Source organism: Salmo salar, chromosome ssa17 (assembly GCF_905237065.1).
Source record: "Salmo salar chromosome ssa17, Ssal_v3.1, whole genome shotgun sequence".
Lineage (NCBI taxonomy): Eukaryota > Metazoa > Chordata > Actinopteri > Salmoniformes > Salmonidae > Salmo > Salmo salar.
Genome location: NC_059458.1, coordinates 63,245,853 through 63,361,631, shown reverse-complemented (window position 1 = coordinate 63,361,631; position 115,779 = coordinate 63,245,853). Strand labels below are relative to the sequence as shown.

At 42.7% G+C, this 115,779-nt stretch overlaps 6 protein-coding genes and 1 long non-coding RNA gene across 9 annotated transcripts; 4 read left to right on the top strand and 3 right to left on the bottom strand.

Annotated features, from left to right (window-relative positions):
• Positions 1 to 7,989: 7,989 nt before the first annotated feature.
• lin7a (lin-7 homolog A (C. elegans)) lies at positions 7,990 to 39,698 on the top strand. Of its 2 annotated transcripts, none has more exons than XM_014153441.2 (6): positions 7,990 to 8,197; positions 20,698 to 20,816; positions 26,634 to 26,705; positions 31,525 to 31,734; positions 34,988 to 35,199; positions 37,725 to 39,698. In XM_014153441.2, the coding sequence occupies exons 1-6, from the start codon at positions 8,161 to 8,163 to the stop codon at positions 37,747 to 37,749; spliced, it is 675 nt and encodes a 224-aa protein (XP_014008916.1). In that variant the 5' UTR covers positions 7,990 to 8,160; the 3' UTR covers positions 37,750 to 39,698. The 2 variants fall into 2 exon arrangements, with proteins under 2 accessions (XP_014008916.1, XP_014008917.1); XM_014153442.2 differs by having other exon boundaries at positions 34,988 to 35,203.
• Positions 39,699 to 49,961: 10,263 nt separating this feature from the next.
• LOC106576326 (myogenic factor 5-like) lies at positions 49,962 to 52,629 on the bottom strand. The gene is made up of 3 exons (XM_014153440.2): positions 52,100 to 52,629; positions 50,798 to 50,873; positions 49,962 to 50,475 (listed from the first exon to the last, which is right to left on the bottom strand). Exons 1-3 carry the CDS (start codon positions 52,547 to 52,549, stop codon positions 50,282 to 50,284), a joined length of 720 nt encoding a protein of 239 aa, XP_014008915.2. The 5' UTR covers positions 52,550 to 52,629; the 3' UTR covers positions 49,962 to 50,281.
• Positions 52,630 to 59,171: 6,542 nt separating this feature from the next.
• myf6 (myogenic factor 6) lies at positions 59,172 to 60,551 on the bottom strand. Its single transcript, NM_001123607.1, is given in 3 exon segments — positions 59,172 to 59,671; positions 59,756 to 59,849; positions 60,048 to 60,551. Coding segments are annotated over 3 exon segments (708 nt in total). The 3' UTR covers positions 59,172 to 59,561.
• Positions 60,552 to 83,958: 23,407 nt separating this feature from the next.
• Positions 83,959 to 84,905, top strand: LOC123728101 (uncharacterized). Its single transcript, XR_006759945.1, has 2 exons — positions 83,959 to 84,322; positions 84,593 to 84,905. It is a non-coding gene; the product is annotated as an uncharacterized lncRNA (long non-coding RNA).
• Positions 84,906 to 93,520: 8,615 nt separating this feature from the next.
• On the bottom strand, positions 93,521 to 98,513 carry rps16 (ribosomal protein S16). 2 transcript variants are annotated; one of them, XM_014153439.2, is made up of 6 exons: positions 98,415 to 98,513; positions 98,273 to 98,324; positions 97,279 to 97,380; positions 94,114 to 94,210; positions 93,925 to 93,972; positions 93,521 to 93,707 (listed from the first exon to the last, which is right to left on the bottom strand). In XM_014153439.2, exons 2-6 carry the CDS (start codon positions 98,318 to 98,320, stop codon positions 93,562 to 93,564), a joined length of 441 nt encoding a protein of 146 aa, XP_014008914.1. In that variant the 5' UTR covers positions 98,321 to 98,324; positions 98,415 to 98,513; the 3' UTR covers positions 93,521 to 93,561. The 2 variants fall into 2 exon arrangements, with proteins under 2 accessions (XP_014008914.1, XP_045555890.1); XM_045699934.1 differs by having other exon boundaries at positions 98,269 to 98,324; positions 98,415 to 98,460.
• A 398-nt stretch (positions 98,514 to 98,911) lies between these two features.
• Positions 98,912 to 106,138, top strand: LOC106576323 (nectin-1). Its single transcript, XM_014153438.2, has 5 exons — positions 98,912 to 99,210; positions 104,865 to 105,206; positions 105,389 to 105,682; positions 105,786 to 105,894; positions 105,986 to 106,138. Exons 1-5 carry the CDS (start codon positions 99,189 to 99,191, stop codon positions 106,110 to 106,112), a joined length of 894 nt encoding a protein of 297 aa, XP_014008913.2. The 5' UTR covers positions 98,912 to 99,188; the 3' UTR covers positions 106,113 to 106,138.
• Positions 106,139 to 111,957: 5,819 nt separating this feature from the next.
• On the top strand, positions 111,958 to 113,325 carry LOC106576322 (troponin T, cardiac muscle isoforms). The gene has a single exon (XM_045699933.1). The coding sequence runs from the start codon at positions 112,105 to 112,107 to the stop codon at positions 112,957 to 112,959; it is 855 nt and encodes a 284-aa protein (XP_045555889.1). The 5' UTR covers positions 111,958 to 112,104; the 3' UTR covers positions 112,960 to 113,325.
• The last annotated feature ends 2,454 nt before the right edge of the window (positions 113,326 to 115,779 follow it).

Sequence of the window (115,779 nt, the reverse complement as noted above, 5' to 3'; positions counted from 1 at the left end):
TGCAGGAACATCTACAAAGTATAGGCCTAATAAGAACATCGGGAGAGATTGTAAAGTGTTACCCAGATTTTTATTTGAGAGCTTTATCAAAGTTTTCCTAATAGATACTGTAACGACCCGGTATTGTGTTCTGTGTTTGTGGGTGTGTTATGGTTCTCATGGCTACTAGCAGGGGTTAAATATGTCAGGACAGAGGGAAAGGTTGGGGGGGTATGATGGGTAATCCCGCGGGATTTGGAAATGCATAAATAGGGATTACTGTCTCATCTTCTCTCTCTTTCTGTTCAGGGCCTTGATCTGTTCCTATGGGAGTAAACATTAATTAGACTTGGTATAATTGTGTACGTTCAGCATTTAGCGGCGTAGGCTGTGGCCTGAACAATAGCCCAGTTTAGGAATAAACCTGTGTTCTGACCTGCACACCTAGAGTCCGTCTCTTTTTCCTTTATGACCCAGCCGGGTCATTACAATACTTTCAAGATGCGTACCTAGATTGTCTTCATAATAAGCAGTTTATAAAATACCTTGAACCATGTAATTATTTTAGTTTAACTTTAATGTTGTGAAGCCAAGAAATACATTATTCTATTATATCGTATGCTGTTCTGATACAAAAGACTTAAGTACATGAACAGGGTGAAGGCATTGCAAATTCATGGCGCATTGGGCACATACAATATTGTTAATATTAGTCTTATATTCCATATAAAATATGAGTTGCTAATGTCATGTTGCTGAATCCTCAGCTCACCAACAGATCTGAAGACAATTTGTCTGTGTGCAATAGTATAACAACAACAACAAATGTTCAGCCATTGGTGTGTTGAATGGTGTTCAGTGAGCAGAGTTTGCTGCACACTGTGTACCCTGCTTCAGGTCCCTTACCAAAATGACCTTGTCTGTTTATTTGAAACACTCAGAAGTCCTGAGGTCCTTTAGGGTAAAGTTGATTTTAAATGATCTATTGAGGACTTGGATTAATGGCAAATATTGTAGTTAGCAGCTCCTCGGAAAAGCCCTGAGGGTATTTGTAAAATGGCCATATGGAGAGCAATTAAGGAAAATGATGGATGTTCTAAGAGTCAAGTCCTGTCTCCTCAAGCGCAAGAGTGAACACACTGAATGTACGTTATTATTGATCATGATTTCTGTCTCACTTCCCATAGCATTTACAGCCTCTATAGACCTACTAGAGTGAAGAGCAATGCAATGTGGGAAGTCTTGCAAACATGTTGATTGAAGTGCTTACACAAGACTTGCTTGTGCACACCTTTATCTCGTCACACTGCCGGTGTCTTTCGTTCATTGACTGCTGTCGGCTCAGATGTTGTTGCCCACGTCCCCTGCACTTCATCAATGCCATCAGCCTGTCTCTGGTAATTACCCACAATGCTGCTTACTCCCCAGAAAAATACCTATCTTGAGTTGACTCTGGTACCTGGAAACAATGATTGAGCAACTCATTAATCTGGCTGGCGTTTCAGTCCAATGTGATTTACGAATGCCCTGACTAATGTTTTCCGTTTGGGTTGCTTAGGCATCAATCAATGCTAAACACGTAATTCTTAGACACAGTCTTTGTGGATACCTGCAAGTAAATGAGTTCATATATCAATTGAATGAAATGTAATGAAATGCCTGGTGTCAGTTGATTCAGTTTGCATTGGCAGAACTCTATCAACAACCTGTATTTCACAGAAAGAGATCCAGAATCCAAGTGGTGCTATGTAAGAGGACATGTAAGAGGACATTTAAATTCAATCACCTTTTGACAGAATCCCTTTCGATTTGAATGAAACCTTCCATACATATTTGACCATTATATAAGTGCTCAGAAAGTGACTTTTTGGATCTGAATGTCAAAACATCCAAGAGATAAAGGTGCTCAAAGTTGACCCATTTTGCATACCCCACCATACCACGAGACATCCATGTCTTCATCACTGGAAAAGATAACCAAAGGTTGAGATTGATATCATTTAAATGCTAACAACAGGGTTGTCAAACTATGTTATAATTTCTGGAAAATGCTGTTTTTTTTTTATAAAGATAATGTTTTAACATTTAACGTCAATTATCAAAAAACTTGTGGACTAAAACATAATTCATACACAGTATGTTGTAGGTTAGACCCTATTTTACACCATCTAAGGTGTTTGTGTTGTGCCTGCCATCAGTTGAGACACAACATGCTCTTGAATACAGAGTGGGTGTCATGTTTTGGCTGATAAATGTGCTAAAATGGGAATAAATAGACATGTTAACATTCAAACATATCAACAATTCCCTCTGGGAAAGGCTGGACAATATTTCTAAGGATAACCACACACAATTTTGTGAATGCAGCTACTGTGTGGGAAGAGCCTGTCTTTTGGGAAATGGCAGTTAAAGACAAGTACACTAAATTTAGACTACCAAACGCCAAACCTCTATTTAGACCCAATTACCATCTATTAAAAGTAAGTTACTAAATATAGTCCAGTTTGTAACATTCTCTATGAAATGGGCTTTAAATGGTGTAATTTAATGTAGTGAGCTGAGCTTTGCAGTTATTGATGTATGTCCAATTTAAAGTGGTTCAAATTCATTCAAATGTTGATGACAGTAGTATTACAAATATACATTTTAATCCAGTTTTTTTCAAATGTTATGTTTACTTTTTGAAAGTACTAATATTAATGGACCGATATACCAACAAATTTCAAAATTGATAGATGCAAAAATGGCATTTCAGCTTGTGGTGCGTGGCCTTAGTGCAGTAAACTCTCCATAGCTGGTTTGTCTGCATGGCTCAACATGATAATGGATTTGTACAGGTTTCTGATCAGCCACTGTGATCTTCACCTCGATTGTTCTCTGCTTGCTTCTCATTAATGAATTACTGCCATGTCATCAAAAGGGAGACTGTGTTTTCATGTACAGGACGGGAGTCTTTGACTACATTCAAAACCTTGGATCATCATAGGCTGTCAATTCTCCCAGTGGTTTAATTTGTCCAACCGGAAGGGCTCTGTAAATCCCAGTACCCAGCGATAAAGCAAAACTTCTTCCTATAGTAGCGCACGTCCTGCTAGCAGGATATGTTTCATTTTTATTCTGTGTCTGGCACGGGGCACGGACGTGCAGTGTACACTCAATGATCTCCTGTAAACGGGCTGCACTGGGTTTAATCATAAGGGCTCTTCCATTCACCTCTCTCCCTCTGTTAGATATGAGGAGTCAGTGTGAGCTTGTATGGGACCGAAATGCACTGTCCACTCACTGGCTACTCATTAAGGGCAGGTTGAAGCCTATGTAAAAGTCTATATAATCATTATTTTATCGTACTGTGATTGATTTTAAACCCAATGTTACAATATGCCAGCATAAAAGTGGATTTATGAGATGATATTTGGTGTAATTACAGTGATTGTAATTTTATACCCTACTGTGTGACTGGATTTAATGTTGCACAGCAGTAGATGTTTAGTTTCATTAATCTAAGTGATTTGTCAGAAGTAATTTTGAAGTAGCTACTTCTTAACCATTTCCTTACAGTTACAAGCACATGACTGACTTGCTGTGACTGCGTTGGATGGTTGCCAGTTTATCCTGACAAATCTTGGCTTCTCAGAGATCAGAAATACAAACTAGTTGGCTACATTTGACATTTTTAAATGTTAGTCATTTAGTAGACCCTCTTAACCAGAGTAACTTCCAGGAGCAATTAAGGTTAAGTGCCTTGCTCAAGTCTTGCAAGTCCTGCATGTTGGAGCTCGAAGCCAGGGATTCGAACCAATGAAATTTTGGTTACTGGCCGAACGATCTTAACCTCTAGTACTAGATCACGTTTGATTTATTCTCATTTGACACCTGGACGTGTTACCTGCCTTTTCTGCCGAGACCAGGCTGGTTGAATGAAAGTTGTTGAATGCATAAGGTAAATGTCTCGTGTGTCTGTCGTAGTACCACTATACAAGATATGTAGATGGCATTTCCCTCCCTCTCCATAGGGAATAGGATATGTTTTCCAGGAGAGCTGCCATGCAGTACCAGCATAATACCCACATGTTGACACTGATTTCCTCACTGCTCTCTTTGATCAACTGTCAACAGCTGCCTGTTGGATGGATTTGAACAGTCTGGAACACCGCGATGGCAAAGCAGAATGTCAAATGAAATGAAGTTTTATTTGTCACATGCGCCGAATACAACAGGTGTAGTCCTTACCGTGAAATGCTTACTTACAAGCCCTTAACCAACAATGCAGTTTTAAGAAAAACAAGAGTTAAGAAAATATTTATTAAATAAACTAAAGTTTTAAAAAAAGTAACACAATAAAATAACAATAACGAGGCAATATACAGAGGGTACCGGTACCAAGTCAATGTGCGGCGGTACAGGTTAGTTGACGTAATATGTACTGTACATGTAGGTAGGGGTAAAGTGACTATGCATAGATAATAAACAGCGAGTAGCAGCAGCATAAAAAGGGGGGGTCAATACAAATAGTCAGTGTAGCCATTTGATTAACTGTTCAGCAGTCTTATGGCTTGGGGGTAGAAGCTGTTTAGAAGCCTTCTGGACCTAGACTTAGTGCTCCGGTACCGCTTGCCGTCACAAACGTAGCCAGAGCCGACCAAAAACAATGTAGGCTAGTTCACACAAAAAAAGCTACTTGCCAATGTTTCCCTGGTGCTTGTGTGTGTGTGACATGTCACAGATACTTGTGAATACAGCAACAAGATTAGAAGGTGTCCTCTTGTCAAATTGATAACTCTGCTGCTTTTAATAACTACTAGATAAGAAATTATTGTCTGGACAGGAGTCAGAAGATCCATGCATCCATCTGCTGGATCAATTCTCCCCGTCTCCCTGTTGCAGATTATAGTAGGAGGAGGATGGCATCCTGGCAACCAGCTTCAGTGTATTGTGTTGTCACTGATGTTGTTACCTGCTGATTTCAGCCTCATCAACCCCAATAGCAATGTATCATTCCTTGGAAATGGGGCTTGATCAGATCATCTCTGCCAACCTTGAGCTAGCTGCCTTTTACCTCTTGGATGGTGCATTCTGCTCATAAGCAATGGTATTTGTTTGCTCCTGACTTCCTTAAGTGCGCTCTCTCTCTCTCTCTCTCTCTCTCTCTCTCTCTCTCTCTCTCTCTCGAACTAGAAAGTGTCATCAATTCACTTTCAGTTGCAGGGTCTTAAGAGCACTGCAGTCTAATCCCCTCCTCTTTTTAAAAACAGAAATGTTTTCCAAACGCTAGCGCAGCAGCCCATATGGATGTGAGCACATAATCTTCCTGTGTCCTCTTTCTCACTGGCCTTAAGCCCTCCCTCCATCTCACCACTTACCACCCGTATACAATTTGCATCTGCATGCAGCTGGGTGGAGCTGCTGTGTGGTTGTGATTCGCCAGCACATATGGTCTGTGTGGAGTTGATTACAAGTGCAAGTCGAAAAGCACTTTAAGATGAAGTATACAGTACGGAATGGGTTGCTGAAATGCAATCTTGAAAAATGGCACAGCGGTACACAGTAGGCTGCAGAGTCATATTCTCTTCCATTGTTACACTTTCCCACATTAGAATGGAAATCTACCTGAAAGTGAGATCATTGATTTTCCAATGTATAAGTAGACTTCGCTGAGAGGAGCCTAGACATAATTAAAAAAGAAATGGAATCCTTTGAAACTTAAACATTGTTGTCTAGTTTATAACTAATTGTGCACCGAAAAGTCAGCCAGCTAAATACAGTTGAAGTCGGAAGTTTACATACACTTAGATTGGAGTCATTAAAACTCATTTTTCAACCACTCCCCAAATTTCCTGTTAACAAACTATAGTTTTGGCAAGTCGGTTAGGACATCTACTTTGTGCATGACACAAGTAATTTTTCCAACATTTATTTACAGACAGATTATTTCACTTATAATTCACTGTATCACAATTCCAGTGGGTTAGAAGTTTACATACACTAAGTTGACTGTGCCTTTAAACAGCTTGGAAAATTCCAGAAAATGATGTCATGGCTTTAGAAGCTTCTGATAGTCTAATTGACATCATTTGAGTCAATTGGAGGTTTACCTGTGGATGTATTTCAAGGCCAACCTTCAAACTCAGTGCCTCTTTTCTTGATATCATGGGAAAATCAAAAGATATCAGCCAAGACCTCAGAAAAAATAATTGTAGACCCCCACAAGTCTGGATCGTCCTTGGGAGCAATTTCCAAACGCCTGAAGGTACCACGTTCATCTGTACAAACAATAGTATGCAAGTATAAACACCATGACGCAGCCGTCATACCGCTCAGGAAGGAGACGCGTTCTGTCTCCTAGAGATGAACATACTTTGGTGCGAAAAGTGCAAATCAATCCCAGAACAACAGCAAAGGAGTTTGTGAAGATGCTGGAGGAAACAGGTACAAAAGTATCTATATCCACGGTAAAACAAGTCCTATATCGACATAACCTGAAAGGCCGCTCAGCAAGGAAGAAGCCACTGCTCCAAAACCGCCATAAAAAAGCCAGACTACGGTTTGCAATTGCACATGTGGACAAAGATTGCACTTTTTGGAGAAATATCCTCTGGTCTGATGAAACAAAAATAGAACTGTTTGGCCATAATGACCATCGTTATGTTTGTAGGAGAAAGGGGGAGGCTTGCTAGCCGAAGAACACCATCCCAACCGTGAAGCACGGGGGTGGCAGCATCATGTTGTGGGGGTGCTTTGCTGCAGGAGGGACTGGTGCACTTAACAAAATAGATGGCATCATGAGGCAGCAAAATTATGTGTATATATTGAAGCAGTCATTTGGTCTTGGAAGACATTTGGTCTTCCAAATGGACAATGACCCCAAGCATACTTCCAAAGTTGAGGCAAAATGGCTTAAGGACACCAAAGTCAAGGTATTGAAGTGGCCATCACAAAGTCCTGACTTCAATCCCATAGAAGATTTGTGGGCAGAACTGAAGAAGTGTGTGCAAGCAAGGAGACCTACAAACCTGACTCAGTTACACCAGCTCTGTCAGGAGGAATGGGCCAAAATTCACCCAACTTATTGTGGGAAGGTTGTGGAAGGCTACCCAAAAAGTTTGACACAAGTTTAACAATTAAAAGGCAATGCTACCAAATACTAATTGAGTGTATGTTAACTTCTGACCCACTGGGAATGTGATGAAAGAAATATAAAAGCTGAAATACATCATTCTCTCTACAATTATTCTGACATTTCACATTCTTAAAATAAAGTAGTGATCCTAACTGACCTAAGACAGGGAATTTTTACTTGGATTAAATGTCAGGAATTGTGAAAAACTGAGTTTAAATGTATTTGGCTAAGGTGTATGTAAACTTCCGACTTCAACTGTACATCTTGAAAAATGTCCCTCATTTGCTTGAAATCTATAACAGCATTTACAACTGAAAATGTACAGGCCTATGAAATGCTATAGCCTACAGTGTGATATGTCATCTTGTTTCAGTCCTGCTTCCTCCATTCTAAAGAATGTACCCATGGGCATGGGATTGAGCACAACCTCTATGGAGAGGGCGGTATTCCATTTTCCTTGGTTTTTGGCCACACTGCTACAGGTCATACAGTAGATTTGCCAAAGCTTTAAGCTGTAGCTGCAACAGGCATTAGTAAAGGCAACAGAGATACAGAGAGAGCCCAGCCCAGAGCCAGTTCCTGTCTATGCATGGGTCTCTTTTCTACAGTACTATAAACATGGGGATGAATCTATAAACCCTTCATCATCTGCGGTTCTACGCCATCATTGAAACCTGTTTATCACTTTGTGGTTACTGTAGACTACTATATCAGCCTGAGGCCGCAGGACAACAAAAATCCCCTGCCATGAGCACCCCTGCCTATGAAATTGTCCGTGAATAATTCAATATCAATAATAATGTTCATATCAGCTATTCAATTGGGCTATAGGTCAATCCAGGCACATCCACTCTCAATTATTTGCATAAAGATATTTATCCCGCGGTTGTTCGGTTTGACAGGACCATTGGGTCAGTCCGATGAGGCAGCAGCGCGGGAGGTAATCCCCTCTCCCTTCCAGCCACTCCCACCGACGGGCTCTGTGCTCTCACTCGCCGGTTTAGCTTGAGTTGCTTCAGATGCTGCAGCTACCGTAGTCGCTCTATCTCCCCATAACAGCAGTCATGGCGACAGAGGTCCAACCGCTCACTCTGGATCGAGGTAAGACGCACAACCGTCGGATTCGCTTTCTTGTTGAATTATTTATGGTTCCCGAAACTTGAGCGAACGATGCATTGGCGGACCACCTTTAAGTTGAAACTACTATATGCTATTATTTCAATTTTACATTTGTCAGCTTATATTTCTCTCTCGCTGGATACCGTTATTTGCTGGGAATAAAATGCCTGGACCGTTTGGTGCGCACTCTGCAAAATTGGATAAAACGGCTTAATTAAATAATGCTGTTCAGCAATATTATAACAAATGTGTTATTAACGCAGAGTATTACATCCCACTGCTTATGAATAGAGTGCATTATCTCTGTTATGTAACATTCAGTAGAATATTATCTCGCTGTATTCTTCACTTCGTGATTGGGAGAAATAATTCATTGGGCGCAGGAATCCAATCACGCGTAAATACTTACTTCTCTGGATAACCGACAAGTTTTGGATGGGTAGGCGTAAGAATAGATAACAAACAGCTTTTATAATTGGTTTATATTTAGCTTGAATCCAATGGTAACTTGGACAGTAATAACAGGGTACAGGTCTTCACCCCATAGCATACCTGTTGTCGGCAGTGAAAAATGAATTCACCTGCGGCATTATTCTAAAAGGAAGGATGAGTTCACAATGTAGTCTACCTTTAGCCTACGTCATATTTTGGAGTAGTAATAGGCCTACTTGCACGCGGACTTCAGGTGATATTGCTTTCCTACAGTAGCCTGCCTGTCCAATGATAACAGATGTGTCACAGCATGATTGGAGGTCATGTGATAAAATATGATTTTATGAGCGCATCATTCAGATGTCATCATTCAACCACCACCGAGATTTCCATTTGTTCCATGTAGCCTACCTATTTTTTTCTGATAGCTCCTGGCTATTGTTTCATTTTGATATTCAAAATGGGGACTATGGGGAAATCAGATTAAATGTGTAGCCTACGTTTTAGGCTGTAAATATGTAGCCTATAGAGTGCTTAAAACGGATCCGGTGGTGAAATGCATTAGTGTGGCTGCATGACACAAACGAAAGGGGGTGGTGTTAAAAATAGAGAAAGAGGATACATCTGGGGAAAGTAATGGGCATGGCCCCACTTTGAATGATTGCCACAACAGTCAGTGACAGTAGGAACAACTGTAAACACCTTGGAATAATCAACTCACAGGAATGTAGAAGGCAAGAGGATATAAACATCTGTCTAAATTGGAAAATTACAAATGGTGACCTCTCTACGTTGTGTTGACCACAGCATTGAGCATGAGTAATCGAACCTGGTTGTTATCATGAAGTATGGAATGAATGTAAACCGACCGAGGATCATCATCGAGTGACCTGTCTTTATGCCCAAGGAATAATGGATAATATAACGGTTTTATTCCCATTTTATAAAAATTTGCTCATTTTGAATGATTTACAGTTAATTCAATGCTCAGTGGCAATTGGATTCATTTATTGCGTGACTGCAGCAACTGAAAGGGGCTCTATATGAGTCAAACGTCTTCACATACTGTATATGAGCTGTGTGTGCAAGGGCAAAAACATGATACAGGGCAAAATGATAAACAAGAAGCTCTGCTCCATTTCCTCCCACCATCATCAGTTCAAAGAATTCAGTAATTAGGGGAAGGAACATTTCTGGCATTGAGATTCTATTGATAAACAGGTCATTCATTATATGACACATTGGGGAAGTTTTTTTCTCCCCAGTTAAACTGAAATAAAAATGCCAGTATAGGCTACTTGTCACGGCTGTTTAAAGGATCGGACCAAAGCACAGAATGGTTGAAGTTCCACATATTTATTATTACCGTGAAACGTTGCAATACACCAAATACTTGAAAGAACAAAACAACAAAACCGTGACGCAGAGAGAAATACACACTACTGAAAAATTAACAACCCACAACCACAAGTGGAAAAACCCCCTACTTAAATATGATCTCCAATTAGAGACAACGAGGACCGGCTGCCTCTAATTGGAGATCATCCAACAACCCCAACATAGAAATAGAAACCTAGAAAAACCACATAGAAACAGATAACAAGAAAACCACACCAAAACACCCCCTGTCACGCCTTGACCTACTCTACTATAGATAATGACATCTTACAAGGGTCAGGACGTGACAGTACCCCCCCCCAAAGGTGCAGACTCCGAATGCAACCAAAAAAAACAACCTCAAAACACAAAGGGAGGGTAGGGAGGGTGACAAATGTCTATGGCAGCTCTAGTGCTAAACCCAGAACCTTACTATCCCGCCGATCCTCCAGCAGCGGAGGTGGCTCCGGTTCAGGCCGTAACCCCCGTTCCACCCGCAGATCCCTCCGCTTCTGTAACACCGGACCGTGGATCGTTATCGGAGGAATCGGATTGTAGATCATTACCGGAAGCTCTGTGCTGCAGACCGCCACTGGAGGCTCTGGGCTACAGGCCGCTGCTGAAGACTCTGGGCTGCAGGCCGCCGCTGAAGACTCTGGGCTGCAGGCCGCCGCCGCTAAAGGCTCTGGGCTGCAGACCGCCGCTGAAGACTCCGGGCTGCAGACCATCGCTGAAGGCTCCGGACTGGGAAGCGTCGCTGGAGGCTCCGGACTGAGGAGCGTCGCTGAAGGCTCCGGACTGGGGAGCGTCGCTGGAGGCTCCTGACTGGGGAGCGTCGCTGGAGGCTCCGGACTGAGGAGCGTCGCTGGAAGCTCTGGACTGGGAATGCACACTGGAATCCTGATGCGTGGGACTGGCATGGGTGGTGCCAGACTGGTAACACACACCTCAGGACGAGTGCAGGGAGCAGGAACAGGACACTCCGGACTGGGCATGAGCACTGGAGGTCTGATGCGTGGGACTGGCCTAGGTGGCGCCAGACTGGTAACACGCACCTCAGGGCGAGTGCAGGAAGGAGGCACAGGACGTACTGGGCTATGGAGGCGAACTGGAGACCAGGAATGCTGAGCAGGCCTACTCCTTCCTGGCTGAATGCCAATCTTAGCCCGACACCGGTGAGGAGCGCACCGGGCTGTGAGTGCATATGGGCGATATAGTGCGCATCACACCGTAACCCGGTGCTTGTTCAGTCACTCGCTCCTCAGCACGCCCGCTCCGCAGCGCTCTTAATGCCAGCACCTCTCTCCGGAATCTTGCGTCGAACTCCGCGCTCGACTCCCTGACTGGCTCCGGTTCACTCCTCAGCTCTCCCCGGTAAGCACTGGAAGTTGGCTCAGGTCTCGCCCCTGACAATGCCAAGCTCCCCGTATGCCCCCCCAAAATGATTTTTTGGGGCTGCCTCTCACTCTTGCCTCTTGGTGGATATAGCGCCTCGAAGTATCGTCGCTCCATTTTTGCTGCCTCAATTTCCTCCCTCGGGCGGCGATACTCCCCAGCCTGCCTCCAGGGTCCTTTCCCATCCAAAATCTCTTCCCAAGTCCATTCCTCCAGCTGATCCCTACCATGCTGCTTGGTCCTTTTGTGGTGGATTGTTCTGTCACGGCTGTTTAAAGGATCGGACCAAAGCGTAGAATGGTTGAAGTTCCACATATTTATTATTACCGTGAAACGTTGCAATACACCAAATACTTGAAACAACAAAACAACAAAACCGTGACGCAGAGAGAAATACACACTACTGAAAAATTATCAACCCACAACCACAAGTGGAAAAAACCCCTACTTAAATATGATCTCCAATTAGAGACAACGAGGACCGGCTGCCTCTAATTGGAGATCATCCAACAACCCCAACATAGAAATAGAAACCTAGAAAAACCACATAGAAATAACAAGAAAACCACCCAAAAAACACCCCCTGTCATGCCCTGACCTACTCTACTATAGAAAATGACATCTTACAAGGGTCAGGACGTGACACTACTCAACCCTTTTCATTTGGTTTGCATAGGTAGACTAGTGAGTCAGAGCCTCTATCATTTCAGAGAGAAGATTCCACCAAGAGGCAAGAGTGAGAGGCATGTATCCACATGCTCTGCACAGTAGCATTAAGTGGTCACTGCCCCGCAGCAGTGATCATGTAGGGGATCATAATGATAGCTTTACAGGGGCTGTTATTGTCTTTGCACAGAGTCCTTTGTCACTGCTGCCAATAGCGAAGAAACACTAATTTATATTGAAAAGAAGCCTGTTTTTTTTGTTAAAAGCAGGATGTGTTAGGAATTTGTCACACACACACAAAGAGGCGGGAAACTCAGGTCATGACTGCACTTCCTGCTATTGTCTCAGGAAATGACTCAAATGCCACTGTTCTGTGGAGAAACAGCCTGTGTTGGAACCTCCCTGCTCATGTCACCAAAGTTCTCCTTAAATGATTGACTCTCATTCAAACACTAACCGGCTCCAGGCATGCCAAGAATATTGATATTGATAGATACTGAGAGAGTTCTCATCAACTGTGTGCCATGAAGTCCTAATAATATCAGTCAGGCTGAGGCTGTACAGTAATCACAGTGAAATGTGTTAGTGCTCTTTCTGCCACATATTTTCAGATGGAGAGGCATTTGAGGCCTTTGTGAGCAGAATTCTTATCTATTTGCTGATTGACACAGATGGTCAAACAGGTTTCTGTGCTGTCTGAAATTACAGTGGATTTACTAAGAGGCCAAACATCGAGGGAGAGCAGAAGCATGAAATCTGGAAGTCAATACTTTTTTGATGCTCTCCGTGCATGATTTATTGCCATAATAAATATAGAACAACCGCACATTTCCTTGCAAGTTATCACTGATCCATTGCTTGAGTCTATTCACAGGGGAGAAAGGGCAACAAACTATAGCCTACTCCGGGTCCTAAGCATGTTGTCTCGCCATACTGCAGACAGGCTTTGCTTGGCTTGCAGAGGTCACTGGGTTTGTTCATTGTTGCGCAGCAACCTTCCTCTTGTACCTTGCTTTGGGTGATAACAGAGAGGAGGGATTACAGGTGAGGTGAACAGCCAGCTCAGCAATTTCATCAATGGAGAGCTATTTAGAATGGCACAGCTCTGGGTAAGCTCTCATTAGAACCACATTGAAAGGACATTTCATTTGTTTGGGATGGACATCTGCCAGGTAATCAGTCAGAGGAAGGGAGACAAAAACAAAGTTCATAGTGTTATCTGCTTCTGCCTTAGATGGCCTCCATCAGGGCTCATTAGCCTAAGAGTGATTTATTTTCCCACTATAGTCAGGAATGTCACGGCAGGGCCATATAGTGTTAATTCACTCGGCTTATGGGGGGATTGATAAAGTGAGGTGCGTCCATTTTAAAAGCTCTCCTGTTGAGGAGCTGGCCTTGTGTCTGGCAAGCCCCTGCTGGCCTGTTCCTCTACTCATCCAGAGAATGAGCACAGTAGAGGTTTTTGTGTGGTAATTTCAGCGTGGTTGCCAATGGCATAAAGGATACGCGGGTCAAACTGGGAAGTGGCAGATGGCATGGCCTCTCCGGGGCAATTTATTCTGGCATGTGAAATTCAGCCATTCTGGTAGTGACTGTTTTAGGGCACTGATCTAGGAAACATTACATGTGGGAGTGAGGAGTAGCTCAGACTAGTCTTGAATCAATCAGCTATGAAAAGTTTCTCTATTAGGACCTTCGACGTCCCAGTAGAGATGGAGAAGATGCACCTGCATTGTAGTCTCTGTTTTCATCAGCACCATGTCTTAATGAGCCAGCTGAGTTAATTGGACATGCCTATTTACACCTCACAGCACGTGCAGATATTGGAAAATATATTCTAGTCAGCTATGCCCTCTATTATCAACAGGGCAATTATGTGAGGATATTGGAGCACTGCCCAGTTATGCAAACAGCTCAAAATCATGTTTAGCCTCTTACTCAAGTGTAGAAAGCAGTGAAGTACTCATTGTTTAATACTGCGGCATCGAAAGGCTTGGACCCCTGGAAGAGTGAAATAACCTGTGCCTAAGGCAGGACAGCACAGACCTGGTGTGTTTCAGCACAGCAGCATTGCTAGCTGTTTGTTGTGGTCTTCACATTTATTTATGACACATCCACAGTGATGGCCACATTGGTAGATACAGTCATCAGAGTAGAGCAGAAAGTGAACTCAGTGTACTTGAAAGGCTGACTCATTCTGGAACTGGTGACTGTTTTAGACACCATTGTCACGTTTGTTGTTTGAAGGCGCGGACAAAGGCGCAGCGTGTGTATAGTTCCACATTTTATTATAACTGTGAAACTATGCAAGACATACAAATAAACTAATAAACAAAACAACAAACCATGACGAAGAGGTGCAACATACACTAACTCAAAATAATCTCCCACAAAACCTAGTGGGAAAAACAATAACTTAAATATGATCCCCAATTAGAGGCGATAACCAGCTGCCTCTAATTGGGAATCATACAAAAACCCCAACATAGAAAAAAGAAACTAGAACCAACATAGAAATACATAAACTAGACAAAAAACCCAACATAGAAAAAAGAAACCAGAACCAACATAGAAATAAATAAACTAGACAAAAACCACTGTCAAGCCCTGACCTACTCTACCATAGAAAATAAAAGCTTTCTATGGTCAGGACGTGACAACCATGCTGTTTATAGTTTGAACGTTGTATTTGATCAACATAATACCATCATTTCTGTGGTCGTCCGTCATTGATTCAATTTTAGGAAATCTCAAGGTGACACATACACAGTTATGTATATTATAGATTTATCACTAAATGTCTTTACATTGTCAGTCACAGAAACAGATTTATCACTAAACGTCTTTACATTGTCAGTCACAGAAACAGACTATAGTAGGCTAATAGCTTATTAGATACACACTATTAATTAATTGATTCCTCTTGGAAATGGCTCTTTAGAGGACACTGCTTTCAGTAACACTTCAACAGCACTTTCAGAATATTTCTCTCCCAAAGTTGGGCACCCTCTAAAACACCTTCATTGTTGCCTTAGAACATGAATTAGAATGAGCATAAATCTTTTATTTGCTGGCTGCCTCAAGAAATCTTTCCCACAAAGAATTCAGATATTATTTATATTGGCCTTTGTTTTATTGCTTTTATTTCTGTCTTTATTACTGTTAGGGACACATACATAGGCCCATTAGGAATGTATTCATACGTACACTGGAGGACGTACAGTATCATTTTGGTTCAAGTTGGCCACAGTGATTTCAGTTAACAGTAAGTTTGCTTCACTCTCTGTTGTAATTGGAGACGGATGATAAACCTTTCAAATAGAGAAATGTGTCATTACCCAGTCAGGAGTGATTGTTGAAATAGAAAATGGTAGATGAGAGCCCTATGTGACCGCTCCAAAGAACACGTCTCATTACTTTCAGCTCATCCAATCAGGCAATGGTAATGTGTTCTCACTGCTGTGTGGCAAAGAGAAGTTAAACTAGGTCAAATGTTTTGCAAGTAGCATCAATGTTCCAGACTACTCAATGCATAGCAATGTACTGGTGTTTCATACTTTATTTAGTTATAGAATACTGATGAAGACAAGAAACATGCCTCCCCAACTTCACAGATTGAATTAATGTAAATTAGAAGTTGTATGTTTAACTTTTAGGAACCATTGTTTTGTATCCCATCTCTTGCTCCCATCCTTAATTACACCTCCAATAAGAGCAGCAGTATCACCTTGACACCTTTGTCTTCCCTTGAAAATATGTGTCAAATGAAACAGGATTTTAAAAAAATTTTGCAAACAGTGCTCATGCCTTGCAGATGTTCTAATGGCAACATTGATTTGCCGTTGTTTCGGCATTAAAGCTGAACATACAGTAACTGCTCTTTGAATATTTTCATTTTGTGGAGGAGGGTTGAGTCCCACAGATGTTGCACACATCTGGACCCCCTGAGTCCATCTCTAGAGTTGGTGATGCGCCAAGGGGGCTGAAGTCTCATTGGAGTGTGGAGAAGAGGAACGACCAGGAGAATGCTAATGACTTAGTAGTTGAGTGAATTCCCTCCACTGACTTCCATTGGTTTCAAGTGAATCCATCTCAGTGGAGTGAGGAAATCCAAAGAGAGGCGATCTGTAAGCCTACAGGACTGGTATCCTGGGGCTTCACTGAGCCACGTTCTTTTAATGAAGTGGAATAGAGAGAGAGAGGGCCAGATCCATGCATACTCTCAAGTTCCTCTCTCAGATGGGTTGGAGTGTAAGTTAGTAAGGCAGGCCAGGATGGTGTTGGCTGACTGTGTGTTACCCTCCAGATGTACTGTAGTTATTCATGGAGCGGCTCCGGCTTGGTAACAGGCCACGCCATGTGGGCGGTGAGGCTATTCTTGGTGGTGTGTAGAGCTACTCTTACAGAGCAGTTTGCCTTTTTATTAGCATTGTAGGCTGAGGGACAGTAACACGGAACCCAAACCGGCTGCGCGAGTGCGCCATCGTGCATGAATTTATTTTATCCCCCCACACCAAACGCGATCAGAACACACAGGTTAAAATATCAAAACAAACTCTGAACCAATTACATTAATTTGGGGACAGGTCGAAAACCATTAAACATTTATGGCAATTTAGCTAGCTAGCTTTCACTTGCTAGCTAATTTGTCCTATTTAGCTAGCTTGCTGTTGCTAGCTAATCTGTCCTGGGATATAAAGATTGAGTTGTAATTTTACCTGAAATGCACAAGGTCCTCTACTCTGACAATTAATCCACACACAAAACGGTCAACCGAATCGTTTCTAGTCATCTCTCCTCCTTCTAGGCTTTTTCTTCTCTGGACGTTATATTGCGTTTGGCAACTTTCATAAATTAGGTGCATTACCGCCAACGACCTCGTTCGTCTTTCAGTCACCCATGTGGGTATAATCAATGAGGAGATGGCACGTGGGTACCTGCTTCTATAAACCAATGAGGAGATGGGAGAGGCAGTACTTGCAGCGCGATCTGCATCACAAATAGAACTGACTTCTATTTCAGCCCTTGGCAACGCAGACGCTTGTTGGCACGCGCGAGCAGTGTGGGTGCAATAATTGAATAATATAGATTTCTAAATTTATTTTGCAACGCTCGCGCACGCGAAGCGAGCGGTGTAGTCAGGGTATAACGTTGATGCTAGTGGTGGTGTAGCTCAATATGACCATGGTTTTACTGGTCTGTGTGTGTCTACATAGCCAACTATAAGGTCAGATTAGTAAGGACTTAAGGTCTCACTTGGTCTCCTAGGTGATGTGGCTGAATGCACCACGCAGGGATTTGATGTGACGCGTCATTGTAACGCGTCTTATTTGGGAGTCGTTGCAGACAAAGCTATGTGGGTGTGACATAACTCTGTACCTGGATTCCCGTAGTTATTGAAACGGCAAATCACCCTGGGCTGCCAAGCAAATCTTATACCCCGGGGGTTTATACCCCTTAGATCACACACAGAGGAAACCATTTGATGTCTCACTCAGTCCTCACACCGTAGACAAAATACAGGATTTCAGCAGAAATGCCTGACGTAGGCAGCTCGTCACAGGAATGGATGGTGTTCTATTACTGCTGCATGTTTATACCAATTATCACACAACACTATCCACGGTCTGTCCAAGATATTCTGTCCACAAATAGCCATCTACATATTGAAACAAATCGACACGACAGTGCTTGCAGAGTGGATGAGCTAGCAGACCAAGGGAAGCAGTGTGGATGATGGGCATGATATGTGTCACGATGCAGCAAATGAAATGCAACTGCTTGAGAGGGGAGGCTTTATGACCTATTACCTGTCATAACTCTAGGAGCAGGAGGGCCTCTGCTGGGGTGTAGCCTCATCACTGGTCTAGGGGGATAACAACTGTCACATCTGGTAGCAACAATACCTATTCACTGCTGGTGTGTTGGCTGACTGGGCTCAGACACTGGACAGTCTGAATAGGGGTGATGGGGCAGGACATTTATGGCCTCGTAACGGTATTTGCGATTTTTTTTATATTCAAATGAAGGTCTCAAATTACTGCCTTTGACTGGTTGTAGCCTAAAACTTTTCTGGACTTTTCCGGACTGCCAGATCTTCTTCTCTTTCTCCTTTCAAACAACTTGATACCCAGTCGAAATCCTTCCATTTAGCAACCAAACACGGTTAGCTTTACTTTTACAAAATAGCTTCTTAGCCTATAACCCAGTTTATTTCAAAGAATGTATTTATTTAATTCCCCAGACCGAAGTTGAAAGCCAAACTACTTGAAAGTGGTGCTGAACAGGTGGAGAATCCCATTGTTTTTGATCAGTGTAGCGTCAAAGTACAAAAACTGACCCCTGAAATATCCCATCTATAAGCAAAAATCTTTTAGAAATCTTAATCTTTGAAGCGTTGCTTGATGTCGGAGGCATCATCAGAGACCTTGACGTGGATGAAGAAATTGGTGCTAATGAGCAAATGAGAGCAGGCAACAGCTCTCTTGATCTGGCCCTGACCTCGCTATAATGAGCAATAAACACTCATAAAACTACCCAGGCTGCTTGGAATAATACCAGCAGATTACTGGCCACTCATTAGTGCAAAGCTATCTCTGTTTTTACAGATATGGTACAGAATATTGTACAACCTCATTCACCTTACTTAGGGACTCATTGACGCTGATTAAATCTGATGGAAATTCTATACATTAGCTACATTACCATTGCAGAGCTCTGTTGCAGGGGTAATGTAAAGTAGTAATGAATACTGTTATATCCCTCCATACATAACTCACAGGTTCAGAGAAAAGTGTCCCCTTTCCTGTGTCCGACTCCCTATGGACCAGCTCTAATTCTGCTCTCGTCTCCCCGTAGTTTAGGGTTCTTGACAAAGTCTGACAGGTCAGGCAACAACCTTCCTCTAGGGTGGACTATACCACCCACACCGAGCCTCAGCCTAGACTTAGAGTGTTGGGCCAGTAACTGAAAGGTCGCTGGTTCGAATACCCGAGCCAACAAGGTGAAAAAAATCAGCCGATGTGCCCTTGAGCAAGGCACATAACCTTCATTTGCTCCAGGGGCGCCAAACTACTATGGCTGACCCTGTAAAAACTTACATTTCACTGCAGCTATCCAGTGTATGTGACAATAAAACATATATTTTTTGCACATCCTATAGAACATTCTATGCGATATTATCTTGGCTGACACTTGGCCATCATTACAGAAGATGCTGAGTGGAGTTGTGGAGTTAGGGTGATGAATGCCCTGTAAAGATCTCCCTGACAACACTTTGTGGCTTGCAGTAACCAATCCTGATGGAAATCGACCCCACCATTTCTTCTGTTCTTTGTCCATGTATACTTGTGTACTAATAGTAAAAGTTGTGCCCTTGTATGTCTGTTTGACTGCCTAATACTGGCACAAAACAAACCTGCCTAAACAACCACAGGTTCTACGTATGCAGTTCTCCCTCCTCTTACCTAGTTTGCCCTAGGTCTGTAAACGGTAATAGCTTTTCTGTCTCCTCTCTGCCTCACCGGGTTAAACTAGATTGTCTTCCGTCTCAGTCCAGCCTCCCTGGGTTCGGCGATAGGATTAGAAACATCGTCGGGAGTGTTTACCTCGCTCTGTTGGTGTGGTGCAGAACGTGGGGCTAGTTCAACACCAGGGTAATAGTGTTTAAGATGATTGTTTAGAATCCTTGCACTTAGCCTCTGTATACATTTGCTATTCCGATGTAGTTGGATATTTGTTGGATTAATAAAGTAGACTCACTTACCGACGTTTCATTTTCCACATCTAAGCTATATTATCAACTCCAAAACATCATCTTCCAATTTCCCTCCTGAGTGGCACCGTGTCACTGTGTTCAACATCAAGCTAGGTAGGAAAAATCTAATATCTGTAGTTGATTACAAGTGGTTTGATCATTTTCGAGCGACTCGCTGATTGCAAACTGTGTAGTTTGGTTTTTGCTCAAGGGATAAAGGGTTGACAGATGCACATTATCCACCAACTGCTTTTTATTTAGTTTCTTCTAAGACAACTGACCCAACGATTAGGCTGAGCATCAAATCCCTCCTCTCCCCTTCCAGCACGTACTCTCATTTCTATCATTTTTCCTGAAAAGAATCTGCTTTACTCTGGATTTCTTCAGGGAATGATAATTAGCAGTGGAGAGTTTAATAGACATAGGAGTCAAAGTCTTTAACTTAGGGCATCATGGGTTTGTTTTAAAAGGATCTAATGACCACGGTGCCCGCTCCTGCCAGGATTCGCTCGCTTTGAACGGAACGATTCTCTCCCTTGAAGTCCGCCCCCCATTTTCTCATGCATGGAGCAGGCCTAATGCTAACTACGCTGGGATTGCTTTCTCTCTCTCTCTCTTGATCCCCTTGGCCCTGACTCAGTTTTTTTCCATTATCCTCTCTATCGATTCGCTTCGGACTTCTTTTTCAAGGCTCTGCTGTTAATGTAATTCAATGGGGCATTTTTTCCCCTTCTTGTCCTCTCTCTCTCTCTCTCTCTCTCTCTCTCTCTCTCTCTCTCTCTCTGACTTTCTCCACCTCTCTCTACCTTTTCCTCTCCCTCTCTCCTCTGTCTTTCTTTCTCTCTCTCTCTGTCAGATGTGGCCAGGGCGATTGAGCTGCTGGAGAAGCTACAGGAGTCCGGGGACGTCCCGGGTCACAAGCTGCAGTCCCTGAAGTTAGTGTTGCAGAGTGAGTTCTGCACAGCCATTAGAGAGGTGAGTCGATTCCCCTGCACCACGGCCCCAGGGTCCTTTTGCTCCTGCCAACACAGGGAAATTGACCACAGGTGACTGATGGTTATTGTAATGAATAAATGTGGCTACACAACAATGCAGACTTTTAGGGGTGTTTTCCCAGACATGGTCAGCTCAGACACACAGACTGAAGAGTAAGAGGGCCATCCATACTCAGACTGAGGTCATCTAGTAGGAAATGTAATCTACTAGAGGGAATGTCAGAGAGGGCTGGCCCTTTCATTGGACAGCAGGATGAGAGAAGCCTGGCCTGGGAGTCAGGCAGAGACACTGGAGCCTGGTGCTGCCTGGTGGTGGGGGAGGCTTCATGTCTCTGCCAGGAGTAGCAGCTAGGCAGCACCCTACAGACTAGGTTACAACAGCTGGCCATTGAGAGGGAAAGAGCAAGAGAAACACTTCAACCACCAACAACACATCTAGTCACCAGGGAAACTAGAGAGGATCAGCTTGGATTGGTTGCAGAGGCTGACCGGCCATAGTTTCCAGTCAATTACGTCCTTGTGTGAGCTGACACTTTGCCACGGTGCAGAATGGCTCTTTCTCGTAGAGGAGCTGGAGAGTGAAGATGAGTGGTCGTGCCATGATGATGATTACTGTTATTACAGAGATCGTTATCAGCACATGCTGTTATGCTGCAACATTCAACAGCTGTGGCGTTCACGTCAGTGGTTATTGGATTAACAGCCTCCCAAGCCAATAAATGCTCCCATGTCTCTATGGAAGAGCAGAGAACATGGCATTTATGTGAATTGAGCAATACCTTGCCATGCGTGCCGTGTCGCATGTGTTTACAATCCAGCATGCGGTCACAACCCCTGTATTCACTTTTCTAACACATGCAAATTTTTCCATGCAAATTTTTCCCGGACAATGGATAGTGACGAGCATCGTAAAACAATTCCCTGCGGCTCGCTCTTAATACCCTGACATAGCAGGACTAGACTGCTGAGCCTCTTTGAGCTACATTGGTGAGTTAATTGTAATGTACTCACATTTGACCACATCTGACCCCTGTTCTGTGCTGTAATGTGTCTTGCAGATGGGAAATCTTTGTAGTTGAGAGAGCTGGTGATTCTAACCGAAAGGAGAGAGACTGTTTTTCTTCAAAACAACTTTATTATAATAAGATTTGCATAAATGAAGCAATCAATAACAATCACTCAACATCTGTTCCGTCCTGCATGTTTCCACACGTCTAAGTTGCTGTAGATTTTTAAAACAGAACGTCACATACTGCAGTCACACCTAAACGGCTCCTATCTGTACGCCCAGACAAATGACTAAGTCACACAAGACAAGCCTGTATCAGCAAAATACTCATGTATAACAATGGACAATTCTCCAAGTAAAAACAGCATAGTATGTTCAATTAAACAACATAGTAGGTCATTAAATCATTTCCTCCACAGCTATTACAGGAAGATTAAAGGTTGCTTCAGAGCCATGTAAAGATGCTCGGTATTGGGATTCACCTGCGTGTCATTTCATTAATGCGGATGACCTATTCTGCGTTAAGCTGGGGCCACCAGGTTTTACAATTGAGCGATTAGATTTGTTCCCGTCATCTCATATCTGCTGGTGAAGCTCATTTCATGGTCTGATGAGCAGACACAGAATCCCACAGACCAGGGTTGTTTGATCATGTCTCTACTGTAGAAAGTCACAGAGGTGATCCGGTTGAAAACCTTCTTCACAGTGTCAGTAGAATGTACAGCCACATGAATCAGCCTAGCTATGCGTGAGGGGGTTAGCTGGCTAACTGTTGATAGGGGAAATTGACGTGGGACGGACATGCCTGCTAAGGTGAAGACCCCCAATTACAGAGAGATGGAGTGAGGAGGAGCGTTGCTCTTCCAACCATGTCTATCAATGACATCTGTGAGCTCAGGGAAAGTCCCTGAATGAGTCGTCAGAGTCAATCTTCTTTGCAAATGGAAAGGGAAGGACACCAGGGAAGACGACTGGGAGCGCTAACCAGCTGGAAATGATGGACTTTATGATGATTTCCAGCCACTCTGTTAGCTTGACTTAAAGCGTTATGCATATCAAGAACTGGTCCTGATGAAAATCATCCGAGAGGCCCGAGCAAACGATTCAACCACACATGAAATCGAATCATGACTTTCATTAGTCACAAAACAATGCAGGTCATTTTTCCTTGCAAAAAAAAAAGGATAGTCTGTTCCAATGAACTGAATCAATTATGTGATCATAGAGTTGTAGTAGCCTGATGATAATGGAATAGTGCATGTGAATATGGGTCTCACTTTGAGTTCATATAAAGGAAAGGATTTGTGTGCCGCTCCGTTGAGAACAGACCTTAGTCTCCTACTACATTTACTGTGAGCTGAAGGCTGAAAGCCACTTCATTTAATTTTCTCTGCGTTTAATATTCTCTTTTTGTGTCATGCTGACAGAGCGAGGGAGGTCTGTGAATGAACAGTTATTAAATGCCGTTTCGCTTCTACCAAGTGACCCCTTTAAACTCTGTCAGCTAGAGAGAGGAGAAGGAGAGCTCTTCAAGCTCTCTCTCTCTCTGTCTCATCCTTCCCCATTTTGCTCTCCGCTCCCCGACTCAGTAGAGAGAGGGAGACGGTCGGGCGCCATGGTTACACGCGTCATGCCAGGCACCCTCCGGGCAGCTCTCTCCACTATCAGGCATTGTGGCGTCCTCGTAAGGCTGACGGTAGACTGGTAGCCCCCAGCCCATCAAGCACAATGAGCCTTCCACAGAGGTTAGATAGATCTGGGTTAATGAAAGCCTGCCGTGGTAAACGCCCAGTGAACCGGAGAGTCAGGAGAGAGAGAGAAGAGAGAGAGGGAGAGTATATTCAGGAGGGACAGGAAGAAAGTAGAGTTCAGAGGTAAAGATGGATGCATAGCAACAGGAGGGGGAATGAGGTAGAAATGATGCCTTCAGGAGTGCAAGTCTTTCAAATCTCTCTCTCTCACTCTCTCCTCTCTCTCCATCTCTCTCTCTGCCTGTTTCTCACTCTGTCTCTCTTTCTCTTTTTCTCTCTCACTCTCTTTCTACCTATCTGTATGTTCCCTGGAGCTTCACAACATCAACTGACTGTGAAAAGAAAACAGCAATTTGTTCCATGTTGTGACTGTTTTCTTTATGTTATTGGAGATTATTTTCCCCCAATGAATTATCAGAACAGAAGGTTATGTTCATTCATTAACAGTGTTGTCCGACTGAGTTCAACTGGGTTCATTAAGGTAAACCTAAAAAGCTCCAATATCTTATTTTTGTAAGTGAACTGCTTGCTCAAAACAAAATACAATTGATTTATTTTGTTGTTGGCTTGAGGTTATTATTTTATTTTAATATCAACCGACAGACTTTGTTTTTCATCAGTCAGATATACCTAGGCTACACGAAACCACTTGTTTTATTGTTGAAACACAGATGAAGCACTTTGAAGTCGCAAAGAGGCAAGGGCCTTTGTTTTGCTCCAGCTCATCATACAGAAATATTGAATGATGGTTGAGCCCAGAAAACACATGCTCTCCTTTGTAGAGAGCAGTGGCGGTTCTAGACCATTTCAACTGGAGGGCCAAGCTGGGGCCAGTTGTACTGTTAGAGGGGCCAGTTACATTAGACGTTGTTGTTGTCATATCGTTTTCTTCACTGCATTGCAGGCATTAGCAGGCAAAAGACCATGTTCATACTCATTAGTGTTCCGCGTTGCCACTGTCTAATAATGGATGTAAAAAAAGAACGATAGCAAAAAATTGTTATGTAAAAATTATTTCATACTCCACATTGAGGGGGGCCACAAGGGGGTCCAAAATTGTTGTCACAGGGGCACTGGCCCCGTATGGGGAATGTTAGGCCAATGTCTCATGTAATGTTCAACAATGCAACACTAATCAGAGAATTCAGAATGTTTCTAGTTGTTTCTGTTGGATCACCAGAGGAAGGTGTGATAATGTCATACTGTGCACTGGGGGTGGTATTGTAAATGGTGTTGATACAGTATGTCATGTTCTGTATAGAAACAACTCAAAATAGCTCTTTTCCACCTGAAAGCTTTCCATTGGCTCATAATGCTGACTCCTCTTTAGGGGAGGTTAGAACACACTGTAGATGTGGAAGAGGAGTTCCTGGAATTAAGGTCCCAAGATGGTGTTCAATATTGGATTTCAAAGAGTTGCTCAGCTGAAAAACAAAGTACTGCTTTTTGACTGTAACACCAGAGTTCCACTAGTGTATACACCCTTGTGTTTCCAAAGCTAGGGCCGACATTGAGGACTTGTGAAGTGCGGAGTCAACAACCTCTGCATAATCAAAACAGTTGCTTTGTGAGAAGGTGTTAAACATTGTTCACAGTTAGCCATTGTTATGTATTACTGAACAAAAATATGAACACAACATGTAAAGTGTTAGTTCAATGTTTCATGAGCTGAAATAAAAGATCCCAGAAATGTTTCATACGCACAAAAAGCTTATTTCTCTCAAATTCTGTGCATAAATTTGTTTACATCCCTGTTAGTGAGCATTTCTCCTTTGCCAAGATAATCCATCCACCTGACATGTTTGACATATCAGAAGCTGATTAAACAGCATGACGATTACACAGGTGAACCTTGTGCTGTGGACAATAAAAGGCCACTCTAAAATGTGCAGTTTTGTCACACAACACAATGCCACAGATGTCTCAAGTTTTGAGGGAACGTGCAATTGGCATGCTGACTGCAGGAATGTCCACCAGAACAGTTGTCAGAAAATGTAATGTTCATTTCGTGTTGTTTTGAGAATTTAGCTGTACGTCTCACACCGCAGACCATGTGTGACCCAGGATCTCCACATCCGGCTTCTTCACCTGTGGGATTGTCTGAGACCAGACACCTGGACAGCTGATGAAACTGAGGAGTATTTCAGTCTGTAATAAAGCCTTTTTGTGAGGAAAAACTAATTCTGATTGGCAATTCCTTTCTCCCCAGTGGTTGGGCCTGGCTCCAAAGTGCCCTCCCAGGCCCACCCATGGCTGCGCCCTTGCCCGCACCCCTACCCAGTCATGCGAAATCCATAGATTAGGACCTAATGAATTTATTTGAATTGACTGATTTCCTTATATGAACTGTAACTTTGTTGCATGTTGCATTTATATTTTTGTTCTGTATATAAATAATGCCCGAAAAGCCTGTCTTGGCCCCAAGTCAGGACAGGTCCACTGAGGCCATGGCCCAGTGAATATCAGGAGCTGGGTCGTGGAGCTGGAAACAGAAAAATCTGAGACTTTTTGGTAAACCAGGGTAAATCCTCAGTGGAAATTCACCTACAGTACCAAGAGTCTTAGCTCCACTCTCTACTCTGTTCCAAACTCCACTCTCTTCAGTTTATTTACTCAGTGCCATGTGTTACCCACATGAGAGAAAACCAAAAGGGGTAGTAGTGCCACACCACAGTGTCCTATGAGTATTTTGTACTAATCGTCGTAGGGACCAGATGTTTGAGCAGCCTTAAGGGCAGTAAGTAGCAGGAGGAAGCAGGACCAGGTGCCAAATAGTGTGCAGTTTATTAACAGTGAAAGGTGGATCCAGGTGGATGAAGAAATCCAATGAATATCTACATAATCTACGAAGGTATTTGCAAAAATAAACTCTCTCAAAATACAGGTTTGAATAGAAATCAAAAACCTAAGCCTACCAACTACCAAGTCTGGTAGCCTATGACGTGGATTGAACATGCAAGGGACTTGGAGAAATGTTGCAGAAAATTCAAAAGTACTGAGAAAATACACTCATGGTTTGTCCATTTTTCTCTTTCAGGTGTACCAGTACATGCATGAAACAATCACAGTCAATGGCTGTCCGGAGTACCAGGCACGGGCTACAGCGAAGGTGAGCAACATACTCTAATCTCAGACTGTATTGACCAAACTTGAGGCTGAAAAATACTGTACAATGTAGCCTAGATACAAAAACACCCATCATGTCTCCATCAGATGATCAAAGACTGGAGCAGGTTTGGTGTACAATGAATTACTCATTAGCAGACCTTGGATGTAAACACTTGAGAGGTTCTACCAATGAGTCCCTCCACCACCACTCATTCATATTCCTTCTGAGGAGAGCTTCTTTTGTGTAGGAGAATAAAGAAAGCAGACATCTAACAGTGAAAGGGGGACAGGAAAAGAGGGAATCAAGAGGGGGGGTGAGATGAGAGGGAGAAGTGCATTGCAGTCCTCTCTCCCAGTGTTACCAATACATCAGAGAGGGAGTGAAGAAGAGGTGGGGCAACGTAGGGAGGTACACACACTGACTGATACAGTTGGCTGCTCCTTCCAGAGACTGCTGCCCCCATCTTCTTACACGGCCTGGGCACACAGAGGAGTAGGACATAGATTGATTGACAACACTGGGCAAGCAGGATGAATAGATAACTAGGGCCGGTGTGGAATACAATTCCAAAGGGCGCTTTTTTTTGTCAGCGAAACATAATCTCTTCAATCGCCAATGCTCTGCAAATCTTTGACTATGGTTCAGTCCCTTTCTAAAGGAGTAGTAAACAGGGTAACTTTTTTATGACTTTCATCAGACTGTGGATTGTGTTGTGAATTTCCATCTTGGATGGAAGGACATACAGTTGACATACAGTTGAAGTCGGAAGTTTACATACACCTTAGCCAAATACATTTAAACTCAGTTTTTCACAATTCCTGACATTTAATCCTAGTAAAAATTCCCTGTCTTAGGTCTGTTAGGATCACCACTTTATTTTAAGAATGTGAAATGTCAGAATGATTTATTTCAGTTTTTATTTCTTTCATCCCATTCCCAGTGGGTCAGAAGTTAACATACACTCAATTAGTATTAGGTAGCATTGCCTTTAAATTGTTTAACTTGGGTCAAATGTTTTTAGTAGCCTTCCACAATCTTCCCACTATAAATTGGGTGAATTTTGGCCCATTCCTCCTGACATAGCTGGTGTATCTGAGTCAGGTTTGTAGGCCTCCTTGCTCGCACACGCTTTTTCAGTTCTGCTCACAAATTCTCTATAGGATTGAGGTCAGGGCTTTGTGATGGCCACTCCTGTCACGGCTGTCGTAGTGATGAGACCAAGGCGCAGCGGGTTGCGTGCTCAACATATTATTTATTAAAGATGTGAACACGAAAAAACAAGAAAATACAGAAACACGACAGGAACAGTTTTGCATGCTAACAAAACGCAGTGCAAAAACAACTACCCACAACTAAACAGGTGAAAACAAGCACTTTAAATATGACTCCCAATCAGGAACAACGATGAACAGCTGTTCCTGATCGAGAGCCACACAGACCACAAAGAAATATACAAACTAGAAACCTAGAACACAAAAACTCAGAACATACACCAAAACCCCAGAACACATAAATACAACACCCCTCTAGATACACATAACCCCCCCGAACCACATAAAACAAATACCCCCTGCCACGTCCTGACCAAACTACAATAACAAATACTCCCTCGAATGGTCAGGACGTGACAACTCCAATACCTTGACTTTGTTGTCCTTAAGCCATTTTGTCACAACTTTGGAAGCATGCTTGGGGTCATTGTCCATTTGGAAGACCCATTTGCGACCAAGCTTTAACTTCCTGACTGATGTCTTGAGATGTTGCTTCAATATGTCCATATAATTTTCCTTCCTCATGACGCCATCTATTTTGTGAAGTGCACCAGTCCCTCCTGCAGCAAAGCACCCCCACAACATGATGCTGACACCCCCGTGCTTCATGGTTGGGATGGTGTTCTTCGGCTAGCAAGCCTCCCCCTTTTTCCTACAAAGATAACGATGGTCATTATGGCCAAACAGTTCTATTTTTGTTTCATCAGACCAGAGGATATTTCTCCAAAAAGTGCAATCTTTGTCCACATGTGCAATTGCAAACCGTAGTCTGGCTTTTTTATGGCGGTTTTGGAGCGGTGGCTTCTTTCTTGCTGAGCGGCCTTTCAGGTTATGTCGATATAGGACTTGTTTTACCGTGGATATAGATACTTTTGTACCTGTTTCCTCCAGCATCTTCACAAGGTCCTTTGCTGTTGTTCTGGGATTGATTTGCACTTTTCGCACCAAAGTATGTTCATCTCTAGGAGACAGAACGCGTCTCCTTCCTGAGCGGTATGACGGCTGCGTCATGGTGTTTATACTTGCATACTATTGTTTGTACAGATGAACGTGGTACCTTCAGGCGTTTGGAAATTGCTCCCAAGAACGAACCAGACTTGTGGAGGTCTACAATTCTTTTTCTGAGGTCTTGGCTGATATCTTTTGATTTTCCCATGATATCAAGAAAAGAGGCACTGAGTTTGAAGGTTGGCCTTGAAATACATCCACAGGTACACTTCCAATTGACTCAAATGATGTCAATTAGCCTACCAGAAGCTTCTAAAGCCATGACATCATTTTCTGGAATTTTCCAAGCTGTTTAAAGTCACAGTCAACTTAGTGTATGTAAACTTCTGACCCACTAGAATTGTGATACAGTGAATTATAAGTGAAATTATCTGTCTGTAAACAATTGTTGGGAAAATTACTTGTGTCATGCACAAAGTAGATGTCCTAACCGACTTGCCAAAACTATAATTTGTTAACAAGAAATTTGTCGAGTGGTTGAAAAACAAGTTTTAATTACTTCAACATAAATGCATGTAAACTTCCGACTTCAACTTTGCTGAGTGCTGCCCTTGGGCCTATTGAAGGACACCACTTTATCTGATGTTGATGGAATATCAAAATACTCTTTCTAGCCTGCTCAGATCAAATGGTTTTGAGGTTGATGGTATGCTGCTGTTACAGCGACGTGTCCTTTTCATTTCCCTTCAAATATCCATTATTTGTGGAATATTCAAGGTCCCTGTTCAACATTATGAAGTACATAATCATAAAAAATGATTTATTTTTCTCCAAAGCTTATTCAAAGGCTGTTTTGAAAGAGAGAATGTAGATCGGTCTAATCAAACTACTTTACAATTCATGAAAGAGGCCTTGGGGCTTGTACTTCACAGTGTTAAAGCAAGCCAGATTGTCATTGTTTACACAAGAAAGCAATGACAACAGCATTAAGTGCTTTTCAGCTTTGTCCTTGTCCATCACCAATCTTTTCAAAAGCATATTAAACACAGCCACCATCGGAGCAGCAATTAACATAGAGCAAACTCCGTTCACTGGCTTCAACGCCCATGGGAGGGATTTCAATCGATGACATCGAAATGAGATGGTGCGCTGCTTTTGAAAGTGCCGCCCTCCTGAGAGTTTCCGTTTAGCTGAGCCGGTGCTTGTTCATCAGCCTCGTCTCCAAGTACATCTCAAGTACATCGCTGACCAAAGGCCTGGAGGGCAGCACTCAGCACATTTCACATGAATCACTTTAATAAGTAGGACATCGGGGGCCTAAAAAATGTGTTATAGTCCTATGGAAAATCAGGGATCCCTTGATACACCAGCGATCTTGAGGCATTAGCAGGGTAGATGTTATTTTAGATGCCTTTGGTGAACTGTTGCTGGTGAGCATTTACCAATTAAAATGTGTTCCACCTGAGAACATGAGCACTTGATTCAGTTTATTGCCCAGTTAATTGAATCAATTCCAGACTGTAATTCCTGGCCTGAGGTTTTTATATTTTATCTTCCAGAGATGGGAGATCACTTAGTCTATGGTGCTCCAGAGAAAAGACTGAGTTGAACTGATGGCTGATGATAATAACATTTTGTTGAAATTAAGTAATTTCCATATGTACTCTGACATTACTTAGGCAATTTCCCAGTAAGCTGTAATTTTTCGTTGGTTCACCCCTGACACTTTTTGCGTTTGGAGGAGACAGCCGTATGCCACCTAGTTTCTTCCTCCCAAGAAGGGAGATAAACTTGTGAAGGTCGGTATGCCGTTAGCCAGAGAGGTGATGGTGGCATACTGAGCACAGTGCTTCTTTACCTCACAGTGGGAGAGAGAGATGGAGAGAGAGATAGGGGGAGGGGGGGGGTGGAGGATCTCAAAGCTTTGGGCTTTCTTTCACCTGCTAGGGAAAACTTTTGGATCCACATATGCCAAGCTTTGAAACAGAGACCTTTTTCCCCGGCAGTTTCCTGAGAAAGTATTGCTTAATAATAATAATGAGACAGACTTGACAGACCGGCACCTGTGGTGATGTACATCTGCTGTTCCTTTTCCAGGCTGGGCTAACAAGCTCCTGCACACTTAGTTTCAGACGACAAGGCAAGAAGAAGATTCGTCTAGAACTTGAAAGCCATCCCAAGCAAGTGGAATTTAGTAAAGCAGGCTCACAGACATTTAGTTAGTTGGGGTGAAAGTTATCTTGCGTCTTCTTCTCCAGCGGAGACAGATATGTGCTAATCCATGTTCTTACAGAGCCAGAAAACATCTCACATGGCTATACAATACATCACCATCATCGCCTTGGCTCTCATTTTGTTATTCTCAGTCCTACTGGACGTCTCTAAGCCCTGTTTAGAGAGAGAAGTCAGAAGGTCCCACCCACAGAGTGAATTTAAGTCTGTACACTTATTTGGCTGTTTGGAAATGCAATCCCAGTTCATGCACTTAGTATCATCATTATCTAATCTATTTGTGTGGTAGACAGAATAGGGCATGGAGTTAGTGCTGAATACACCAATAATGGTCTGATCATTATCCTCTCTTCTGTCTCTCTCTGCAGGCCACAGTTGCAGCATTTGCGGCCAGCGAGGGTCACTCTCATCCCCGAGTGGTGGAGCTGCCCAAGACGGAGGAGGGGCTGGGCTTCAACGTGATGGGCGGCAAGGAGCAGAACTCTCCCATCTATATCTCTCGCATCATCCCAGGGGGCTTGGCTGAGAGGCACGGGGGACTGAAGCGAGGGGACCAGCTCCTGTCTGTCAATGGCGTGGTATGTATAGATTATTTACGATTACCGCTAGGTCTAGTCACATGGTCAGTTTTTCCTGACCACTTGTCCCATCCAGGAAAAACTCTGTACCCTATTTATGATATTCTGTGAATTTGCGTCTTCTATATTACGAGTCCCAATCACAGTTGTGTGCTGTAGTTAATATTTCAAGGTATTCATTTTCTCATCTTGCTTGACATTTATCCTGACAAACCATATCCAAGCAGGGAAACATTTTGTCTAAACCTTGAGTCAAACTGTCACAATATGGATTGGGTCAAGCAGAGTGATTGGTTTTCTGAAGACCTAAATAAAAATAGGCTTATAGTGAGCCAGCGTCCAAGATACAGGAGCGCTATCTATGACTAAAGCAACGGGCAACAACAAAAGCTATTACAAAGCAACAGTTTTTTAGAAGCAGCCAATGTCACCATGAGCAATATGTTCCAAACTTCACACGGCTTAGCGGTTTAGCCTTTCAAAGTCACTCCTTGCTGAATCCTATTCCGTAACTGTCCATTTACACCATCAAATGAAAACCAATTTGCATGGTAATGTCAGGATGTGTTTGGACATAAAAGTGCCTTCAGACAAACACTAATCAAACGTGCACTTTAAAAAGCAAGCTTCATGGCCTCCCGGGTGGCGCAGTGGTCTAAGGCACTGCATCGCAGTGCTAGCTATGCCACCAGAGACTCTGGGTTTGAGCCCAGGCTCTGTCGCAGCTGGCTGCGACCGGGAGGCCCATGGGGTGGTGCACAATTGGCCCAGTGTCGTCCGGGTTAGGGAGGGTTTGGCTGGCAGGGATATCCTTGTCACATCGCACACTAGTGACTCCTGTGGTGTTCCGGGCACAGTGCATGCTGACCAGGTCGCCAGGTGTATGGTGTTTTCTCCAACACATTGGTGCTGCTGGCTTCTGGGTTGGATGTGCATTGTGTCAAGAAGCAGTGCGGCTTGGTGTTAGTGTTTGTCTGATGGCCTTGAGATAGAAGCTGTTTTTCAGTCTCTCGGTCCCAGCTTTGATGCACCTGTACTGACCTCGCCTTCTGGATGATAGCGGGTTGAACAGGCAGTGGCTCGGGTGGTTGTTGTCCTTGATGATCTTTTTGGCCTTCCTGTGACATCGGGTGCTGTAGGTGTCTTGGAGGGCAGGTAGTTTGTCCCCGGTGATGCGTTGTGCAGACCGCACCACCCTCTGGAGAGCCCTGCGGTTGTGTGCGGAGCAGTTGCCGTACCAGGTGGTGATACAGCCCGACAGGACGCTCTCGATTGTGCATTGGTAAAAGTTTGTGAGTGTTTTTGGTGACAAGACAAATTTCTTCAGCCTCCTGAGGTTGAAGAGGCGGTATTGCGCCTTCTTCACCACGCTGTCTGTGTGGGTGGACCATTTCAGTTTGTCCGTGATGTGTACGCCGAGGAACTTAAAACCTTCCACCTTCTCCACTACTGTGCAATCGATGTGGATGGGTGGGGGTGGGGGTGGGGGGGGGGGTGGTTCTCCCACTGCTGTTTCCTGATGTCCACGATCATCTCCTTTGTTTTGTTGACATTGAGTGAGAAGTTATTTTCCTGACACCACACTCTGAGGGCCGTCACCTCCTCCCTATAGGCCGTCTCGTCATTGTAATCAAGCCTACCACTGTAGTGTCATCTGCAAACTTGATGATTGAGTTGGAAGCGTGCATGGCCACGCAGTCATGGGTGAACAGGGAGTACAGGAGAGTGCTGAGAATGTACCCTTGTGGGGCCCCAGTGTTGAGGATCAGCGGAGTGGAGATGTTGTTTCCTACCTTCACCAGAAAGTCCAGAACCCAGTTGCACAGGGCGGGGTCTGTTGCTGAGCACTCGTTGACTGCTTTTCCTTCACTTTGAGGTCCAACTCATCCCAAACCATCTCAATTGGATTGAGGTCGGGTCATTGTGGAGGCCGGGTCATTGTGGAGGCCAGGTCATCTGATGCAGCACTCCATCACTTTCCTTCTTGGTCAAATAGCCCTTACAAAACCTGGAGATGTGTTGGGTCATTTTCCTGTTGAAAAACAAATGATAGTTCCGCTAAGCATAAACCAGATGGGATGGCGTATTGCTGCAGAATGCTGTTGTAGCCATGCTGGGTAAGTGTGTTCCAAATAAATCACTTGCAGTGTCACCAGCAAAGCACCATCACACCTCTTCCTCCATGCTTCACAGTGGGAACCACACATGCAGAGATCATCCCTTCCCTACTCTGCGTCTCACAAAGACATGGCAGTTGGAACCAAAAATCTCAAATGTGGACTCATCAGACCAAAGGACAGATCTCCACTGGTCTAATGTCCATTGCTCAAGTTACTTGGCCCAAGCAAGTCTCTTCTTCTTATTGGTATCCTTTAGTAGTGGTTTTTTTGCAGCAATTCAACCATGAAGGCCTGATTCACACAGTCTCCTCTGAACTGTTGATGTTGAGATGTGTCTGTTACTTGAACAGACACATCTAATGAACTTATCCTCTGCAGTTGTGGTAACTCTGGGTCTTCCTTTCCTGTGGTGGTCCTCATGAGAGCCAGTTTCATCGTAGCACTCTGTTTTTGACATTTTCCGGATTGACCCTCATGTCTTAAAGTAATTATGGACTGCCATTTCTCTCTGCTTATTTGAGCTATTCTTGCCATAATATGGATTTGGTATTTTACCAAATAGGGCTATCTTCTATATTCCAAGTGACTATCTCATGAAGCTGCTTGAGAGAATGCCAAAGCTGTCATCAAGGCAAAGGGTAGCTACTTTGAAGAATCTCAAATATATATATATATATTTTTATTAACACATTTTTGATTCCATATGTGTTATTTCATAGTTTTGATGTCTTTATTTTTTTGTTGTTGAAAATAGTAAAAATAAAGAAAAACCCTTGAATGAGTAGGTGTCCAAAATGTTGCTTGGTACTGTATATTACTCTGGGCTTGAGGATGAAGTACTAATTATACCAAATATGCAATGCTTGTTGAACTAAGTAAAAATACATTTGACTTCCAGTTCAAACCTAATTGGTTGTAACCATTTAGAAACTGAAGCTGCTGCTGTGTAACTGTGTCATTGTTGCTTACATAAAAGTCTTGGCAAGGTTTCTTTAATTCTCTGTCCATGCCAATTAAGAAACTGAGGCAGACTTCAGAGACCATATCACTACAACACTAACACATTGCCACCACATTTCTTAAATGTGCTGAGTCTCTTCTCTCTCTCATTCTCTTTCACTGTATCTCCCCAGAGTGTGGAGGGGGAGCACCACGAGAAGGCGGTGGAGCTTCTCAAGGCAGCCAAGGACAGTGTGAAGCTGGTGGTACGCTACACGCCCAAGGTCCTGGAGGAGATGGAGGCGCGCTTCGAGAAGCTCCGCACGGCCCGCCGCCGCCAGCAGCAGCAGCTCCTCATGCAGGCTCAGCAGCAGCAGAACCTCACTACCCAGCAGAACCATATGTCGTAGGTGAGGCTTTTCATTGCTTTAAGGGTGGGGGACCGTAGCCTGGTGCCAGATCTATTTGTACTGTCTTGCCGACTCCTATGGGCATTGTCACACCAAAAATGACTGTAGGTGTTGGCAAGACAGCACAAACCAGATCTGGGACCACACAGATGAAGATAACAGCTGGTACAGTAAGAAGACCAGTCCTTTAAACTGGCCATATATTCACCAAACTGTGATTTCATTTAGATTTATACTGTTTTAAGGATCTGACAGGGATTTTACATTTCAGTCATTTAGGAGACGCACTTATCCAGAGCGACTTGAGTGCATACATTTTCACACTTGTCCCCCGTGAGAATCAAACCCACAACCATGGTGTTGCAAGCACCATGTTCTACCAACTGAGCCACACAGGACTCTTCAGCACCTCAAAGGTTTTTGGGGAATAGGGTGAACTGAAGGAGGCTGGCATTGTCTGGAGATACACATTGCACCATTGAAAGAGCAACAGCATTTAAAAAGCAACGAATGCCTTTGAAAACTGCCTATGTGGCATCGATATGAGTCAGAAACAGTTATTCTAGTGTCCAAATTGACTACAAAGTGTTTGGAACAATTGTGTGTCACAACGGGTAAATGAAGGATGGGTTTTGATTAGACAAAGTACATTTGCCTACTAACATGAGGTGAACAGCTGCAGTGATTGCTCTCTATTCAATAGCATACAGTGAGACAGACCTGCCCAGCAGCCTGGCTTTGTTTAGATAAAACAACACGTTGTGCATTTTTTTACTTGAGAAATACTGCAACAAATACCTTAGTCAGATGTAAAATTGCGCAACCTAAACATTCTTGGCAAAAACTCCCAAATTTAATTACAGATTTCTTGAGTTATCTTCGATTAATTCTTGGGATTTTGAGGAAGTGAAATAGGCTTCTGCGTCTACAGTGTCTCATGGGCGACAAACATCATTAACCAAGCGTGGAATCGGTCCGGAAACAAACCTCCAAGACTGAAATCTTGTTTTTCTCATGAGCAACAGAAAAACAGAAGTGCCAATCGGAGTGTTCAGTGGTTCTTTAAAACCCATTGGGCTCTTTATACCCAGAGAGAGTACCAGAGAGGCTCCTGTCAGAGAGTTAAAAGTTACAGAGGATTACATCAAGCGTTTCAAAAAAAACAAAACAATTTGTTTGCAGCACACATTAAGTTCCTGGGATGGGCGCTTAATCTATTTCAGGGTGTTATCTAAACAGTTGCAATCCCCTGTACAGTCATAACCGTCTATGTTGTGTCAGTAATTCAGCCGCGTGGCTTGTGAATTAGTTTAGATATGGCTGAGCAAATAAGAGCTCACGCTCATGGGATGCTACATGTTTTATAACACATACCACAGAGCCAACTTTACTTGACTGCATCAGTGCAAAGTTGAGGCAGACTTATAGTATACATATATACCCCGTCATTGCTTGGATTGCTGGAGGTGATAAAGCAAAAATAACGACAACTCTGAAAATAGGTAGTAGTAATACTAAGCCTGTCTGGGCCACATCACAAAACACTTAACACCACCTGCAGGCTAAGGGATCCTCAGTGGCACTGATCGTTTGATACTAACCCTCCTCATGTAGCCCTCGTTTAGCTCGGGGAGGTATGTGAGAGCTTGTAGACCTGTGCAGTAGAGGCATGGAGTGGGGACTGAGCAGGGATCATGTTGTATCAACCCTGGCATGCTGACTACAGGGCTTTGCCACAGTGGCCAAGAGGCCGGTGGCCAAGCAAGCGACACGCGCGGCGAACAGGCTGCTAGGTGGCAAGCACCATGGGATTGCATGGAATCTGTTCGTCATGTAGCCTTCCTCTCTGTTACGCTGCCCAGCCATTCTGTCTCTCTCTCGCATACCTGGCCAGGCTGACCAAGGCCCGAGGACACAATAGGCTCTGCTATATCTCTGTTCTCAGTAGTAGTGGGAATTCCACAGACATGTAGCCATTTCCTGCTGTCAGATGACCTAGTGGCCTCATAGGTGGAATGTTATTCACATTTTTCATAATTAAGAAACATTATTTCTAAAACCTGACCGAAAATCAGGTGTTTTTATGTCAAACGGTTTTGTTATATTTCAGTGTTCTGTGATGTATATAAAGTGTAATATTGGGATGCAAACTCAACATGTAATACATTTAAACTCTTTATCTGACATGGTACAGGGGTCTTCTTTTTTTAAAGTCCATAACCATGTGTGTGAGGTGTATGCTTCTGTTTCAAAGTAGATTTGTTTAAGACTACCAAGAAACACTCTGTGTGACCCTGATTTAGCCCACTGCAGTAAAAGGTTCATTCACAATCATTTTTAATTGGCTTTTCACAGTTCAATGCGGCTTTTCGCAATTCACAGCAGAGTACACTTCACTTTTTTGTAACTTATTGTACCAGAATATGACATTAGCATCCCACTTTACTGACCTGTCAAAATACTGACTTGTCAAATGGTTTCAAGCATTGCTCTCAGCTTTTCTTACATCTATCTGTCACAGGCTGTTCCAAAAGAAGAAGAAGTGAGACACTGAAAGGAAGGTTCTGAGTCCATCTCTATGTGCAGAGGATGCCGAAGGAACCACCTGGTTGAGGGGAATATGATACTGTTAAGCAGTGAAGACTCTCTCTCCCCCTTCAATGTACTACCAACAGAATGAAGCAAAACTGAAAGATGTGTGTTCTGAAATGTAAACAATGGTGCTTGTGACATGAGAGATTGGAGGCTAGCACTGAAACCCATCCTTTTGACTTTTATTTTGTTTGTGTTCATTTTAAGTTGTACTCTTAACAGTTGAAAGTTGTAACCCTCCACAATGCTCCTTGTCATTTGTGATAGTTTACTTCTTTTTGTTATCTGTTTTGAATTCATTTCACTTGTTTCCTGGCTTTGGTTTTGCTATAGCTTTGTACAGTGATATTTCTATTGTTTCTTCTATGGGAGCTTGTCTGTGTGTGAGTGAACATTGCTTTTTTTGTGTCAAACTTGTCCTGGTTTGGATAAATGTGAACTCTTTTTTTACCTTATATATATATATTGCAGCGAGAAAATATTTTGTATGGAAACTTGTAGATTTAGCAATAACAGACTTTCGTTGGGTTTACATTTCACATAAAAGTAATGATTAGAGATATACAGTATGTGGGAAAGATACAAAAGTTAACAATGTAATACTAGATCAACTGTATCTTATGCACTGTGTGTCATAAGGCAGCTTCTGCCATTAAAAATCAAACGGCTGTTAAAAGAGAGGTATGTAAAGTGGATGAATACACAGAGATAATTGTATTCATACAATTGAATAGGCAAGTACAATTATCGTGCAATTTCATAACTTGATTTTCAGCTCTCAAGTCAGCCATTTAATGATTGTTAGTCATCTACTCCCATCAAATGAATATATACAGAGAGTATATAGAGTAATCATATAAAATAAAATCTACATATATCAATATAATTTGAACATTTGAATCATTTATATGAGGAATGTCAAACACATTTATATATATATATATTAATGACCTGGCGGGTTAATCATATGGTACAATTGTCTTTATTTTTTAAATCAATCTATTTTATTGTTTATATTCTGAGTTTTGCATAAAGTCATTTCATTAAGGTATGTGTGTGTTTGATAACATGCAGATGATTATTTAAAAGATTGAATTGTATAAGACCTATAGCCCAGTGTATAATTCATACCGGAATATTATGGTTAATGAACTCATTCTCCTGGATCTGCGTCGTCACCTTTACATTGTGAGTAAAAGACTGTGGAATGTTCTAGTTGTCTTATCAATGAGGGACCTCTGTTTTAAACTCTCTCCTTCAACCCTCTACCTATAGTCTGACGTAGTATTCTTATGACAAGTAACCATATTTAGGTATAACATGTTGCACTGTGGATTCATTGAAAGCTATTAGAAAACCATTTGATGATCGACACTGATCAAAAGTGGTCTTGTATCTGTAGTACTGTCAGACAAACATTACATTGGATGGTTTTCCTAGTAGCAAACTCTAGTATGTATGTTCTATATAGGCCTAGTTCTTTTGTCTGTGGGTATTGAAGTAGTGCAAGATCATTTAACATCCACACTGTGTGCAATGTGCCATCCTGATAGTCCAGCCAGATTGGGCTGTGAACGTGTTTTGTTCCTCAACTTTTGAGCAGTTCATCTTGCCTCTGACAGATCCCTTTTGTACATTTACTTATTCTCTTTCTTATTGCCAACTTGTATTTTTTAGGCTGAACATACTGTACTTCCTGACTGGACGTACTGTACTTCCTGATTCAACGTACTGTACTTCTTGATTCGACGTACTGTACTTCCTGATTCTACGTACTGTACTTCCTGACTGGACGTACTGTACTTCCTGATTGTACAGAAAAAAAGACAACACCAGGTGATATGCAATTGTTATACATATTATATTTGTATAAATAAATATATGTGCGTGTGTACAATGATGACTTCATTGACCCCGAACTGCTTCTTCTACTGTGTCTATTGTGCTTGTCTGAAATCTGGGGTAAGGGGAAACAGGCTACAGCTAACTCCTTACCCCTGTCTGTTTGAGCTGTGAACAGGAATTACAGGGCAGCAGTGTAGCACTCTTCCAAAGCAATTATGGTCTCTCAGTGATGGGGTCACTGGTTCTGACACTGCCTTCCTCAGTACTGAGATGAAGTGCCTGTGGATGTCACATTATAATTCCCCCTTGAATTTAAGCATCGATATAAACCCAATCGCCAATGGACGGCAATACAGAAGGCAGACACTGAAACTAATGCCGGAGCTCAGTGGTCCTTGTAAGATGGCGGAAGGAAACTCAAGCTGAGGATGTGGATTTGTTTGCACCAGCTACACTGACTATATAGAACATAGTGTGTATCGGCCTACTATTGTGTTTGTCAAAGGGAACACCACTAGACAAACCAGGCTGTGTGTGCTATTATAAACCTGGCTGAAGCTGTAGACCGTATACCACAATTATGACAAAACATGTATTTTTACTGCTCTAATTACGTTGGTAACCAGTTTATAATAGCAATAAGGCACCTCTGGGGTTTGTGATATATGGCCAATATACCATGGCTAAGGGCTGTTTCCAGACACTGCGTTGCATTGTGCCTAAGAACAGCCCTTAGCCATGGTATATTGGTCATATACTACACCTACTCGGGACTTATTGCTTAATTCTACTTCCCTCAGATAGAATCAAAGGAATATTTCCATCAGGAATGTCTAATTTCTAAACAGCGACTCATCCTCGCAATCCATCTATCTACTTAATCACCTCTTTTCTCATTCCACGGCGCTAATGAACTGAGTAGTGAGGATGGAAACGCAAACTCGTAATTAGGCATCACTGATGAGAGATCAGTGAAATATGTTCATATCTGTCATTCTTATTCTGTAAAATGAATAGATCCCAGCTTGAATTAATCAATCAGTAGGCTACACACTACAGAGATGTTCATATAGTCTAGAGGGCTTGTGTTGGAGAATGTACAATCTACAGAGACTGGGCCATGTCGTGGCTACTGACATTTGAGCTCTCAGGAATGACATTGCATTATATGCATCTAATCTCATCTTTGTGGACATATGAATCCTGGCTACAAGTCATTTCCATTAGCACAACCTTTAAATTAATCAGATTGATCTGATGAGTCTAATGCAAATGAATAACAGCATAGCTGGCATATGTATTCACTGTATAACACTGTAAGGAATTCACACTTATATGACTGGTGTGAATTGATTTGTTTCTGTGTACTGCTAGAACACACCACTTACTTTATAGCCAGGTGAAATCCCATCCTCTCTGTCTCCGTGACAACATACTTCTAGATGCAGGTGTGGGGAGGGGGGGGTCAGACTTTACTCTATAGGGTGGGGGCATTGCATGTGATGTGATACCCTGTTGGTCTGCCATGGCAACCTAGAGGCAGAAAATGCTGCTTTTGTGCCACAGACATTTGGAGGTAGGTGATAAAACAATACTTTGTATGATTCCCCATGGAAGCAAATGAAGAAGAAACAGTCAAGGATACTATCTGTAGGATAGACTACAAAGGTTATGTAGTGTTAACATAAATGATGATACAGTCTACTATACAGAGGATTAGACTGAAGCCTATAGTATAAGAGTCTGTCTGGCACCAGGGCTAGAAGTCTTCCAGTCACACCTCGCTGTGTAGTCACGGGGGTCGCGCGTTAGCCATGCTAATAGTATAGACCAGGGGTATTCCGACCCAAATCGACCTATTCAAGTCTTACCTTACGAAGTCCGGACTACTGCTGGTTTTCTGTTAATGACCTCATAGTTAATTGCACCCCCCTGAGCAGTATACTACAAAGTAGGATCAGTGAGTTAGTCAGCTAACTTTGATAAACAATCATAAATAACTATTGATTTTCTGGTTCATTAAGAAGACTAAACTTAGATATATGTTTTTAGTTGTAGAGTCAATTAGACCATGCCCATTTCAAGCTTATCCTTCCCCCAAAAAATTGCTGGCTAACTCATTGAGATGAGATAGGTGAGATAGGGTGCAGGCCAGGCAGCAGGCTGTTAGCCAGCCTGCCAGCTTAGTGGAGTCTGCCACTAGCACAGTCAGTGTAGTCAGCTCCGCTATCCCCATTGAGACCGTGTCTGTGCCTTGATCTAGGTTGGGCAAAACTAAACATGGCGGTGTTCGCTTTAGCAATCTCACTGCAATAAAGACCTCCTCCATTCTTGTCATTATTGAAAGAGATTGTGATATCTCACATCTCAAAATAGGGCTACTTAATGTTAGATCCCTCACATCCAAGGCAGTTATAGTCAATGAACTAATCACTGATCATAATCTTGATGTGATTGGCCTGACTGAAACATGGCTTAAGCCTGATGAATTTACTGTGTTAAATGAGGCCTCACCTCCTGGTTACACTAGTGACCATATCCTCCGCGCATCCCGCAAGGGTGGAGGTGTTGCTAACATTTACAATAGCAAATTTAAATTTACAACAAAAAGAAAATACAGATTTTTTGTCTTTTGAGCTTCTAGTCATGAAATCTATGCAGCCTACTCAATCACTTTTTATAGCTAATGTTTACAGGCCTCCTGGGCCATATACAGCGTTCCTCACTGAGTTCCCTGAATTCCTATCGGACCTTGTAGTCATGGCAGATAATATTCACATTTTTGGTGGCTTTAATATTCACATAGAAAAATCCACAGACCCACTCCAAAAGGCTTTTGGAGCCATCATCGACTCCGGACCTACTCACTGCCACAGTCATACTCTGGACCTAGTTTTGTCCCGTGGAATAAATGTTGTGGATCTTAATGTTTTCCCTCATAATCCTGGACTATCGGAACACCATTTTATTACATTTGCAATTGCAACAAATAATCTGCTCAGACCCCAACCAAGGATCATCAAAGCTGTGTTATAAATTCTAGGACAACTCAAAGATTCCTAGATGCCCTTCCAGACTCCCTCCACCTACCCAAGGACGTCAGAGTACAAAAGTCAGTTAACCACCTAACTGAGGAACTCAATTTAACCTTGCGTAAAGCTAACTAAATGCAGCATTCCCCAAGAGAGGATGGCTTTCACTTCAGCAGTGACAAATTCATGAACTTCTTTGACGAAAAGATCATGATCATTAGAAAGCAATTTACGATAAAATGGGTGAAAGTTTTATATGATGATCCTCAGGCTGCTGTCCTTACTAATGGACTATGGTCAAATAGCTTCCCTATACACAGAGGTACCAGACAGGGCTGTCCTTTGTCCACCCTCCTATTTGCACTTGTTATGGAACCACTGGCCGAGGCCATCAGGGTAACGCCTGCTATACAGGGGCTGCTCATTGGTGATGTTCACCATAAAATAAGCTTGTATGCTGATGATGCCCTGATATTCATTTCTAATCCCGAGACTTCAATCACATCTTTTATTAATATTATTGAGTTATTCAGCGAATTCTCAGGCTACAAGATTAACCTAACTAAATCAGAGGCTATGCCACTTGGTAACCTTCACTCTGTGCCTAATACTTCTCCCCCTTCCCTTTTAAATGGTCTCCCTCAGGTTTTACGTATCTGGGTATATTTGTAGCTCCTAAATTCCAACAAATGTACAAAGCCAATTTTGTTCCCTTGTTCGACACAATAAGACAGGATCTGGAGCGCTGGAACTCTCTTCCAATTTCATGGTTGGGTAGAATATCCCTCTTGAAAATGAACATTTTACCTAGGCTACTCTACCCAATCCAAATGATCCCAGTATTACTCTCCAATAAGGTAATAAAGGATGTAAATGGATGGCTAAGTTCCTTTATATGGAGTAAACGCAAGCCAAGACTTAAGATGGCAATATTGCAGCTGCCAAGTTCTATGGGTGGCTTGGATCTGCCCAGTATCAGGTTCTATCAGTGGTGTGCCCATCTATGTTATATCTCAGACTGGATCACAAACGATGACTCCTCTATTTGGTTAGACATTGAGACTTCTCTTTCAAAACACCCTTTACAGGATCTTTTGTTTTTCACAAGTTTCAAGTCTGTAAAAGATCATTGTAACAACCCCATTACACTTAACACACTCAAAGTATGGAAGTCAGTTCAACGTTTCCTGGGAAGGTCCAAACTAACCTCTGCTCTTACCCCAATTCTTAACAACCCAGATTTCGCCCCAGGATTGCTGGATGCTGGCTTTAACGTTTGGCTTAATAAGGGCATACGCAGACTAAATGACTTATTTGCGGATAAGATTTTATTGTCATTTGAGCAGATGGTCGAGAAATATCAACTCCCAAAGCAGGACTTTTTCCATTTCCTACAAGTAAGACATTATATTCTGAAGAGCACCACCTTAATTGACAACCCTGATATGTCTGTCATTGAAAGAATGTTTTTTTTCCCACAAAGGAAAATGTCTGTAAGTCTGTTTTATGATGCTTTAAGGTCCTTTTCCGCTGTCGATACACAGAGGGTGAAACAAGTGTGGGAGAAAGAACTGTCTGTTACTATTGACGAAGAGATGTGGGAGGACATTTAGAAATATGCAAAAACAATATCTATATGTAATCGTACTAGAGCAATTCAATTAAGAACAATACACAGATTGCATATATCCCCAAATCGCAGACATGCTTTTAGCCCCTCTTCCTCTTCTCTTCAGTGTCTTAAATGTAAAACTGATACAGGCACCCTAACACATTGTTTATGGTCATGTACCAAAATACAAAGATATTGGTCTGGTGTTCTGCAAGAAAGTGAAAAGATCCTAGGGGTCGATCTAGAATTGGACCCAGTCTCTCTACTGTTAGGTCTACCTAGTAGGCATGTAACTTCTGTGGGTAAGAGGAGGCTTTACAACATCCTCACCTTCGCAGCGAGGAAAAACATACTTTTACAGTGGATTAGTGATAAGGTTCCCTCTATTAAAGATTGGCATAAGATACTGTTTGAATGGGTGCCGCTGGAATATCTGACATGTACATTGCATTCTAAGACAGATCAGTTCTACAAAGAATGGGAACCTTACCTAAATTACCTAGAACCTGAAGTGTCAGCTATTATGCTGCGAGGATTCTCTTAGAATGGTGATCTATGTATTTCAGAATTACACTGTACGGTCCATGTGGGGAACTCAACTTCTTGGTTTAAACTGAGCTTTTTATTTGTTTATATTTTATTTTATTTTTTGTTTGTTTTTATTTTTATTTTATTTTTTATTTTTTATTATTATTATTATTTTTTTTATCTCTGTTTATGTTTGTTTAAAATGTATGTATTGAGAGACGCAATGAGGGGGATGGGGTGAGAGAAGCGCTGAGCGGGGAGAGGGAAATGGTGTGTGTGTGTGTACGTGCGTGCATACATACGGATATGTGTAAGTGAGTGCTGTTTTTTTACCTTGTCTTTGTTGTTGTATCTCTTAATATGGGTGAAAATTGTGAAACTCCAATAAAAAATACTGTTACAAAAAAGAAAGCAAATTACGGACTCCTCTTTAAATCTGCGTATTCCTCCAAAGCTCAGTTGTCCTGAGCCTGCACAACACTGCCAGGACCTAGGATCAAGGGAGACAGTCAAGTTTTTTAATACTATATCTCTTGACACATTGATGAAAATAATCATGGCTCTAAATCTTCAAGCTGCCTACTGGACCCTATTCCAGCTAAACTACTGAAAGAGCTGCTTCCTGTGCTTGGCCCTCCTTTGTTGAACATACGATATGGCTCTCTATCCATCGGATGTGTACCAAATTCACTAAAAGTGGCAGTAATAAAGCCTCTCTTGAAAAAGCCAAACCTTGACCCAGAAAATGTTAAAAACTATCGGCATATATTAAATCTCCCATTCCTCTCAAAAAATGTGCTGTTGCGCAGCAACTCACTGCCTTCCTGAAGAAAAAACAATGTATACGAAACGCTTCAGTCTGGTTTTAGACCCCATCATAGCACTGAGACTGCACTTGTGAAGGTGGTAAATTACCTTTTAATGGCGTCAGAACGAGGCTCTGCATATGTTCTCGTGCTTCAGACCTTAGTGCTGCTTTTGATACCATCTATCACGGCATTCTTTTGGAGAGATTGGAAACCCAAATTGGTCTACATGGACAAGTGGCAAATGTTCTACTATTAAACTCAGACAAAACAGAGATAGTTCTAGGTCCCAAGAAACAAAGAGATCTTCTGTTGAATCTCACAATTAATCTTGATGGTTGTACTGTACAGTCGACTCAAATAAAACTGTGAAGGACCTCGGCTTTACTCTGGACCCTGATCTCTCTTTTGACGAACATATCAAGACTGTTTCAAGGACAGCTTTTTTCCATCTACATAACATTGCAAAAATCTGAAACTTTCTGTCCAAAAATGATGCAAAAAAAATGAATCCATGCTTTTGTCACTTCTAGGTTAGACTACTACAATGCTCTATATTCCGGCTACCTGGATAAAGCACTAAATAAACTTCAGTTAGTGCTTAACACGGCTGCTAGAATCTTGACTAGAACCAAAAAATGTGATCATATTACTCCAGTGCTAGCCTCTCTACACTGGCTTCCTGTTAAGGCTAGGGCTGATTTCAAGGTTTTACTGCTAACCTACAAAGCAATACATGGTCTTGCTCCTACCTATCTTTCCGATTTGGTCCTGCCGTACATACCTACACGTACGCTATGGTCACAAGACGCAGGCCTCCTTACTGTCCCTAGAATTTCTAAGCAAACAGCTGGAGGCAGGGCTTTCTCATACAGAGCTCCATTTTTATGGAATGGTCTGCCTATCCATGTGAGAGACGCAGACTCGGCCTTGACCTTTAAGTCTTTATTGAAGACTAATCTCTTCAGTAGGTCCTATGATTGAGTGCAATCTGGCCCAGGAGAGTGAAGGTGAACGGAAAGGCACTGGAGCAACGAACCACCCTTGCTGTCTCTGCTTGGCCGGTTCCCCTCTCTCCAATGGGATTCTCTGCCTCAAACCCTATTACAGGGGCTGAGTCGCTGGCTTACTGGTGCTCTTCCATGCCGTCCCTAGGAGGGGTGCGTCACTTGAGCGGGTCGAGTCACTGACATGATCTTCCTGTCCGGGTTGGTGCCCCCCCTTGGGTTCGTGCCGTGGGGGAGATCTTCGTGGGCTATACTTGGCCTCGTCTCAGGATAGTAAGTTGGTGGTTGAAGATATCCCTCTAGTGGTGTGGGGTCTGTGCTTTGGCAAAGTGGGTGGGGTTATATCCTGCCTGTTTGGCCCTGTCCGGGAGTATCGTCGGACGGGGCCACAGTGTCTCCCAACCCCTCCTGTCTCAGCCTCCAGTATTTATGCTGCAATAGTTTATGTGTCGGGGGGCTAGGGTCAGTCTGTTATATCTGGAGTATTTCTCCTGTCTTATCTGGTGTCCTGTGTGAATTTAAGTATGCTCTCTCTAATTCCCTCTCTCTCTTTTTCTCTCTCTCTCCCTCTCTCTCTTTTCTCTCTTTCTCACGGAGGACCTGAGCCCTAGGACTATGCCTCAGGACTACCAGGCCTGATGACTCCTTGCTGTCCCCAGTCCACCTGGTCGTGCTGCTGCTCCAGTTTCAACTGTTCTGCCGCGGCTATGGAACCCTGACCTGTTGACCGGACGTGCTACCTTGTCCCAGAACTGCTGTTTTCAACTCTCTAGAGACAGCAGGAGCGGTAGAAATACTCTGAATGATCGGCATTGAAAAGCCAACTGACATTTAGTCCTAAGGTGCTGACCTGTTGCACCCTCTACAACCACTGTGATTATTATTATTTGACCCTGCTGGTCATCTATGAACATTTGAACATCTTGGCCATGTTCTGTTATAATCTCCATCCGGCACAGCCAGAAGAGGACTGGCCACCCTTCATAGCCTGGTTCCTCTCTAGGTTTCTTCCTATGTTCTGGCCTTTCTAAGGAGTTTTTCCTAGCCACCGTGCTTCTACACCTGCATTGCTTGCTGTTTGGGGTTTTAGGCTGGGTTTCTGTACAGCACTTTGTGACATCAGCTGATGTAAGAAGGTCTTTATAAATACATTTGATTGATTGATTGATTCTGCTTTGTAGTATTTATTTATTTAACCTTTAAACCTGGTGTCGCAAGTTCAAATCAGTCCCTGATTAGAGGGGACTTTTTTATTGTTTGAGGTCCAGATTTTAATTTGAGGGGTGTATGCTATTATTAACTAGCCAACTAGCTATAGCCTAAAATCCCACTGGGCACACTGGTTGAATCAACGTTGGTTAACCAACGTAGAATAGACGTCTGTGCCCAGTGGGATAAATCAACATGGTGTCTAGATTACTCACTCAAAGGTGGGTCCTCAATGCAAGTGCAATAGTTAGCCTTCATAATGACAAAACCGTTTGAATTATATTGTATTGTATTGATGTGATTATGAATCACTTAATGTTAAATTATGTTTAATGTAAGAGTCTGGCAGCTAGCTAACTATATTGTATTGATGCGATTATTCACTTAATGTTGTTAAATATATTTAATGTAAGAGTCTGGGAGCTAGCTAACCTCCTCATAGCCGCCTCATAATTTAAAGGAGGGATTTGCAGTGAGCATGAGGACAACATTGGCTCCACTTGAGCACATGGGTTTTGGAGTTTTGAAGGAGCCTACAGAGAAATTGAATTGTTAACTGTCTACCTTTCATCCCATCATGTTCTATTAAAAGAGCACAATGTCTGTCAAATTTAATTGGATCACCCTGTTGCAGGAGAACTTTCCTTCAATTCAGGAAATGTAAAACTTGTAGTATATATGAGGTTTAAAAAGACTTCTGACATTTGTAATTTCCACTATAAAATCTCAGACTTGATTTTCCCTTATGAAAAATGTATCAACCCCTACAAAAATGTCCGTTAGTTATAATCCACATAATAATTCCCATTTCCTGTTGCTGCAGGATTATTTTCCTGCTGTAGTAAACTGACTAAAATGAAGATCCTACATCTGTATCAAATTGTCAGGTAGTTATTGTTTAACTGGAATATGACACAAACAATATCACAGCCTACTTATTAGATAGCAAATACAAATTCTCTGGAGTCATGAGAGCATGACAAGTGACATCTCATAGTCAAGTATTAGAAATACCTCCCTCTTGTGGTGATAGTGTATACTCAGTACTGAAAATAATGGCTTTGGCTATTGTGAGAAATGCCAGAGTACTTCACATTAGAGTGATTTGTGTCAGGCTACTTCAGTCCTTACATTTTTCCAGGTTGGAAGAGGAATCAAATGGAAATAGATTAATGATATCCTAATAATAAAGTACTTGATGCAAATTCCCCCCTGTTCGTAACCTTGGGTCATACTATCTGTTGATGTGGAAACAAAGATTATATCTCTTGTCATCTCATGACGTCACATGCCTGGTGCATGATGAGTGATTTATGAATATATCCCAGGTTTAGCCATGGAAAATGACTTCAATGCGTAGGGAGCCTCGTAGCCAGCAGTGTGGCTTACTGAAATAGAAGCCCTCGCTGGTATGCCTGCTATGCCACAGAGCCATCTAGCATCGTGCCACAGAGGCAGAGCATGTGTTTAACTACCAGTATTACCCACTCGCCACTCAGTCTCTCCCTCTGGTGTCACAATAGGAAGGTGCTTGTCATAAACATGAAGACTTGAGTGTCTCTCGAAGGTTATGTCACGACGAGATAGGTTTCTATGTTTTCACATGGGCGTGACTGTGTGCTGTGCTGCCATAGGGCAAGTGATATAGGAGTTACATAATCTGTTGGTTGCTCTCAAACCCAAATAAAAAAACCTGCAGTGACACATTCGATTTCACTGTGTTCTTCTATTATAAATGCGTTGTAAATGTAAGGGAAATCCTTTTAGCCTAATGGGGTCACAATACAACAGGAAAAAGACTGTAACGCTTTGATTTTGTGATCTATAGGCTTTGATGAGACGCAACATATGATACTAGTAACCCCTTTCCCTTCGCTTACACACAATTTCAAGTGTTACGTTCAGGCCATTTGCTCAAAGCGATAGTGTTTAGGGTGTAGTTAGGGGTGTTAACAATGAGAAACATTTGTTACTGAAGAAAAAACAGGTACACAAACCCTCTCTCCTCCCCTTCCCATCTCCACCCACCACACCAACACTCTGACCAGGAATAGAATGCAAGCTACTCTCTCTTCTGTAGTCACTCTATTTGATGGATTAAACAACATTTACACCGACATATGTGGGAACTCTAGAATTGTTGAAACGTTTATTGATCATGAGAAACGTGAAGCTAACAAATACAATAGCTTAAATACAACTTGTTTGAAGGATGCATAGGCCTATATTAGGACAGACACATGAAAAGGATCAATTAAATATGTTACATTTGGTATAATATTGTTTAAAATAAATGAACATTTACAGTACATATTTACAATCTTATTTACAATACAAAGGTTGGCAGGTGCTGATCGATCTTAGCCATCACCGAAATAGGAAGTAAAAGCGGTATGCGGTTGAAGATCAGGGCCATCAGATTATTTATATTCTAATGCAGGTTTTCTTCACAACACGTGGTACACAGCTCTGGTCCCGGGGCTTTCTGGAGTGCAAGGCTGGGAGTCGGTGCTGGAGGGCGAGAAGGTAAGCATATCTCTGAGCCCTGCTGGGGCACTGGCATCCACCGAGGAGAGGCGATCTACTATGTTAGACAGGCAGGCCAGGCTGGAGGCACCAGCACCTCTCTCTCCAGAGCTCACTAGACAGGACAAACAGGGGAAGGACAAGGTCAGTCAAGACAAAGAAGGGAGCTATCTTGTGGATGAGATCAGTTAACTACCATGTCCCATTGAGTCAATTTATATGTATGGTGAACTAAAATGGAAAGGCAGAATTATTCACGTATCTTTATAGTACGAATCGAAACGAATGAAAGTAAACCTGGCAAGTTTTACAATACTCAACACACACAGGTTGACCAGACCATGGCCTTACATAAGTCCATTAGATGTATTCATTAGACTATGTCTATAGTTTTATATGACATAACAAAAAGAAACATATTAATCAATGTGTCTTACCATTCTTAGTGTAACTGTAGTTGTTGCCAAAGCTTGTGTTCATCTGAGGCCACACAACAGGACTGTTACAGTCAACCTACAAGGAAACAGAGTAAACTAACGTTAGCACAGCAGTCATGACAAAGCACGTGATATTATTCCCCTCTCTATGTTTCAGACATTTTGAAGTGTCTGAAATGCATTTTCCTCAACTGAGGTTTGTAAATGCTGCACAATAAAGAAAGCTACTAAGATAAGAACATACAAATATGAAATAATATTAAAATACAGGTAAATAATGTAATCCTTGGTCATCTTGCCAGACTGATAAATCCACAGTGTTCCTGCCTGTCTGGCTAGGGTTCTTTATTTCACAGCCACCTCAGGGCCAAAGTTGCAGGCTACTCCCATGATCTGCCTGGCTCTAGCCGTGGCGAATCGATTGTATCAGTGGAAGCAACACCAGTTTGTGCAAGATGACACTTCTCCCAGTAAATCTGCAGAAAATCCTGGCAGCGGCGGAGAACATGCAGTCAAGATGGAATGCAGAAAAGCACAGTCTTTCCTGCCAGACTTCAGTAAGGTGGATTTAGCAGGGTTTATTAGGCTATAACGTGTACAACGGTGGGAAAGCCATTACTCCATCCACCATCATAAAGATCCATTCTATTATTTAGTATTGCATCACCTTTTAACCACTGTTTTGTAGAGCTGATTCTAATCTTGACTGGCCAACTGAGAAGGTATCATGCATGCACTGGGGTAATGTACATGCACCAAACACACCAATAAAAAAAGGTTAGCATTTCCATGTAAAACGTAACGCATCATGCATGTATAACACTGCAAAAGAGATGTTTACATTAATGATGCAGCCAAAGAAGATGAAATGCACAAGGGAACATTGTAATTGAGATCCCCCAGCACAATCAGTGCAAGTCTATTCAATAAACATTCTACATTTGAAGTGAGCCTGTTCCCCTTCAGATCCAGGGAGATACTCTAAATGCAAATTAGATATCGCATTGTAATATCAAAGTATTACAATATGCATGCTCAGAGACATCTGGAATTAAGCTACTAAGGTCAAGTCCCAAACAACAGCTTTTTAACTCAAGATCTTGGGAGATACAACAAGACAGAGGCTAACAGCAATGTGATCCATCATGCAAATAGAGTACTCTGAATTAGTCCAAAGAGGGAAAACGTTTCAGCAGACACTGAACTAGCAGGACCTGGTAAAACCTCTGTGTGCTGCACAGAGATGAGGAGACAGTGAGTGAAGCTGTATATGAGTCCGTGTGTGTCTGGTCTCAGTCTCACCATGCTGTCGGAGCAGCTGGACGAGGGGCTCCCAGGCTCTGAGCTGCTCTCCCCAGGAAGGCCGTAGTAGTTCTCCACATGCTCATGGAGCAGCTCCTGGAGGCTTTCGATGTACTGGATGGCGTTGCGCAGGATCTCCACCTTAGGCAGCCTCTGGCTGGGGTTGGCTGAGGTGCAGCGCCTCAGAGCCTCGAAGCCGTGGTTCACCTTTTTCAGCCGGCGTCGTTCCCTCATGGTGGCAGCCCGCCGCCGGTCCACCGTGCTGGACTTACGCTTGCAGGCCTTGCAGGCCCACTGAAGGCAGTGACCCGCCTGGTGAGGAGCCCCAGGGACCCGGACATGCTCGTCTTCCTCTGAGCCATCCAGTTCCCCGGGGCCGAAGTCCAGGTCCTCTGGCGAGGAGGCACAGGCGCTGTCATAGAAGACCTGAGATGGGGAGAAGACATCCATGGCTGGGCTGTTGTTGTGGTTGAAGAGAAGAAGGAAATAACTCTCTGCTTTGGGAGAGCAGTGGGGTGAGAGAGGAGACCTCTGAGTGATATGAGGGGGCTGCTGCCATGGGGCCCCCCTTATATGCCCCCAGTCCAGAGCTCAAGGCCCACATTGGCCAGATCTAATTACCATGCCCCATTGGCCCAGGCAGACTGGGGTTAGCTCAGCTCTCCGCCCCACCCGCTCCCTCACCCCCAGTACCCTGCAGAGTTCCCCACATCTGCACTCCCTGGTGTTTTCCCACTCATTACACCACTACATGGCCCTTTTCTGTAAGAAACAGACCTATTCTGACTAAAGGTAATGGTTGGTGAACACCAATAGTTGAACAGATAAAGAGGAGAATAACTTTACCTCTCAGATCCGACAAAATAGTACTTTTTCTATACCAATTTTTAAATATATACACTACTAATATTACAATGAGCCAACACTCAAAATCTTACACATATGAAAGTGTGATAATAATGGAGATTAGTTTTGTTTTCTAAAACTGAGCAATAGCAACGAGGTGAACCATGTTTAAGAGTTTTGCAGGCCAATTTTATGCTTGAGACAAATAGCAGCGTTACAGATGCAGCGCAGCTGCAAAGAGAGGTGTAACATTTCAAATCCCGATCATTCACATTGCTGCGGTAACTCCTCTAACCGGTCCTAACTCATCATTGAAGGTGTCATACACGGGGTGTCCGTGTTTGTTAAAGCTCATTAAATAGGTAATTGAGCAATTAACACGAGGGCTTCAATTCGTGAATAATTTGCAAGACCTAGTTTACTGTCATAGCCAAACATACACCATTTAAAACCTAATTATAGCCATGTCAAATTATATTCTAAACAGAAAGGCCTATACATTTAAACATGTACATATACAGTGCTGTGAAAAAGTATTTGCCCACTTCCTGATTTCAGATTTTTTTTGCACATTTGTCACACAAATGTTTCAGATCAAACAAATTTAAATATTACACAAAGATAACCCAAGTAAACACAAAATGCAGTTTTTAAGTGATGATTTTATTGATTTAGGTAAAAAAGCTATCTGAACCTTCATGGTCCTATGTGAAAAAGTAATTGCCCCCTAAACCTAATAACTGGTTGTGCCACCCTCAGCAGCAACAACTGCAATCAAGTGTTTGTGATAACTGGCAATGAGTCTTTCACATCGCTGTGGAGGAATTTTGGCCCACTCTTCTTTGCAGAATTGTTTTAATTCAGCCACATTGGAGGGTTTTCGAGCATGAACCGCCTTTTTAAGGTCATGCCACAGCATCTCAATCGGATTCAAGTCCGGACTTTGACTAGGCCACTCCAAAATCTTCATTTAGTTTTTTTAAGCCATTCAGAGGTGGACTTGCTGGTGTGTTTTGGATCATTGTCCTGCTGCAGAACCCAAGTGCGCTTCAGCTTGAGGTCACGAACAGATGGCCGGACATTCTCCTTCAGGATTTTTTGGTAGAGAGCAGAATTCATGGTTCCATCAATCACAGCAAGTCGTCCAGGTCCTGAAGCAGCAAAGCACCCCACAGACCATCACACTACCACCACCATATATGACTGTTGGTATGATGATCTTTTTCTGAAACGCTGTGTTACTTTTACGCCAGATGTAACGGGATGCACACCTTCCAAAAAGTTCAACTTTTGTCTCGTCAGTCCACAGAATATTTTCCCAAAAGTCTTGGGGATCATCAAGATGTTTTTTGCCAAAAGTGAGACGAGCCTTTATGTGCTTTTTGGTCAGCAGTGGTTTTCACCTTGGAACTCTGCCATGGATGCCATTTTTGCCCAGTCTCTTTCTTATGGTTGAGTCATGAACACTTGGATGACCTCTGTATGACCTTTGTGACCTCTTGGATGAGTCGTCGCTGCGCTCTTGGGGTAATTTTAATCAGTAATCAGGTCTGGGTGTGGCTAGTGAAGTTGAACTCAGCTTTCCAAAAAATTTGATTAACCACAGTAAATTCATGATTTAACAAGAGGGGGGCAATTACTATGTCATATAGGGCCATGAAGGTTCGGATAGCTTTTTTCCCTTAAGCTCTGTCAGGTTAGACGGGGAGCATTGCTGCACAGCTATTTTCAGGTTTCTCCAGAGACGTTCGATCGCGTTCAAGTCCGGGCTCTGGCTGGGCCACTCAAGGACATTCAGAGACTTGTCTCGAAGCCACTCCTGCGTTGTTTTGGCTGTGTGCTTAGGGTCGTTGTCCAGTCTGAGGTCCTGAGCTCTCTGGAGCAGGTTTTCATCAAGGATCTCTCTGTACTTTGCTCCATTCATCTTTGCCTCGATCCTGACTAGTCTCCCAGGTCATGCCACTGAAAAACAAATGTCTGGCCACTCTACCATAAAGGCCTGATAGGTGGAGTGTTGCAGAGATTTTGTATTTTTGTATTTTACCTTTGATAAAATGATCACTTAAAAACTGCATTTTGTGTTTACTTGGGTTATCTTTGTGTAATATTACAATTTCTTTGGTGATCTGAAACATTTAAGTGTGACAAACGTGAAAAATAATAAGAAATCAGGAAGGGGGCAAATACTTTTTCACAGCACTGTAAGTGTTGCACCTGGAAAGGTCTCAATGTCTAATAATGTACTGTTTTGAGGCCCCTCTTAAAAGACCTGTATCGCATTGTATCCTTGATAAATTTTACTCAATAAAATTAGAAATCTGGCATTACAATTGTGTTAACTTTTAAAACATTCGGCTTGTAGTACATGTTAATAAGCATGCTATATTCATTATTTAAGCTGCATCTCGAAAGAGGCGGCTTGCGCCCGAACCACTTGTGCATAGCCTAATTATGCATGAGAAACTAACTAGAACAAACACTGATGAATAGCCATGATGCGCTGCCTGTTTCAGTCGTCGGAGTAATTATTCGAGCTTTGTGTTTGTTGACACCCTACAAGGATACAATGTGGATATTTCTCACAACGTGTCAAAACGTTTGTCCTCCTCTATCTCTGGGAACCGCGCACACCTAAGAAAACACTCGAGTACCTGCCACTGAATTGCCGTCCGAGTTTGTATTGCGCACAGCTGAAGAAGACATTGGCATGAGCCTGGCCCTCGATGCTGCGGTTGAGATCAAAGGCTATATTGACTGTGAACAATCCCCAACAGTATGGACAACGAGAAAACCTGGCAACAACCGACAGCTAATTGAGCCTATAGGATACAATTGCACCAGCATATGGTGTCAATGGCGATACATCTAGCAGAGGCCTATGCGCTGCTCCAGTCGATGTACACACTCACTATGGCTCTCTGATCTGAAGTGCTAGTGGTGTCTCTTGGGAACTAGGGGGTTTGTTTTTTATCGCCTCTATTCCAGAGTTGTTGTCAGGGGTCAGAGGCAGAGTTAAGTGTAGGGAATTAGCTGGGATTTAATGTCCCTTTTCCCTCACGTGTGATACCCTTATTTCTTCTAAACTGCTTAAGCTTTGATTTCATGTGATGTTGTGCCCCTCTTATCCGGTCTCCATAAGGGTCATATATCAAATGTTCCATAAAGGTTTATTTACCACAGATTCTATATGCCATAGATGGAAACTTATTTTTGTTATATTTCTGAAAGATGTGGAGTATGGTGACTAATCATCTCCATTTTGTCTGATGAACAACATGTTTTAGACTGATACAATCATTTAAATCACACTTTATACAATCCTTCATGTATAGTATTTCACTTTTCCAGTTAACCAATGTTTGAGGTGAGGTTATTGACATGTTTTTTTGTCCAATTTAGGCTTTGGCCACAAATGCGAGTATTGGATGAGTAAACAAGATTATTTGGGTATGAGTAAGATTATTTGGGTATGAGTTAACAGAATAGGAACTTTTAAAAGTGAGACTTTCACTGGACAGTTACTTTAATGAGTGCATTAGATCATATCACATGACAAGGGTTTTTGATTGGCAACACCACTTGTCTGGCAGGGAGCTGCAGTGTGCTGCCAACTACAATGTTGCAGGGAATCATTTCGTAGCAGGATATTCTAGGAAAGTCAGATAAATCAAGGCATTTCTCCCAAAGGCTGATCCTCCCCTATAAAATCTCCCCTTTCATCGGCCTTGACTTTTTAAACACATCCTCCACAGCAAAATCCATTTCGATCGCATCATAAGTGACAAGGAAATCTCTGTAAAATTGCAGGCCGATGTTGTCTACTAACAAGTCAAATGGTGATAATACATCATACTGCACGTATCCTCCATTTGAAACACCCAGAGAGAGGATTAAACAATTGAATCTATAACACCTAACCTATAAAGACTGTATTATACATAAATAAGACAGTAATCACAGACATTAGTATAGGAATCACATCTATTAAACCCCAGACTGATCAATTTGCATCTAAATCTTAAAATAACAGGTCCCAATGAAATAACGTCCCCCTCAACATAAAGGTGGTAATTGCTATTTTCCCAAGGTTTAGGTCTCAATGTTGAGCAGGTGGTAGATTTTGGAAAAAATATCAATGATATTATCCAAAAACAAACAGTAGATTGACAAAGTCATTTAGGGGGATCTAGGAGAGCCTTAGAACTCATTTGGAAGGAAGACTCTGGGCAATTCTCATGGACACCAGGAAACAGGCCCGCAAACTCACTGTGAGAAAGCTGCTTCGATCCCATTAAAATAACATTACGGGGGCTATCTAGTTTCAGTTTGGTTCAGTGAGAGAATCAGAAGTAAAAGGAAAGATGTGAAGGGACTTTGAAATACAGGCCCTATATCCTTTGATAGTACTTACTGTATCAGGCATCACTGAAGTGCTCATTAAATCTATTTTTAATCGCACTAGAAATAGGAGCATGTGTGGTTTGACATTGTGATTTGGATAAATGTTGGTACATTGGATATGCAATCTGCTGTTTTGAGAAATCACCCAAAACATAACCTACCCTAAAGACTTTTACGCCTTTATACAAAGACTGTAAGGCTAATCAATTTGAATGTACTCAGCAGCAATACAAAACAACACAGCACAGAGACCCTAGTGCATCTCTACTATGGCCTCTTTTTCAAATGACTGTTGAATGAGTCACTAATAAGTTGTGTGTGTGCTTGGGGTCATGAGTCAGTGTGAGGTGGGTATGCTTACCTTTGTGTGAGGGCTGAGGGAAAGTCAGACAAAACAACCTGGACTCGGGTGGACGTAACATAGTAAACAAAAATCCGGAACGCAGAAATTAGGATGATATTTTACGTTTGGTATGACATGTATTAATTTCGGGATGTTCATCATCCATTTCTTATTATATGTTACAAATTACAATTCGTATGATAAGATATGAATTGCAATTCGTACAATATATTTAGAATTTATAATTCTTATGATATGTTACAAATTACAATTTGTTGTGGCTATTATTATGTTACGTCTAGTCTATGACACCAGGCTGGACACACAGGGGTCAGCAGGGCAGTGTGTCAGCCACAGAGACCTGAGAGGGAGAAGAGCAGTGCTCACTGTGATGCAGGGTTAGGTCAGCACAGCAATGCACTGTGGGATCATAAACAAGTAGGCCTCCCCAAGTCAACACATGTAGGAGAAAGAGATCATCATATCAAACATACATTCAGGGGGTCCCTTATAAAGTATGTGTAAACGTTGTGCTAAAGTGCATGATCAAACAAGTGATCATTAATTAGGACCTAATAGCTGGTTTCATTATCACTGAGGGCTTTGCACGTTGCCTCCTAACCAAGTTTCCACGTCGAAGCATATCTGAGTTTAGAGGTGACAAAATAATAATAATAGTAAAATAATGATAATAATAATAGTAATAAGACATAATAATAAAACAATTTTAAATCCATTATTTTCCGACTAGCACCGACTTAGCTAATTACTTTATGAGGGAAAATATACTTGCTACGACTGTGAAATGTGGTTGTCTCACCTAGCTATCCTAAGATGGACACACTAATTGCAATTTGCTCTGGATAAGAGCGTCTGCTAAATGACTAAAACGTAAATGTAACGCTACTGAAGTGGACCAGGCTAGCTCTCTACCAGCTGGAACAAAGAAAGGAGCCCAGGCTATTTCAGGTCCCGTTGGATTTTATGGTCTTCTAATACCCATGAATACTGGGGGAACTTGTGGCTGATGCTTGCATGTACAGTGTCATAGCTCTATTGAAATTCCACATGATCAAGTGGGTTAGTGGGGACAATAGGGATATCCTCGGATATCATTATGGGACCTGAAAGGTATGGCTGAAGGTTTGTCACATAATAAGAATGACATGACCTGCAAAGAGGTTGAACACAGTATGACCTACCTTAAGTACCAATGCAACATACATTCATCTATAGTATTTGGAGTGAGTCAAGTCTAATTAAAAAACTGGTACAACATAGGATAATTCAAAAATGAATACCTTAGGTTTTAAATGCATGGTTTTCATGTGTCAAGGCGATATATTGTACAAAATGTAATTTGTTTTTATATCAAAATGTGTAAAAACTAAAATTGCCTTAAAATACCTGACAAGTATTTAAAATAAATAATGAAGTGCATAGTTAGTGATGAACAAAACAAAACGTGTAGATGCCTTGTAAGATACAATGCTTACAATTTATTTGTTGGTCAGGTCATATAGAAATATTCAAATACAACAATGAATCTCTTGAGGATTTGTTTCTGCCTTTTATATGTAAAATAAATTAAGTTGTTAATATATTAGAAAATATTTACAATTATCAAATGTCCATTTGGAAATAAAATATTATAGTTCCATTGTTGTCATACTTTAGAAAGAAAATATTGACCATTCATACAATTTAAAAGAAAACAGTGACCACAAAATGCCCGTTAATTTGTACAAATGAATATAATAATGGAAACTAAAACATATGAATAAAGAAGTGAAAATAATTTCGAAATAGACAATGGAAATACGAAATGCTGACGTCGCTTATACAGGCTACAAAATTCCAATAAATCATGCATTATTTTTCTGAGACTTCTTCGTTGCAAGTCGGTTTCTCTTCACTTGAGATGCTGTCAACGATTGATGACAGGCGAAGAAGGCTGGTGGACGCTGAAGACTCAGTGAAGCCTGAAAAATAGAAAATCTACAATCAGTTGATGAGTTGCAAAAGAGCAATTTAGATCTAATTTACTGTCCTTAATTGGCACCAACCTTCTCTCTGATTCGTCATTGGTGCATTGGAATGATCAGCTGAGGTCTGCCAGTTTTGACAGTTCTTCTTCCAATGGTACTCCTTATTGGACGCCTTCACGTACACACACATGTATTAGCTTAAGTGTCTACTAACACACGTGTTATTATACAAAGAAGTAGGCCTACAAGTATAATACACAGTAAGATATTTCCCATTATGGCAATTTTCCTTTTAAGTATAAAGCAAATTATTGTACGCATAAAGTGACATAAAAAATGCAGATGCAAAAATTACTCAAATGAAGCTTACATGGTGTTCTTTCACGTTATAGCCATTTTGTGGGGGGTTTTCTTGCTCATCCAGTGTATGCAACAGGTCCTGCAATTGCTCGATGTAGTTTATGGCGCTGCGTAAAATCTCCACTTTGGGCAGCCGCTGGTTCGGATTGGGCACGGTCTTTTTCTTCAACGCATCGAATGCTTCATTGATCTTCTTGAGCCGCCTTCTTTCTCTGAGAGTGGCCGCTTTGCGCCTGTCGGTCGGTGCAGACTTTCTTTTACAAACCTTACAAGCCCAGATGAGGCACTGTCCCTCGCAGTGCGGCTGAAGACCAGGGGGTGCGAGGACATGCTCCTCTCCGCTGCTGTCACATCCAGTCTCGGACGGATCCCCCCCAGGTGACAACGGGCTGTCATTCCCGTGGTACAAAGGGGACACCCCCGCCATGTCCAAATGTTGCAATGGTCCATGATCTCCCTCGAGATAGCGCAGATCGTTGAAGAAATAAGTGTGGGTCTCAAAAAGTTCCACCATACTGTTCTACCCTCGCACGGCCTATGTTTTGACAGTGGGACACTGCATGGCATTTAAATAGCCCAGTGACACAAGTCACCAGGCTTATATATAGAATGTGAAACTCTATCCAACGCTTAGCTGTCGCAGTGCATCAACCTTTATTTTCTCAATGGGGTTTTTACTACCAAGCGAGTTTGTGTAGAAAATAAATAAGCGTTAACACCTCTCAATGAAAGTAAAAACGTCACTTAAAACTTATGACAGGTGTTTTCAATATCTGTTTCACAGTGAAAGGTATCATTCTCAACCTGCAAGATAACTGTCAATGAAATCTTCAGGCCCTCCCCAAGAAGTTGGCTCGCCTAAGTGGAACAAATATTGACCCTCAACTGACTTGCAAAGTTCCAACAACATTATGTTCATAACTAATAATAATAATAAAGTATATTCGTTCTTGTTGAATAGTCTTATCAAAACCTTTCAACTTTTAAGCCCAATTCCCAACCTACTGTAGGCTGAAATTCTACAGTATGGAATATTACATTTCAAAGAAACATATCCTAGACAGCGAGAACGGTCAAGTGCAGCTGTAAGTTGTGGCACGTCCAATCATAAATAGATATGAATGTGCAGTCAAAATGACACACGTGGTATCTAGGCAGTATAAATAGATCTGGGACTCAGTCATCTTAAATCCATAAAATAGATGAAAGCCTTCTCAGTGGTGCTATGTGGCCTTTGACATTTTTTTCTAAGATCTACAAAGTCTGCTTCTCAGCTGGGATACTAGTGGTCACTGATACGGTATCCATGACATGTGCCAAGAAATTAGCCAAGTATATTTTTGTCACCCTTTTGGCCACTGTTTACCATTTATAGTATTAGCGTTGGGGTTACCTGAATATTTATGAAACTATAATGTGCGTGTGTGTGCCATGCATGTATGTGTGTGTGTGTGTGTGTGTGTATGTACACTACCGTTCAAAAGTTTGGGGTCACTGAGAAATGTCCTTGTTTTTGAAAGAAAAGCACATTTTATGTCCATTAAAAGAACATCAAATTGATCAGAAATACAGTGTAGACATTGTTAATGTTGTAAATGACTATTGTAGCTGGAAATGGCAGATTCTTTATGGAAAATCTACATAGGCGTACATGGGCCCATTATCAGCAACCATCACTTCTGTGTTCCAATGGCACGTTGTGTTAGCTAATCCAAGTTTATATTTTTAAATGGCTAATTGATCATTAGAAAATTCTTTTGCAATTATGTTAGCACAGCTGACAACTGTTGTTCTGATAAAGAAGCAATAAAACTGGCCTTCTCAGACAAGTTGAGTATCTGGAGCATCAGCATTTGTGGGTTCTGGCAGCTTCATTAAATAGTACCCGCAAAACACCAGTCTCACGTCAACAGTGAAGAGGGGACTCTGGGATCCTGGCCTTCTAGGCAGAGTTCCTCTGTCCAGTGTATGTGTTCTTCAAATAAAATTTTATTGGTCACATACACATGGTTAGCAAATGTTAATGCGAGTGTTGTGAAATGCTTGTGCTTCTAGTTCCAACAGTGCAGTAATATCTAACAAGTAATCTAACAATTCCCAACAACTACCTAATATACACAAATCTAAAGGGGGAATGAGAATATGTACATATAAGTATATGGATGAGCGGAGCGGCATAGGCAAGGTGCAGTAAATGGTATAAAATGCAGTACTGTTGAAGTCGGAAGTTTACATACACTTAGGTTGGAGTCAGTAAAACTTGCTTTTCAACCACTCCACAAATTTCTTGTTAACAAACTATAGTTTTGGCAAGTCGGTTAGGACATCTACTTTGTAATTTTTCCAACAATTGTTTACAGACAGATTATTTCACTTATAATTCACTGTATCACAATTCTAGTGGGTTTGAAGTTTACATACACTAAGTTGGCTGTGCCTTTAAATAGCTAGGAAAATTCCAGAAAATTATGTCATGGCGTTAGGAGCTTCTGATAGGCTAATTGACATCATTTGAGTCAATTGGAAGTGTACCTGTGGATGTATTCCAAGGCCTACCTTCAAACTCAGTGCCTCTTTGCTTGACATCATGGGAAAATCAAAAGATATCAGCCAAGACCTCAGAAAAGAAATCGTAGACCTCGACAAGTCTGGTTCACCCTTGGGAGCAATTTCCAAATGCCTGAAGGTACCCCGTTCATCTGTACAAACAATAGTACGCAACTATAAACACCATGGGTGTCACGCCCTGGCCATAGATAGGTTTTTGTTCTCTATTTTGTTTAGGCCAGGGTGTGACTAGGGTGGGCATTCTATGTCCATTTTTCTATGTTTTGTATTTCTTTGTTTTGGCCGGGTATGGTTCTCAATCAGGGACAGCTGTATATCGTTGTCTCTGATTGGGAGCCATACTTAGGCAGCCTGTTTTCCTTTGGGTTTTGTGGGTGGTTAATTTCTGTTTAGTGTTGCTTACCTGACAGAACTGTTTGGCTGTCGTTTTTGTTTCTTTGTATATGTGTTCTCAGTACAATAAATACATGATGAGCACTCAACACGCTGCGCCTTGGTCTACTCCCTTCGACGGCCGTTACAATGGGACCACACAGCCGTCATACCACTCGGAAGGAGAAGCGTTCTGTCTCCTAGAGATGAACATACTTTGGTGCGAAAAGTGCAAATCAATCCCAGAACAACAGCAAAGGACCTTGTGAAGATGCTGGAGGAAACAGGTACAAAAGTATCTATATCCACAGTAAACCAAGTCCTATATCGATATAACCTGAAAGGCCACTCAGCAAGGAAGAAGCCACTGCTCCAAAACCGCCATAAAAAAGACAGACTACGGTTTGCAACTGCACATGGGGACAACGATCGTAATTTTTGGAGAAATGTCCTCTGGTCTGATGAAACAAAAATATAACTGTTGGCCATAATGACCATCGTTATGTTTGGAGGAAAAAGGGGGAGGCTTGCAAGGTGAAGAACACCATCCCAACCGTGAAGCACGGGGGTGGTAGCATCATGTTGTGGGGGTGCTTTGCTGCAGGAGAGACTGGTGCACTTCACAAAATAGATGTCATCATGAGGTGGGAAAATTGTGGATATAGTGAAGCAACATCTCAAGATATCAGTCAGGAAGTTAAAGCTTGGTCGCAAATGGGTCTTCCAAATGGACAATGACCTCAAGCATACTTCCAAAGTTGTGGCAAAACGGGTTAAGGACAACAAAGTCAAGGTATTGCTGACCTCAATCCCATAGAAAATTTGTGGGCAGAACTGAAGAAGCGTGTGCGAGCCAGGAGGCCCACAAACCTGACTCAGTTACACCAGCTCTGTCAGGAGGAATGGGCCAAAATTGACACAACTTTTTGTGGGAAGGTTGTGGAAGGCTACCTGAAACGTTTGATCCAAGTTAAAAAATGTAAAGGCAATGCTACCAAATACTAATTGAGTGTATGTAAACTTACGACTTCAACATTTAAACTCAGTTTTTCACAATTCCTGACATTTAATCCTCGTAAAAATTCCCTATGATTGAAAAACAAGTTTTAATGACTCCAACCTAAGTGTATGTAAACTTACAACTTCAACTGTACATGTGATATGAGTAATGTAAGATATGTAAACATTATTAAAGTGGCATTATTTAAAGTGGCATTGTTTAAAGTGACTAGTGATACATTTATTAAAGTGTCCAGTGATTCTTTTGCCCATCTTAATATTTTCATTTATTGGCCAGTCTGAGATATGGCTTTTTCTTTGCAACTCTGCTTTGAAGGCCAGCATCCTGGAGATGCCTCTTCACTGTTGACCTTGAGACTGGTGTTTTGTGGGTACTATTTAATGAAGCTGCCAGTTGAGGACTTGCGAGGCGTCTGTTTCTCAAACTAGACACTCTAATGTACTTGTCCTCTTGCTCAGTTGTGCACCGGGGCCTCCCACTCCTCTTTCTATTCTGGTTAGAGCCAGTTTGCGCTGTTCTGTGAAGTGAGTAGTACACAGCGTTGTACAAGATCTTCAGTTTCTTGGCAATTTCTCGCATGGAATAGCCTTCATTTCTCCGAACAAGAATAGACTGACGAGTTTCAGAAGAAAGTTTTGAGCCTGTAATCGAATCCACAAATGCTGATGCTCCAGATAAAGAAGGCCAGTTTTATTGCTTCTTTAATCAGAACAGCAGTTTTTAGCTGTGCTAACATAATTGCGAAAGGGTTTTCTAATGATCAATTAGTCTTTTAAAATTATAAACTTGGATTAGCTAACACAACGTGCCATTGGAACACAGGAGTGATGGTTGCTGGTAATGGGCCTCTGTACGCCTATGTAGATATTCCATAGAAAATCTGCCGTTTCCAGCTACAATAGTCATTTACAACATTAACAATGTCTACACTGTATTTCTGATCAATTTGATGTTATGTTAATGGACCAAAAATCTGCTTTTCTTTCAAAAACAAGGACATTTCTAAGTGACCCCAAACTTTTGACGGTAGTGTATGTGTGTGTAATATCATACTGTATGATAAGCAGTGCATTGAGTACGTTCCAGATCAGTGTATACTATACTGTTGTGCAACCACACTTGGTTACACCTTATGGATGTCCCATGGATGTCACACTCTGTTCCTCGGCTCCAGTTACCTTGTTGTGGAAGCCTGAGAACTAGGGACTCCTTTCAAGTCAGGGCTCTGGAATCCCTGTGCCAGTCAGTGAGACATCTCTCTGGCCCATGTCAACTAATCTCTTCTAAACCTATTTGGATAAGATATCCCTGACATAAATGACCCAAATTAAAGTTGATTTCAATTTCTATTGAAATATTGCCCATCAAATACACAATTTCTTCTACATATTGTATCCTAGACCTTTACCTTATCATTTGGATAACCTAAGAGGAATGAAAGTTAACCCTGTTACAGAACAACCATCAATCCATGCCTCATCCACTACACTATTCTATTGTTCTACAGCTCTGTTCCAGCCTGTAAATGTACTCATCCCTCCCAGTAACTGACACTTTAGGGAGCGCTCCTAATCCTGCTGGGGTTTCGGGGTTCGTTGATCATTCCAACATCCTCCTGGGATCAGCAGCTGCCCATCCAGGACAATAGGCCGGTTGGTTCTGGCCTGTTCAATGGGACTATTCTACTGCAGTCAGGTCAGACCTTCTTTTACACAACCCCAGGGAGTCTTAGCTGAAGGCCATGGTCAAGGAGAAACTGCAGATCCACTTCACAATAGATGATAAGTATGTTTATAGGAGGAGAATGGATTGTGTGGATGAAATTAACTCAATTTCAGAGGTAGTGAAGATGTGAAAGTTAATTGTAAATGAAGACGTGATACATTTCCACAATAAGTAGTAGAGGAAGAGCTGTCGTCTCGATCACTGGATATACAGTATATGGTGAGCATTTCATGACATGTACGCCCATTCCATTTTGTTTACAAGGGTCTGGGAGAGCAGTCACATGTGGAAGCCAACATAGATTTGATTGGTTTCTTGCTGACAGATCACCAGATCATGTTGGTTCCTGTCTTGGACTTGAGGACAGTTTGAAAACCCCATTTTGTAAAAGCGGAACGTACTATTCAGCTGGGGCAAATTTGCTGATTCCACATAATTTCACATCATTCATTTGACTGTTAATTACCATACAAGTCATGATTTTACTTTTAACCCTTTTTTCTCCCCAATTGGTAGTTAGTCTTGTCTCATCGTTGCAACTCCCCTACGGACTCGGGAGAGGCGAAGGTTGAGAGCCACGCGTCCTCCGAAACACAACACTGCCAAGCCACACTGTTTCTTGACACACTGCTCGCTTAACCCGGAGCCCAGAAGCACCAATGTATCGGAGGAAACGCAATACAGCTGGCGACCAAAGTCAGCGTCCATGTGCCCGGCCCACCACAAGGAGTCGCTAGAGTGCGATGGGACAAGGACAAGGACATTCCGGCCGGCCAAACCCTCCCCTAACCCGGACGACACTGGGCCAATTGTGCGTCACCTCATGGTTCTCCCGGTCACGGCCGGCTGTGATACAGCCTGGGATAGAACCCAGGTCTGTAGTGACGCCTTGTCTTAGAGCACTGCGCCACTCGGGAGGCCTTAATACAAGTTAAAACTTTCTTGGTTGTGTGAAACTGCGTGACGTTTCCATTCTAGAAAAACAAAAACAAATCACAATTCTCGCATCTGAAACACAAGTAGGAGTTTCAATCAACATGATGTTAGTGGAGCCACGAGACTCTAGTATCCTTTATCAATGTACATGCAAAGACAATAAACAAAGATCTCTTGCTGAGCTGGGTCCAGATAATTGGGTGAAAAAAACAATGTTCAGACCCTGTAGATGACTTCACATTGACATTTTAGTCATTTAGCAAATGTTCTTATCCAGAACGACTTACAGTTAGTCCATTCATCTTAAGATAGATTGGAGATATCTAAGATATTGGTTCACACACTGTAGTATGCAAGTGCGGATAATGGGACACAGACCCGTTTCAGCTATAATGAAAGTTCAATTAGTTGTGCAACAGTCATTTCCATGTTCAGTGGCCCCCTGTCTGTCTGTTCCTCAGGACGGAAGAGATGTGGCTTGGTGGCTGGAGAGGACAGGAGGACAGAGGGTTGGAGATACTTCACTAGCCTCCATAAAGGTCTGGGTTCTCTCCATAGTCTCCTCTCATTGGAGACCAAATGGTGAAAGACAGAGTTCTCTGCTAGATGATGATGATGGTGTAGATAGGGACTTGATCCTCTCAGGCCTGGCACTGTGGTGTCACCCCGGTGTCCTGCTCTCCCCAGGGCTACTGTGTATCCTGCAAATGCCCATAAATCGCCGCCAGTGTCAAGGGGGTGACGTTTCAGCTGTCAGGGAGAATCACGGGATACCCTGCCAAGAAACCCAAAGCGCAGGGAGGGTCTAGCTTTCCTGGTGAAGGGGGACGGATACAGTGAGAAGTCGAGAAGGACTGCAGGAAGACCCAGAGAAGCAACAGGGGCGATCAAGTCAACAAATATTCAGGAAAATAATTTGAAAAGGTTACAAAGCTATGTTTTTGAACTGATGACATTGTGACATTTTAGGTGGTTTTGCTCCTGGAGTTCAACCTCAATCGGTCAACTGACTATTTCTGGAGTAAAACTCCAATAACTGCCCTGTAACTGAGCATGGTGGTGCATCACTCGACGTAACATAGATAATGTCGTGAGTTCAGTTGTCTGTTGGTCAGTCGCTCCGGAGTGAAGTTTCCTCTAGGTACAGATCTAGGATCAACTACACCTCCCCCAATCCTAACCTTAACCCATAGTGGGGAAAATTCAAAACTGACCCAAGATCAGTGTCTATGGGCAACGTCACCTTACTCCTGGTCCGTCAGTGTTTGGAGGTGTGATTTACTTGGCTTCAGGGCCCTTCTCTGACCTATGATAAAATGTAACCTACAGTACGGTGTGTTGTGTACAGGGAAATGCTCACCTCGCATGGCATTCAGAGACTCCATCTTCTTCAGAGGTTAATAATTGACCAGGTACATCGACAGACCTCTTCCTCAACATGTCAGGAAAGCCCCCATTACATGCACAGAGTACTGAGAGAGAATATCATATAACAGGAAAACATGACTGTTACTTAAGGGATGCACTCACATTTTCACACTTTCTACCATGTGATTTGAAACTTTCAACCATCGGGGGGCATGCTTCCCTTTCACCAGGTCACGTTACTGGAATATTCTAGTGTATCTGTTGAGGTGTTAACAGTAACCTCGTGCTGCTGTCCTCTTCCTCCTTATGCAACATGGTCAATAAGCCCAGTATTAGCCCCCTCACCAAAGACATGGAGGAGATTGCCTTACAGGAGGATATAAATACACATGACAATACCCAGAGCTGGGCCTGTTAGCACATTCCAGCTAATGTGGAAATGTACGAGAAATCTACCGAGAGCTCAACTAATGACTGAGGTGGGACGTTTACACTCTGCGTTGGTCCAATCCGCTCTCTCTCTCTTTTTCTGCATTGGTCCAATCCACTCTTTCTCGCTCTCCCTCTCTCCCTTCTCTTTCCCTGTCTCTCTCCCTTTCTCTCTCTTTATTAGTCCTACCCTCCCTCCCCACTCCCTCTCTCTCTCCCTCTCTTTATGTCCATGCTGGTCAGGGCATTAACAAGATGTCTCCACATGGTCTGTATGTTCTCTGAGTGTCAGTTAGTTAGTGAGAAGGAGAGATCTGGAGGGGTGCTGACACAGGGATCATAAATAGGCCTGAAAATTAACATGAACTTTGGGGACTTCATCCCTCGCCGACCCCTGTCTCCCTGCTTGACCAGACCTCCTGGCTCAGACAGACTACACAATCATTGGGCTGTTTTAGAGGAAGCCAGAACCCAGCGTGACTGACACACTGTATATTACCCAGCAGTCTCACACGGTCACACCTGGGATTTGACTTAGCCAATGAGAGGTTAAGTAGCCTGGTCATGGACACGATGACAGTGCCTCACCTGGGGTCATGAACCTTTGACCTCCAGGTCATCAGCCATATCAGCTTGGTGACTAGGCTCGTTAATGTTTGGGAAAGAGGCCCCATCTCACAATGAGGATACATTATGTAAACCAGGATGTGTGAGGTAGAAGGTAGATGCTATAATGTTTAAATACACCTTCTATCCTCTTTATCCCTTGAACGTTCACAGTTTCCTAGTTTCATAATTCATATACATCGTCAACGGTATCACAAACCTGTCCCATGAGATATTGTCATTAAAAAACGTTGTCCTCATGTTGCCAGGGGAGACAGAAACCGGAGACACGTTGGTTGTAGCGCTTCACATTGACAGGTCATGTTTGTAGAAGTCCGCTCTCTCCTCTTTTAAATGGCCTCAAGCCCTGGATGTATTTCACCCCAGATAAAACCCCTGCCCGTCTGTCCCCCTAGGAGGCTCAGGAGGGGAACCGGTCCTCTCAGATACTGTCTGAACAGATACCAGGCTGCAGTTGTGTGGGGACTGGTATTAAAGCCTAATGCTGGTTCTGAATGGAGGGGAAAAGGCAGGATCAGGGTCTAACAGCTGCCCTGCCCAGCTCATAGGAGAGAGTGGAGCCAGAGCTGGAGTACCGCCAGTCATCTCTGCTATCACACAGGGGCTAAAGCACTACACAAACAAGGGCTCTCCTCCCTGACCCAGCCCAGCTATGATGCAGCATCCCCCAGGGACTCTCAGGGCTACTGCCCCGTCTGTGGCTACTGATGATAGCATCTCTTCCCAACAACAATCCTAAGCCACGGTGCCTGGATCCCTCAAACACAGACCTGTGTCAAGTGTACTAGAAAGCAACAACAGTGGCGCAGCCAGCGATGCGGGGCCAGGGCACACTGTTTCTTAATGCAAAGCAAACAGACGGGTCCTCTCACTGGCGGCCGTGGCTGCGCCGAGAGCTCTGGGTCATCATCAGGGGCTTGAGTTTCAAAGCAGAGGGGGAAATAATGATGCCATCTGCATTCTCCCGGGTGGACGCGGGGGATTCAGTTCAAAGAGGCCAGCGGCTGAAGTGCATCAATTAACGAGGGAGAGAGGCTGGCGCAAGCTCCACACGCTGCTAGCTAACTCTCTATGACCTCACAATCACAGCATTACATTATGAGGCTGAATCATGAGAGTGTTGCAACCTGGCCACGGACTGATCATCACGGACCCACACAAACAGTGTGTTACTGACGGACTGGCTCATTGAGTTGTTCCCTGAAGATTGAGGCTAACAATAACAAGCAACAGAAAATAACAGGCTACTGTACGGAGGACGAGAGGAGGACATGTGTTACATGTCTTTTTACAATCCACATCACAGGTTATGTCTCCTTCGACAGTGTGGACAGGACTCAACAGCTTGTCACTTCACAGACAATACTGATTTGGTATGGACAAATCACATTCCTTGGGGATTAATTCTGTCCTTATTCAGCAGAGTGATGGATTGTGTGTGTTAGCCAGTGGCTTGTGTGTATCCAGACACGGTCACTCATGGGGACTTAGAGGGGGGTCATTGGGTGCTGGCCTTGACCCCCAGACGAGACCCCTTATCTGGACAGAGGGGCAAAACGTTAACCCCCTACCCCCACCCTGGCCTCTCTTACAGTTGAGACGATATGTGTAAAACACATAAAACTAGTATATGTCATGAATGGTACTGAGAAAGTTTTAGAACAAAGCGCATCAGCAGAGCACTTTAATGAGACTTGGGTGCTTTGTAGCAGTGTGCTTCAATGTAAACGGCTGTAAATGATCTGGTGAGACATTGCTATCATTAATATCACTCTGCCAGGGGGAATGATGATGTAGCCAGCGATAAGACCGAAATAAATCCAATCACCAGAGAACGTGTGACGTCGCCATAGCAACCACCGAGACAATGGCCCCCAATATTAGTTTTTCTAGAAGTCAGTAACCCAGTATACCGTTTTGGTTACAATGAAAATCAGCCCTAATGTAGGCATGGGATAAAAAGCAACAACAGGCTTTGTAGAATAAACTCACAGGCTCCAAGAGAAACTAATAGGATATTGACAAATGTCAGTGTTAAAGACTGAGAAGAGGACTACCGCTGGCTTGTGTAATTGGTTATATCGGGTCCGTGTCATTAAAACAACAGCTACTAAGAGAAATGAAGCTTTAGTTGAATGGATGCTAGAATATGATAGCCATAAAGCCACTGTTGGTAAAGAACAAAGTCATGTCTCCTAAAGCAGTGTTGGAAGTCTTTGAAACAGAAAACCCTTTTTTTAAATATTTTCACTCAGGATACTTCACTCAGGGTACTCCATTCCGGGTACCTCACTCAGGGTACTCCACTCAGGGTACTCCACTCAGGGTACCTCACTCAGGGTACCCCACTCAGGGTACCTCACTCAGGGTACCCCACTCAGGGTACTCCACTCAGGGTACCTCACTCAGGGTACCCCACTCAGGGTACCTCACTCAGGGTACCCCACTCAGGGTACCCCACTCAGGGTACCCCACTCAGGGTACCCCACTCAGGGTACTCCACTCAGGGTACTCCACTCAGGGTACTCCATTCAGCGTACTCCACTCAGGGTACTCCACTCAGGGTACTCCACTCAGGGTACTCCACTCAGGGTACACCATTCAGGGTACTCCACTCAGGGTACACCATTCAAGGCACACCATTCAGGGTACTCCGTTCATTTTGAGTCGACAAACTTCTACAGGCAAACTAAGCATTCTGGCTTTGAAGATTACATCTTTTAGTTGGACCCAATTCTCTTCTTAAATGTTTTTTCAATTCTGATTTTGAGCCTCCATTACCAAAATATAAAATGGTGTAAAGCATGACATGAAGATCAAATGAGGAAGTTAATTATTCACTTTTACCATGATTTATAGATTTATTTGTCTCTCTGTGACATGTGACCAGTTCCCAATAGGTGGGTTAGCTGACAACGTCACAAAAACAATGCACACGCCTCAATGGGGCAGAAGTCAGCGTGTTGTTGTGATTCTAGATGGCCAGACTGCTAGCAACAATGACAAGAAACTGCCATGTGGGGAATTTTAAGAGGCTCGTTTCAGTTGGTTTCATCTTGTTCTTCATACCATGTCTTGTTTTGAGGTGTTTTGACTGATTTCATGTCTATGCTAATTTGGCTAAAATGTGTTAGCTATCTAACCAACAACTGGAACAATGTATTCGAGAGACAAGTGCTCACTGTGCAAATGTATTTATGTTTTCAATAAACATTGGAGACAAAATATTGTTTACATGCTGTCAACATTCTAAGCCAACCTCGTATGTTTTGCCCTATAGTTGCGCTGCTTGCGCACACCAACTTGTCTATAAGTATAAATGACCCTGCACTATATATCCCTGTCTAAAATGTCTGGTATGTGGGTCTGCTCTACCTTGTGATGGCTATAAATGTAATCTGAGTTATAATTGATCTATATAATGGTGATAAATGGCTAAGCGCTGAAGCCCAGCCTATCCAGATGTGTGGTCCACCAATAGTAAGAGTATCCCTGGATTCCCACATTTGACACTCACATGAATTACGCTCAACAGGTTGCTCTGGAAGGGCCTAGGGAGCCAACCTGCATGATCTAACTTTACTGTCCAAACACAGGACGTGGTAATTGGGTATTGATGATGGTGTGGCGAGTGAGTGAGGGGAGTGTGTGTATGTATGTGTGTGTGCAGGCTTGAATATGTGTGCTTGCCTGCGCTGGCGGTGTGTCCGTCTGTCTGTCCGTCCATCTGTCTGACCGCGTGTGTGTCTGTGGGAGGTATGCTGTGCTGTAGCCAGGGCCAACTGCAGCAGGCATGGTAGGCATTCCTCCCTGATGGTGAGTGTTGTTGTTGGCAGACAGGTTCTCCTGGATGGTGAGTGTTGTTGTTGACGTACAGGTTCTCCTGGATGGTGAGTGTTGTTGTCGGCAGACAGGTTCTCCTGGATGGTGAGTGTTGTTGTTGGCGTACAGGTTCTCCTGGATGCTGAGTGTTGTTGTTGGCAGACAGGTTCTTCTGGATGGTGAGTGTTGTTGTTGACATACAGGTTCTCCTGGATGGTGAGTGTTGTTGTTGACATACAGGTTCTCCTGGATGGTGGGTGTTGTTGTTGGCAGACAGGTTCTTCTGGATGGTGAGTGTTGTTGTTGGCAGACAGGTTCTCCTGGATGGTGAGTGTTGTTGTTGGCAGACAGGTTCTCCTGGATGGTGAGTGTTGTTGTTGGCGTACAGGTTCTCCTGGATGCTGAGTGTTGTTGTTGGCAGACAGGTTCTCCTGGATGGTGAGTGTTGTTGTTGACGTACAGGTTCTCCTGGATGGTGGGTGTTGTTGTTGACGTACAGGTTGTCCTGGATGGTGGGTGTTGTTGTTGGCAGACAGGTTCTCCTGGATGGTGGGTGTTGTTGTCGGCAGACAGGTTCTCCTGGATGGTGAGTGTTGTTGTCGGCAGACAGGTTCTCCTGGATGGTGAGTGTTGTTGTTGGCAGACAGGTTCTCCTGGATGGTGAGTGTTGTTATCGGCAGACAGGTTCTCCTGGATGGTGAGTGTTGTTGTTGACGTACAGGTTCTCCTGGATGGTGAGTGTTGTTATCGGCAGACAGGTTCTCCTGGATGGTGGGTGTTGTTGTTGACGTACAGGTTCTCCTGGATGGTGAGTGTTGTTGTTGGCAGATAGGTTCTTCTGGATGGTGGTGTTGTTGTTGACATACAGGTTCTCCTGGATGGTGGGTGTTGTTGTTGACGTACAGGTTGTCCTGGATGGTGAGTGTTGTTGTTGGCAGACAGGTTCTCCTGGATGGTGAGTGTTGTTGTTGGCAGACAGGTTCTCCTGGATGGTGGGTGTTGTTGTTGACATACAGGTTCTCCTGGATGGTGAGTGTTGTTGTTGACATACAGGTTCTCCTGGATGGTGGGTGTTGTTGTTGGCAGACAGGGTCTCCTGGATGGTGGGTGTTGTTGTTGACATACAGGTTCTCCTGGATGGTGAGTGTTGTTGTTGGCATACAGGGTCTCCTGGATGGTGGGTGTTGTTGTTGACATTCAGGTTCTCCTGGATGTGAGTGTTGTTGTTGGCAGACAGGTTCTCCTGGATGGTGGGTGTTGTTGTTGGCAGACAGGTTCTCCTGGATGGTGAGTGTTGTTGTTGACATACAAGTTCTCCTGGGTGGTGAGTGTTGTTGTTGGCAGACAGGGTCTCCTGGATGGTGGGTGTTGTTGTTGACATTCAGGTTCTCCTGGATGGTGAGTGTTGTTGTTGGCAGACAGGTTCTCCTGGATTGTGAGTGTTGTTGTTGGCAGACAGGGTCTCCTGGATGGTGAGTGTTGTTGTTGGCAGACAGGTTCTCCTGGATGGTGAGTGTTGTTGTTGACATACAGGTTCTCCACGTGCTGCAGGAAGGACCTCTTGTAAACAAGTCTGAAAACAAACAAGATGAGGATAGGATGGATCAGCTATCCCATCTCTAAGCTGTCCTAGAGACACACACACACACACACACACACACACACACACACACACACACACACACACACACACACACACACACACACACACACACACACACACACACACACACACACACGGCACCATCACACCCGCATTCCACTCATCCTGGATGTCACCCCCACCTGTTTTAATACTGTAAAAGCTCTAGTGTTACTGTGGTGGATGTTATTAGATATAGTGTTACACATGTGTGTATAATTTAAGTGTAGGAGGGTGTGTAGGAAAATGGACTTCAAGGAATTATATGGACAGGTGATAATAGGGCTGCCATGATAGTGAATACTGAGACTGGGTCCAGTATAGGGTGCAAAGGAGAGACAATGGAAATGCATCATTCTCAGTGCTATGATAGTGAATACTGGGACTGGGTCCAGTACAGGGTGCAAAGGAGAGACAATGGAAAAGCATAATTCCCAGTGTTATGATAGTGAATACTGGGACTGGGTCCAGTGTAGGGTGCAAAGGAGAGACAATGGAAAAGCCTCATTCTCAGTGTTATGATAGTGAATACTGGGACTGGGTCCAGTACAGGGTGCAGAGGAGAGACAATGGAAAAGCCTCATTCTCAGTGTTATGATAGTGAATACTGGGACTGGGTCCAGTACAGGGTGCAGAGGAGAGACAATGGAAAAGCCTCATTCTCAGTGTTATGATAGTGAATACTGGGACTGGGTCCAGTACAGGGTGCAGAGGAGAGACAATGGAAAAGCCTCATTCTCAGTGTTATGATAGTGAATACTGGGACTGGGTCCAGTACAGGAGAGACATTGGAAAAGCCTCATTCTCAGTGTTATGATAGTGAATACTGGGACTGGGTCCAGTACAGGAGAGACAATGGAAAAGCCTCATTCTCAGTGTTATGATAGTGAATACTGGGACTGGGTCTAGTACAGGAGAGACAATGGAAAAGCCTCATTCTCAGTGTTATGATAGTGAATACTGGGACTGGGTCCAGTACAGGAGAGACAATGGAAAAGCCTCATTCTCAGTGTTATGATAGTGAATACTGGGACTGGGTCCAGTACAGGAGAGACAATGGAAAAGCCTCATTCTCAGTGTTATGATAGTGAATACTGGGACTGGGTCCAGTACAGGAGAGACAATGGAAAAGCCTCATTCTCAGTGTTATGATAGTGAATACTGGGACTGGGTCTAGTACAGGAGAGACAATGGAAAAGCCTCATTCTCAGTGTTATGATAGTGAATACTGGGACTGGGTGCAGAGGAGAGACAGTGGTAAAGCATCATTCTCAGTGTTATGATAGAGAATACTGGGACTGGGTCCAGTGTAGGGTGCAGAGGAGAGACAGTGGTAAAGCCTCATTCTCAGTGTTATGATAGTGAATACTGGGTCCAGTACAGGAGAGACAGTGGTAAAGCCTCATTCTCAGCACGTTCACAACTCTTTTATTATTTTGTCCTTCCACCGAGGCAGTCATCTATCAAACGGAAATTCACTCATGAAGTGTTTTTTAATGTTGTTTAGCAATGTAGCAGAAATCTTCCAAAAATCTGATTCAAACCCCTGGACTCCTCCAAGAATATTCCGTGCCTCTGAGCTAACAGAAGAAAGTCACCACCAGTTCTCTGCAGAGATAAAATCAATACATGAGAACAGAGGGTATCTTTTTACAGCAGCTTCACAGAGGATCCCCAGCGGTGGCTTAAGGTGATGGCTGTCCTTAATGACTTAATCCCAGGTTCAGTCTCTCTGGCAGTGGCCCTGGATCTTTGTGTTCTCTCTCTCTGTGTGTTCTCTCTCTCTGAGCCCAATGCTGACCTCACTGTTTGGTTTCCAGGGGTCTCCAGGGGCCCGTGGGGCTTCGGCGGGGCCTTACTGCTGGGCGTGCTGAAATGCTGACGTGCAGGCCCTGGTTCCACGGGGGAGCGCCGGCCCGGCTCCTGTTACCGGTGGGTTTAGTCATGCTCCCCTGATTTATGGGTGGAACGGTAGCGAGGGGAGAGCAAGGATTCCGGAATCAGAACATTGCCTACTAACCCCCCCCTTCTTCTCCGCTCCCCTGTCAATGGATTTCACAATTTTCACAGAGCACACTGACAGACACACATTCATACACATACTCTCACTCGTGCTCACAGACACACACAAGCAAAACACGCACGTATGCACTTTCAAGAACTTCTCAGGGAGGTGACCGTGTCACTCGAACACCCTGGCATTACATGTTGGACCCTGGGTAAGATGCTTATCTGACATCACATCATGTCAAAATACAACAACACACATCACCAAAACATGAGACCACATGCCAATGAAATACTATTGGTGCATGGGATGCTTGGTTGCACTATTGGTCTGATACCTCCTGTCAGTATGTGGCAACCAATGGCTGTGTTTCTAAGCATCTGTAACGGCATTGTCAGGAATGTGACACCTAGTCACAGGACCCCTGCAAATTCCAGATGTGATTTTTCTTTAAAGTATGATGAATATCACAAATGTTACTTTACTTTGCTGGGGTGTGTTCATCTAAGATCACAGTTACTATAATAGACTGCAACATAGATGCACAGAGGCTTTATTGATGCAAGTATCTGAATGATAATGACCATCCTCCTGACAAAGGCGATATACATTGAGTGTACAAAACGTTAAGAACACCTGCTCTTTCCATGACATAGACTGACAAGGTGAATCCAGGTGAAATATATGATCCCTTATTGATGTCACTTGTTAAATCCACTTCAATCCCTGTAGATGAAGTTAAATAAAGGTTAAATAAAAAAAATATATAGATCAAGGGGAGGAGACAAGTTAAAGATGGATTTTTAAGCCTTGAGACAATTGAGACATGGATTGTGTATGTGCCATTCAGAGGGTGAAGACAAAATATTTGAATGGGGTATGGTAGTAGGTTCCAGGTGCACCGGTTTGTATCAAGAACTGTAACGCTGCTGGGTTTTTCACGCTCAACAGTTTAACGTATGTATCAAGAATGGTCCACCACTGAAAGGACATCCAGCCAACTTGACACAACTGTGGGAAGCATTGCAGTTAGGAAGGTGTTCCTTATGCTTGGTATACTCAGTGTGTTTTCATATGAGACCACACAACAGGATCCTGGGTGTGTGGCAGGTCGTTTGTAAAGCCAGCGCTTGTTGTAGCTGACATTTGCATGGGTGGTGCTGCAGTTCATTTGTTGTTTCACACTGTTTAGCGTTGATGGGGTGGAGGACCACCACTCAGGCCCTAGGCTGACCCTCAGTGCTCGGGGCAGGGAGACAGGTGGAGCGCCCACCCACACACACACCACACTTCCAGCCTGGGAGGCCATCCAGAGACCTCCATCCAGAGACCTCCAGCAGACTACCCTGTCGAGGTGGATTAGGCAAAGATCGCAACGACTCAGAGTTACGAGGGACAACAGCATGCAATAAGCCTGTGCCGTAATAACTTACTTGTTTTGTATATTAATATTTACCTTATTCTAAGAGGGGCGAAATCTGAATAAGCAAAAGTTTTGATGGTAACTTGGACATTAGCTTCAATGTAGGTGGTTCTAGCATCTTACTGCTAACAGAGACATAAGGGCGCTGCACACCCCTGTGGTGAATGTTGAACCACAGAGACATAGCATAAACAATGCTTAACCTGGGCTGTGTTTTATCCCCATGCCCACCCACAGTTTACAACAGTGGGGCGCTGAAACCGTAGCACGAGCTAGGGTCCATCTGTAGTCACCCTCGCTAACTCCCTAATCAGCGTGCCCAGTCATCACAGGCCCTGGCTCCAACACACTGGGAAGAACCTCCTCCCTGGCTCCAACACACTGGGAATAACCTCCTCCCTGGCTCCAACACACTGGGAAGAACCTCCTCCCTGGCTCCAACACACTGGGAAGAACCTCCTCCCTGGCTCCAACACACTGGGAAGAACCTCCTCCCTGGCTCCAACACACTGGGAAGAACCTCCTCCCTGGCTCCAACACACTGGGAAGAACCTCCTCCCTGGCTCCAACACACTGGGAAGAACCGCCTCCCTGGCTCCAACACACTGGGAAGAACCTCCTCCCTGGCTCCAACACACTGGGAAGAACCGCCTCCCTGGCTCCAACACACTGGGAAGAACCTCCTCCCTGGCTCCAACACACTGGGAAGAACCTCCTCCCTGGCTCCAACACACTGGGAAGAACCTCCTCCCTGGCTCCAACACACTGGGAAGAACCTCCTCCCTGGCTCCAACACACTGGGAATAACCTCCTCCCTGGCTCCAACACACTGGGAAGAACCTCCTCCCTGGCTCCAACACACTGGGAAGAACCTCCTCCCTGGCTCCAACACACTGGGAAGAACCTCCTCCCTGGCTCCAACACACTGGGAAGAACCGCCTCCCTGGCTCCAACACACTGGGAAGAACCTCCTCCCTGGCTCCAACACACTGGGAAGAACCGCCTCCCTGGCTCCAACACACTGGGAAGAACCTCCTCCCTGGCTCCAACACACTGGGAAGAACCTCCTCCCTGGCTCCAACACACTGGGAAGAACCTCCTCCCTGGCTCCAACACACTGGGAAGAACCTCCTCCCTGGCTCCAACACACTGGGAAGAACCGCCTCCCTGGCTCCAACACACTGGGAAGAACCTCCTCCCTGGCTCCAACACACTGGGAAGAACCGCCTCCCTGGCTCCAACCGAATTATCAAAACACAAACCCGGTAACGTTAAGCTATGAATATACATGGCTTTAATAGTGCATCAACACACTGCCAGTGCCAGCGATGAAAGACAACACTCTGTCTGTGTGAGTTATTTTTCTGGGTTCAGACGTTGTTTTTATGAGACAGAGCTAAAGGGATTTGTAGCACCGTGGTCAGTTGACGTTCTTAGTGAGTGAGGAGTTCATTTGGGGGGAATGCTTGTGTTTTAGTCATCTCTTCACGGTTCTCACATGAAGAAGTAATGAGGGTCAGGGAGAGGAGGAGACATAGGAGGGATTGGAGAGGTCTGGAGCGCCCCTGCTGTGCTCTCAGTTCGGACACACTGACGCCCCAGACAGACTGCTTGTATATCATCACTGTTTTGGGCCTACGCCTTTCAGAGGAACACCACAGAGGAATGTGCATCTCCACACTGGAAATATGTAGTCTGTGTAGGAATGGAGAATGGGCAATTTAAATATTTTTTATTGTCAAATATATCAGATAAGTGCAATTGTATCTTTGCCAAATCTAACTCCAGGTCTTGAGTTACGTTTTCTAAAAAGAAGCGGTTATGGTTTAAGATTCCTGTGGAGTGAATTCGCGATTCTTCAAAAATGCATCAAATTATAATATTACCTAATTTCATGGCTAGTCAATCATTGTACTTTTATTCCAAGTGACCCATCACTCATACGTGAGTCACAACAAACAGATTCAAAGAGGGTTGTGTAGATGTTGTTATTGAACGGAGACCCTGTGACGTCATCTCAGCGTGTGGTCCCCTGGGGACCTGGATTCAACAACAACCTCCTGAAGAGAGGTTTCTGACTGCCACACAGCTAGCCTCTTCTCACATACTACCCACTGGGCAAAAACTGTTTGAATCAACGTTGCTTCCACGTCATTTCAACCCCAAAAATTGGAAAACTGATAGAGTTTTGAAAAAAGTAATCAACGTAAGGGAATTTCACCTTTTTATCACCCAACTTTTTACCTAAATCCAATGACATGGTGACATTTTGCATTGATTTCACCATGAATTCACATTAGTTGATAACTCAACTAAATGTAAATCAAAACTAGACATTGAACTGACGTCTGTGCCCAGTGGGTAGCTACCACCGTGGTCCCAGAGGATCAGATGGTAGTAGAGGAAAGCGATCTGAGACAACCTACACTACCATTCAAATGCTGATGCTCCAACTAGTCTTAAGGCCAGTTTTATTGCTTCTTTAATCAGAACAACCGTTTTCAGCTGTGCTAACATAATTGCAAACAGGTTTTCTAATGATCAATTAGCCTTTTACAATTATAAACTTGTATATCAAACACAACCATCTTCTATGTCTACCGAGTCTCTTTGTAATGTTACTCCATTGATTTGACCAAACAAAACAAACATGATGAATGAAATGAAACAGATCTTATTTGATCATTTAATTAGGATACAACTGGATTGAATGATAACTATCTCCTTATGCTGCAACTGAAACTGGGTAAAAATTTGGCTCGATCAATGATGGACCCTATTCAATAATTCCCTAAGATTTGTATGGGGGTGGGAGAGAGTAGTGGTGGTGGTGGGGTTAAAGGGGCAGGAGGGCAACCTGTATCAACACACTGGGGTCGTGCTGGGTTCAAGCCCCGAGAACCTGAAATCCTCTCCTCCTCCCCCGCCTCTTTCTCTTTCTCTCTCTCTCCTGCTCATCAGATTTCAGCTAGACCAGCCTATATACATACACCCCACTGGGCCACAGTCCCGCCCTCCTCCAATCTCTCCCTCTGCCCCTGACATACAGTATAGAGGAGTGATTGACGCACACAAGGTCAAATCAACACCTTTGACCTTTCTCTACAGTACGAAGACACTCTTTGAATATGTTGCAATAGAGAGGAGACATCTGAAGGAGTCCATTTTGAACTCAGACTGGTCTTACCTCGTCCCCAGCGACAGGTTATGTGACATTTTGCCAATGTACGGAAGGTGAAATCTTTCAGTATGAAACACAGAGTCCAGAATGCACGGAATTCCAAGGCCTTACCCTGCATGACACACGAGCGATCATAGAAATGATTTGCACCCATCTCCTGCACTATTTCACCTCGAAAACGTCCTCGTTCACTGTGGCGGTGAAGCTAGGGTTACATGTCAAATAACATAGCATTCCGATCAGCTTACCATACAGAGACATAGACCATCTGCCTAATAGAGACAGTGCTAGAGGAAGAATGGTTTTATGTCGGAGTTGAAACGACCTCCTGAAAAAAAAGATGCATACCTGGGATATTGGGTCCAGCACTATACCATACCCCTTTAAAATATGGGACTTCTCTGTTTCCCATATCATTGCTCAGGAACACTGAGCCTGCTATCTGAATGTCACTTCTCCGTTGATTCTTCATTGAGGACTTGATTCATGATCTGGAACCAATAGAGATGAAGTGGCCTTTTAGACAGGCCAGCACACAGTCTTCTCAGCAGATTAACTCCTATTGATTTATCGAGATTTACCTCCGCTAAGAAAACAGCTGGCACAGGGACAAATACCAGAGTTTGGCAAGGCATAAATCCAACAGAAGAAACCTGTCTCATTTGTTAAAAATGATGCCTATTGCTGTAAAGGAGCAGATAGTTCTAGAATTACCCGGCGTGTGATAAGGCCAGTGAGAAATACATCAACATCACACAGCAACGTTATATCATTCACCAATTCTCTATAGAAGAGTTTAATGAGAGTGTAAATATCGCTTGTTAAAAGAAAACACAGTTAAATGAATCAGTCTTACTAACATCCAACACATGCAGCAGACTACTCTCTCTCTTTCTCTCTCTCAGTATCTATCTCTCACACTCCTCAGTCACTGCCTCTCTCCTCTCGTCCAAAAACAAAAAAAAGCAAAAAATGAAGTGCGGTCAAACAAAAACATTTGAATAGCTCCCATAATGTCAGCCCTGTGTTCAGGCCAGAAGCTTGGGGCTCTGGCACAGACACTTCCCCAGTGAGTCTCGATTGTGGGCTTAGGCATCACCATCATCCCCTCCCTGGTGCTTCCTGGCTGGATGTGTACATAGTTCTGACTATGGCGGGTCACACAGTAGTTTCCCCTATGGATGGAGGCTGTATTAGACCCAGCTGTGGCCGTGTTAGGTGAGCCGGTGGGCCTTGTGTGTAATGATGTTACACGGCTGCTATCTGACAGATGTTTCCTCTCCTCCTCTCTCTTTCTTTCCCACTCTCTTTCTTTTCCTCATTCTGACGCGCTGACTAGGTCTCCCTCTCCTCCCCTGACAATCCTTCCACACCTTGCTCCTCGGTGAGACCGGAACCTTCCACTGCGGCTGACGGGGTGGGCTCCGCTTGACTCATGGTGTTATAAGAGGGGTCATGACCCGGTCGTATGACTGCTTCCTGTTGTAGTTGAAGAGGTCTTCCGAGGCCTGGGGTGATCACAGGAGATACTACATCCGGTGGTTGAGGGCCTGTCAGTAAAAGTAAAAGACATACACCAGTTGAACAGTAGCTGTTCTGGGATGAAGGGAGAGGGGGAAACAGAAAAAGTGGTGTTATTTATTGCTGTGAGGGCCAGAGGGAGATGGTGAAAAATATGAGGTCACTTCATATAGAAAAGACTGAATACATTTTTTTTTAAAACACTTTCATGAACTAACACTCACACTAGAGTCCCCACCCCTTTACTAGCTCTGACTTTGCTGATAGCTACTTTATTGAGGAACATGTACTATGACTGTGATATGTGGTTGTCCCACCTAGCCCTAACTGTATAACTGTATAATGCCCTAACTGTAAGTCCCTCGGGATAAGAGCGTCTGGAACAGAGAACTGGTGGTCATTTGGGTGTTCTGGATGAATGCCAGGAGGACTCTGATGCTTTTAAAGTTCTGATAATGCTGTTCTCACAGACTATTACCTGGAGAGCTAGTTCCATGATCACCGATGTGAACAATAGTTCATATGGGGTAGCCAGTGACAAGCCCATGATACTAGCAAAGGAGAACAAACCACTGAAGGACTCTTATATTGGGTTATGGTTTGAATATCTTAAAGTGTCACTCCAGTTACCTGGGGGAGGGGCTTTCCTCTTTTATTCTGTATTGCTCCTCTGTTGTTCCTCGAGCAAGGGGGAGGCCGATGACATCATGACTTCCCATTGGACCAACTCCTTGAAGTTTGCAGTTGTCTTAAAAACAACCCTTTTTTTTACCCTTTAGTGTGTGTACTTTACTTTATTTATACTTTGGATATCACAACATGAAAAGTTAAAAAAAAATCACTGGAGGATGTCTTTAAAGGGAAAATGCACCCACTGGCTTGCTCAATAAATGCTGGCGGCCATGACAGAAGCCAAACTTGGGGGTGTGGTTTGATGTGGGTGTTTCTTGGGTGTGTCCTTGCCACCACCAAGACACACCCATCTGTCACCCCCCATATAATATATTGTTATATTATGTTCTGCTAATATAACAAAGCGCACCTTTCACCTTTCATTGTTATTCCCAGCCGATACAGATACTGTGCCTGTCTGCATTTTGTCTGGTAAATGGGGCTGCCTTGGTAAACATGTCAGAGTGGTCATGCCTTCCTGTGTGGTGTCCCGTATACTATAGGAGTTTCCTGATCCTGGTGCAGAGTACACAGGTTCTCCCACCCCATATTGACTGATACCATTCAATTCAATAATAAAAAAGACAATACAAGTAAAAGTTGAATCCTACAGACGAAGAACCGTATATGTGACATTTTTCAAAAAAACGAGATATACATGAAAAATCATTATTGGACACCCTTTTTCTATAGTGAACCGGTTTCACAAGCTTTCCACGCGCTAATTAACAATATGTTTAAATTTAAAGATAGGCTCTCGTGGAATAACCGTTTATGTGCACCACTCAGAATGGACGGACAAGCGCACAACTTTTCTGTTGCTGATGAAAATCACCGAAAGGTGGGAAAGAAACGTAAAACAAAACTAAAAGAATGGAAAGACAGGCAAAGGAAGATCTTACGGGATGCGGGAAAACCCTATACAAATCGTAAGGGTCAAGAAAAAACTGGGAAAAGCTGTCCAAAAGAGGTATGTGGAAGAACCGTATATCAAACAATCAAGCTAGCTAGCTATAGAGTACAGTAACTAACATGTATGTTCTGGGTTGTCTAATTTGTAACTATAGAGAAAACATATTAGCTAAAGTTCGTTGGCTACTAACTTATACATTATCGTTACAAATGTTATTGCTAGATTATAGAAGAAACATAGCTAGCTACTTTTTGTCCATCCACCGGATGATTCGACATGGCTACAGTAGCTAGCTAGTTATATGTAACGTTACACTGTATCCTGCAGGGAAGAGCGTGTTCCACGACGTGCAGAAAGGATTGTGGAAAGTTGATTGATGAGCGCAAGCTGCATCTGTTCAACAGTTTCTACACTGTCCCATACGAGAAACAACAAGCACAACCAGCAAAACCATTCAAGGTGATGAGGATGCAATGTGAAGACTTCAGTCACCTCCCAGATTCTGTTCTCAAGCGACCAGCTGGACTACAGACCACTTCAGTGAGGTGGTTAAAAGTCACATGTATTGCACAGAGAATAGTTTACTAACATCCCATCAACATGCAACATGTTGTTCTAACAATAAAATATCCTAATGATTCCCTTTTTTTATTCATTACAATATACATCTCTGTCACCACATTTAGCATCAACTCTAAGCAGTTAATACTTATTTACAGCTGTCACCTCAGTACAGGACGTTTCTTGCCTTTAGCATGGGTTTAACGCAATTCAAAACTTAATTGCAGATCATAGTGTTAAACGCAAAGAGAATGGTTTTCTGAACGTTTTGTAATATTGACCTTAGGGACCTGCATAATGGACATGCATATTGGCACATCACATTGATCCATATTTGATATGTACAAGTTGTACTTCTTTTGATTGAATTAATTTAATTGTATTCTATTTTTGTAGTTATTCTATGGTATGTTCACATTGAGGGCTTCATTTTAAATGAGACTAAGATTTCATGACTCAACTTTTAAGAAAAGTCATCGGTGCTAAAGTTGATAGACCACCTTTAAATGAACCTCCATTAAATGAATTAACTACATATTGCATTTAAGTTATTTACATGAAGGGCATCTGTACTTGAAAGTACTTAAAACATCATATCAGGTATTAAAAAAGGACATCTTACAAGTGTCATGCAAAATGTCACATATACTGTTCTTCCACAAACTGAAATCATCACTGGAGATATACTGTTCTTCCACATTCTAAAAATTAAAACGACAATAAAAAAAGTATTTTTTGAAATAACAAAAAAATATCAATTGTTGTTGGAAGATATGAGTATGGTGAATTATTTGTCAACCATAAAACACCCAATGTGGTACACACAATGAATAATATAAAAATAACTGATTATCTTAAAATGGAAAAATTGTCACATATATGGTTCTTCGTCTGTAGGATTCAGTTGTGTATAGTAAAACGTTAATGCCAGGTCTCTCTTCATTCAGGGACATCAGTATCAAGCCCATTTGTCAGTCTGGACTTCATCACACCATCTTGCAAGTCTCCATGTACTGACTCCATACATGTTTCTGTGAACACACAACTGTATTATTAGTAATCACCTCATGTGTTAAGTGCCAGCATCTCATGTATCTGAGAACACATACACACAATCACTGTTCTATTACCAATTGCAGTTAGGGATAGGTATAATCTGATACACAAGCAACCCATGTTGAAGTTTGAACAGGTCATCCAAAACGTAGCTAAATCTGTTCTCCTCATGTACGACCACTGGTGAGCAGACAAGAAGTGCAGCTGGAGGTGAGGTCTTTGCCGGCAGCGCCCCATTGGTAGGCATAGCAGCGTAGATCAGCTCCCCTTATCAAAAGAGACTGATCGATCACACACAAACACACTGATTACATTATCAATGGTGGTTCGATTAGCTTGGTGGAACCAACCTGATCCCTGCATTCACCTTTCTATTTCACTTCAGATGTGAAGCTAATTCTATGTTTTACAGATGTAGACTGATTGGCTCAGGAATGTATTAGATTCAGGCCGATGACGCTATCACACTATGCAACCAACTGTGACATGTTTTGCTATATCCCTGGGTTGGTTTGAGTTTGTTGCTGCTAATTTGTTCACTGTTGTAGTCAGAAATTAGTTAGCTTGTACCACAATATGTATTTTCTCCCCTAGACATGGGTTGCACCTCGGGTTGCACCTCGGAGGCTAATTTGACTGTTTCATCTAAATTACGCTAACTTAGAAATGCATGGAAATACGATGACATTGCTAAAGTATGAAAATAATTTATAGGAAACAACTTTGCCATATTATGATGTTGTCAAATTTACTTTAGAGAGATGGCAATGTTGTCATTAATGTTACTAGCAAAGTTTGTCAAAAATAGCTAGTAATGCTAATGTTAGCATGCTAAAATATAGTGGTGTCTTCAATCTTAGTTAGCTGTCTAAAGTTATACTGCATCTAAAGTCAATCTGGCGACATCACAACCATGACAAAAGGTTTTCCTACTAATTATTTACTGTCTTTTGAAATGTTATCGTGTTTCCAAGCCAAATCTGCGTTGTATTGAGTTAGGCTAATGCTATGATAGTGATAACGAGTCTTAAAATATACAAAACCAGACACATAACCAGCAGTCTAGCTACCGGTATACCCGCCACCACTGGGGACCAACGGACTCCAACTACCTATTCCGCATTATATGGTCCTTCGGCAGGGCATGCAAACTAGTTGTCTGTGCATCCTGCTGGAAGCATTAATTGCATGGTCAATCCGCATAGGGCTTTTCAGTCTAAAACATCTGTGATCTTTTGAACGCGTTGGGGGAAAAGAAACAACGGACCCCCATTCAATGAAATGAAACGAAGTGGGCAGAGGGGCCATTTGCACGTAGAGCTTGGTAAAAGGGGGAATGATTTGTTAACATAATTGTAATCCAAACCCAACATTAATTTACTTGTTGTGACACACTGAGGTTCCAAACGTATCCTATTTACACACTGTAGTCAAGTTTGACACTAGAATAAATGTTTCTGACTCATATTGGTTAGAGCGTTGGACTAGTAACCGAAAGGTTGCAAGTTCGAATCCCCGAGCTGACAAGGTACAAATCTGTCGTTCTGCCCCCTGAACAAGGCAGTTAACCCACTGTTCCTAGGCCGTCATTGAAAATAAGAATTTGTTCTTAACTGACTTGCCTAGTTAAATAAAGGTAAATATATATATATATATATATATATTGATGCCACATAGGCATAGGGATTAGTTGGTTTTTAGTAGAGGTTCTGAAATGTCATATTCAAACAATTGTTATTCAAACACCTTTACAACCTGATGGGAATTTAAGTTTTCTTTATCTTTCCTGTGAATGACAGTTCTGACCTACACATGGCCTACCGACAACTGCCATGCGCCGATTTAGGCTTATTTTTAAATCAGGAGCTGATGGGACAAGGATGGGGTATCAGTGTCCCCAGAGATCTTATAAATCTGAGCAGTTTACCGGACGGTAAAAATGGGCCGTTCTCCGTCTCCAAACTGCCTAATCCCAGCACTTCCTCTCCTCCGCTCCTCTCCCCCTGCCCACAATGTAATGCATTTTCTGTAACTAACAGCCGTTGTTTCCCGATTGTCACGCTCCCATCCCTTTCTCCAGGAATGTGTATGTCTGTGTGTGTGTGTGTGCAGGAGGGGAGAAGAGGAGGGGCCATTGGTCTCTGGGGCGCAGGGCTCTCTTCTAGGCTTGGAGCCATGGACACCGAGGCCAGAGTGAGAGAGAGACAGAGAGAGGGGGAGAGGGAGGGGGAGAGCGAGAGCGAGAGACAGGTGGGGGGAGAGAGAGAGACAGGGAGAGAGAGAGAGACAGAGGGGAGAGAAAGAGAGACAGAGAGAGGGGAAGAGAGAGAGAGAAGGGGGAGAGAGAGGGGGAGAGCGACAGGGTGAGAGAGAGAGAGGCTAGGAGCTGGCAGAGTATCTGGATAAGACATTACTTTTTACACCACAAACCTCCCCTCCTCCTCCTCCCTCCATCCCCAGCTCTGTGATGACTCTGGCAGGCATGGTGCTGTAACTGGGCCCCGTCACGCCTAGCCCCCCCTCTCTCCTGGTTGAACAACCACCTCAGCGAAAGACGAACACTCGGATGTTAAGTCCTCTCGTGCTGGCAGCGTCCGGTGCCTTTCAACAGCCTTTAGGGTGTTTAATTAAGCATGTCCCTTATCTGCCCAGAGCCTGACAGACAGAGCCTCAGGACCTGCAGGGACCACACTGTGTACAGTACTGTAGACACAACAGCACACCATGAGGACTTTCTGCAGTCAACCCTAAATACCATTCTGATGATTTGTCAGTTTCTCCCATGTGTTCCCATTATCCTCAATCATTATGTGAGCATGCTACTGTCATCATGTTTGTGTTAAAAACAGCAATTCTTTCAGATCAGTGTTTTCCAGTTTCTCTGTGCTAAAAGCTCTTGTCTTAGTGTGGTACTGGTGGCAGGGTCTCCTGTCTGTGTGGAGTGTAGTCCAGTCAGTATGTTATGTCTACAGAGGGCCTGAGCAGGCTGTCTGACCCCTCAAGAGCCCTGGTGCTTTTGGGGATCATCACAGGTCCAGGCCTCTCTGTCCCGCCAGCCCAGGGGATGGGGGTGATTCTGGGTGTACGGGGAACCCTGTGACCCTCAGCCTGGGTCGGGTGTCAGGGGCTCACACTCTGGGGAACACAACCTGACCCCCCGTCTCGTTACACATGGGGCTCCACTCCAAGGCCACGTTCAGTGCCACCACACTGCCCTGACTGTGTGTGTATGTGTGTTTGAGAGAGGGAGAGAGCGATAGAGAGGGCCGTTAATGGGAGACAAAAGCTGAGCGATGTGAGCGCAGTGGGACTAATTCCACTTTAGTTCAAGTCTAGGGGTAAATACATTGGGAATGAGTCAATGCTGGCGAGCCAAAGTGTGACTAATTGCTCAGGGTCAATAACTCCCGGACCTGATTCTGGCTGGTTTCAGACCCAAAAACACCCCGATGTGCTGGTGTGAGCATGGGAGGGCAGGCCTCTGTGTCTGGAACAAAACAGTCGAGATGAATCAATCATCGGCTCAACATTCTGTTCTGGCTCTATTGTTCACAAGCCCACTGAAAAGGATTGGTCGGTGACTCTGGGTGAAGGCGAGTGGAGTAAGGAACCATATGAAGGGAGCTACAATAGAAAACACAGCTTTTTCCTGATGGATGCCAGGGCTCAGGCAGGTCTGTGGGGGCAAGTGCTATTCAACCACAGGTGCTTGCTGCCATTTCAGCCAAGTGCTTATTTTTTATCACAAAACACTGTGTTCCTTCACAAAAAGCCAAGGCCAAAATAAGAAAATGCCAACTACTCTGCTCTACTGGGCCTGTAAAAAAGGCAAATCATTGCGAATATGTTCCATGCCTGTGAACATTTTCCATGACTGTGTTTCAGGAAGCTCTACACAGGTATGATCCGACACGGCTTACCGAATCACAATAGCCTGCTCTAACAGAAAAAAAGGACATCTGCTTTGTCTGTTCCACCCAGAAAATAACAGTGTCCAGTGCTGTTGTACCCTGGCTGAATAAAGCCTCGCCCTCTCCGTTTGTACATTTTAGTCATTTATCCAGAGCAACTTACATGAGCAATTATGGTTAAGTGCCTTGCCCAAGGGATTTTTCACCTAGTCAGCTCGGGAATTTGAACCAGCAACCTTTTGATTACTGGCCCAATGTTCTTAACCTCTAGGCTACCTGCCACCCCCTGCTACTTCTCCCCCCCCCCCAGCGACAGTCTGAAAGGGGCTAGGAAGGGAGCGTGGCACAGTCCCTCATTAACAGTCCCAAGCCCAAACAGTGGCGTGTCGCTTGGCTAAGGTACATTTCCTCTCCAGCCAACCCAGCATCTGTTTGTGCTTGCTACTGTCCTGTGATCCCAGGCTCTCTGACACCCTGCTCGGTCAATTGTTATTTACTCACCCAGGGCAAAGAACCCCAAGGGGGGGAGAAATGCTAATGACTATTCCTCTCTCTTCAAAGTAGGCCGCTGATAGAGAAAGTGTGTGTGTGTGCGGGGGGGTGAGTGTGATGACAAAATGCATCCTGGACCAACACCTCTATTGTTTGTGTGATTAGTGGAGGCAAAATGAGGTGTGAACAGAGGAAAGCCAGGTGCACTAGTGTATGTACAAGTGTTTAGTACCCCCATGTGGTCCACACTGTAGCTCAACAAGGCCTCATCATAAATGACATCATTTGGACACGCCAAAGGTTTTTACCTAACAAGTTGAATGATTACATTACATATTCTACAACTCTCAAAGTAAATATTCTATAATTGCCATTGCATCCCAATCCCAAAAGGAGTTAACAGCTACTGTATATTACCGCGGGTTCTCTCTGTTCTGATGTCAACAACCAGGGCCAGATAGGGCCGTAGAGGAGAGGTTAGGGCCAGGGATCCAGGAGCAGAGAGTAAACAACAGTAGCTGTGGGTCTCCCTGCTGGGTTGATTAGTGGAGTGCAGTAAATAGGCCTGCCCATTGCCTAGACAGAGACAGCACATCTGGGGCTCAGCTCAACACCGCTCACCTGGGCATCTGCACTGGTTGGTACACACTTTAGATGGAGGCAGCAGCAGAACAAACATAATTTACAGTTCAGGTAAAAGACTGCACAGGATGTATCATAACCAGTGACTGAAAACAGAGAGGTAGGACTACACCTTCGGTATATGTTTACCAGCTATATTTAAAATCAGGAAAAACGAGACCAAGACCATATGCCTTTTGCTCTGTTGTTCTTCATCGTCAACCAGCCACAGATGTTGCAGCTTCTCCTGCAAATGTGTTAATGAACAAAACCCGAAGGCCCTAATGACACCTTGGGTACAGGAATCAAACAATCCCACATGCAGTAAGCTGCTCCTTCCAAAAGTGAGTATTTATCTGCACAGGCACAATGTTTGTGGCTGCGGTGGTCGTTGTTCATCACCAGACAGAAAACTCCATGGTCAACCCATGTCTGTCTATCTGTTGACCATAGTAGAGACTATATAAAATAAGACAATTTAACTGACTTTTAGGCGCAACAATACTCTGATCTCTTGATTGATACATTTTTCCATCACCAAAACTCCTGACGGATAGCTGATAGTTTCCCCGTGAGGGGCTCATGCTGAGGAAATTAAGTTGTGAGTGAATCAATGATCAGAGAAATTGAGTTTAACAAACAGAAGAATCTTGTGCTGTGTGGAACAGGGAAAGCTCTGCCTCGATTTTGAGCTGTTAACATGTTTGTGTGATTGGATTCATACTGTGTCACACAGCACCCTCTGCTGGTGAAAAGGGAGCAGTTGAAATCAGAGAAATTGAGGTTACGTATCAAGAATTCTGCATCTGTCCAATCCATTCCACAAGTAGAATAGAAACTAGTATAAAATCTAAAAACTAGTATCGAATCTAGAAACATGTTGCAGACAGGAGTATATGTACCCCATATACTGGAGGTAGGCCGTTGTTCATTCTAGGACTAGGTGGAGGAGAGAAGAAACAACAACTTGGTCCGTTCAAAATGAATGTATTTAACTAGGCAAGTCAGTTAAAGAACAAATTATTATTTATAATGACGGCCTACGCCGGGCTAAACCCAGACGACTCTGGGCCAATTGTGCGCCGCTCTATGGGACTCCCAATCACGGCCGGTTGTGATTCAGCCTGGAATCAAACCAGGGTCTGTAGTGACACCTCTAGCACTGAGGTGCAGTGTCTTAGACCACTGCCCCACCCGGGAGCCTACAATAGGCATGTTTACAATAAAAGTACACTGAACAAAAATATAAAACACAAAATGCAACAATTCAACGATTTTACTGAGTTACAGTTCATAGAAGTAAATCAGTCAATTGAAATAAATTCATTAGGCCCTAATCTACAGATTTCACATGACTGGGCAGTGCACAGCCATGGGTGGACCTGGGAGGGCATAGGCCCACTCACAGGAGTCAAGCCCAGCCAATCAGAACCCCACAAAAGGCCTTTATAAGACAGAAGTATATCCGATTTCAACAGCTGTCCAGGTGGCTGGTCTCAAGATGATCCGGTAGGTGAAGAAGCAGGATGTGGTCTGCGGTTGAGGCCAGTTGGACATACTGCCAAATTCTCTAATAAAACATTGGAGGCAGCTTATGGTAGAGATATGAATATTAAATTATCTGGCAATAGCTCTGATGGACATTCCTGCAGACAGCATGCCAATTGCACACTCAAAACATCTGTAGCATTGTGGTGTGACAAAACAGTGCATTTTATTGTCCCCGACAAGGCGCACCTGTGTAATGATCATGCCGTTTAATCAGTTTCTTGATATGCCACACCTATCAGGTGGATGGATTATCTTGACAACAGGACAGGGATGTAAACAATTTTGTGCCCAAAATGAGTTTTTTGTAGGTCTGTAACATTTCTTGGATCTTATATTTAAGCTCATGAAACAACACTTTCCATGTTGCATTTTTCTTCAGTATATCTCCACTTTGCTTTGGCAACAGCTGAACAGACTCATGGTTTTGACCAGTATAATGCTCTGACATTGAAAGGCACAACTCCACTAAAATTGATTAGAACTAAGTATTATTTTTGGAATGACAATTCCAAGTTCAAGATTTGACTGAAATACACAATACGTAAATAGATAAATGTGAAATGGCCCCAAGCTCATTTGGTGGCTGTAGATCTGAAATGCCTTTTAAAAACAGTTGTAGCAAAAGCACGTACAGGTCAAGTACTCATTGAGGAGCCACTCGTCAGTTCAGCCATTTCAACAATCCAGGTCTAGTCTAGCAATTAATTGAATGTATTTGGGTGAAAGCCAGAGGAGAGTGTTTAACTACTAAAAAGGTAGACAAAATGGCATTGCCACGAGCATCACCGCAGATATTGAGAGAAAAATGCAAGACAGCCCTCATAGTTCACCATCTGCACAGGTTCGCTTCATGCCGTTCAGTGTAGTAGCCACGGGACCAAAACATCTGAGAAGTTGAGCCTCGTGATTCAACGCTCTTAGTTGTGGAAATGTACCCCATATGTTGTTTACTTTCTGGATCTTCGTCCTATCGCAGTCTACCTTTAAAAACCTTTCCAAGTAGTGCTTGATGGTCATTAATGAAACTATTACATCAAGCAAGTTTAAAGAAACAGGCCAGAAATATTTTCTCCCTCAACTTTATTACATGAAAATGTAGAGAGGTTAACGGTAAGACTTCTGGTAGCGGGCACGGGCTCCTGGTCCACCGAACTTCTTGGACTCGCAGCGACGAGGGTCAGCAACCAGCAGGGTCCTGTCGTACTGGATCAGGATGTCCTTGATCTCCTTCTTGGAGGCCTCATCCACATCTGGCGGGAAATTAACAGGTCGGATTAGTTAGTGAACCATTTTTCTTGAACGCATCAATCATGCACCCGCCATCATCCAAAAGGGAGAATATAGCAATATTGCTTCCTGCAAAAATGAGTCCAAAGTAACACTCAAAAATATTTTATCAGCAGAGGCAATATTCCATTGAAAACAAGATTATGCATTATTTCGTGTTCACAGTAAAAGTATTCTTACATTTCTGGTAGTATGCGACCAGGGCTTTGGAGATGGACTGACGAATAGCTGCAAGGAGAAGATGGCACAGCATAAGACAAACGGCCATATTCTGTCAAGTACAGTTATTTCAAATCAAGACATCAGTTTCTACTGAGAGGATCCGGCTGAACAGAAGTAGAGCAGCTTCCAGTTGTAAAAACAAGTCACCATAGATCTGTGCGACATGTCCACCACCCTTCACTCGGACTCGGATGTCAACTCCAGCAAAACGCTCCTTGCCCAGCAACAGCACTGGCTCCAGCAGCTACAACAGAGAAACTTTGTCAAGGACACACACACACACACAAGGTCTATATATCCTGCAGACACAACCAGACATTTAGCTAAATGAAGACCCATGTTGAACTTGGGCATAGTAAACCAACAGCAGCTCTATAAGAAGCCACGTTACACATGCATGAAACAGTTAGCAACAGTTTCCCAAGGGACAAATTCACTAGAAGGGGACTGGTCCAACACAAGGTGTCAAAATGCACCCCCTCACCAACAAAATGTGCCCCCCTCACATGACCCTCCACTTGTACAGTAAAATAAATGGAACCCCCACAGAATTAGCTCTAAATAATGATTATGACAAATAATAGCAACCCTGTGTTTCTAAAAGTGGATATGGACTGCCACTTCACCATGCATGTGGCAGTCGATGCCCCAGGTCTATGGGCCAGAAGGCTGGGGGTTCCCCCGACTACCAGACAAGCTCTCTCCCTGCCCGGCACATTACACTAAGATCAGAGCCAGCAGACAGATTCAACATTTTGAAGCCATATTTATAATTATTTAAAATGGTGCCTTTGGGAAGTATTCAGACCACTTGAATTTTCCCACATTTTGTTAAGTTACAGCCTTATTCTAAAATGGATTAAATAAAATTCTCAGCAATCTACACACTATCCCATAATGACAAATTTCTGCAGCATTGAAGATCGCAAAGAACACAGTGGCCTCCATCATTCTTAAAATGGAAGACGTTTGGAATCACCAAGACTGTTCCTAGAGCTGGCCGCCTGGCCAAACTGAGCAATCGGTGGAGAAGGGCCATGGTCAGGGAGGTGATCAAGAACCTGATAGTCACTGACAGATCTAGACTTCCTCTGTGGAGATGGGAGAAACTTCCAGAAGGACAATCATGTGTGCAGCACTTCACCAATCAGGCCTTACAGTAGAGTGGCCAGACGGAAGCCACTGCTCAGTAAAAGGCACATGACAGCCCACTTAGAGTTTGCTAAAAGGCACCTAAAGACTCAGACCACGAGAAAGACGGATCTGATGAAACCAAGATTTAACTCTTTGGCCTGAATGTCAAGCGTCACGTCTGGAGGAAACCTGGCACAATCCCTGTGGCAAAGCATGGTTGTGGCAGCATCATGCTGCGGGGACGTTTTTCAGTGGCAGGGACTGGGAGACTAGTCAGGATCAAGGCAAAGATGAACGGAGCAAAATACAGAGAGATCCTTGATGAAAACCTGCTGCAGATGGCTCAGGACCTCAGACTAAGGGCAAGGTTCACATTCCAACAGGACAATGACCCTAAGCACAGCCAAGATCACGCAGGAGTGGCTTCGGGACAAGTCTCTGAATGTCCTTGATTGGCTCAGATAGGGTTCCAGTCTGGGCTCTAACTAACATCTCTGGAGACCTGAAAAAAAGCAGTGCAGCAACGTTCCCCATCTAACCTGACAGAGCTTGAGAGGGTCCGGAGAAACTCCCCAAATACAAGCTTGTAGTGTCATACCCAAGACTCAATGCTGTAATCGCTGCCAAAGTAGCTTAAACAAAGTACTGAATAAAGGGTCTGAATACTTATGTAAATGTGATATTTCGCGGTTTTATTTGATAAATTAGCAAACATGTCTAAAAAACAGTTTTTGCTTTGTCATTATGGGGTAGTGTGTTGATTGATGAGGGAAAAACAATTTACTCAACTTTAGAATAAGGCTGTAACGTAACAAAGAGGTTTGAATACTTTCCGAAGGCACTGTATACACTACAACTTTTCTACCAACAGGTTTCTGTGCCAATGTACCACACAACCAATAAAGAAAGCTTTGGGTACTTCAATATCATGGTTAACTTTCAACACCTCAATAAAGACTGCCAATCTCGACAAATAGAAAATACATCCCTCCCTACCTTGTAGGCTTAGCCAGTATAGAAGGCGTGGCAAACTGAATGGCATTAAACTTGTTTTGTAACAGATATCCCTTCCAATTCATCAATTGGCCACTGCAGTTTGGATTGATTATGTCAGTAAAAACAAAAACAAAAAAGTTAAGTGACCAGGAGTGCACAATAAAGACGGAGTTATTTCCTATTTTGTACATAAATATATAAAATTACAAATAGAGATGACAAAATGCTCAACATCTAGATGAGTGTGAGGGGGGAGTTTAAGTACAATTCTTACAAGCTTGTTAGGCTGGTAGCTTATTCTTTAGACATTTGGGGCTACTGGTGAACCATGATGTGCAGGTTTCCATCCAATAGGGTACATACAGACTAACGTGAATATTCTAAAATCTTCATAAAAACAATGCCATTTCAGAGTTTCCTTTATGAAAATGTGTAGCCGGACAACATACCACAGAAAATGTTTAATTTACCGGACATCCAAATACATTCGGATCCGACCTGGCACAGCCAGCGCCTTCAATAAACAAGGGATATTGGCCAAATGAGAAAACGGCATACCATTTTTTTAAACAAAAACTCCATTCCTTGTGTTTCAATGTGTAGCATATGCCAAACGTCATACACAATTTTTTGTATTGGTTTAAAGGCTACTTTCACAGTCCAGCTGTCAGATTTGAGCACTAAATGTATCAGGGCATTGCACACATAGGAGTCATACAACACACTGGGGTTATTCCCAAAAGAAGTTTATTCCTAAAAGTTTAGGACTAACCCCAGAGGAGAGCGAGATACGCCGGTGGCATGCTGCGACACCAACGTGCATTTCTTTGTAGCAGAAGGCTACTGCATCTACAGATAGACGCAAAGGAGGCTTATTCGTTCATTTTCAAACAGATTTTATTTATTTATAAAGAATCCGATTATGGGGTAACTCTGGTAGGCCTGACAGTGTTCCTCACCTCAAGTTCACCTGTCAGTCAGTTGGCGCACCACCTTCATATCATAGGCCTGCATTAGCTAAAGCTTAATAGCCACACCATACCTTCAAACGTTGACACATTTTTATGGTATCGAAAGTCAAGCCATTGTTCATAAAGAAGATACGAGCAGAAGGGCAAAGCAGCAACAAAAAAAATCCCTTATTTTGGACAACAGTCAATTTCAATGTCTTTAAGGACTCACCTTGTACTGGAGAGTGGCTGGCTCAATCATCTCGAGGGGTCTGCCATTCACCTTGATGAGGCCATTCCCCCTCTTGCAGTGAGCAACAGCGGTGGCTGTTTTCTGCAAAGAGATGTGTAACCTTTATTTAACAAGTCAGTTAAGGACAAATTCTTATTTTCAATGACGGCCTACCGGGGAACAGTGGGTTAACTGCCTTGTTATGGGCAGAACAACATATTTTTACCTTGTCAGCTCAGGGATTCGACCCAGCAACCTTTCAGATACTGTCTCAACACTAACCACTAGGCTATCCGCCCCACCAAAATATACAGTAATTACATGTGCACTTATCTATGAAGCAGGGGTGGCCAAACAGAGATAGTCCTTAACGTTAAGATTGCAAATAAAATGTTTTACACCCCCAAAAAAGGTATTCAGGTGGTTGCTGATCAACAGTACTATTATAAGAAACACTAGTTAGCCAGCCAATGTATTAACCAAACACTGAGGTACATCATGAGGGATGAGTGGACCAAGTCATGGCAACTCGCTAGCTACATTACAATCAGTTAAAGACTATGTCATAAAAATAAACACGACTCTAGTTAACTAATGCAGTATCGTGGCATAATAAATCAGCGAACAAACGTTAACTACCTCACTACACCAAACAATTGGCGTTGATTTAGCTGGACAACATGCTTTCCGGCATAAAATTGCCTAACTGATTGACGTAACGTAGCTAGCAGGCCGCAACATTTGGAGCCATTCATATCAACATGCCACTGGCTGCAATCAAGGCACATTTAGACGTTTGACAATAAAGTTGTCAAATTGACGGTCACTTACATTTCCAAATGTAAATGAGTAATTTAGGGGGGACAAATACACATTTCTGGCCTGTTTGGCTAACATGGCTGAACTAGCTAGCTAGCTAGCTAACGTCATTTAGTCGGCTAGCGTTAGATTGTTGGCTCAACACACGTGGAATAAATTCATATAGTTTACTCACTTTGCGTCCGAAAACCTGGACAGATTGCAGAGGACCTTTGGCCGGCATGTTTCTGAAACAATTAAATCACAATGATTACCTTCAAAAAGTAATTAATAGATCATATTTTTGCATTTGTAACTGAGCTCAAGCAGGAACATACCGACTTCAGCTTTAGTGCCGTACGAAAAGACCGAAAGGGGGTTTCAAACACCGAAAATCAGGGGCAGTAGCACGACAGTTTATGGCTTTGCAATGCATTTACGACAATTGCAAGCAGAGAGAAAGAGCCGATAATCTGGTCTGAAACTTTTCTCCACAACTCATGTTTATTTTGTTGCAACATATAATCAGGTATCAGTATATACACATGTTTAATTCAGTCATAATGTCTTTACATTTTGGCAAAATTATATTCATGGCCCAATTAAATAAACATGGTCTGAATGAATTATGACTGAATTCAGACCATGTTTAATTAATTCAGTCTAATTAATTCAGACCATGTTTAGTTAATTATATTTAATATTTAAAATGCTGTGGTGCGGAAAGTGGGAAACCAGAGTTAATCTACAATTTCTTTCATCCTGTGCAAAAATATTTATGTCCAGAAGAGGTCACTGTACGAACACGTTTTTCACAGAGGATGAAAGAAATTGTAGATTAACTGGTTTCCCACTTTCCGCACCACAGAGGCGCTGCATTTTAAACACACCCTCCTCCATTTACCCTCGCCGTATGCCCTTTGGGGAATCCCCGTGGCCATCTTTGCCGTCCAAACAATTAGCCAAGCAAGGTAAATTGGCAACGTAAAGCAGCCCTAATTTGTGATCATACAATTCCGTTCACTCTGGACGCTGAAACGCCCCATAATTCAATTCAAGATGATTTCTTAGCGGATGTACAAAGTCAGCCAAAACTTAAAACCAACATCAATATGGAGAAGTCAACATACAAGTGTAAGTAAAAATGAATGTAAATAAATTAGAAATGTTGCTACTAATGAACGAGGGCACAAACACGTATCGTAAAAGTAATTGTTTTTGTTTGGTTAGCTTTTGATAACTATCTAGCGCATACAACTTTCCCTGACGTCACACTTTTACATAGTAATTTTCGATTTCTCATTGTCGGATGCCTAGCATGCGTTGCCTTCCAGCCAAGATATGAAATGCAATCAAATGACTGTAGCGCATATAAAACACACACACACACACACAACAGCTCCAGGTGGTTCCATGATCACTGGAAACAACCGTGGGACGAACGAGTGGCACATTTCCGTGCAAGGGCGGTCAACTCATTAATTTGAGGACTGAGGGGAGAGTGTGTTTGTGTTTGGAACGCAGAAGGGTTTCCCAAAAGGATCAAGTTTCTCATTAGAGCATGGTTAAATCTCCGACCTTTTTCCCAAAACCATTGCACTTAAAAGCTCTTAATCTAACGCCTGGCACATAACACTTGTAGAAAAGGTAACGTTAAGTGCTTTTTTATGGCCTAAAAATAAAAGTACATGATTTGTGACCACGGATAACTTGAAAAAAGTTGACTAGAAATAAAAAAAAATTGCCAATGTTTTTGCAACTGATCCAAACAGGCATGTATAAAGACATGATTCAAATGAATAGGTTATAGGCCAGTGGGGAGATGGACTTGCTGAGCTCCAAACCCCCCAGAATAAACTTCAATAGTAACTAAACATGTCGAGATACGAAGTCAACATCGAGATACTAACTCGAAATTTAGAGAAAGTGTCACATGCATATAGGATCTTAATTTGTAGCATTAGGTTAGCTAGCTAACATTGCCATTAAATCGTATACAAGCTGATCGGGGATTTCTAGATGGCCACGTTGCAGAGTTTAGCAGTTTGGCCGCCGGCAAATATGTGGCGAACTGGCATTTGGTATAAACCTTTTGATTGTTTCAATAAAAAAGACAAAAGCGTTAACTAGATATTTAAATTGATTTACATATTTCGAAATTTCAACTTGGTATCAAACCTTTTAGACATGATCGACATAACTTTTTTGTCGGGAATGGGCATCCATATTCCTAGTTGATGACCAAACATTTCTGTAAAAAAAAAAAAATTGATAAAGTCAAAAGGCAGAACAGTACGAAGACAGGCAAACTGCTTCTCCAATAGAAATACCCACCGCCACCTGAAATCCACGATCATGGCAATGTTGGCTTGCTAAGCTAATGCGCAGAAACACATCAGGTGTTGCGTTTCTCGTGCCGAACTGTCGTCAAATCAAAGGCACTCCTTCAATATAAAGTTGTTGTTGACGAAAACGTGTCAGTTTGATACTTTCATGGGGTTGTAGTAATAACATGTTCAACTACTGGCTCGAATATAGGTTGTGTTTTTAAATTTTTTTCAAAGTTTGAAAAACTAAAGGGAGAATGTTTAACTTCCCAAACCCGGCCTGCTTGGCAAGCATTCCCAGAAGTCTAGAGACGTTACGCCTCGGTTTAGAAACTCTGTGATAAAGCCTTGCGTTTTGTTTCGTGATGTTGGGGGTAGGTGCACTTGATTATGTGGCCTTATCGCCGGGAAGGCAAAAATGGTCGCATTTTGAACCATTTCATGTGTCTGAAGGTAGTACTCCGCCTACCTGGCAGCCCAGAGATCAAATCAAGAGCATCTATAGTTCTACCGCTGGCCAATTAGATAGATCAGATCACGGTGTCAGCTCAGTTTCCTCGAGCCACAGACGGTAAAAAGAAGCCTCGAACACATAGCATCAGTGATACTTGACATTTTAAAAACTGTTAAAACTGACCAGAGAGAGACTCAAAGAATACAGCAAAGAGCTGCTGTTTTTATGAGTAAATTCATGTTTAAATTGTTATTCCTAACTGTCAACACTTTGTTCAACACTTATGAGCCATAAAATGTGCGTTCTCCCTACTTCCTCTTGCTTACAACCAGCACTTCAGCTACAATGAATGAGTATAGCAAAGTGTTTCCATAAGCTTGTATTGTTATTATTAGTGGCTTGTCTTTTTTAATATCGAGAACTATTTAACTTTCTCTGGTCATAGGATTAACAGCATTAATTGGTGCATGAGGCAGAAATAATGCAGTACAACTTGAGTTTTGCCATTAGCTGGAAGACTGTCCCTTTTTCTCAGCAGAGAGAGAGAGAGGAGGGACTGTGAGTTGGGTGAGAGGAAGCCTCACTGCTGCTCCCTCCCCTCAGACAGTCCATCAGATGCAGGCCATCAGTCCAGTAAAAAAATATTGAGTACCAGTCAAAAGTTTGAACACACCTACTCATTCAAGGGTTTTTCTTTATTTGTACTATTTTCTACATTGTAGAATAATAGTGAAGACATCAACACTATGAAATAACACATATGGAATCATGTAGTAATCAAACAAGTGTTAAACAAATAAAAAATATTTTATATTCTTCAAAGTAGCCACCCTTTGCCTTGATGATAGCTTTCAATACTCTTGGCATTATCTCAACCAGCTTCACCTGGAATGCTTTCCCAACAGTCTTGAAGGAGTTCCCACATATGCTGAGCACTTGTTGGCTGCTTTTCCTTCACTCTGCGGTCCAACTCATCCCAAAGCATCTCAATTGGGTTGAGGTCAGGTGATTGTGGAGGCCAGGTCATCTGATGCAGCACTCCATCACTCTCCTTCTTGGTCAAATAGCCCTTGCACAGGCTGGAGGTGTCTTGGGTCATTGCCCTGTTGAAAAACAAATGATAGTCCCACTAAGCGCATACCAGATGGGATGGCATATCGCTGCAGAATGCTGTGTGCCTTTAATTCTAAATAAATCACTGACAGTGACACCAGCAAAGCAACCCCCACACCATCACACCATCTCCTCTATGCTTCACTGTGGGAACCACACATGCAGAGATCATCCGTTCACCTACTCTGCGTCTCACAAAGACACAGCGGTTGGAACCAAAAATCTCACATTTGGACTCGTCAGACCAAAGGACAGATTCCCACCGGTCTAATGTCCATTGCTTGTGTTTCTTGGCCCAAGCAAGTCTCTTCCTCTTATTGGTGCACTTTAGTAGTGGTTTCTTTGCAGCAAATCAACCATTAAGGCCTCATTCACGCAGTCTCCTCTGAACAGTTGATGTTGAGATGTGTCTGTTACTTGAACTCTGTGAAGCATTTATTTGGGCTGCAATCTGAGGTGCAGTTAACTCTAAGGAACTTATCCTCTGGTTCTCTTCTGTTTACCACTCCTAACTTTTCACAACACAACTGATTGACTCAGACACATTAAGAAGGAAAGAAATTCCACAAATGTAACTTTTAACAAGGCACACCTGTTAATTGAAATGCATTCCAGGTGACTACCTCATGAAGCTGGTTGAGAGAATGCCAAACGTGTGCAAAGCTATCATCAAGGCAAAGGCTGGGTACTTTGAAGAATCTCAAATATAAAATCTGTTTTGATTTGTTTGACACATTTTTGGTTACTACATGATTCCATATGTGTTATTTCATAGTTTTGATGTCTTCAGTATTATTCTACAATGTAGAAAAAATAAAGAAAAACCCTTGAATGAGTGGGTGTGTCCAAACTTTTGACTGGTACTGTATATATTATGTTCATTCAACTGTGCCTCACAAGTAATACAACAAATTATCTATCAGGGTTCGTACAGTCATGAAATTCCTGGAAAAGTAATGGAATTTTAAAATGTTTTTTTACAACCCTGGAAAAGTTTTGCAAAATGATAATAGTCATGGAAATTAATTTAATAATTTCTGTTAATGTAATTTATTTAAGCACAGTTTAAATATTTTATCAATCAAATACAAATCTACATATCGGAATTACACTTTAGCACAGGGATCATCAACTATACTGAACAAAATATAAATGCAACATGTAAAGTGTTGGTCACATGTTTCATGAGTTGACATAAAATAACCCAGAAATTGTTCATACGCACAAAAAACTGATTTCTCTCAAATGTTGTGGACAAATTTGTTTACATCCTTGTTAGTGAGCATTTCTCCTTTTCCAAGATAATCCATCCACCTGACAGATGTGGCGTGGCATATCAAGAAGCTGATTAAACAGCATGATCATTACACAGGTGCGCCTTGTGCTGGGGGACAATAAAAGGCCACTCTAAAATGCGCAGTGCTGTCTCACAACACCATGCCAAAGATGTCTCAAGTTTTGAGGGAAAGTGCAATTGGCATGCTGACTGCAGGAATTTCCAACAGGATCTTGAGCTGACTGCAGTTCGGCATCATGACCGACATCAGTGGGCAAACGCTGCATGATGCAAAGGGGTGGCTTTTGTATTTTTGTTCAGTGTAAATTCATATACGGACAATTTTTTTCTTGAGTGGATGGTCGCGTGTCCAGAACATAATTACAAATCATTTGTAGACTGCAAATTGACCGCAAGAATCCCAAACAGATATCATATTTGGCTAAAACCTAATAATTTCAAACTTGCAACTTGCTTACAAAAAAACAAACTTAGGTGCCAAATAAAACCACCGCCAGTTGGGGAACCCTGTAGTAGACCAATAGCCACGGCTCTGACCGAAGGCAAAATATAGGCTAACAGCAATGGTGAGCGGAAGTTCCAGAACTTTATTAAATCTTCTCCCAGTAGACCTTATGGAGAGATTGGCCATTTGGCATTTTGGGCAAATGCCAGATGAGCTGGTCCATTTGTAGCCCAGTAGGCCTGACAAACTTGTTTTTGTGTGCAGATTAATATATTAGTTTGATTAAAATGTTTACATGCTTTGCAAGAAGAACGATTTCCTTAATAATCCTGTTTACATGGACACATCTGAAATCAGGCTGCCTGATGGGGCTTTGATAAATGCTGAAAATCATCTGCAATCAAAATAAAGATTCTATCACAGCGACCATGTTCTTTTTGGGAAGGTTATTTCATTCTGAGTTTGGACATAAAGTTTGAATGTGAAAACAATTTCTAAGATGCATCATTTTAGGTTTTTCAGAACTGACTTCACTCGCGCAAAAGAGGTTAGCTGGTGCTAGCACATGCGCAGATCCAATGCACTGCTAGAACTCCGATTTAAGGTGTTTACATGTCCTAATAATTAGAAAGATTGCACAGAAATCTAGGCGTGTGCTAACTTCGATTATGACCCAATGCTGAATCAAGATAATCAGAGTAATGATAAACTCGGCCCATTGCCGTAATCAGTTTAACATTGAATTATTAGTCTGCATGTTATCATTTTCAGTATCTAGCTAATAATGGGGGCCTCAAGGAAAAAAATGTGTAGGGGTGGTTTCTTGTCCCATTCCGCCCCTGGACCCATGTTTAGGTTACTGGTGTTGTAATCTTGGTCTACATCTAATCTTGTAATCTTGGTCTACATCTCAGGCTCGTTTCATTCTAATTTTGCTTATGCATAGGCCTAAACTTTGCCCCACCCCCAGATTAGATTGTCTACTTGAAGTTAGCCTACCAATGAAGAATCAAACATATTTCTCATGCTGACTCAGACTGGAGTTGGTGAGTGTAGGAGCGATGGAAAGCAAACCCATAACATTTGTTCTCCACAATATCAAGAAGAGTCTGAGAATTTGCTCTCTTATGCATCTTGTTAATATTCCTTTAGGTATCAGAGTCATCTCTTACAATGGCTGCCCAACAGTGACTCAGGGACAACACGCAGACTTGACCTGTGAGCTCATAGAGACAGACGAGCTTATCCAGATCTCATGGCAGAAGAGTACCAGGGGTTACCGTGCCAACCACAACTTCTTCCTCATCACTCTTACCTATGGTCCATCACATGTCAAAGGGCGGGGGGACAGGGTGGACTTCATTGGGAACACCACAGCACTGGTGGGCTCTGTCCGACTGGGGGATGTGTCCCTGACTGAGGGCGTCTACACCTGCATCTTCACTGTGTTCCCCAGTGGGCCATACAAGACAAAGATCCACCTCACTGTCCAAAGTAAGAGGTTATTTATGATGTATTTCCCCAATGGAATGAATTGTTTGATACAATTATGTTAAGGGTGTTCCTTTACCTGCTTTCAAAGGGTTAGGTTTTAAAGTATATATAAAGACATACATTCATATTAAGTCAATGTGTTTATTGTGTTTTTTTAACAATAGTTCCTGCTGTGATTTCAGTTGCTGTCGAGACTCTTCCCGTGGATGCTGAGGGGCAGGAGAGCATCTTGGCCACATGCACAGCGGCTACCGCCAAGCCCCCTGCGGTACAGTGGAGTACGGCCAGTGCAAGACAACCACTGAGTCTGATAACCTCAACCAACACTACACTGAACCCAGACGACACCGCCACGGTGAGGGGCCACCTGAAGGGAGAGCCCTCCAGAGTCATGCACCAACAGGAGGTTCAGTGCCTGGTGAACCACACCACTCTGAGCCAGCAGAAGGCTGTTCCCTACGAGCTAGATGTACACTGTGAGTATTCTGAATGACAACAGCCACAGTGTTTCTACTCCATATTAGACACAACAGTAACAGCACAGAAATAATGTGGTGCAACTTTGTGCCTATTCTACAGACCTTCCAAATTCGGTCAAAATCATCATTCATGAGAGCGCACCCCAGGCACCTGCGTTTCAGTGTTTAGTAGACGCCAATCCCCCTCCAACAGAGTTCACATGGAAGAGGTCAGTTGTTCAGATTTTCATTTCCCCCAACTCATTTTCTAAGGATCAGTGTCTACATCTATGTTTTGCTATGTGTCTACATTTGTCTTAGACTGAATAGATCAAATCTCAGTGAGACTGGGGGCTTGTTGGAGTTAGTGAAGGTGGGCCCTGACTTCAGTGGTCTGTACAGCTGTGAGGTGTCCAACCCATACGGAGCAGCATCTGGTTTCCTGTAGTTGCATGAAGGTAATGACGTATGTAACTTAGCCGTATTGACATTTAATTCATTTATTTGAAGCATACATTCTGCAGAACTTGAACGTACACTGCCTGTACAAAACATTAGGAACACCTCCCTAATATTGAGTTGCACCCCCCTTTGCCCTCAGAACAGCCTCAATTCGTCGGGGCATGGACTCTACATAAAGCGTTCCACACGGATGCTGGCCCATGTTGACTCCAGTGCTTCCCAAAGTTGTGTCAAGTTGGCTGGATGTCCTTTGGGTGGTGGACCATTCTTAGCGCACATGGGAAACTGTTGAGCATGAAAAACCCAGCAGCGTTGCAGATCTTGACACACTCAAACCGGTGCACCTGGCACCTACTACCGTATCCCGTTTTAAAGGCACTTACATATTTTGTCTTGTCCATTCACCCTCTGAATGGCACACATACACAATCCATGTCCCAATTGACTCAAGGCTTGAAAATCCATCTTTAACCTGTCTCCTTCCCTTCATATACACTGATTTAAGTGGATTTAAGAAGTGACATCAATAAGGGATCATAGCTTTCACCTGGTTAGTCTGTCATGGAAAGAGCAGGTGTTCCTAATGTTTTGTACACTCAGTGTATATCTCCAGCTCTGTTTTCAACACAAAATGATGTACCATTATTGTTACTTATAATATTTAAGAAAGGTTAGATTGTTGGAAAGTAAAGGTTGTGTTTTTCCTATTTGCAGTTGATTAGCACTCCATTGCACCAGTAGCCTTGTGGGTTTTCCTCCCCATCCTCCTCTGCATTGGAGCTGTATCTCTCTGGACGTTATTTTCCTGAGAGAGAGGTAGCATTGTACAACTTCAGGACAAACAGTGTACACACACCTTTATTGACAAGTATCATTATGTTCTACTGCTGTGTCTAAAATTATATTTACAGTGCCTTCAGAAAGTATTCACACCTCTTGACTTGTTCCACATTTTGTTGTTACAGCCCGAATTCAAAATTGATTAAATTTAGCTTCTTTTTTTTTAAGCAGAAACTGAATATCCCTTTAAAGCTGGTCATTAATTACACTTTGGATGGTGTATCAATACACCCAGCCGCTACAAAGGTACAGGCGTGCTTCCTAACTCAGTTGCCGTAGAGGAAGGACACCGCTCCGGGATTTCACAATGAGGCCAATGGTGACTTTAAAACAGTTACAGAGTTAAATGGCTGTGATAGGAGAAAATTGAGGAAGGATAACAACATTGTAGTTAATCCACAATACTAACCTAGTTGATGGAGTGAAAAGAAGAAATCCTGTACATAATAAAAATATTCCAAAACATGCATCCTGTTTGCAACAAGGCACTAAAGTAGTACTGCAAGAAATGTGCAATGGAATTACATTTTTGTCCTGAATACAAAGTGTTATGTTTTGGGCAAATCCAATACAACACATTACTGAGTATCACTTTCCATATTTAAAAGCATAGTGTTGGCTGCATCATGTTATGGGTATGCTTGTAATTGTTAAGGACTGGGGAGTTTTTCAGGATAAAAAAGAAACAGAATAGAGCTAAGCACAGACACAATCCTAATGGGAAACCTGGTTCAGTCTGCTTTCCACCAGACACTTGGAGATGAATTCACCTTTCAGCAGGACAATAACCTAAAATACAAATCTACACTGGAGTTGATTATCAAGACGACAGTGAATGTTCCCGAGTAGCCAAGTTAGTTTTGACTTAAATATACTTGAAAATCTATGGCAAGACCTGAAAATGGTTGTCTAGCAGTCATCAACAGCAGCCAATTTGACAGATCTTGAAGAATTTTGAAAAGAATTATGGGAAAATGAACCCAAAAAGACTCAGACGTGTGAATACTTACATAAATGAGATATTTCTGTATTTTATTTTCAATACATTTGCAAAAACTTCTAAAAAATATGGGGTATTGTGTGTAGATGGGTGATAAAAATATATATAAATGAATCAATTTTGAATTCAGGCTGTAACACAAAATAATTTGGAATTAAGTCAAGGGGTATGAATACTTTCTGAAGGCACTATGTGTTCTTTGCAGAACCACGGCACTGTTTTTTTGTAGTGGAGAGGCCATCCAAAACCCAGTAAAGGTAAGCCGTAAAGAACTGCAGGATTCTCCAGCTTGTGAGTCCGTTGAGGTTGAGAAACAGAAAGGTGCGGTTTAAGGATTGTGTTGATTGGGTAACATGAGGGGTTTCTCGATGTTAAAAACAGGGCCATGTTTTGTTTTTGTGTTTACATGTTCTAGCTAGCATCTAAACTGTTTAGAATTCCACAGCACACTACAATACACAAGTGTGAGGATGATTTCTATGGGAATTGATACGTTTTTGTTATGGTCTCAGACACAGTTTTGTTAGTTTATAATGGTAAAACTGTACCTTGACATCTGAGATTGTATTAGGCATAAGAGGATACAGCATTAATCATTTGAATGATAAAAATTCCTCAAGCTAGTTTAAATATCACTGTATTTCTGTAGGCCTATTATGTCATACAGTACTTCTTTTGGAATGTAGCAATTACTTTGGTATAAAATAGCTACATGGTTTGACCATTTGAGGGCACCATTTCCTTCATTTCTAGTGAAAAGTATTTTTTGGGTTGACCTGTTGGAGATATAGTATACTATATAGTATACTAGGTCTGACAGATCTATGCAACAATCGTAAATGGGATCTATATATAATATAATTTAATTAGAGTCTAACAAAGAACTTCTCTGGAATGCCTTACAAAAGAGAGGATAATAATCTGGTTTAAAAACAGGTGAGCTTCTAATTTTAATAAGAACAATACTGTAATACAACTAACAATACTGTAAATTAAAAGACACATTTCACTAGTCTTAATACTGAAGAGTGGGGAGGCAGTAGTGTGGCTATTTATAGCATAGTCCTGGTCAATTGTGCTTCTCCTTGCTCCTATTAATAGACACAGTTGCCCCTTGTTATCAGTGACCTAAAGGCTTCATTTTAAATCAGACCACCACCTGCTACTCATAATTGACGAATCAGTAGGGTTGAAGTTCGGTACATTTTTTCTTTGGGATGGAGGGTTCCTCTTTTGTTCATTGAAATTTGTCAATTGGCAAATAGTTAGGTATGGAGGACTGGGGGAGTTCCCCTAGAAGTTGAAGGGCTTTAGTCCACAAATGGTTGAAATGTTCTCTCAACCCATTTAAACTGACATCTGTGTTGTACAGGATACTTGTTCTGATGCTATTACTATTTCAATATGAGGCTCTGTACTGGCCTTAATAGTACTGTGACTCTTAGTTGTGGGTACTGGCTGGCAATCTTCAGGAGTGAGTCTTAGGCTGTGGAGTGCAGGGACACTTTCGAAATCCTTCCGTTCTCTGTCCCCAAATCCTAGCCCTTAGTCCAAGGCCTGTACTCTGCCATTTTGCTGTCCCCTTCTGAGGAAAAGGCTACATATTCACTAAGAGGAGTAATCTTCCACGGCACAGTGGTTTATTGGAATTCTCAGGGTTCATGGGGGACGCCCGTGGACAACACACAGCACCTGTCTATCCCTGTCAATTATCTCATACTAAAACCACATTTGTCCTTTTGCACGCCTTACTCAAGGGCTGGATATTTAAGTGCTGAACACTATATATTCTATTGTTGCCATCAGTGCCCGAGAAGTAAACATTAAAAAAGCAATTACTTTGTTATCCACTCGACCCTGAAAGCTGGAGTCTTCCATTGCAAGAATGTTTTAATTACATTCCGAAGTGGAAACGAGGCAGTGTTTTGGAATTGTTCTTGTTGGAAATTGTATTTTTAGGGCCCATCTTTCCTTGACAGGTGTTTTCTGTCAGCACTCAAGGATGATCAGTTGAAAGCTTGTGCTCAAAGTATTTGCTATGGTAGGGTAGTCTTTGGCTGGCAAACTGGAAGATATTTATTTTTTCACACAGTACAACATGTAAATGGAACAGTGGTCAAGTATTTCTTTATAGTTTCTTTGTTATTTATTAAAATGTATTTTAAGGGCAAATTGATGTGCAAAGACAGAGATACTCATTTGAGGTGTCAATTAGCAAAGTGAACACATTTAAAATAGTTGTAGAAAGGACTTAAATCTTCAGGGTATATGAAAAGATTATACACAGCTTTGGTGTTCTTGCAAAGGGTAGTTGATATATTGTAATGATGTGCTTTGCTCTTGGATGTGCTCACCGGTAAGTTTTGTAAGTCACAGTGGAAATAACGAGGCTCTAGATGAATGTACTTCAGTCAAGATGAGGTGGTTATGATGTAATGGCATAAGTGAGGTGACCCCAATTCCGTTGTCTGATGTTCACATTCTAACAATGAAGTGCTACTTTAACTGGCAACAAGCCTTTTCAATGGTCTCTCTTTGGTGCATGACCCATATATGTGCTTGATATATCACTCTGTATGTGGAATATAAGAGACCATTCATTATGTATTGATATAGTGACCATTCATTATGTATTGATATAGTGACCATTCATTATGTATTGATATAGTGACCATTCGTTATATATTTATAGATATAGTGACCATTCATTATATAGTGACCATTCGTTATATATTTATAGATATAGTGACCATTCATTATATAGTGACCATTCGTTATATATTTATAGATATAGTGACCATTCATTATATATTTATTGATATAGTGACCATTCATTATATAGTGACCATTCATTATATATTTATAGATATAGTGACCATTCATTATATAGTGACCATTCGTTATATATTTATAGATATAGTGACCATTCGTTATATATTTATAGATATAGTGACCATTCGTTATATATTTATAGATATAGTGACCATTCGTTATATATTTATAGATATAGTGACCATTCATTATATATTTATAGATATAGTGACCATTCATTATATATTTATTGGTATAGTGACATTCATTATATATTTATTGGTGTAGTGACCATTATATATTTATTGAGATAGTGACCATTCATTATGTATTTATTGAGATAGTGACCATTCATTATGTATTTATTGAGATAGTGACCATTCATTATGTATTTATAGATATAGTGACCATTCATTATGTATTTGACATTTTACATTTACATTTTAGTCATTTAGCAGACGCTCTTATCCAGAGCGACTTACAGTAGTGAATACATACATTTTTTTATTATTATTATTATTATTTTTTTTTTTCTGTGCTGGCCCCCCGTGGGAATCGAACCCACAACCCTGGCGTTGCAAACACCATGCTCTACCAACTGAGCTACATTCATTATATATTTATAGATATAGTGACCATTCATTATATATTTATAGATATGGTGACCAGTCATTATGTATTTATTGACATATAGACTGTTCATTATAGATTTATTGATATAGTGACCATTCCACTATTAAACTATTTACTCTTCACTCTTCTAAGCTGAAACTAAGAAACTTCATCCCTTTGATTATTTGATCACTATGACCTTTTTTTACGGGTGTACTTACTATATACTCTGTCTCTCTTTTTCTCCTTCTTGATGACCAAGTGTATAAATAACCCCATAGTATATGAGTAAGAACTTCACTTGATACCTACAACAATCATGCTGTGACCGTGATGCATATATTCGATTGTGGGCTTGAAGGAGAGCACAGGTTTGAGTGGCACCTGTTGTGCGTCTGAAATAGGGCACTCCGATTGTCCTTAGAAAGGAATGATGGGGAGAGTCTGAGGTCGGGGTTCAGGGGAGGGGGCAGACTTGTTGAAGGAGAAAATAGACTCCATTCCATCTGTCTGAACATCTCTGCTAGACAGTGGGGTTTGGACACATGATCAGGGTAAAGCTTTAAAAGAGCCCAAGCAGCCACGCCCGAAAGTTCACTTCACTTCCCCTCTTGACTGTTGGGACACAAGTTGGTCTCTGAGTATTGTGTGTGTGTGTCTCCGCTGGTCTTTCTTCCTTGACTTCTTGACTGTCTCAGAGGCAGACTTTAACATCATGTCTGACACAGTGGATATTGTGGAGGAATACGAGGAGGATGAAGAGGAGGTGAACGAGGAGGAAGAAGTAGAGGAGGCACCTGAGGTGGAAGAGGAGGCTGAAGAAGAGCAGCAGGAGGAGGATGAGGCAGATAAGGAGGAGGAGGTAGATGAAGAGGAGAGGGAACACGTTGAGGGGAGCGAGGGGGAGACCAAGCCACGGACCAAGTACATTACCAACATCGCTCCTCCCAAGCTGCCCGACGGCGAGAAGTTGGACTTTGATGACCTCCACCGCAAGAGGCTGGAGAAGGACTTCAATGACCTTCAGAGCCTGATCGAGATGCACTTCTCCAGCCGCCAGAAAGAGGAGGAGGAGTTGGTGGCCCTCCGCAGCCGCATCGAGCGCCGCCGTGCCGACCGTGCCGAGCAGCAGCGTGTGCGTGCCGAGCAGAACATTGAGCGCCAGGCCCGTCTTGCTGAGGAGCGGATCCGCCGGGAAGAAGAGGCCAAGCTCCGTGCCGAGGAGGATGCCAGGAAGAAGAACGTCTTCTCCAACAAGGCGTTCGGCGGCTACATACAGAAGGGGGACGTGAAGAAGGGCAAGAAGCTGACGGGGCGCGAGAAGAAGACCAAGGCTCTGTTGGAACGCCGCAAGCCCCTCAACATTGACCACCTCAACCAGGAGAGGCTGGCGGAGAAGTCCCGCGAGCTCTGGCAGTGGCTGCGCCAGCTGCACGCTGAGAAGTTTGACCTGGCCGAGAAGCTGAAGAGGCAGAAGTACGACGTGAACGTACTGCGGAACCGCGTCAGCGACCACCAGAGGGGCTCCAAGGTGGCCAAGGCGACCCGCGGGGCAAAGAAGTTACGTTAGTCACACAGCAACGACCCCAACGTTAGCAGATTAGTCTAGCTCTTTGGATCGTTTTAGGTACAACCACCTGCTTCTGCTTTATCATATGTCCTGAGGATTGGGTATAGGCCTGCTTGCTTGTTTGTTTGGAGGTTTCTACAGTATAACGTTAGCTAAGCAGGTCTATAACTGATCAGCCTACATAATGTATTCACAGGTTTTGCACAGGCTGTAACTTTCTTTGTTGACTATAGTTGTCTGATGTAAACATTTAATATAGTTCACGAGATTTATGATTGCTGATATCGTATTCACAGATCAAGCTAAATGTTTGAATAATGTTAATACAGTTTTGATTGATCATTCTAATAAAATGTGTGAATGTTTGATTCAGTTCTGGTCGTTATTCTACCTAAGCATGTTTTGTAGCTGGTTAGTTAAATTCCTCTTTCTACTCTGAGGGTTACTGAAACAGTCATATGCAAGCCAAAGGATAATGTACACCATTGCAAAATGTTTCTTTTTTTACATTAACATACACCTCATGAATGTTTATTTGTTTGTCTTGGTCCAATTCTGACGGTTGAAACGTGGCTCGTCCCTGACAGGTGCGGCCCAGATGGAACTGTAAAGAGCTAATTTAGTCTCTGCCATGCTCAGGGTGGGGAATGTAGTTGTATTGACCTGCAGAGTCTTGGCCAGAAGGAGTTAACTATGGGTTAAATGAGCCCATCATAGAAATATGAATTCAAATTCCTATAAGCGGTATCTCCATTCAAGTCAATGGGTGGCTGTTGGGTGGACTGGCGGCCATATTGGGTGTACCCATAATCCATAATTCTATTTCTATGGAGCCCACCATCTTAACTGCTCCTGTCATTACATTGATGGGTGTTTATAGTCAGGCATCTCAGGGGCCATCCCCATTCAATCAATAGGAGACATAATGGATGTATCTATTGTACTCAATGGCAATAATGTACTGTAGATAATACATATCAATCAATTATATGAGGCGGTATAATTTACTCAACCAATTTTAGTGCTAAACAGTATTAACAAACATATTATTATCAGATGAACTTGCACTACTGAGATATTATTTATCTGGAGTTGTGTCGAACGGTGGCTGTTTTGTACTTACTAGAGACAGTAGCCTGGACAATCACGAGAGGGCGCTAAGTGACAAGTTTGCAGTTGAACCTGTGAATGTACAGTTGAAGTCGGAAGTTTACATACACTTAGGTTGGAGTCATTAAAACTAGTTTTTCAACCACTCCACAAATTTCTTGTTAACAAACTATAGTTTTGGCAAGTCGGTTAGGACATCAACTTTGTGCATGACACAAGTAATTTTTCCAATAATTGTTTACAGACAGATTATTTCACTTATAATTCACTGTATCACAATTCCAGTGAGTCAGAAGTTTACATACACTAAGTTGACTGTGCCTTTAAACAGCTTGGAAAATTCCAGAAAATGTCATGGCTTTAGAAGCTTCTGATAGGCTAATTGACATCATTCGAGTCAATTGGAGGTGTACCTGTGGATGTATTTCAAGGCCTACCTTCAAAAATAGTACCTCTTTGCTTGACATCATGGGAAAATCAAAAGATATCAGCCAAGACCTCAGAAAATAATTGTTGATCTCCACAAGTCTGGTTCATCCTTGGGAGCAATTTCCAAACGCCTGAAGGTACCACGTTCATCTGTACAAACAATAGTACGCAAGTATAAACACCATGGGTCCATGCAGCCGTCATACCGCTCAGGAAGGAGACGCTTTCTGTCTCCTAGAGATGAACGTACTTTGGTGCGAAAAGTGCAAATCAATCCCAGAACAACAGCAAAAGACCTTGTGAAGATGCTGGAGGAAACAGGTACAAAAGTTTCTATATCCACAGTAAAACGAGTCCTATATCGACATAACCTGAAAGGCCGCTCAGCAAGGAAGAAGCCACTGCTCCAAAACCGCCATAAAAAAAGCCAGACAACGGTTTGCAACTGCACATGTGGACAAAGATTGTACTTTTTGGAGAAATATCCTCTGGTCTGATGAAACAAAAATATAACTGTTTGGCCATAATGACCATCGTTATATTTGGAGGAAAAAGGGGGATGCTTGCAAGCTGAAGAACATCATCCCAACCGTGAAGCACGGGGGTGGCAGCATCATGTTGTGGGGGTCCTTGTCTGCAGGAGGGACTGGTGCACTTCACAAAATAGATGGCATCATGAAGGATGGAAAATTATGTGGATATATTGAAGCAAAATCTCAAGACATCAGTCAGGAAGTGAAAGCTTGGTTGAAAATGGGTCTTCCAAATGACCCCAACCATACTTGTGGCAAAATGGCTTCAGGACAACAAAGTCAAGGTATTGGAGTGGCCATCATAAAGCAATTGACCTCAACCCTGTAAAATATTTGTGGGCAGAACTGAAAAAGCGTGTGCTAGCAAGGAGGCCTACAGACCTGACTCAGTTACACCAGCTCTGTCAGGAGGAATGGGCCAAAATTCACCCAACTTATTGTGGGAAGCTTGTGGAAGGCTACCTGAAATGTTTGACCCAAGTTAAACAATTTAAAGGCAATGCTACCTAATACTAATTGAGTGTATGTAAACTTCTGACCCACTGGGAATGTGATGAAAGAAATAAAAGCTGAAATAAATTATTCTCTCTACTATTATTCTGACATTTCACATTCTTAAAGTAAAGTGGTGATACTAACTGACCTAAGACAGGGAATTTTTACCAGGATTAAATATCAGGAATTGTGAAATGTATTTGGCTAAGGTGTATGTAAACTTCTGACTTCAACTGTACCTTTTCTTTACACA

What these genes read in the sequence shown, in the direction of transcription:
- LOC106576326 (XM_014153440.2), bottom strand. Translation starts at nt 52,549, where the DNA reads ATGGATGTCTTCTCCCCATCTCAGGTCTTCTATGACAGCGCCTGTGCC. An exon ending in CCAGCTGCTCCGACAGCATG is followed by an intron (nt 50,874 to 52,099) that starts GTGAGACTGAGA and finishes GTTTCCTTGTAG; the next exon opens with GTTGACTGTAACAGTCCTGT. An exon ending in CTACAGTTACACTAAGAATG is followed by an intron (nt 50,476 to 50,797) that starts GTAAGACACATT and finishes TGTCCTGTCTAG; the next exon opens with TGAGCTCTGGAGAGAGAGGT.
- lin7a (XM_014153441.2), top strand. Translation starts at nt 8,161, where the DNA reads ATGGCGACAGAGGTCCAACCGCTCACTCTGGATCGAG. An exon ending in ACCGCTCACTCTGGATCGAG is followed by an intron (nt 8,198 to 20,697) that starts GTAAGACGCACA and finishes TCTCTCTGTCAG; the next exon opens with ATGTGGCCAGGGCGATTGAG. An exon ending in AGGCACGGGCTACAGCGAAG is followed by an intron (nt 26,706 to 31,524) that starts GTGAGCAACATA and finishes CTCTCTCTGCAG; the next exon opens with GCCACAGTTGCAGCATTTGC.
- LOC106576322 (XM_045699933.1), top strand. Translation starts at nt 112,105, where the DNA reads ATGTCTGACACAGTGGATATTGTGGAGGAATACGAGGAGGATGAAGAG.
- rps16 (XM_014153439.2), bottom strand. Translation starts at nt 98,320, where the DNA reads ATGCCGGCCAAAGGTCCTCTGCAATCTGTCCAGGTTTTCGGACGCAAA. An exon ending in TCCAGGTTTTCGGACGCAAA is followed by an intron (nt 97,381 to 98,272) that starts GTGAGTAAACTA and finishes ATCTCTTTGCAG; the next exon opens with AAAACAGCCACCGCTGTTGC. An exon ending in ACATGTCGCACAGATCTATG is followed by an intron (nt 93,973 to 94,113) that starts GTGACTTGTTTT and finishes TTCTCCTTGCAG; the next exon opens with CTATTCGTCAGTCCATCTCC.
- LOC106576323 (XM_014153438.2), top strand. Translation starts at nt 99,189, where the DNA reads ATGGAGAAGTCAACATACAAGT. An exon ending in CTACGAGCTAGATGTACACT is followed by an intron (nt 105,683 to 105,785) that starts GTGAGTATTCTG and finishes CCTATTCTACAG; the next exon opens with ACCTTCCAAATTCGGTCAAA. An exon ending in ACAGAGTTCACATGGAAGAG is followed by an intron (nt 105,895 to 105,985) that starts GTCAGTTGTTCA and finishes CATTTGTCTTAG; the next exon opens with ACTGAATAGATCAAATCTCA.